Genomic DNA, 127,683 nt, shown 5'->3' on the forward strand with positions numbered 1-127,683 from the left:
CCTGACATAAAGAGGCCAATGTGTAACATGTTCTCAGTTCTTCAAGTCATGTCAAAATTCACACACAACTGACCTGGAACAGTACAAACATACACATTTATTATAGTAACTCACACAATCACATACAGTTGAAGTCGGAAGTTTACATACACCTTAGCCAAATACATTTAAACTCAGTTTTTCACAATTCCTGACATTTAATTTCCGGGCGCCGAGCGAGATGGCTGCCTCGCTTCGCGTTCCTTGGAAAATATGCAGTATTCTGTTTTTTTTATGTGTTATTTCTTACATTGGTACCCCAGGTGATCTTAGATGTCATTACATACAGTCGGGAGGAACTACTGAATATACGATTAACGTCAACTAACCACCGTTCCTACCAGGAATATGACTTTCCCGAAACGGATCCAGTGTTTTGCCTTCCACCCAATACAATGGACCTGATCCCAGCCGGCGAAGCTACTCGATGCCGTAAAAGGGGAAAACGTAGCGGTCTCCTGGTCAGGCTTCGGAGACGGGCACATCGCGCTCCACTCCCTAGCATACTACTCGCCAATGTCCAGTCTCTTGACAATAAGGTCGATGAAATCCGAGCACGGGTAACTTTCCAGAGAGACATCAGGGATTGCAACGTGCTCTGCTTCACGGAAACATGGCTAACTGAAAAGACGCTAACGGAGTCGGTGCAGCCAGCTGGTTTCTTCACGCATCGCGCAGACAGAAACAAACCTCTTTCTGGCAAGAAGAGGGGCGGGGGGGTATGCCTCATGATTAACGAGACGTGGTGTGACCATCATAACAACACTCAGGAACTCAAGTCATTCTGTTCACCTGATCTAGAACTCCTCACAATCAAATGTCGACCGCATTATCTACCAAGGGAATTCTCTTCGGTCATAATCACAGCCGTATATATTCCCCCCCAAGCAGACACATCGATGGCCCTGAACGAACTCTATCTGACTCTCTGTAAACTGGAAACCACACACCCTGAGGCTGCATTCATCGTAGCTGGGGATTTTAACAAGGCTAATCTAAAAACAAAACTCCCTAAATTCTATCAGCACATCGATTGTCCTACCAGGGCTGGCAAAACTCTGGACCATTGTTATACTAACTTCCGCGACGCATATAAGGCCCTCCCCCGCCCTCCTTTCGGAAAAGCTGACCACGACTCCATTTTGTTGATTCCAGCCTACAAACAGAAATTAAAACTACAAGCTCCCGCGCTCAGGTCTGTTCAACGCTGGTCCGACCAATCTGATTCCACGCTTCAAGACTGCTTCGATCACGCGGATTGGAATATGTTCCGCACCGCGTCCAACAACAACATTGAAGAATATGCTGATTCGGTGAGCGAGTTCATTAGGAAGTGCATTGACGATGTCGTACCCACAGCAACGATTAAAACATTCCCAAACCAGAAACCGTGGATTGACGGCAGCATTCGCGTGAAACTGAAAGCGCGAACCACTGCTTTTAACCAGGGCAAGGTGACCGGAAACATGACCGAATACACACAGTGTAGCTATTCCCTCCGCAAGGCTATCAAACAGGCTAAGTCCCAGTACAGAGACAAAATTGAATCGCAATTCAACAGCTCAGACACAAGAGGTATGTGGCAGGGTCTACAGTCTATCACGGATTACAAAAAGAAAACCAGCCCCGTCGCGGACCAGGATGTCTTGCTCCCAGACAGGCTAAATACCTTTTTTACCCGTTTTGATCACAATACAGTGCCACTGACACGGCCCGCTACCAAAACCTGCGGGTTCTCCTTCACTGCAGCCGAGGTGAGTAAAACATTTAGGAGGCTGAAGAAATTCGGCTTGTCACCAAAAGCACTCACAAACTTCTACAGATGCACAATCGAGAGCATCCTGTCGGGCTGTATCACCGCCTGGTACGGCAACTGCTCCGCACACAACCGTAAGGCTCTCCAGAGGGTAGTGAGGTCGGCAGAACGCATCACCCGGGGCAAACTACCTGCCCTCCAGGACACCTACACCACCCGATGTCACAGGAAGGCCATAAAGATCATCAAGGACAACAACCACCCAAGCCACTGCCTGTTCACCCCGCTATCATCCAGAAGGCGAGGTCAGTACAGGTGCATCCAAGCAGGGACCGAGAGACTGAAAAACAGCTTCTATCTCAAGGCCATCAGACTGTTAAACAGCCACCACTAACATTTAGCGGCCGCTGCCAACATACTGACTCAACTCCAGCCACTTTAAAAATGGGAATTGATGGAAATTATGTAAAAATGTACCACCAGCCACTTTAAACAATGCCACCTAATATAATGTTTACATACCCTACATTACACATCTCTTATGTATATGTATATACTGTACTCTATATCATCTACTGCATCTTGCCATCTTATGTAATACATGGACCACTAGCCACTTTAAACTATGCCACTTTATGTTTACATACCCTACAGTACTCATCTCACAGGTATATACCGTACTCTATACCATGTACTGCACCATTGCCTATGCCGTTCTGTACCATCACTCATTCATATATCTCTATGTACATATTCTTTATCCCTTTACACTTGCGTGTATAAGGTAATAGTTGCGGAATTGTTAGGTTAGATTACTTGTTGTTATTACTGCATTGTCGGAACTAGAAGCACAAGCATTTCGCTACACTCGCATTAACATCTGCTAACCATGTGTATGTGACTAATAAAATTTGATTTGATTTGATTTGATTTAATCATAGTAAAAATTCCCTGTCTTAGGTCAGATAGGATCACCACTTTATTTTAAGAATGTGAAATGTCAGAATAATAGTAGAGAGAATGATTTATTTCAGCTTTTATTTCTTTCATCACATTCCCAGTTGGTCAGAAGTTTACATACACTCAATCAGCATTTGGTAGCATTGCCTTTAAATTGTTTAACTTGGGTCAAACGTTTCGGGTAGCCTTCCACAAGCTTCCCACAATAAGTTGGGTGAATTTTGGCCACCCCCGTGCTTCACAGTTGGGATGGTGTTCTTCGGCTTGCAAGCCTCCCCCTTTTTCCTCCAAACATAACGATGGTCATTATGGCCAAACAGTTCTATTTTTGTTTCATCAGACCAGAGGACATTTCTCCAAAAAAGTATGATCTTTGTCCCCATGTGCAGTTGCAAACCGTAGTCTGGCTTTTTTATGGCGGTTTTGGAGCAGTGGCTTCTTCCGTGCTGAGCGGCCTTTCAGGTTATGTAGGACTCGTTTTACTATGGATATAGATACTTTGTACCTGTTTCCTCCAGTATCTTCACAAGGTCCTTTGCCGTTGTTCTGGGATTGATTTTCACTTCTCGCACCAAAGTACGTTCATCTTTAGGAGACAGAACGCGTCTCCTTCCTGAGTGGTAAGACGGCTGCGTGGTCCCATGGTGTTTATACTTGCGCACTATTGTTTGTACAGATGAACGTGGTACTTTCAGGCGTTTGGAAATTCCTCCCAAGGATGAACCAGACTTGTGGAGGTCTACAATTGTTTTTCTGAGGTCTTGGCTGATTTCTTTTGATTTTCCCATTATGTCAAGCAAAGAGGAATTGAGTTTGAAGGTAGGCCTTGAAATACATCCACAGGTACACCTCCAATTGACTGACATTATGTCAATTAGCCTATCAGAAGCTTCTAAAGCCATGACGTCATTTTCTGGAATTTTCAGTCAACTTAGTGTATGTAAACTTCTGACCCACTGGAATTGTGATACAGTGAATTATAAGTGAAATAATCTGTCTGGAAAATATTGTTGGAAAAATTACTTGTGTCATGCACAAAGTAGATGTCCTAACCCACTTGCCAAAACTATAGTTTGTTAACAAGAAATTTGTGGAGTGGTTGAAAAAAATAGTTTTAATGACTCCAACCTAAGTGTATGTAAACTTCCTTTTTCAACTGTAAGACCCATAGTAGGAAAGAACATTTCTTGAGTGCATAGGGAAGAACATTTCTTGAGTGCAATTCGATCTGAATTTATAATACATTTAAAAGGATGTGCAACGTTGCATTATCAGTGTTTTCAGCTTAAATTTCCCGGGAACCATTGCATGGTGCTAGGCTTTGTCTAATTTATTTGGCTGCATCTCCTGTACAGTATCTTTCTTAAATCTCCATATTTTCCCCGAAGTGTGCAATAGTACACTTTCTCGCATGGATTTAGGCTCTCTCTTGCCAATGCTTACACCTTTCATATAACCAGTGGCGATTTTAGCATGTAAATCTTGTGGTGGCAAACACCAAAAAATGAGGGATGCATGTCAGCAAAGCCACAACACAACACTAAACAATACATTAATGCACTACAACAGTGACACGGTGCCCACAATCTGTTAGGACCTACATAAAGCTGTCCAAACAGCAGAGACCCAACAGCAGACCCAACACCTTACCACTACTGCACCTGGCTATCAGCGGAGCCTTGTCTGGCAGCGAAACAGTTCATTCAGCCTCATTTACTGCCTTTTGAAAAACATTGCTGATATGACTTGCTTAAACAAATGTGGTTTCTACTGACAATTGAGATGTACAAACTATGGCATAAGGGGACTCCAAGCGGATAAGAGGCAATCCATCATTTCGATTAAGACAGTAATGAGCGAGCGATGACGGACGTAGTCAATACAACTATTTGTTCAGCACTTTTGAAATGTACAGCGACAGAATTCAGAACATGGGCCGTTCTTACGATGTACTCCCTGTACAACAAGTCAGAACTGTAGAATAAATAAAGGGGGCATATAAACAGACAATGAAAGCTCTTACAATATTCAATGATTACATTTCTATAAAACAGGTAATAGGCTACATGTACACTACCAAGTTAGAACAGTACGTGAAATTAAGAGGTGAAAATAGACCACATTATTAGGGTGAGGCACATTGAACGCCATTTGTGTCTTTCCGTGTCAAAAAAGATACATGTCATATAACAGTGTTTTATTATTTAAATAAGGTATTAATTTGACACGTCAAATAACACAATTCTATTATAGAATGTTGTGTGTGCTGAATTTGCATGTGCAAGCCAAGCGCCACCACTACTATCAGTAGCACTGTCAAAAAAAAGTTTGCAAACAAGCACACACCGGCCACGAACAATGTGTTTACAATACCGTGCTGGTGAAAATAGACCAGATTGTTAGGGTGAGACACATGGGCTACTAACAGTTTACTACACAACATAGACTTAGTATTACTTTCTTAGCTACAGTATACACATCTCCCTTGCATATTACATAATGTATGCAGCAACATACAAGCCATCCCAGCTAGCAATGATGAATCGGCCCAGAAGCGACACTCTTCGGGGGGGCCGGAACTGATTGAATCGAGACGAAATCGGGTGTCGGACTCGGCCCAGAATCAAAATGAACGACTTCCCAGAATCGGCCCAAGTACATCGGCCGTTTCCGTCTACCGAAATTCAGCCGACTTGCCGGCATCTTACCAGAATCTCCCCAGAAGCGGCCCGATTCAAATTTAAATAAATGTATACAAAATTACCCGATTTAGTAATTTTAAATATTATTATTATACATTTTATGCATACAAATTATACCCATCCACTCCCAAAAAATTATGGTGGAGAAAACACAGCTACAGCGCGATGGAACAAGGACATCCCGGCCGGCCAAACCCTCCCCTAACTTGGACAACGCTAAGATGGAACAATTGTGCGTCGCCTCATGGGTCTCCCGGCGCGGCTGGCACTGGTATTGAACTAGCATCTGTAGCAACCCATTTCAGCCACTCCGGAGGCTCTATCCACAAAGTTTTGAATGATTATCAATTGCCTTGCACAAAGTATCGAAATACTAAAATATAACTTAAACAGGACTCTTTTATTTATTTATTGAATTTTTTATTTTATTTTTTTTTATCCCCTTTTCTTCCCAATTTTCGTGGTATCCAATCGCTAGTAATTACTATCTTGTCTCATCGCTACAACTCCCGTATGGGCTCGGGAGAGACGAAGGTCGAAAGCCATGCGTCCTCCGAAGCACAACCCAACCAAGCCGCACTGCTTCTTAACACAGCGCGCCTCCAACCCGGAAGCCAGCCGCACCAATGTGTCAGAGGAAACACCTTGCACCCGTCCCCCTCGGTTAGCGCGCACTGCGCCCGGCCCGCCACAGGAGTCGCTGGAGCGCGATGAGACAAGGATATTTCTACCGGCCAAACCCTCACTAACCCGGACGACGCTAGGCCAATTGTGCGTCGCCCCACGGACCTCCCGGTCGCGGCCGGCTGCGACAGAGCCTGGGCGCGAACCCAGAGACTGCGATGCAGTGCTCTAGACCACTGCGCCACCCGGGAGGTCCCTAAACAGGACTCTTTAAGAATTTAATTTAAATGTAGTTGTATTTTTTGATCACAGAAACAATGAGAAAATATGGAAAAATAGATAAATAATGAAATGTTAATTATATAAAGCAGTCCGTGTTATCATCTGCCAGAGAGTAGCCCCAATCGGCCCGAGACCCAAGTAATACATTTGGACCAGATAACTCACACCGGAATCGGCCCTAACTCAATCCCTGCATCCTAGCCATAAGTAATACTGCCTCAGGACACATGATGTCGGCTGAGTCTGACTCTCAGCCTAGGGCCCCGACTCTCAGCCGGAATCGGCCCAGATCCACTGTGCTAACTGGGATTTTTGGACTCACCTTGTGAAGGTTGCGTGGCGATCCTTTGTGGACAAATTTTGTCATCAAGCTTTGTAATCAAAGTCTGGCATTCTCTGGATTTATGGTGGGAACTCGGGAAAAAAACACACAGCCACTCCATTGAATAGCAGACTAACATTAGTGGTTGCTTCACAATGCTTGCAGTTAGCCACTGATTCCTTACAAACCACTCATTGTTGAATTTGCGACCCGTCAGATAAAGGAGACCCTCACAGACAAGAGGACGTTGTTCGTTACCTGGCAGGAGAGAGAGGTGGAAACTCTGGCAGAGAAACAACGAGTCGCGTAAGTAGTTGCTACATCTCTAGACACCCCTTTCTGTCTGGCTTAGCCCTACCAGTCATGACTGCAACGTTCCTATACCCTACTGTGTACTGTGTCCTGGTCCCACCATCTCTTGGATCTGCTTAGCTACTTCCTGTTACTCTTTATACTCTTATCACCACCTCCTGCTGTCACCTGCCTCTTTAAACTACATATCCCAGAAACATGAGTTCCCTCTCCTCTGCTTAACCTATGCTACATGCAGTCTTCTGACCTGTGTGACAACACTTCACGCTGCATAATCCACTCTACACTCAAATCTACACTCAAATGGATTTTGCCTTCCTAACTGGATAGTTTTATCTTGAGATGCTTTCATGCTGTTATATTTGCGCTTATATATTTGTATGATATTTTCTAGGTCTGACATGATGTCCCCGTCAATCACCCATGATAGGAATGCTCAGTTGACTACTCAGCTTGAAAAGTACATTGTTTTTTAGGATGTTGTCTCCATCATATTTGTCCCACTGTAATGGGGCTAGTCAATATAGGTTTCAAACCTTTTAACATAAATGTTCACGTTTCAACCTGGAGAAAAGGTTGAAGGCCATGGAGAAACCGGATTGTACGCTGGTCTCGTCAACACTGTGCAGCCATTTTGGAAAGTCTGCAGACTAAGAAGACTCACTGTCTGCTGGCCACAATCCACAGGCGTGTCCTGGAGCACTCTTTCTATTATGGCCTGGTCAGAAAGTATGCAGGTACCGCAGCCAATTCAGTGTTGTTGAACTTTACATCACACCCTGACATATCACTGCTGCTGTTATCTAAGTTTAATTCACCCAGGAGCTTTGAACTATATGAAAGATTTCTATCAAACTTCTAGATTTTCATGACCATTTCTTAAAATAGTTTTTCAGATGGACAAACCATTGCTGTGTGGCTCTCCAAATCAAATCAAATGTTATTTGTCACATACACATGGTTAGGAGATGTTAACGCGAGTGTAGCGAAATGCTTGTGCATCTAGTTCCGACCATGCAGTAATATCTAACAAGTAATCTGACCTAACAATTTCACAACAATTAACTTATACACACAAGTGTAAAGGAATGAATAAGAATATGTACATAAAAATATATGAATGAGCGATGGCCGTACGGCATAGGCAAGATGCAGTAGATGGTATAGAGTACAGTATATACATATGAGATGAGTAATGTAGGGTATGTAAACATTCTATAAAGTGGCATTGTTTAAAGTGGATAGTGACACATTTATTACATCAATTTTTCATTATTAAAGTGACTAGAGATGAGTCAGTATGTTGGCAGCCGCCACTCAATGTTAGTGATGGCTGTTTAACAGTCTGATGGCCTTGAGATAGAAGCTGTTTTTCAGTCTCTCGGTCCCCGCTTTGATGCACCTGTACTGACCTCGCTTTCTGGATGATAGTGGGTTGAACAGGCAGTGGCTCGGGTGGTTGGAGGCGTGCATGGCCACGTAGTCATGGGTGAACAAGGAGTACAGGAGAGGGCTGAGAACGCAGTCTTGTGGGGCCCCAGTGTTGAGGATCAGCGCGGTGGAGATGTTGTTAGCTACCCTCACCACCTGGGGGCGGCCCGTATGAAGTCCAGGACCCAGTTGCACAGGGCGGGGTCGAGACCCAGGGTCTCGAGCTTGATGACGAGTTTGGAGGGTACTATGGTGTTAAATGCTGAGCTGTAGTCGATGAACAGCATTCTCACATAGGTATCCCTCTTGTCCAGATGGGTTAGGGCAGTGTGCAGTGTGATTGCGATTGCGTCGTCTGTGGATCTATTGGGGCGGTAAGCAAATTGGAGTGGGTCTAGGGTGTCAGGTAAGGTGGAGGTGATATGGTCCTTTACTAGTCTCTCAAAGCACTTCATGATGACGGAAGTGAGTGCTACGGGGCGATAGTCATTTAGCTCAGTTACCTTAACTTTCTTGGGAACAAGAACAATGGTGGCCCTCTTGAAGCATGTGGGAACAGCAGCCTGGGATAAGGATTGATTGAATATGTCCTTAAACACACCAGCCAGCTGGTCTGCGCATGCCCTGAGGACGCGGCTGGGGATGCTGTCTGGGCCGGCAGCCTTGCGAGGGTTAACACGTTTAAATGTTTTACTCACGTTGGCTGCAGTGAAGGGAGCCTGCAGGTTTTGGTAGCGGGCCGTGTCAGTGGCACTGTATTGTCCTCAAAGCGAGCAAAGAAGTTGTTTAGTTTGTCTGGGAGCAAGACATCGTGGTCCGCGACGGGGCTGGTTTTCCTTTTGTAGTCCGTGATTGACTGTAGACCCTGCCACATACCTCTCATGTCTGAGCCGTTGAATTGCGACTCTACTTTGTCTCTATTCTGACGCTTAGCTTGTTTGATTGCCTTGCGGCGGGAATAGCTACACTGTTTGTATTCGGTCATGTTTCCAGTCACCTTGCCCTGATTAAAAGCAGTGGTTTGCGCTTTCAGTTTTGCGCGAATGCTGCCATCAATCCACAGTTTCTAGTTGGGGAATGTTTTAATAGACGCTGTGGGTACAACATCACCGATGCACTTGCTAATAAACTCGCTCACCGAATAAGCATATTCATCAATGTTATTGTCCGACGCTATGCGGAACATATCCCAGTCCACGTGATCGAAGCAATCTTGAAGCGTGGAATCCGATTGGTCGAACCAGCGTTGAACAGACCTGAGCACGGGCGCTTCCTGTTTAAGTTTCTGTCTATAGGCTGGGAGCAACAAAAGTCGTGGTCAGATTTTCCCGAAAGGAGGGCGGGGGAGGGCTTTATATGCGTCGTGGAAGTTAGAATAACAATGATCAAGGGTTTTGCCAGCCCGAGTCGCGCATTCGATATGCTGATAAAATTTAGGGAGCCTTGTTTTCAGATTAACCTTGTTAAAATCCCCAGCTACAATAAATGCAGCCTCATGATATGTGGTTTCCAGTTTACATAGAGTCAAATTAAGTTCTTTCAGGGCTGTCGATGTGTCTGCTTGGGGGGGATATACACAACTGTGATTATGATCGAAAAGAATTCTCTTTGTAGATAATGCGGTCGGCATTTGATTGTAAGGAATTCCAGGTCAGGTGAACAAAAGGACTTGAGTTCCTGTATGTTGTTATGATCACACCACTTCTCGTTAATCATAAGGCATACACCCCCGCCCTTCTTCTTACCAGAGAGATGTTTGTTTCTGTCGGCGCGATGCGTGAAGAAACCAGGTGGCTGTTCCAACTCTGACAACGTATCCTGAGTGAGCCATGTTTCAGTGAAACAGAGAATGGTACAATCTCTGATGTCTCTGGAAGGCAACTCTTGCTCGGATTTCGTCTACCTTGTTGTCAAGAGACTGGACATTGGCGAGTAGTATGCTCGGGAGCGGTGTGCAATGTGCCCGTCTATGGAGCCTGACCAGAAGACCGCTCCGTCTACCCCTTCTGTGGCGCCGTTGTTTTGTGTCCCCGGCTGGGATCCGATGCATTGTCCTGGGTGGTGAACCAAACAGAGGATCTGCTTCGGGAAAGTTGTATTCCTGGTCGTCATCTGTTCCTAAATTATGCTCTCTGGTGTATTTTGAACATTGAGAGCGGACTCCTGCGGTTGGATAATAAAATGTAATAAAAGTGTTTTCTGCCTCTCGGGCTGCATACGGGTTTAGGTCCAACCCCTGTAAGGCCCTGCGTTAATCTGGCCTTGCACGCAGTCCTGCTCTGTCCTAACACAATCAGTCCTACTCCTTCCTTAGCACAATCTTTTTTTTGCTACACAGAGGCAGGATATTGGGAGAGTCAGTAAAGAAAAGATCACACGACCTCATTGACGTTGACCTGTATCATGGGGATTCATGTTGCAGGTGCTTTGGCTGCTGATTTCTACACCACGCACCTGAAAGCATGTATGCACTGAGTGGCTCATGTGTGAACATCCCTTGTTCATTTAATATTTCTGAGGAAAAGAGGAATGAATATTACAGTACACAACCTACCTTTGGAGTGTGGTTGAAAAATGCAGACCAATTTGATCAGTATCCAAACAAGGTGATCTTCAATGGTGGTAAGACAAGCAACATTTATTAAGTGGATATTATTGGAAACCTGTCCCAGATCAACTGCATCACGGTCTTCTTCAATGTAACCACCAGTTACACTGATAAATACTTCTTCAGGATTGAGAATAGACCATTCCTTCTAACATTCATATGGAGGCATACTCAAATATAAGTCAAGTAAGAAATCTGTTTAGTTGTTTATAAAGTATTTTCTCTCGTTACGAAGTAAGAAATCTGTTTAGTTGTTTATAAAGTATTTTCTCCTGTTACGAAGTAAGAAATCTGTTTAGTTGTTTATAAAGTATTTTCTCCCGCTTCGATTACTTGTATCAAATTATATACAAATGTAAACAAGTGGCCAAATGGGGAGGTCAGATTCACACAGCTGCCCACTGATAATGGATCAGCTGGACTGATGGAGGCCGACAGAAAAGTGCTTTATGTTTGTGTTTGCAAGTATTACAGATTTGCCTCTCAGACCCAACATTACTGTCTCAGGTGAGGTAAAAGGAGGACACACCTGTCAGTTTGAACTGCTCTGCTGTCGCACCTTGTCCTGAACACCCCGCTGAGCTGAAATGGACTCTCCCAACAAAGTCCACACCTAAGAAACAACAAGAAAATCCAGACCAAACCAAATCAGTTCTATTCACAGTGACCTTCACACCTTCATCAGGAGAAAAACATAACTTTACTGCAGTCTATCCAGTAAGCTACAAGACATCTGACCATATCACAACGCTTAATGTTTTAGAGCGGCAGGTAGCCTAGTGGTTAGAGTGTTGGGCCAGTAACTGAAAGGTTGCTAGATCAAATCCCCGAGCTGACAAGGTAAAAATCTGTCGTTCTGCCCCTGAACAAGACAGTTAACCTACTGTTCCTAGGCTGTCATTGTAAATAAGAATTATTTCTTAACTGACTTGCCTAGTTAAATAAAAATCTAATATTTGGGGCCTGTAAATCTATCATTATGATTTCACTGATGATTATGGTATTGATCAGACAATTCACTATAGCAGATGCACTCTTCATTAACCCCTCTCCCTCAGTCTCTCTTAAGGACACCTCAGTCTCCCTCAGTACAGCTGACCCAGTATCAGTGGGCAGTTGTGTGAATCTGAACTACAGCCAAACATCCTGTGACAAACTTTACCTGGTTCCAGATCAGTGGGGGTAAACCAGCCCGGGTAGCATCTGGACAGACGCCCTCAATGTGACTGTTGGTGATGGAGGGCTGTACTACTGTGAAGCAAGAGATGATCACAGCATTGAGAATTCAATGAAAGTGCAGCTAGCAATTGAAGGTAAAAAAGAGGCCCATAGGGCACAATCTTTGGTTAGATATACTTTAGAGATCTTTTTGTAAGAAATGTGTGCTGTATTTTCAGGGCAAGAAGAGTCTGTTTACCTTATGGTTTTTGGGATTGTAGCAGAAACTTTTGGGTTCTTTTTGCTTGGCAGCCTGTGTGGTACACGCTATCCCTGGCCTCAATGCAAAATGATTTATGTGTGTTTGTGCTTTGTATGTTAAAACCTTCTCAGTGCATTCAGAAGACCTTTCTAAATGTCTTCCAGGAGGAGAACATCCAGGGCTTTTAGGGTGATGTGACCACACCGATGGCAATACCACATCCTGTAAAAACATCGAATGATAACAACATAGCTATGCTGTATCTTCTTTGATTACTAAGCATTTAGATTGTAGATCATTTATTGACAAAATGCCAGTCAATAATGTAATTCTCTGCTTCTCCTGAACCTACAGAAGACAGTTTTATTAACGTATCCTCAGCATGTGTTGTTTAACCTGCTGTAAGGACCTTAGAGCTTTACACCTGTTCCTCTCTATGTGTTCTCTCCACAGAACTCCCTGTTTGGGACGGTGCACACTAACCAGGCGACGGCCGAAGAGGAACCAGGGGAACCAGCAGAAGACCAGCCTGAGTAGATCCACTACGGCGAGGAACCAGAGGAACCTGCAGAAGACCAGCCTGAGTAGATCCACTACGGCGAGGAACCAAAGGAACCTGCAGAAGACCAGCCTGAGTAGATCCACTATGGCGAGGAACCAGAGGAACCTGCAGAAGACCAGCCTGAGGAGATCCACTACGGTGAGATAGACTTCTCCAAACTTCGGCCCAAAGAGACCCCAGCTGTAGCCCTGGACAGGGAACAGGAGCAGGAGAGTGAATACGCTGAAGTCAGTGTGAACGGGAGAGGGGCCCAGGAACCTCCAGTTAACAACCTAGATGGGGTTTATGCACAAGTGGATAAGAAAAGTGCATTTTAAGTATTTTTGGTATGTACAGTATGTATTGAGTATTTGTTTTCTATTGGCAGATTTTTATTTCTAACTTTGTGCAACTCAATTATTTGCATATTTGTTGAATTTTCTGATGTGAAAAGTGCTTAACTGATTAAAAGTGTGGGTTCCACAAGCTATAGCGAATTCACCTGATTGTGCAACTGAAGGCAGTTTAAAGCCATATAAAGTCAACTATGACTGCATTGCTTATTCTGGGGTTTTAGGCTCGGTTTCTGTATAAGCACTTTGTGACAACTGTTGTTGTAAAAAGGGCTCTATAAATACATTTAAATGGTTGATTGCTTGAGGAGAGACACAAAATTAGCTGGAGACAGTGGTTTGCAACAAGACAGGAAGTTGGTGAAGTAAGTGTAAATAGCCTGACTGATGATCAAATCTATTGGTCACCGTTTCCCTTTTCTTTAATACAGTTATCTTTATAATATTATATACACTCCATGTATCTTTTTAGGAGTTTTCATTTTATGTTGAGTGTTGATCAAAAGACACAATTGAGGCAGATTTTGAGGATGTTTATTAATTGCATCGTACTAAAAACGTTTAAATGAAATTTCCATTGAATGTATTATTGGTCCAACATTGAACATAAAGTAAACATTATATCATTATCATGCATTTTTATTGAAGACAATACAAGTTGCCAAAAATTGCAAATTAATCTTTCACCCAATGGAATTTAGTTCAAATGTTTTGGTTTCCCTGAGCCAATCAGATCTATTTCCTCCACATGTTCAAGCCAATGGCCATTCAGTAATCTCAGTGACTAGTAAGAGGCCAGCAGTGCATTTCAAAAGATGTCGTTAATATTCTGCAAAATGTATATGGATATTAAACCTTGTTATGATAAGAGATGTTTATTTGGGCTAATAGCTTGTAAACAAACATCCAATGCCTTTGTACTTCATTGCAAGATGTCAGTAAGGCATTACTACACATTGATTCTACTCAAATATCCATTGACAGTGAGTGGCGACTGAACTGCATTCGTTAGTGATGCAGTCACATCATATCATTGTATTCTCTTACAATTTAGAACCTTTCGTTTACATCTTCCCACATATACTCAATGCAGTTTCCCCCAAACTGCAATCAGTTTGTCAGTCACTTTTTCTTACCCCCCACCCTACCCATCCCCACCATATTGCAACATCAGTGTAGTGTAATGTCCAACAGTCTAAACTTTCTCTTTTCAACTGACTCATCTGGGTCTATGCCTATCCATTCCTGATCCTGTCCTCCAGAGCCTTCAGCTCTCCCTCCACCTGTTGGGGGAGGTCGGCTCCCACCTGCTGGGTAAAGTACGCCCGCAGCTCCTGGGTCTCCTTCTCCCAGAAGGCCTTGGGCAGATCGAAGAGGGCCACCATGTCCACCTTGCTGCCCAGGCCCTGCAGGTTGATGGCTCCCTCCTGTGGCACCCAGCCCACCAAGCTCTTCTTTGCTGCCTCGTCCTCCCTCTCGCGGCCGCAACGCTTGAAGATCCACTCCAGCACGCGGGCATTGTCCCCGAAGCCTGGCCAGAGGAAGGAGCCCGACGTGGGGTCCTTACGGAACCAGTTGACGTGGAAGATCTTGGGCAGGTGGGTGGGGGCCTTGCGGGTCTCCATGCTGAGCCAGTGGGCCAGGTAGTCGCCGAAGTTGTAGCCGAAAAAGGGGCGCATGGCGAAGGGGTCATGCATGATAACCTTGCCTAGGGATGAAAAAAAACATTTTAATCAAAAGGTCATTGCTTTATACATTGACACTGCTGGAGAGGAATCAGGGAATACAGTATACTACCTAATCAGGGAATACAGTATACCACCTAATCAGGGGATACAGTATACCACCTAATCAGGGGATACAGTATACCACCTAATCAGGGGATACAGTATACCACCTAATCAGGGAATACAGTATACCACCTAATCAGGGAATACTGTATACCACCTAATCAGGGAATACTGTATACCACCTAATCAGGGAATACTGTATACCACCTAATCAGGGGATATTAGCCCTAGATATGTTTTTCCTGTTCTATTGTATAATTTTCCGTTGTACTCTATAGACAGCTCATATCCACTTAAATGACGTACTAACAAATGTAGTTCTATGACAAGCTCTTTAATGAGGTTTATGAGGTACTGTACCTTTGTACTCAGCAGCTGCTGTGGCCTCAGACCTCATAGAGGCTCCCACAAACACACCGTGACGCCAGCTAAACGACTCATACACCAGTGGGACACCTGGGAAACAGAGAGGTCAGGGGTCAGGACATGGCCAACAATGTGACAGAGTGTCCCACAGCTCCCACAACACTGGGAGCAAGAATTTTAGAACATATCATTTCAAAACAGTTATAATACAGAATAATCTATTTTCCAGTTACATTAACCAAACGGTATAATTTGTAACACTGGATATAGCACCAGAGGTTTGCTGTATAGGAGTGTCTGCTACATGAATACAATGACAATATAATATTATTCTTGTTGTATACGAGTTCCTAAAGTTCCAGAGTTCCAGTGTTTTAGTCATTGGATCATTAAAGGCCACTCACCCTCTGGCCTTCTGCCACCGAAGATGATGGCATCGATGGGCACTCCTTCGTCACTCTCCCACTGGGGGTCGATAATGGGACACTGGGCCGCCGGGGTACAGAACCTGGAGTTGGGGTGGGCACACGGGGCAGAGTCTCCTGTGGAAGAAGAGAAAGAGGGTGAATACTATTAACAGAATAAAACATGACTGTATAGAAATTAGTAGTACTAGTACATGAACATTTCTACAACATTTGATTTGATGATAAGCATATAAATAACTTAGAAACATGATTACATTGTTCTTAATGCTACTAGATTCATGGATAAATGCTATGTAGGGATTTACAGAGTTTACTAATGGTTAACTATAAGTAGTTTATGAGCAGACATTCTAATGAAGTGTCACTGTGTACTTTCTCTACCCAATGACAACACAAGGACAGTGTCACACCATGTATCCAGGAGGCACTGTTAACACTACAGTGAGTCAACTCTACCTGTCCACTGTTAACACTACAGTGAGTCAACTCTACCTGTCCACTGTTAACACTACAGTGAGTCAACTCTACCTGTCCACTGTTAACACTACAGTGAGTCAACTCTACCTGTCCACTGTTAACACTACAGTGAGTCAACTCTACCTGTCCACTGTTAACACTACAGTGAGTCAACTCTACCTGTCCACTGTTAACACTACAGTGAGTCAACTCTACCTGTCCACTGTTAACACTACAGTGAGTCAACTCTACCTGTCCACTGTTAACACTACAGTGAGTCAACTCTACCTGTCCACTGTTAACACTACAGTGAGTCAACTCTACCTGTCCACTGTTAACACTACAGTGAGTCAACTCTACCTGTCCACTGTTAACACTACAGTGAGTCAACTCCAGCTGTCCACTGTTAACACTACAGGGAGTCAACTCTACCTGTCCACTGTTATTTTTTATTTTAATTTTACCTTTGTTTAACTAGGCAAGTCAGTTATGAACAAATTCTTATTTTCAATGACGGCCTAGGAACAGTGGGATAACTGCCTTGTTCAGGGGCAGAACAACAGATTTTCATCTTGTCAGCGCGGGGATTCGATCTTGCAACCTTTTGGTTACTAGTCCAACGCTCCAACCACTAGGCTACCTGATACCCCACTACAGTGAGTCATTACACTACAGTGAGTCAACTCTACCTGCTTTCCAGGATTTGCCGTGCCAGTCGGTCAGGGAGACCCCTGCAGCAGGGGGGTCCAGTCCCTCCCACCATACCCCTCCGTCGCTGGTCTCGCCCACGTTGGTGAACACTGTGTTTTTGGCGATGGTCGCCATAGCGTGAGGGTTGGTCTTCAGGGACGTGCCAGGAGCCACGCCGAAGAAGCCGTTCTCTGGGTTGATGGCCCTGAGTTTACCTGAGGAGAAAGTGACAAGGTGAGTCACAGACATACATTAAAGGATTTATTCCTTGAAGGAAGTGATGTCGTCAATTTAATAATTTCCTCTCTAAGAAAAGGAGGGGAAAGGACTTGACAAGTGGGAGTTGCTGGTTATAGTTGCAATGGGTTGTACAACTTGTCTGGCCATGAAATGAATAACATGAGTGTGAATGTTCTAGTATGTTACTGTTTGAGCCTTTACTAGTCTGTCATTGTCTCTACAGAAGCTCAGAGTCTCAGAGTGTGTGTTGAGTGTGCATCCCTCCCCTCACCCTGGCTGTCAAACTTCATCCAGGCGATGTCGTCTCCCACACACTCCACAGTCCAGCCAGGCAGCGCAGGCTTCATCATGGCCAGGTTGGTTTTCCCACAAGCACTTGGGAACGCCGCCGCCACGTAACGCTTCACTCCCAGAGGATTGGTGATGCCCAGGATCTAGTGGGGGAGGAGTGACAGAAAAGAGAGAACGAGAGAGAGGGAGATATTTTCAGAGGGGGTAGGTGTTGCATTGACTGGTCAGTTTCACCGGTAATGTAGGAACATCAGAAGGGACTAACTAACTACTAACTGCTACTGCATGAGGCACTGACTCTGTCACATACAGTATGCTCAGATCTGAATCTGGTAATCCATCTCCTGATATTGCAGGTCAGCACAGAATTCCCTCTTTTACTCATTACTATGTTCCCTGTCTTCGAGCCCTGTCTGCTCTTCATGTATAAGATACAGTATTCCTGTTGGAACCCCTTCAAAAAAGGGAATACATTCCTGTCTGTGCACCCTTATCAGGTCCCTGTTCTCACCAGCATGTGTTCGGCCAGCCAGCCCTCATCCTTGGCGATGCGCGAGGCGATCCGCAGAGCGAAGCACTTCTTGCCCAGCAGGGAGTTGCCTCCGTAGCCGCTGCCGAAAGACAGGATCTGCCTGGTGTCTGGCAGGTGGGAGATGAGCACCTTCTCTGGGTTACACGGCCACGAGTTGACCAGGGGAGCTGGGAGGAGCGGAGGAGGAGGTGGGGAGCATGGGAGGAAGATGGTGATGGAGGGGTGAATTTGAAAGCAAGGGATGGAATAGATGGAGAAAGACAAAATGAGGTGAGGCAAATGGTGCTTGAACGGCATACTGCTGAACATGTATAATTATGTAGGATACAGTTGAAGTCGGAAGTTTACATACACGTTAGCCAAATACTTTTATAATCAGTTTTTTTTCATCCTAGTAAAAATTCCCTGTCTTAGGTCAGTTAGGATCACCACTTTATTTTAAGAATATGAAATGTCAGAATAATAGTAGAGAGAATGATTTATTTCAGCTTTTATTTCTTTCATCACATTCCCAGTGGGTCAGAAGTTTACATACACTCAATTAGTATTTTGTAGCATTGCCTTTAAATTGCTTAACTTGGCTCAAACGTTTAGCCTTCCCACAAGCTTGGGTGAGTTTTGTTATGGCCACTCCAATACCTTGACTTTGTTGTCCCTAAGCCATTTTGCCACATCTTTGGAAGTATGCTTGGGGCCATTGTCCATTTGGAAGACTCATTTGCGACCAAGCTTTAACTTCCTGACTGATGTCTTGAGATGTTGCTTCAATATATCCACATAATTTTTCATCCTCATGATGCAATCTATTTTGTGAAGTGCACCAGTCCCTCCTGTAGCAAAGCACCTCCACAACATGATGTTGCCACCCATGTGTTTCACGGTTGGGATGATGTTCTTCGGCTAGCAAGCCTCCCCCTTTTTCCTCCAATCATAATGATGGTCATAATGGCCAAACATTTCTATTTTTGTTTCATCAGACCAGAGGACATTTCTCCAAAAAGTACGATCTTTGTCCCAATGTGCAGTTGCAAATCACTTTTTTATGGCGGTTTTGGAGCAGTGGCTTCTTCCTTGCTGAGCAGCCTTTCAGGTTATGTCGACATAGGACCCTTTTTACCGTAGTCTGGCTTTTTTATGGCGGTTTTGGAGCAGTGGCTTCTTCCGTGCCGAGCGGCCTTTCAGGTTATGTAGGACTCGTTTTACTATGGATATAGATACTTTTGTACCTGTTTCCTCCAGCATCTTCACAAGGTCCTTTGCTGTTGTTCTGGGATTGATTTGCACTTCTCGCACCAAAGTACATTCATCTCTAGGAGACAGAACGCGTCTCCTTCCTGAGCGGTATGACGGCTGCATGGTCCCATGGTGTATATACTTGCGTACTATTGTTTGTACAGATGAACATGGTACCTTCAGGCATTTGGAAATTGCTCCCAAGGATGAGCCAGACTTGTGGAGGTCTACAATTGTTTTTCTGAGGTCTTGGCTGATTTCTTTTGATTTTCCCATGATGTCAAGCAAAGAGGCACTGAGTTTGAAGGTAGGCCTTGAAATACATCCACAGATACACCTCCAATTGACTCAAATTATGTCAATAAGCCTATCAGAAGCTTCTAAAGCCATAACATAATTTTATGGAATTTTCCAAGCTGTTTAAAAGCACAGTCAACTTAGTGTATGTAAACTTCTGACCCACTGGGATTGTGGTATAGTGAATTATATGTGAAATAATCTGTCTGTAAACAATTGTTGGAAAAATGACTTGTGTCATGCACAAAGTAGGTGTCCTAACCAACTTTCCAAAACTATAGTTTGTTAACAAGAAATTTGTGGAGTGGTTGAAAAACACATTTTAATGACTCCAACCTAAGTGTATGTAAACTTCCGACTTCAACTGTATGTGATATGCAACAATGTTGTTGTTTTCCAAGTTTATGATATAACTTACAAGATGGCGATAGAGAGAGAGTCTCTGGGCAGTGGTACCTTTCAGTGGGAGAGGTTGCCCGAGGGAGTGCTGGCAGCGCACAAACTCTGCCCCTTGTGACAGCTTGTCCATGACTGGGGTGCCCATGCGTGTCATTATGCCCATGCTGGCCACCACGTAGGGCGAGTCCGTCACCTGCACGCCAAACTTAGACAGCGGAGAGCCCACCGGGCCCATACTGAAAGGGATCACATACATGGTTCGACCTGAGGAAGAATGAGGAAATTAAGTAATTAAAATTGTAATTGAGTGTTAGACATTTTTTCTCATTACAGACAAGTCTCAGTTGGCTAGTTGAAAGCCCTGGTGTCTCAATCAAATGTGACTGTTTCAGAGAATCATTTAACCCCACACTTTATTCCTAAACTCTACCATTTGATATTTAATTACTCTTGACCCTCTTACTGTCTAAATAGTCTAATTAGTCCAAATTGTACTTCAGTAGTGTAACATTATAACACAACGTTGATAGTCAACTATAATATTTGCCACTGATGCCTTAGCTAGTTATGTTAGACGTTTAGGCCGGTTTTCTGATGCAAAAATAGGCATTTAAAAAAGTGACAAACCCAATTTGAATGAAGACTGACAGTCCATTACAGACAACTGATACAGGCAGCTGAAACTATAGAGAGGTTGTGTTAAACCTCTTGTCTGAAAGCTCCAGAGTAGAACGGTGTGTACAGTACAGTACCTGCCATGCAGCCTGGGAAGCGGTCCTTCCTGGCCTTCTGGAAGTCACCCTCACTCATCCAGCTGCCCAGCTGGCTCTTAGCCCCCCCACCGGGGGTGGGGATGGTGTCCCTCTGGTTCTTGGTGACGATCACTGTCTTACTCTCCACGCGAGCCACATCCTTGGGGTCTGTGCGTGCCAGCCAGCTGCCCAGAGAGAAAAGCCATAAACAGACTATTAATTATCTTATAATTCTTTATGGCAATGAGTATAACAGGTCTGGAGTCTTTTGTTGATCTCAAGGGCCACAGTGGAAAAAGTGACCCAAGAGATTCTTTGATGTATGACTGAAATTGTTTCAGATTAATATTACAGAGTCAGACAGATAACTTTGTTTGACAGACTTAGTACTCTAAATAACGTACATTCAATTTAAGAATTCTTCACTAACCAGAATATTTTTTATGTATTCTGCTCTACATTAGCTTAGATCACTAGTGAACTTAACCTACTTTGTGATATAAAGAGCCAAATTCCTACTAAACCTGTGTAGCAGTGATCACAGCAGCACTCACCAGTTCTCATACTTCGGTAGCTTCTTCACCATGCCCTCCTTCTCCAGGCCAGCTAGGATATGGGCTGACTCTTCTGCACTCCCCGTCACCACATGCACATTGGCAGGCTTGCACTCATCCACCGCCCCCTTCACGAAGTCAGCCACCGCTGGGGGCAGAGAGGGGATCGAGGCCAGGGAGCGGACCCCCACAGATGCCCCCACACCACCCCGTCTGTACCAAGACACAGGGAGGTAGAAGTGGGTGTGTTACAGAGGTTTACAGGGGAGGAACTGTATTCAAACATACTGTACCATACAGACATGATTTTAGGTTGCTGGCTGATAGCAGCTGTAAGAGGAGCAATACTATGATAATTTAGCAACTCGCAGTTATCAAATAAGATGTGCCCCAAATGGATATCAAATTTACATCTGGTGTTAAAATAGGCAACACAATAGGAACAACATTTAAATACTGGGTAGCAAGATGCACAATCAACCCCTTCAGTATGGTTTCAGGGATGCAATTCTATTGAGAGTAGATTACAGGAAAATGTGTCACTACATTCTTACTATTAGTGCTAGTATTAGAGCAATCCACAGGTAAATAATGCAATGGGGTAATCGACTAATGTAGTGTCACTGAGGAGTAGACTTGGGTTCTTCTCCAAACCCATTCTTGGGAATTTTGTTTTACCTAAACCACGGCAAGCACTGTGAATGTGTTACTTCTGAACATATTCTAGAATAACATTTCATTATCAGGTGTATGGTTTGAAACAAATAATACCCATGCATGTTCACTATTATTTAATCATCTGCACGAGACAGACATCACTATGACCTAAAACTCAAACGACTTTTAAGAGGACAGACCATCGACAGACCTGACATATCCCTAACCAGCTTGGTTTTCCTGCTCTTCCTTGGGCTCCTTAATTATATAACTGAGTAGCATGAAGTTGCCATTGGGATGCAAACTACAGCCTAGGGCAGTGCAACCTGAGACTTCAGCTCAGAGCTCTTTATAATGGTGGGGGCACGTGGGGGGGGCTTTCTTTTATTTGTTAACAGCACAGTGTTCACAAGCAAGGGCAAAACACAATCAATTACAACATGTGTGAGAGCTCTGGCTAGCTGACTAGAAACACCAGGCGCGATGGGTTGATGGTTTGACAACAAAAAAAAGTCTGAGGAGGATTCTATGTGTGCTCAGATGCACTATTCAATTGAAACTTTGTTTTAAAAAAAAGTTAAATAACTCTTTATACTGACGTGTCTAGGAACCTCTGGAGCTGGTTTGGCTATCTCTTTGTCTCTAGGAGCTGCCTCATAATTTGACTTGCAATCCAACTCATGGCTAGGTCTATTGACTAATTTGGCTAAGAATTTAAATCACACTATTCTACCTTGGTAGCTAGGTGAAAGACAGGTTCCGGTAAAAGGGCTGACAAAGTCTGTCCCAATTGGCTGCATTGTGGGTGTCATTAAACTTCCTGTGTAAACAACGGCCATTTCTAAAGGAAGGGTTGAAGGCTGCCCAGTGTCCTAGGTGCAAACTGAGAATATAGATTGTTGTTGATGGGAAAATGCCCAATGTCACAGGGAACAAGTATTGTTTAAACACTGTTTAACCATTTATGTGATGAGAAGTCATCTTAGATCTTCTCCAGTTTATGAAGTCTATTTTAAGTGATTAATTTCTGCTTGCAGTCGACCAGTGTTATGTCCGTTGTTAAGTGAAGACCAAGGTGCAGCGTGGTAGGCGTACATTTCCTTTCATTTTAAAAGTTCCACCAAAAAACACAAAGACAAGATCCCACAACTGAAGGTGGGAAAAAGGGCTGCCTAAGTATGATCCCCAATCAGTGACAACATTAGACAGCTGTCTCTGATTGGGAACCATACTCGGCCAACAAAGAAATATAAACATAGATTTCCCACCCTAGTCACACCCTGACCTACCAAATAGAGAATTAAAAGGATCTCTAAGGTCAGGGCGTGACATCCAGATGTGTGTATTGAGAAACTTCAGACTGGGAGGGAAGGAGAGAGAGACCTTTTGCCCACAAAGTACTGAGTAGGAAAAGAGAGAGCAAGCAAGAATACAAAAAATGAACCAGAAGAGGAGAACGGTTAGGCTTTCCACCCTTTCCTCTGTGTAGATTGCCATTCTCAGGAACAGGTCACTGCAAGCAGACTTTACTGAAAATATATATAGAGCACATACTGTAGGAGCTTTTGTCCTGTCATGTTGAGCCCAATTGTTAGAGTAATCACTTGAGCGTCTGTCTATAACTTAACTCACAGTAAATAAGAATTAGGGAGCCAAGAGTGAGTGGAGGTTGGTTTCTCTTTTTCTTTTAAACCAGGGATCATCAACTAGATTCAGCCAAGGGGCAATTTTTCTATTGAGCAGATGGTCGGGGGGCCGGAACATAATTACAAATAATTTGTTGACTGCAAATCGACCGCAAGAAGCCCAGACAGATATAATATTTGACTAAAACATCATCATTTCAGACCTTGCTTACATTTCTATACAATCTCACTATAATGCTTGGGAATTCTTGAGAACAGATTTCCAAAATGTAAATAACTTGGAGCTGATTTCCTGGTGTTTACAGTGTTTTATGTATGTCCAACAATTAAAATAAAAATTAATAAAAGAATATATATTTTGCTCAGAAAACTTGGGGGCCAAATAAAAAATTCGGCCCACGTGTCGTCAGTTGGGCAACCCTGGTTTAAACTTTCTTCCTATTCAAAGTTCCCCCTCTCCTCCATTTCACCTTTGACCTTTGATAGCTTATTTCATCCTCCTGCCCTCTCTCTCTCTCTCTGCCACCCATCAGTCCTCTTTACCCATCACCCACTTTTGACAGATTGTCATGGTAGATGTATAAGGTAATGGGAGGACTGTGCTCAACATATAACATGTGCTCGTATGTATTGTATAAGCGCAACATGTTTCCATTTAAGGGTATGACAAAAGTCCCAGCTTCCACTACAAGTACCATAGCAGCACTTCTGTACAAATCTGCTTGTGTCATGTTTCAATGTAGCTCACCATACCTATGTATGATATGTTACGAAGTGTATTTTATAAAAAACATTTGGGTGGTGATATGGGCTTCAATATAAAACACCTCTTTGGGTGAATTCACTTATACCCACATTTTCAGTCACAATTTGCTTATACCACATAAAATGACTTGCATGATATTAATAAAAATGAAGCGTCGTTTGTTGAAATGTTGTAAGATAGGCCTAATGCACTTTTATATTCGTATGAAAGGGTTAATAGTTCCTTTTTGATAGGCTAACGTTACTTGATGAAGCCATGCTGTTATAGCAACTGTGCTTTTGTCTTGAAACTAAAATGTAATGAGAGTAGCCTACAGACCAGAAAATAAACCATTTTAATTGTCTGCACAGGCTTGTGAATTGTTGCATTATTCAAGAGTGGAATATGGTTTGGTTGCATTATTCAATAGTCTATACGTTTTAGAGGAAAAGCATCTGTCATTGTTGAATAGTTTATGCTTCCTGGCTTGTGACCAATGTTCCCTCTAAACTGCGCGCAGCTCCCTCAGGGACTGCCTTGCGGAAGAAATATCAGCCCGCGCAGAGATTGACCTTCACTCAACATTCTAGAGTTTTCCCCGTTAGTTAACACTATCAACGTTTCCCTTTACCGTGGGAATTGTTATCGAATCAACGCAATATTAGCCACTTTCAATGCAACATACCGAAACAAAATAAACTATGCAAAACTTAGTATGCAAAACTAACTATGCAAGAGGTTTTGTTGTAGTCAAAACTCATCGGAGTAGGATTCTATTACATTGACAGGCACGACTCAGGCCCTACTCTACACAGACCAGTGTGTTATAGCCAATCAGAGCTGCAGTAGGCCTTTATGCAAATAGACCATTGCCATATATGGATTTGTTCCATTCACCAGTGGTGTAAAGTACTTAAGTACAAATACTTTAAAGTACTACTTAAGTAGTTTTTTGGGGTATCTGTACTTTACTTTACTATTTATATTTTTGCCAACTTTTACTCCACAACATTCCTAAAGAAAATAATGTACTTTACACTTCATACATTTTTCCTGAGACCCAAAAGTACATGTTACATTTTGAATGCTTAGCAAAACAGGAAAATGGTCCAATTCACACACTTATCAAGAGAACATCCCTGGTCACCCCTACTGCCTTTGATCTGGCAGACTCACTAAACATAAATGCTTTGTTTGTAAATGATGTCTGAGTGTTGGAGAGTGCCACTGGCTATCTGTACATTTTTAAACAAGATAACTGTGCTGTCTGGTTTGCTTAATTTAAGGAATGTGAAATTAGTTATACTTTTACATTTCATACTTAAGTATTATTTAGCAAGTACATTTACTTTCGATACTTAAGTATATTTAAAACCAAAAACTTTCAGACTTTTACTCAAGTAGTATTTTACTGGGTGACTTTCACTTAAGTCATTTTCTATTAAGGTATCTTAACTTTTACTCAAGTATGATAATTGGATACTTTTTACACCACTGCCATTCACTTTGAACTGGACTGTGTTTACAGCATGAGCGGTCGTGAGTAGATGAGCTTGTTTTAAGATCAAAGCGAGAGCTACACTACTGTTCAAAAGTTTGGGGTCACTTAGAAATGTGCTTGTTTTTGAAAGAAAAGCACATTTTTTGTCCATTAAAATAACATCAAATTGATCAGAAATCCAGTATTGTCACGTTCGTCGTATGAATCGGACCAAGGCGCAGCGTGGTATGCGTACATTCTTTATTATAATAAGAATGAACACTGAACAAACTAACCAAAATAACAAAACGACACGTGAAGCTATACAAAACGAGTGCTGACAGGCAACTACACATTGACAAGAACCCACGAACACCAAAGGGAAAATGGCTACCTAAATATGATCCCCAAACAGAGACAACAATTAACAGCTGCCTCTGATTGGGAACCATATCAGGCCACCATAGACACACAAATCACCTAGTCCTACAAAAACCCTAGACATACAAAAAAACCTAGACAATACGAAAACTAACGTACCCACCCTAGTCACACCCTGACCTAACCAAAATATAAAGAAAACAGAGATATCTCAGGTCAGGGCGTGACAATTATAGACATTGTTAATGTTGTAAATGACTATGTCTACACTGGATTTCTGATCAATTTGATGTTATTTTAATGGACCAAACATGTGCTTTTCTTTCAAAAACAAGGACATTTCTAAGTGACCCCAAACTTTTGAACGGTAGTGTACATGTAGCGACTTGTGCACATTTGTACCTTTTCTTTGCTATTTAGTGAGTTATTAGCCCAGTTATAGCTAATTTGTAGTCAGCAATGGCACAAAACATGAGCACAAAACATGTGCATTTCTTGACATCTTTGAAAAGCGAGTCAGGTAAAGAGCTTTTTTGTCATAAAGGGGCAGTGTTGTATTTTGAGACAGGCTAAAATAAGCTAAGTAGCCAATAGGCAGAGGGTAGCATAATTTGGCTGATTCTCTGTAATAACGGTATGAGAATATTTATGCATTTTATTTTGAAATAATATTTTCAGTCACATCCTTGTTTGAATGACAAGTGGATAAACAAGTTAATGTCAAGCCCTGCATGTTTTTTTCAAAATTCTCATGGAATGTAGGCCTACATTGAACACCACGCATTGGCCGCCTCTGTAGGCTGAACGATAGAACAACTATTTCTATGTTAAAATGTTATGGGACGCATTTTCTCCATAGTTTTTTATGGTAGGCCACTCTGGTAGGTCTACATTATGATCAAATAGCCACAGTAGCCTACTTGAACACTGTTAAAAATTACTTAAAGCGGGTACAGCCTCAGTGTTCACAGTAAATGTGTGCCGGAAGTTGCACAGAATTCTCACAACGTTCAAGTTTGAACTCAGCAGACCTGAAATTTTCTGTGACCCCCAAAAAATTTGTGAACATTGCTTGTGACTACTGTGATATTTACAGTCAATTTGAGCTGTGGACCAAGAATGTTGCTTTGCCAGCGAAAACTGAAAACTGAATTGAAAAGTAGAATTATCTTTAGCCACCACGCCCCTCAGACTCTCCTTTAGATCTCGTAGTGGGAATAGGGCCTAGTCAGGGAGAAATGCGAGAACAAAGATAGACATGAAAATGTATAATTTCTCAAACCCTGTGGTCCTCTCTTTTGGTTCCAGCTGGGCTTTGCTTAGTCTCATTTCCACAAGGACAATGCAACACACCTCCAAAAATGTAGACCAATCACTGTGCACCACACACAGTCACACCCACCCTCCCCCCAAATTGAATGTTAATAGCTTGGTCCATAGTGCATTTTCAGGAACTGAGCAGAAATGCACATATCACATGCAACCTACATACAGAAAAAAATCATTCATAACGCATAGACATGCAGAAGTAAGGCATTGAAACTTCTATGTCAATTAGGCGGCTACACAAATCCTGACAATCTCCAATTCACTATGATGCTGTTTCAACACATACATATACACCCACACACCAATAACAAATGCATAGTAGACACACAAACACAGTTTGTAAGACTGACAGTGTCATGCAGTTCACTCTGAAAAGTAAGGCAAGATGCACTCAAGACTGCTCACATACTTGTTAGTCTCTGTGTGACGTCACCAAACATCCTAGAGAAAGAGTGGTGAAGAGAAAGTGGAATGACAGAGATTCAAAGCAATAGGATCTTGAAATTCTGTCCTTCATTTTCTATCTCAGAGGCGAACAGCTTTTGAAATCTGGTTGGTCAGGTTTGTTCACCTCCAAATCAGTCAGACACAAAACAAGACACACAAAGTTGTGTGAGCTGTGCTATATGTCTGTGGCATTTTCTATTAAGATCTTTCTTTATAGTTCAGTGACAATGGGGTCATTCCATGTCACCAACGTGTTGTAGGAAACACCATACACCTAGCGACCTGGTCAGCGTGCACTGCGCCCGGCCCGCCACAGGAGTCGCTGGAGTACAATGAGACAAGGATATCCCTACCGGCCAAACCCTCCCTAACCCGGACGATGCTAGGCCAATTGTGCGTCGCCCCATGGACCTCCCGGTCACGGTCGGCTGCGACAGAGCCTGGGCTTGAACCCAGAGTCTCTGGTAGCACAGCTAGCACTGCGCCACCCGGGAGACCTTTTCTTGTGCTTTTTGAGGTGGAATGACTACTCATTGGCTAGCTTGGAGTTATTCTTTCCTCTCATCATTTTAAAACAAGACTGTCAATTTAACAACAATTGACAATCAATTTGGAGATGATGAATGTCTTCAATATGACTTTCCATTTAACAATGAGGATATTTAATCCTAACTTTATGGACATGTAATCTCAAGTTTGTGTCCTTAACATTTGGTTACAATGCATCTCTGATATTCCCTGAGTTTTCCATCATAAATGTATACCCTATCATCATAAGGATGTTTGCATAGGATTGCTGCCAACAGCCATATCATGAGCGAAATTGCGATAACTGGTAAAAGTATCCTATCCACTATAGTGATATTACTCATTCATGACAACTCATTTTATTCCATCATCACCATACCATAATTTGCATACTGCAGTTGCAACATTTTAAATGTAGCAAGGATGGGAACAGTTCAAATAGACATCGAATACACTATGTACAGCATACTGTGCCATGGTTAGTCAATAAGGAAATAATATGTTTCAAATTGCAATATGCTAGATACTCACATTCTGATAACTCCAAGAAAAAGACACGACATCTTGTAAAATATAAAATATAATAGATATCTTTACAAAAAGAAGAGAGACGTGTGCGCTTTAGGACCAACCACAACTCATATCGGATTGGCCTATGAAAAATAACTCCAATGTTGAGGTAACCTGGTGTAGGCTAATGAGAGAACCTTGTACTTTGCAACACGTGTAACTTATCGGAGGCATACGCCTTGATCCAGGTTTTGCACTTCGTTCTCCAAACCGCAGCCTATTGACGATGCCTGATAACTTCAATGCAAACAAATAGCCAACCGATTGCATATATACACCAAGCTAAATGTATATTTCTTTCGTCAAGTAATCCAGCAGTAGTCTTGGCTATTGATTACGCTGTCCGTTCAGCAAAGGTTAGGCTATTAAACAGGACTGTCTGAAAACAAATAAAAGGTCTAAGAGTTGTCTCTCATGTTAAACTTGTTTGTTTTCTTTAACACTGCAAAGAGGATAAACAAAGTAGAGCATTTCATACAACTATCATATTCTGTCCCTGCTCCTACTGTACATATCCACTGTTTACAGCCCATGCAACAAAAACGCCTCTACCGGCTGATGCAAGTTCTGACGTTTCTGTATCAGCCAAGACAGAACAGCCACGGTGGTGATTGGCACGTACGGCATATGGATGGAGAATCAAATGTTTAGGAAGAAAGTAGTCCACTTTTGGGTTGTGCTCGAAAGGGACATGAAGAGTCAGCTGAATAAATGCAAAGTCGTTGAAAAAGTAGTACAACGGAAGGATGTCTCATAATGATAACTGGCTATTGAAAATTCTCTTGACTAAGTTGGTCTAGATCCAAAAGTGATATTTAAAATGGGCATAGAATAGTAGGCCTACCTGCGTTATTACACCCACGACATACATATCCAGTGCTTAGGTTTAGCAGGATCCTGTCGGAACAGGATCATCCACCTCTCTGTTTTGGCCTGTTTCGTTCTGGAACCTATTTGTCCGGATCCGGTACCTCTCGTGGCATGAACAATTATTGTTACTTTCTGCAATGTAAAATAAATTATAATAAACGCGATCAAAGTTCATTCGAATTGCCTCTTCGTTAACCCACCCCACCCCACAAGATTATGCCGAAGTCTCCAGTCGTGTAAAATGACTAGAATTGCATGAAATGCGTTTATAAAAGGCCTAGGTCACAGAAAATGTTTCCACTACGCAAATGTGATGATATGCATGCAATGCTTTAGTATAACGGTTCCGGTACCTCAGAGCTCCCAATGTCACCCCTCTCTAACGCTCACTTTTTGTTCCGGCACCAAACCGATTTACAAATGAAGCACTGCATTTGCCTACCTGTAGGATAAATAGGCCTAACAAATTACCTAGGCTATGCCATCATGATTGACACCTGAGTTATGGACAGATAACGGCATAACCAATCTTTTTTGTTATTGTTAACCTTTAATTTCAGCAGGGGGTCATGCGGAGGCCACGTTCTCTTTCGCAGATGAGCCCTGCATGAACACATCAATAAACAACATTTACACTATACATGAAAAACAAACAAAACACGAAAAGCAAAACACAAGCACATGAAACAAACATATTCATCAGTAAAAAGGCCCTCTAACATCCACGGGAATTACCCTAGAGGCACCAACTTTAAGGACTTTAGGAGATCGTTCCGCATGAGGCGCAAAAAAACTTCAAGCAGATTTACCTAACTCGGTGGAGATTGAAGGGATCTCCAGGGTTAGCGATCCCTGAGTCCGGGTCTGGTAATTTATACATCTGAAGGTTAACAATGAGTACTGTAAGGTATGGTGGAAGTTTATGCAAGAGGGCTTTATAGACAAAAAGAGCACAGTGCATCGATCTACGAGACTTCAATGAGGGCCAGCCTACTTTCTGTTACAAAATGCAATGATGTGTACTAAGCCTATTGCCCATAATAAAGAGCAATGGGCTATGATAAACTCCGTCCAATGGTTTCAATACAGTGGCAGCTGCATTCATATAGACCAGGGGTCCCAAATTACATTCAGCTGTCGGACGATTTTTCCTTGAGTGGATAGTTAAAAGGCCAGGACATACACTACCGTTCAAAAGTTTGGGGTCACTTAGAAATGTCATTGTTTTTGAAAGAAAAGCAAAAAAAATTGTCCATTAAAATAAGATCAAATTGATCAGAAATACAGTGTAGACATTGTTAATGTTGTAAATTACTATTGTAGCTGGAAACAGCAGCTTTTTTATGGAATATCTACATAGGCGTACAGATTCCCATTATCAGCAAATGTCACTCCTGTGTTCCAATGGCACCTTATGTTAGCTAATCCAAGTTTATAATTTTAAAAGGCTAATTGATCATTAGAAAACCCATTTGCAATTCTGAGCACTGATGGAGGGATTGTGCGTTCCTGGTGTAACTTGGGCAGTTGCTGTTGCCCTCCTGTACCTGTCCCGCAAGTGTGATGTTCGGATGTACCGATCCTGTGCAGGTGTTGTTACACATGGTCTGCCACTGCGAGGACGATCAGCTGTCTGTCCTGTCTCCCTGTAGCGCTGTCTTAGGCGTCTCACAGTACGGACATTGCAATTTATTACCCTGGCCACATCTGCAGTCCTCATGCCTCCTTGCAGCATGCCTAAGGCACGTTCACACAGATAAGCAGGGACCCTGGGCATCTTTCTTTTGGTGTTTTTCAGTCAGTAGAAAGGCCTCTTTAGTGTCCTAATTTTTCATAACTGTGACCTTAATTGCCTACCGTCATGTTCATTAATTGTTTATGGTTCATTGAACAAGCATGGGAAACAGTGTTTAAACCCTTTACAATGAAGATCTGTGAAGTTATTTGGATTTTTAAGAATTATCTTTGAAAGACAGGGTTTTGAAAAAGGGACGTTTCTTTTTTTTCTGAGTTCAGTATTTGACATAACAGAATAATTTCAAACTTTGATTAACCTTTATTTAACTAGGCAAGTCAGTTAAGAACAAATTCTTATTTTCAATGACGGCCTAGGAACAGTGGGTTAACTGCCTTGTTCAGGGGAAGAACGACAGCTTTTCACCTTGTCAGCTCGGGGATTCGATCTTGCAACCTTTCGGTTACTGGATCAACGCTCTAAGCACTAGGCTACCTTCCGCCCCAAATTGGGATAAGATGTCACATGTGCCCCTATTTATGCATGGGAATACTTGGGGAAATCACTTTGAGCTGTAGTCCTGGTGATTTTAGTCTTTTATGTCCAACAATGAAAACTATTTGAAATTGTTTTTGAACAAGATTATCTCAAACCCTATTTTTATTCTTAATTTCTTAACTCATCTGCATGCTTTTTGAAAGATAGCTTTTCATCAATCCAGATCAGTGGAGGCTAGTGGGAGGTACTATAGGGGGATGGGCTCATTGTAATGGCTGGAATGGATTCAAACATGTAGTTCGCATATGTTTGATGTGTTTGATACTGTTCCATTTATTCCATTCCAGCCATTACAATGAGCACATCCTCCCACCAGCCTCCACTGATCCAGATGCCCAGATATTTATAAATCAGGAACACGATCAATGAGGGCACCATCCAAAGTATTTATACATAAATCATCAGATAATTTTTTACGTGATTTGGAAAATAACATACACTTGATTTTACCTGCATGAAGTACCAATTTCATTTCGACAAATGCTTTCTGCAGGGCAATAAAGGCAGATTGAAGCTCTGACAGAACCTGGCAGCTGTGAGGGCAATAGCATATTTGTATTTTATTTGTATTTATTTTTTACAGATAAACCAATATTGTTAATGTAAATAGTGAAAAGAACCGGACCAAGAATTGATCCCTGTGGGACACCCTTTGTTATGTCTTGATTTAACATCATCAGTAAATACACAGTGTGTTCTGTCCTTTAAATCATTTTCAAACCAGCTAAATGCAGCCTGGTCCAGGCTGATTGAAGAAAGACTCTGAATAAGTAATTTGTGGTCCACAGTGTCGAAGGCTTTAGACAGGTCAATAAAAAGGGCCATAAAAAGGGATGCACAGTGTTTCTTCTTATCCAAACAATTAAGAACATGATTTAAAACCAAAGAAGAAGCAGAGATGGTGCCTTCTGTGCATCTGTGGTTTGATTTTGATATGGGAAAATATGAGCATTATGTAGCCTACATGGATGTAAGTACAGTGCCTTCGGAAAGTATTCAGACCCCTTGACTTTTTCCAAATGTTCTTACATTACAGCCTTATTATAAAATGGATAAAAATAAAAAACATTAAAAAACACAATACAATAAACACAATAAAAAACATTCCTCAGCAATCTACACACAATACCCCATAAAGCGAAAACAGTTTTTTTGTTTTTTTTGCATATTTATAAAAATTAAAAAACAGAAGTATCTTATTTACATAAGTATTCAGACCCTTTGCTATGAGACTCGAAATTGAGCTCAGGTGCATCCGGTTTCCATTAATCATCATTGAGATGTTTCTTCAACTTGATTGGAGTCCACCTGTGGTCAATTCAATTAATTGGACATGATTTGGAAAGGCACACACCTGTCTATATCAGGTCCAGCAGTTGACAGTGCATGTCAGAGCAAAATACAAGCCATGAGGTTGGATGAATTGTCCGTAGAGCTCCGAGACAGGATTGTGTCGATGCACAGATCTGGGGAAGGGTACCAAAACATTTCTGCAGCATTGAAGATCCCCAAGAACACAGTGGACTCCATCATTCTTAAATGGAAGAAGTTTGGAACCACAAAGACTTTTCCTAGAGCTGGCCTCCCGGCCAAACTGATAAATCGGGGGAGAAGGGCCTTGGTCAGGGAGGTGACCGAGAACCCGATGGTCACTGAAAGAGCTCTCGAGTTCCTTTGTGGAGATGAGAGAACCTTTCAGTCTCTGAACATCCTTGAGAGGCCCAGCCAGAGCCAGGACTTGGACCCAATCGAACATCTCTGGAGAGACCTGAAAATAGCTGTGCAGCAACGCTCCCCATCCAACCTGACAGAGCTTGAGAGGATCTACAGAGAAGAATGGGGAAACTCCCCAAATACAGGTGTGCCAAGCTTGTAGCGTCATACCCAAGAAGACTTGAGGCTGTAATCTCACTCAAAGGTGCTTCAACAAAGTACTGAGTAAAGGGTCTGAATACTTATGTAAATGTGATATTTCAGTTTCTTATTAAATTAGCAAACATTTCTAAAATCCTGTTTTTGCATACCTTGTCATCATGGGGTATTGTGTGTAGATTGATGAGGGGGAAAAAACATTGAATCAATTTTAAAATAAGGCTGTAATCTAACAAAATGTGGGAAAAGTCAAGGGGTCTGAATGCTTTCCGAAGGCTCTGTATATGAGATTCATCTTCAGGTAATTGCTATGCGTTAAACCATTATGTTTTTTTTATTTTTCAAAGTGTAGTAGGCCTGAACTGCAAACAGTTCTGTCCACAGAAGTATTGTCTCCTTTTTCAGAATCTGCAATGCATTGTCTGAGAATGATGCAAATTGCACATTTCCTGTTAATGTTTCCAAGTTAGAGAGAGAAGGAGATAGGAAAACATGAAGGGGGAGGGTACATTGTATGGACAAAGAGAGAGAGACTGACAGGTGGATAGACAGGGGTCAAAGTAAGATAAGTCCACAGTGCCTCTGGTTAAACTTCAGCCTGTAAACAGTGACATGGCCTGCAGAATCAGCAGCCATATTCTTTTCAGGCACGTGGAGAACACCACGCACATTTTGAATTAATGGTCTCACTCAACCGTCCACAGATGCAGTCCTCAGTTATCAAAGAGAACATTCAGAAATGCTGCTGCTGGCAAAACAAGGCATTTGAAGCTCAAGTAATGGTTGCAGTATGGGCTAATACACTCCTCTTATCTTACATTGAGAGTCCATGAGCGAGGCCTAAAGAGGCCAATCATAGGAGGTTACATGTAGGCTGATATGGGATCAACAACTGCAAAAAGTAAAGTGTCAACCAGACCCTGGTCAGGCCAAGCAATATCTGTTGTTCATTTGTTTGCATACTCAAATCAGGTCACAGAACCAGGAAAGAAACTCAAATGTCATCTTCAAATACACATTCAAAGAGAGAAGGCAGAGAATGCTATTATGAATCTGGTTTGGTTGAAATATTTTTTAAATGTTTGCCCTTTGTTTGAACCAAAAGTAAAAGTATTGGGCTGAGGATCAAACAATAATTATTGATGCTTGTACTTCCATAACGTGACTAATGTGTCAATAATTAAACTTGATTCAGAATTGCATTTTTTGTTTGAACGTATACTATTTCATTGAACACGTTTATGGTACAGAACACAACTTCTATTAACATGTCAGTCAACCTTTGCCACTCTCCTTTGTTTCGCTCCTAAATGCTCCCCTCCCCTTTCTCATCTGTCATCCATTGAGGAAAGACCTTTGGTCAGTATATTTCGTAATTAGGCAGAAGTGAAAAACAACTCAAGTTTGAATCACTCACTCAATCACATCAATCAATAATTAATGGTTTCGCAAACACTTCAAGATGACTTTTGCCCTTTGGATTAAATGCATCACAAAGTCTAACAACATTTTCTGGCCCATTTTGTGTAAGTCTCCATTGACTGTAAAGGATATACACTGAGTGTACAGAACATTAGGAGCACCTGCTCTTTCAATGACAGAATAACCAGGTGAAAGCTATGATCCCTTATTGATGTCACTTGTTAAATCCACTTCAATCAGTGTAGATGAAGGGGAGGAGACAGGTTAAAAAAAGTATTTTTAAGCCTTGAGACAATTGAGACATGGATTGTATATGTGTGGCATTCAGAGGGTGAATGGGCAAGACAAAAGACTTAAGTGTCTTTGAACGGGGTATGGTAGTAGGTGCCAGGTGCACCGGTTTGACTGTGCCAAGAACTGCAATGCTGCTGGGTTTTTCACACTCAACAGTTTCGCATGTGTATTAAGAATGGGCCACCACCCAAAGGACATCCAGCCAACTTGACACAGTTATTATTATTTATTTTTTATTTAACTAGGCAAGAACAAATTCTTATTTTACAATGACGGCCAACCCCGACCAAACCCTCCCCTAACCCGGGCGACACTGGGCCAGTTGTGCGCCGCCCTATGGGACTCCCGATCATGGCCAGTTGTGATACAGCACGGGATCAAACCAGGGTCTGTAGTGACGCCTCTAGCACTGAGATGCAGTGCCTTAGACTGCTGCGCCACTCGGAGCCTCGAAATGTGGGAAGCATTGGAGTCAACATGGACCAGCATGATTTCGACACCTTGTAGAGTCCATGCCCCAACGAATTGAGGCTGTTCTGAGGTCAAAAGGGGGTGCAACTCAATATTAGGAAGTTGTTCCTATTGTTTTGTACACTCAGCGTACACGTTAAGTACATAACCAAGAGAAAATTCAAGACATTTTCAAGCAATTTCCTTGTGTGCTTGTAATGGTTTGCATCTTTCTCCTTTAACTGAAATTGATTATGAATGTCAGCCAAATTAGATAATTCCATCATTGCAACACACCATAGCAAAACAAGGACCCTCAGACAATACAGTCCTATATGATAAGTAACTAAGCTGCTGATGCTTTATTGGAGGTCTGGAGATGAGAGGGGGTCGTAATCACTGTTGCCTGGTATACATTTCTGGTCTTGTCTCATCGTTCTGTAGGGTAAATACTGGATGTCTGCAAAACTGATATGCTCCCACAAACATGTTTGAATACACTCTTAGAAAAAATGGTTCCGAAAGGGTTCTTCAGCTGTCCCCATAGGAGAACCCTTTTGGGTTCAATGTAGAAACCTCAGTGAAAAGGGTTGTACATGGAACCCAAAAGGGTTCTACCTGAAACCAAAAAGGGTTCTCCAAGGTGTTCTCCTATGTGAACAGCCTCATAACCCTTGTAGGTTCTAGATAGCACTTTTTTTTCAATAACAATTGTAGGCTACACTCTTAGAACCACTTTTCCAGAACCTTTTTTTCTATGTTGCTTCATATATGATACCCTTGGGTTCCATAACGGGTTCTATATGGAACCAATTTCAGTTCTAGAACTGTAAGGGGTGCCATATATGAAGCAAACATAGAACCCTTTTTTATAACCATCTCAAAGATGTTCCTAGAGCACAACTACTGAGCAAGCCCAGAAGCCCTAGAGCTAGACCCTCCATTCAACTGATCACTACCTACACCCTGCAAAGTCCAGAACTACTAGGCATCATCAAAAACATTGGGATATTCTATGCTTAGACCCAGCTCTAGGGAATACATTTCAGCAGCCTCCTGCAGTGCTTACTGTAGAGCTAAAAACATTAAAGACAGTGCAGCCTGGTTTCAGAGCATTTCTTATTATTCTGTACATAAATCCAAGACACTCCATTTAAGATTTTAGCTAATTAGCAACTTTTCAGCTACTTACTACTTTTTAGGTATTTTGCCACTACTTAGCATGTTAGCTAACCCTTCCACTAACCCTTTTAGCATCCTTGAGAGGCCCAACCAGAAGTCGGAAGTTTACATACACTTAGATTGGAGTCATTAAAACTTGTTTTTAAACCACTCCACAAATTTCTTGTTAACAAACTATAGTTTTGGCAAGTTGTTAGGACATCTACTTTGTGCATGACACAAGTAATTTTTCCAACAATTGTTTACATAGATTATTTCACTTATAATTCAATGTATCACAATTCCAGTGGGTCAGAAGTTTACATACACTAAATTGACTGTGCCTTTAAACAGCTTGGGAAATTCCAGAAAATTATGTCTTGGCTTTAGAAGCTTCTGATAGGCTAATTGACATCATTTGAGTCAATTGGAGGTGTACCAGTGGATGTATTTCAAGGCCTACCTTCAAACTCCGTGCCTCTTTGCTTGACATCATGGGAAAATCAAAAGAAATCAGCCAAGACCTCAGAAAAACATGTGTAGACCTCCACAAGTCTGGTTCATCCTTGGGAGGAATTTCCAAACGCCTGAAGGTATCACGTTCATCTGTACAAACAATAGTACGCAAGAATAAACACCATGGGACAACGCAGCCGTCATACCACTCAGGAAGAGAACGCATTCTGTCACCTAGAGATGAATGTACTTTGGTGCGAAAAGTGCAAATCAATCCCAGAACAGCAAAGGACCTTGTGAAGATGCTGGAGGAAACAGGTACAAAAGTATCTATATCCACAGTAAAACGAGTCCCATATCGACATAACCTGAAAGGCCGCTCAGCAAGGAAAAAGCCACTGCTCCAAAACAGCCATAAAAAAGACAGACTAGAGTTTGCAACTGCACATGGGGGCAAAGATTGTACTTTTTGGGGAAATGTCCTCTGGTCTGATGAAACATAAATAGAACTGTTTGGCCATAATGACCATTCTTATGTTTGGAGGAAAAAGGGGGAAGCTTGCAAGCCGAAGAACACCAACACAAACGTGAAGCACGGGGGTGGCAGCATCATTTTGTGGGGGTGCTTTGCTGCAGGAGGGACTGGTGCACTTCACAAAATAGATGGCATCATGAGGCAGGAAAATGATGTGGATATATTGAAGCAACATCAAGACATCAGTCAGGAAGTTAAAGCTTGGTCGCAAATGGGTCTTCCAAATGGACAATGACCCCAAGCATACTTCCAAAGTTGTGGCAAAATGGCTTAAGGACAACAAAGTCAAGGTATTGGAGTGGCCATCACAAAGCCCTGACCTCAATCCCATTAGGAAAATTTGTGGGCAGAACTGAAAAAGCATGTGTGAGCAAGGAGGCCTACAAACCTGACTCAGTTACACCAGCTCTGTCAGGAGAAATGGGCCAAAATTCACCCAACTTATTGTGGGAAGCTTGTGGAAGGCTACCCAAAACATTTGACCCAAGTTAACCAATTTAAAGGCAATGCTATCAAATGCTAATTGAGTGTATGTCAACTTTTGACCCACTGGGAATGTGATGAAAGAATTAAAAGCTGAAATAAATCATTCTCTCTACTATTATTCTGACATTTCACATTCTTAAAATAACATGGTGATTCTAACTGACCTAAGACAGGGAATTTTTAATAGGATTAAATGTCAGGAATTGTGAAACTGAGTTTAAATGTTTTTGGCTAAGGTGTATGTAAACTTCTAACTTCAACTGTACTTAAGTATCAAAAGTAAATGTAATTGCTAAAATATACTTAAGTATCAAAAGTAAAAGTATAAATCATTTCAAATTCCTTATATTAAGCAAAGCAGATGGCACCATTTCACATGTTCTCTTGATAAGTGTGTAAATTTCACTCTTTTCTTGTACTGCTAAGTATTCAAAATGGACTTTTGGTTGTCAGGGAAAATGTATGGAGTAAAAAGTACATTATTTTCTTTAGGAATGTAGTAAAGTAAAAGTTGTCAAAAATATAAATAGTAAAGTACATATACACACAAATTACTTAAGTGATACTTTAAAGTACGGCAGTTAGCCTAGTGGTTAGAGTGATGGGCCAGTAACCAAAAGGTTGCTGGATCAAATCCATAAAAATCTAAATTACCATAAATTGAAATTCTCGCAATGTGATCTACACGATTGCTGCCAGTGCGGGTTATTTTGTGTTGGAGAGACCTCAAGGGAGTTACACACTAGAATGTGTGAGCACCGAAGTGCCATTCAAGGTGTTGACCCCAACAGCCCAGCGGTCCTCCGTTTCATTTCCCCATAGGCTTTTTGCCAACGAGCCATGGCAGCGTTCGTGCCTACAAAAAGACGCCATTACTAGTTTCTGCAGGTTATTAAATCCACAATTGAACTACAAATCCCACAATGCTGCATCTTGAGCTTCAAAACTGGAAAGTACGGAACACTGAAAAGTGTTTACTTACTTTCATTTTCACTTTTTGTGCTGACTAACTGCGACTGTTTTCCGCGTTGTGTACTATTAGACATTTAGAATAATCGCGCATTCTTTCAACTATTTAATTCTTGCCTATTATTGCATTGAAACGGGTATTTTTTGACTATCAAATAAATATATTCCCATCACACAAGATGACTTCCATAGACATTCGCCCGGAGTCCAAGAAGATGGTAGGTTGTCAATTTAAATTGTGTAATAACAAATAGAAGCCAAATGTAACCTAGAATCATTCATGACTGTAGCCTACCAATATCATGTGTGTTTAGATAACTCACCAGCCCTGATAATCTTCAAGGCGTTTTGATAATTAGACCAACAATAGATCCAGGTAAGGCCACATCAGGTGACCTTACCCCGGCTATCGTAGTCAGGTGTAAAGTAGAGACAGTGGGAGTTGGGTTTGCTGCTGTGCCTTGCATACAGTTTCATTTACAAAAATAAATAAATCGTATTTCTTTGGTTTCAATTTCCTAGGTCGATGACTTCTGCACTCAGCTCACTAAAGAGGTAACTGACATATTTATTTTTGATAGTCTAATAAGCACATTTTAGATGGTAATCATTACTATGTCCAACGTTGGTAACGTTGATAACGTTGATGTATTTCCTGCGCGTTATAGGCAGAGACCCTGGTCACATCATTCTTCCCTCAGAAGATTGCAGAGATGGAGATGCTATTGAAGGTATGGACAGATGCTGACCATGAAAAAACACCTTTTGAAAAAACACCTTTCGATTTCAGTCCAGATACATTGACACAATGCTATTGTAAGTAGGCAAATATGAGCTGTTTGTCAATGCTTTGTTTATAATTCATACCCCTTGAAATGTACCCCAGAAATCCTTTAGCACGGATGGCCTGGCAGCTCTGAAGTCACCTCTGGACATCCCAATGCCAGACCCAGCTAAAGAAGAGGCAAAGAGAAAGAAGAAAGAGGAGGTACAGACATTTCACAAATTCAGCATTATATCATGATTAACCCCTTGGATTACACTGGAATCATTAAAAGTAGTATCAACCATGCAAAATGATGAATCTTGCAAATCCTTTACCCCATTCCTCTTTTCACTTTTTTTGTCAGAAAGAAGCAAAGGAAGGAAAGAAAGACAAGGACAGCGATAAAGAAGATGAAGATGCAGGTAAAGACACAATACCACTGATGTACCACCACAGTTAGATGTTAACTTGCCGTATGCATCTCCTAATCTTAAAAACTTCCTCCAGAGATTTTTTTACTTTTACTGTTGAAAAGCGATATCCCCACTTGTGCTATGTCATGAGATACCTTGACCACCTTTTGAGATATACATTTTATTAAGTAAATCAGGTTAAATTAGGTGAAATTTAGACTAGAGTGACACTTTAAAGGCCCAATGCAGTCAAAAATGTGATTTACCCATGTTTTATATATATTTCCACACTTAGGTTGGAATAATTTCATCCTGTTTTGGTGGGATGGAGTTTTGGCCTGCCTGGTGATATCATCAGGTGGTAAATTTGGGAATAGACCAATAAGAAAGAGTTACAAACCTCTCTGCCAATAACAGCTAGTTTCCCCCTCCCTCTTCAGACCACTGCCAGACAGTCCTAGCAAAATTCTTTCTTGAGAAATTGCTTTTTGCTAAGAAGCTACTTTAGTTTATTTTTGACCATTTTAATGTAAAACAATCACAGTAAGGTACTTAATTGTTACCCAGAAATGGTTTGATATTGAGATATACCAAACATTAGGAACACCTTCCTAATATTAAGTTGCACCCCACCTTATGCCCTCAGAACAGCCTCAATTCGTTGTGGCATGGAATCTATAAGGTGTCGAAAGCATTCCACAGGCATGCTGGCCCATGTTGACTCCAATGCTTCCCACAGTTGTGTCATTGGCTGGATGTCCTTTGGGTGGTGGACCATTCTTGATACACACAGGAAACTGTTGAGCGTGAAAAACCCAGCAGCGTTGCAGTCTTGACACAAACCGGTGCGCCTGGCACCAACTACCATGCCCCATTCAAAGGCACTTAAATATTTTGTCTCACCCATTCACCCTCTGAATGGCACACATAGACAAACCATGTCTCAATCGTCTTGAAGCTTAAAAACCTTTAACCTGTCTCCTCCCCTTCATATACTGATTGAAGTGAATTTAACAAGTGACATCAATAAGGGATCATAGCTTTCACCTGTATTCACCTAGTCAGTCTATGTCATGGAAAGAGTTCTTAATGTTTTGTATGCTCAGTTTAAAGTAGCTGCGTCTGAACTTTTAACCATTAGAGGGGACACACAAATCAAATCGTAGATCAGTGCATTGGGATAGCTTCGTCCTACTCTGGGTTTTCTGATGGGTTTTTTCCCTAGGGCCTGCCTGCGGTCCGATCCCCTGCAACGAGAGAGTGGAAAGTCTTCTGAAGGAGATCAAGCCTCAGATCCAGATACTGAAAGAGAAACTCAACACCGTCAGTCAGCCTTTTGTCTCTATTACTCTGTATTGGCCAAACTGTTATTTTACATCTAAGATTCACTAGCACATCTCTATTGCTAAATAGGTGAGAAGGCATGTGTAATTGTAAGGCAAGTGTGTATAGAAATACATACATTCTATAATCTCTTGCTCTGACAGGTTTCAATGTGGGTGCAACTTCAGATTCCCAAAATTGAAGATGGGAACAACTTTGGAGTAGCTGTGCAGGTCAGTGTTATGAATTTCTGAGATGAATAAGATATTGTCATATCTGTTATATATATATATATATATATATATATATATATATATATATATATATATTATAGTCATTCATCAGTTATATTATGCTTGTTACCTGTGCAGGCCTATGTTCACAAATGTTTTTTCACAGGAAAAAGTGTTTGAATTGTTGACCAACACTCGCACAAAGATTGAGGGATTCCAGACACAGATCTCAAAGTAAGAGACAGACCAAAATATCAACATCATTTCAATTAGTTGTATAATTACTCTTTACTTACATACTATCTAATTAGTTATGTAATCAATGTGTTAATGTGACTAACACACACCTTCATTATTTGATGTGGTCAGGTACTACAGTGAGAGAGGGGATGCTGTTGACAAGGCCTCAAAAGAGCCACACGTGGTTAGTATAACATTGTGATTGTTGTGTGTGCATGCACATGCTCACTTTCATTGGTGTGTGTGTTAACCATATTTCGTATACTTATAACTCAAGGGAGACTACAGGCAGCTGGTGCATGAGCTGGACCAGTACCAGTACTGTGAGCTGCGCATCGTGGTTCTGGAGATCCGCAACACTTATGTAAGCCAAGATGCCTAATGTATCATTCCTTTTTTCCCTTCATTAGAGTTCAAGTGCTCAGCATCCCCATAATGTTCAACCCAGAGTTGAATAACATTTACCAGTGTGAACAAGTATTAACCTCAAGAGACCTCAAGTTGTCATTGGAAATCTTACCCCGTTAACAAATTGATTGAGTTGATAGTTACAATGCCTCTCCTACTATTTTCATTGTACTTACCTGCCCTTGTCATGAAATGATGGTGTAAGTGATGATGAAATATTTCAGTGATGTAATTACCCTGCTATTTCTGTCACCCACTCACCAGGCCGTGCTGTTGGACATAATTAACAAGAACTATGACAAGATCAAGAAGCCCAGAGGGGACTGCAAAGCCCTCATCTACTGATGATCAACTGACTGTTGTATGTGCACTCTAGTTGGCAATACACCTACTCAACCATTCACTGGTTATGATACAAATCGTGTAGTGTAACATGTTAAGATGATTGTTGGGTAACTGAATACATTGACAGTCCATTTAAAAACATTTTCATTTTCATCAATGATAAAAATAACACTGCTGTATTACACAATCATTTTTATTCAGATTTCAAAATAAAGCAGTGATAACTGACATATGAAGTGAGTTGTGCTTTTTTGCCTCAAGGTGAGATTGGAAAGTATTTAAATATTTTGTTTAGGAAACATGTGAAAAGTTCGAGACTTGACTCAATCCTTTGGTAATGTACGTCATCGTCCTGTTATCATCCAATTCAATCTTATTGGTGTTAGGAGTTATCCCATTGAATATAAAGCACCAGAAAAGTGTAAACAAAAATGATTTTATTTTTATATTTTATAAAATATCAAGCAGAGCCTGTTTTTGCTGTGGAGTGTCAACCATTCTTATCCGAAGACATACATTTTTTGGTCAGTGCCTCCACACGTCATGGACATCCCTCTCACTGCTCTCTGAGTGGTGGTGAGTAGTCCCTCTCCAGGCCACCCAAGACAGCATCAGCTTGGTTGCAAATGATACCAGCCCTGGTACAGCCCCCTCCAGCCCAGATATCCTAGAGCTCCCCCCAGCAGCTGGGAGGGGAACCTATGGTAAGTGAGCCAGCAGACAGAGCAGCATGATCAGCCACAAGCCCAGCAGGGAGACACAGAGCAGGAAGAGCAGGCACCGTGGGGCCCCCTGAGGGACCTCCTAGGGCCAGGTAGGGCCCCAATATGGCAGTCTCCTCGGCCAGGAGGAGGCAGCAGAGGCAGAGGAGGAGGGTGTCCTCGGAGACCTCCCAGCCTCGCAACAGCATGCCCGCTTTCAGGCATGAGGCCTTGCCCTCATGGAGCAAGAGTAAAGACTGCCCTGGACACTGGTTCCCTGGCCCAGATTCAGGCCCCCATCCTGTAGTAGCAGGCATTGTCTTGTAGCCGCTACCTGCTGCATTCTCCAGCAGAGTCAGAAGATGGTGACAGCACCACCACAGCACTCCCATGATAGCTATCTGTGAGAGGTGGCGAAGGGAGAGAGAAGGGGATCGACGGATGGAGAAGAGGAAGATGAAGGAGCCCGTGAAGACACAGGCCCTACCCCAGCACAATCACAGGAACATCCTGAGAGAGTTCAAAGCAGACTTCTACAGTAAATGTAAGATGGCTATATAGCTCGGGACAGAACTAGATGGTATGGATACTGGGTGAATATTATCTGTGTGAAATCAGGTAGCATAAACAATATATTCATTATCACAAAGCAACAGTAAGCAAGAAAGAATTTAACTTTTATCTACTCCAATATTCTATATCTTGCCCATTTAATCCCCATAATACTGTTGGGTGTTGGTCTATGTCGCGACAGTCTTCTCACCTGCAGAGGTAGTAGTTTCTGTTTGCAAAGATGCTGTACTTGGAAACCCAGACTCAGCGCTGGTCCAAACAGAACCAAGCCTGACAACAGGAGGTAAAAGGGTGTCTGAATATGGCACTAACAAGCAGTCCAGCCCAAAGGTCTGTCACAACCACCAGAACTGTGCTGAGGAACATCATGACGAGCTTCCCTGGTCAGCTCTGTTCCTTAGCCACTGGTGTAGTTTACTTATGTTCATTTTCAAAAATTCCATTTGATTTTGTTTTCAATCTTTCGGTCCGTTGTTTCTATTCACTTTTCCTCAGTCACATCTTTAGATTATTTTATTTTGTTATCTTCCTACCTCTTCTTGTTGGCCGAGAGTGTACTCTGTTATGGAGTATGTACTGCAGCTTTATCTGTTCAGTGCTGTGCTGTGCTGTGCACACCTATCATTGGTGTTCCAGTGTTCCCTCCACTTTATCTCTATACATTTAAACTCAGAAATCCTAAAAACGCCTCTGCTCAACTGTAGCCTATGCCACATTGCAAATGTTATTATGGCTTTATTATAAAGTGCCTTTCTCTTCAACAGTAAATTTTACCACGCATTGAATTGCATCTTGGTGCACAGATTTGTTTACAGAAAATGGTGTGCCTGGGCCTATGATTTCTTAATCTGGCCCTGCACACAAGAGCAGCCTAATAGATTGTGAAATGTTTCCAACCAGCGTTGGTACTGTACTAATGGAATACAATACTCTCCATACACCAGTATTGTGATGTAAGTATAATTGTGTCATATCATGTCACAAATGACCATATAAAATTGTTAATACATTTAGAGTAAAAGCCAGTCTCTTTTTTTGGCCAAGTCCTCTTTTCTAGGCCCTCTATTCAAAGGCTCAGATGTCAATGTCAAAGCTTATTTGAATCCATCCCTGTTGTCTGTGTTTGTCAAAAGCAACACATGCCTCACAGAGCGTTCTCTAAAACCCATTCCACCACTTAACATTCCATTATATGCTGCTCCATGTATCCCACCACTTAACATCTGCCTGTATTCATTCAGATACAAGCCCCTAGTGGTTTATCAGAGATACTTACTAATAGCCTCAGAGGCCAGTCTCCAGACAGCTCCCATCCTATATTTGTGTTAATTGTTCACTCGTTCTCCTTCCTTGCTCTCTGAGAGTGCCAAGAAATCTGACTCTAATATTAGAGTACAAACAACATTCCTGCCGTTACAATACCCCCCCCCCCCCCCACGGACCTATGATGTGGCTCTATAGCAACTAATTGTCTGTTAACTGTGGTTGGCTATGCACTAATTTAAAGCGGTGTTCAAAAAAAAGAATCCCCTCTTGTTTCTTATTGCTCAAGCAGCGACTTTCGTGAAAATTCATCTGTAAAGCAAATTACTGCAAAGACAGGTGGCTAAAGTAGTAACAATTACAGTTGTTATCAGATAACCTTTCCTGATATCAATCTGGCTATTCCCTTCATATTATTTCTGACAACTGTATTTGGCAGGTTATGTACTTCTACAAAATAACTCTGGTGAATATGTTCAAATAAATGTTTTATTGATATTGTAAAACAATTGAGATTGGAACATGAACATCGATATAAACACACAGTCAAACAACATACACACATTAATATGTGTGTACCCACTGGGCAGACTAGTTTTGATTTACAATTGGTTGAGTTGTCGCAAATGTGAATTCAACGTGAAATCAACAAAGCATTTCATCATCGGATTTAGGTTAAAAGTTTGGTGAAAACAATATTAAATTCCCTTAGGTTGATGACTTTTTTGTAAATCCAATCAGTTTTCCATGTTGATTCAACTTCCCATAAATTGTTTTAAATGTTTTATTACGTGGAAACAACGTTGATTCAACCAGTTTTTGCCCAGTGGGTATCCACACGTGTACACACACATCCCCCAACCCTTCACTGTGTCTTAAACCCCAACACACATTATTCACACATTCAAATATTTGAATTGGAATTGTTGGACTCCAAAATAACTTATTCTTACCCATGGACATTAATACCATTAAAGTATTATATCTTATACTGAATTGTCTTAAGTCTTTGTGGCTGTTTACAATTCGCCTGTAATTTATAACATTGTTTTCGTCTACATACAGTATACATTATTTGGGTGATGCTTTTTACTCAAAGCAACAAAAACATACTGTTGTTAAGAGGCTTGTTGGGGGCTCTTGGAGCAAGCATTTAGTTAGCTTTGAGCTTTAATAGGTTCTGCATAAAAGACTCCAGCCCAACTTAGAAAAGGCTTTAGCCTTCTTTAGCCTATACTTGCATGAGAAGAGACATCAACTCTCCTTAACTGCCATGGTCTTAAAGTTAGATAGCATGGTTCCGTCTGCACTGTCAGTGGAGGGACTAGTGCTGTGTAGGAATAACACCACCTGTCAGAAGACAATGCCTCAACTGTCTCGCTAAAATTTTGCCGTTCTCTGCAGATTGGCGAATACGGGGGGTAATAATGGCTTCTGCACCAACACAGGGAAGTAAAAAGGTAGAATTGGGAGATTAACACTTCACAATCACACTATAATTATTGTTATCCAGCATTGAATCAATGAGATTTCACGGTTTGCTCTGAGCTTGTTGTTTCGCTCTCTCCCTCTGTTGTGGTTCCCTCCCCAGAGTGATGTCACTGACTGACACGGTCAGGCTATCCCATACCTATGACATCATCACTTCCAGTCCTTCTTTCAGTCCCTCTCCCTCTCCTCGTCCAGTGGGTGGGTCTGCCTGTGCTCCCAAACACGCACTGCTCCGTCCCACTGTGAAGAAATAAATTAAGATTGAGGGAGAGAAATAGAGAAAAATAAAGAGGGAAGTGTGAATTAGAGGGAGGAAAAGGAACAATATGTTAAATGACAGGAAAGATAAGAGAACTTACATGCACATTGATTTAATGAGATAGGTATTCTGAATGGTCTAAATTAACTTCCTGAATTGACGCCAGCCCCTCAGTGGAGTGGAGCAGAGCCAGCTAGAGACTTACGGAGCTGCTGATGATGTTGTCCTGGTAGGGATGCCAGCTGACGTCCCTCACACACGCGTCATGCTCAGAGAGTCTGGTCACCACGCTGCCCGTCAGCACGTCATAGACTGGACACACACAGTCCGTTATACCCCTTTACAATGCTTTTGACTCCCTCTAGCACACGTGTTAGCAAACACACAGTCACACACACAAAATGTCTCTCTCCCACAGATACAGACCAACATACGTACACACTTTACATTCTACATAAACAGAATCAAACTATATTTCTCTCTTCAACACACACACACATCCACACCCAGGCATAGTGACCCACCAATGATCTTCCCAGTGGAGCAGCCGGTGTAGATGAACCTCTGTCCGGTGGTGAACTCCGGGGAGAAACGGCAGCGTATGAGTGTGTGCAGAACGCCGTGACCCCTGTAGGTCATCACCGAGGTGTCGCCGGTCAGCTTGTGTCTCTTCAGGGCTGGGAGGACAGGCGAATAGAAGCACAGCAGGCAAACGACAGGTCAGTCAACACCGCCTTCTATTTACACAGTCAAATACAGCTGCCTTATGGCCAAATATTTACAATAGGACATGTAGTAGAGGATGAATGCTCAAAAGATACTGTAGGTAATGTTTCCTCGGCACTGAGCAGATTTTCAGGTCTTCCAGCACGTGTTTACTGTGAACACTGAGGCTGTACCTGCTTTAAGTTACTGTTAACAGTGGCCCCGTAGGCTACTGTGGCTATTTGATCATAATGTAGACCTACCAGAGTGGACTACCATAAAAAACTATGGAGAAAATGCATCTCATAACATTTTAACAAGGAAATAGCTGTTCTATCATTCAGCCTACAGTAGCAGCCTGCGTGTGGTTTTCAATGTAGGCCTACATTCCATGAGACTTTTGAAAACAACATGAAGGGCTTGACATTAACCTGTTTATCCACTTGTTCTTCAGACGAGGAGGTGACTGATAATGTTGTGTTGTTTGACGCAGGAAACCACTTTACTAAATAAAATGCATTATTATTCCCATACCATTATTACAGAGAATCAGACAAATTATGCTACCCTCTGCATATTGGCTACTTATCTTTTTCAAGCCTGTCTCAAAATACAACACTGCCCCTTTAAGACAAAAAAAAAAGCTGTTCACCTGGCTTGCTTTTCAAAGGTGTCTAGAAATACACGTTTTGTCCTCTCGTAGGAAGCAATCACTCCCCTATTGCTGACCACAAATAATCTATAACTGGGCTAATAACTCACTAACTTGCAAAGGATAACAACAAAATGTGCACGTGGCTACATGCAGCTCTCGCTTTGATCTCAAAACAAGTGCATCTACTCACGACTGCTCATGCTGTAAACACAGTACAGTTAAACGTAAATGGCACAGATCCATATATGGCAATGGTCTATTTGCATATAGGCCTACTGCAGCTCAGATTTTTATGCCGCACCGGTCTGTGTAGAGTATGGGCTGAGTAGTGCATGTCAATGCAATAGAATCCTACTCCGATGCGTTCTGCATTTCTTGCATAGATAATTTTGTTTCGGGATGTTGCATCGGAAATAGCTAATATTGCGTTCATTCGATCACAATTACCACAGCAAAGGGAAACGTTGATAGTGTTAACAGGGAAAACTCTAGAACAGTGGTCACCAACCTTTTGAGTCAATATCACAGATTCAAAATGCAAGCCAAGATCAACCGCTCAGAATTGACTTAAAAAACATAAACCTATGCAACATTTACCAATTAAAATTAAAAGTACTGTAACAATGAGGTTTGTGCAGTAAGCTATTGGCCTAATACATTATCACAGTATATTAGCTCTGCTTGAATTGCCCTGCCAATGCATTGATGTTTGTGCCATTATATTTAAACATGTATGGTAGGCTATATGATCACACCGGTAATAGATCTGTTGTTGAATTACTTTTGAGGCACATCTGAGTGAGCATACATTTAAATAATTTGCTTTTTATTTTACTGGGCTGATGGTGCCTGCATCTGATGGTCAGTATCAGCGGAGGGAGAGGAGAAATCTGAGGGTCCGCCTCTCAACATCCCTTCGCTCTCCCTGACCAAAAAGGGTCAGTCTTCCAGCTGATGGCGCAACACGAGTCGCACTGCATTATTCCTGCCTCATGCACAAATTCATGTTGTTACTCCTATGAACAGAACGTGAAATATTCCTTGATATTAAAAAAGATCCTAGCCACTAATAATAACGCAAGCCTATAGATGCACTTCCCTAATAATTAATTACTGCTGCACTGCTTTTTTATAGAGCCGAGTGTAAATAGGAAGAAAGTGAATTTTATGTCTCAAAAGTTTTGAATACAAAGTGTTGCGAGTGCTGAATAAAAACTTGAACTCACTCAAAAACAGCAGCTCTTTACTGTTTATTTATTTCACCTTTACTGTATTCGTTGACAGTCTCTCTCTAGTCATGTTTTAAACGTTTTAAAATCTCACAGTAACAACTTTGCTGTAGCTTTCTTTTATGCCCGCTACGTTTCTGCAGACAATCTGACCAATCGACTAGGAATGCCTTGGAGATCGACCACGGTTAGTGACCACTGCTCTAGAAAATTGAGTGAAGTTCAAACTCTGTCTGTCTGTGGGCTGATATTTCTGCACGGCTACTGCGCACACGCGCAACTTAGAGGGACCATTGACTGTAGGTAGGGATGGGGGGGGATGTATTCAGTATTGCGATTTTATTTTTGGCCATTTTATATCAATACTGTAACTCCAACTATCGCATTTCTTTCCTTATTTTTGCTTGGTTAACGTTAGCTAGTGCTATTCAGCTATAACTGCGCCAAAACGCTGGTATTTAGCACCTTATAGCATAGAGATAGAGGACTCCTGTGCCCAAAAACCTGTTATAGCATGGGCAGCGCCACAGAGGACTTTCACCATTTTCAAGTAGTCAACTGGGTAAAACTTTCTATAGGTTAAGGAAGGATCACATAATTCCCTCCAGGTCATCAGGAGGGATCAGCCAATCAATTATACTCGTGATCAAACATTTCATAACTGCAGGTGGTAGTAAATCATCAACCTCGTCATTATACCTGTTCAAATAACACTCCATGTGGCAGTCTGCGCCCTTTCAGTTTGTTACCATCTCATAGAAGTAGTAGAAGAAAACGGACTACTTCAAAATGGAGATGGCCTCAATGGCGCTGCCCATGCTCTCACAGACACCATAATGGGACATACAATGTTGTGTCCTCTAATTATCTCTATGTCCTATAGATAGTTCTCCATCTTCTTTTAAAAGATGGAATCTGCAGTAGGGGGAAACAGTGCCACCGGACGACTACCACCTTAATTTTTTGTTTTTGTTGCGGAGCTGAGGAGCGTTGTGCAGCATGGTAAAATAAATTACAGCACATATTGTGCACTTCTATCACACATGCAATGATGTTACTGCTGTTTGCACTAACACTGCACACTGCCCTAACCCATCTGGACAAGAGGAATACCTATGTGAGAATGCTGTTCATTGACTACAGCTCAGCATTTAACACCATAGTACTCTCCAAACTCGTCATCAAGCTCGAGACCCTGGGTCTCGAACCCGCCCTGTGCAACTGGGTCCTGGACTTCCTGACGGGCTGCCCAAGGTGGTGAGGGTAGATAACATCTCCACCCCGCTGATCCTCAACACTGGGCTCTGGTCACTACACACCCGGGTTCGATCCCAGGCTGTGTCGCAGCCAACCGGGAGACCCATGAGGTGGCGCACAATTGGCCCTGCGTCGTCTGGGTTAGGGGAGGGTTTGGCTGGCCGGGATGTCCTTGTCTCATCATGCTCTAGCGACTCCACATGGCGGGCCGGGCGCATGCACACTGACTTCGGTCACCAGCTGTACAACGTTTCCTCTGACACATTTATGCGGCTGGCTTCCGGGATAAGCGAGCAGTGTGTCAAGAAGCAGTGCGGCTTGGCAGGGTCGTGTTTCGGAGGACGCATGGCTCTCAACCTTCGCCTCTCCCGAGTGCTTATGGGAGTTGCAGCGATGGGACAAGACTAAACTACCAATTGGATATCACAAAATTGGGATGAAAAGGGGGTAAAAAGTAAAAGAAAATATATATATAAAACACACACACTTGAAGTCAGAAGTTTACATACACCTTAGCCAAATACATTTAAACTCAGTTTTAAACAATTCCTGACATTTAATCCTAGTAAAAATTCCCTGTCTTAGGTCAGTTAGGATCACCACTTTATTTTAAGAATGTGAAATGTCAGAATAATAGCAGAGAGAATGATTTACTTCAACTTTTTTTCTTTCATCACATTCCCAGTGGGTCAGAAGTTTACATACGTTAAATTGTTTACATACGTCAAACGTTTCGGGTAGCCTTGCACAAGCTTCCAACAATAAGAATTTTGTCCCATTCCTCCTCACAGAGCTGGTGTAACTGAGTCAGGTTTGTAGGCCTCCTTGTTCTCCTTTGTTCTGCTCTGTTCTGCACAGTTCTGCTTTTTCAGTTCTGCCCACTATTTTTCTAATGGGATTGAGGTCAGGGCTTTGTGATGGCCACTCCAATACCTTGACTTTGTTGTCCTTAAGCCATTTGCCACATCTTTGGAAGTATGCTTGTGGTCATTGTCCATTTGGAAGACCCATTTGTGACCAAGCTTTAACTTCCTGACTGATGTCTTGAGATGTTGATTCAATATATCTATCTACGTAATTTTCCTACCTCATGATGCCATCTATTTTGTGAAGTACACCTGTCCCTCCTGCAGCAAAGCACCTCCACAACATGATGCTGCCACCCCCGTGCTTCACGGTTGGGATGTTGTTCTTCGGCTTGCTAGCCTCCCCCTTTTTCCTACAAACATAACAATGGTCATTATGGCCAAACAGCTCTATTTTTGTTTCGTCAGACCAGAGCTTATTTCTCCAAAAGTACGATCTTTGTCCCCATGTGCAGTTGCAAACCGTAGTCTGGCTTTTTTATGGCGGTTTTGGAGCAGTGGCTTCTCCCTTGCTGAGCGGCCTTTCGGGTTATGTCGATATAGGACTCGTTTTACTGTGGATATAGATATTTTTCCACTGGTTTCCTCCAGCATCTTCACAAGGTCATTTTCTGCTGTTCTTGGATTGATTTGCACTTCTCGCACCAAAGTACGTTAATCTCGAGGAGACAGAACGCGTCTCCTTCCTGAGCGGTATGACGGCTGCATGGTCCCATGGTGTTTATACTTGCGTACTATTGTTTGTACAGATGAATGTGGTACCATCAGGCGTTTGGAAATTGCTCACAAGGATGAACCAGACTTTCTGAGGTCTTGGCTGATTTTTTTTTGATTTTCCCATGATGTCAAGCAGAGGCACTGAGTTTGAAGGTAGGCCTTGAAATACATCCACAGGTACACCTCCAATTGACGAAAATGAGGTCAATTAGCCTATCAGAAGCTTCTAAAGCCATGACATTTTCTGGAATTTTCCAAGCTGTTTAAAGGCACAGTCAACTTAGTGTATGTAAACTTCTGACCCACTAGAATTGTGATACAGTGAATAAGTGAAATAATCTGTCTAAACAATTGTCTGAAAAATTACTTGTGTCATGCACAAAGTAGATGTCCTAACTGACGTGCCAAAACTATAGTTTGTTAACAAGAAATTTGTGGAATGTTTGAAAAAAATAGTTTTAATGACTCCAACCTAAGTGTATGTAAACTTCCGACTTCAACTGTGTAATAAATAGAAAAAAATGTTTGGATCCATTTAATCATGTATACTTGCATAGTACCTTATGATTGAAGATTGCAATTGGAGTGGCCCACTTGCTAATCTAATGTGCAAGCTAGAAGAAGAACCAGTAATGTATAACAACCTTTCTGCCTCAAACGTCCCTAACACCCTGACCCCCTTCCCCAGGCCTCTCACCTCTCTGGGGCACCTGCTGCCAGCGGTAGTCCCAGTTCTGCTGGGTAACGGCCAGCCGCGAGGCCGCCAGGCCCTCCTTGGGGGAGAACTTCCTCACGTCCCACAGCTTGATGGACTGGTCCTTGGAGTTACTGATCAGATAACGTGCATCGCCCTGCCATATGGAGAGGGCAGAATAATGATGGATGTGTATCTTCCTGACAGAAATAGTTGTCCCTGCGGGTGATTTGTGCAGTCAACGGACACACAGAAGATGTCGTTACCACAGAATGAGGGTAAAAATACTAATAATACATCCTCACTGATCGTAACCCTTTCTGATTGGTGAAACAGCACTGCATAGCTTTGACCTGTCCAGTTGTGTATAAAAAAATACATTTGACCATGTACAGTGCCTTCAGAAAGTATTCATACCCCTCGACTTATTCCACATTTTGTTGTTTTACAGCCTGAAATCAAAATGGATTCAAAAAAATTCTCTCACCTATCTACACACAATACCCCATAATGATATGTTTTTAGAAATGTTTTTTTAGAACAGAAATGTCTAATTTACACATACAGTACCAGTCAAAAGTTGACACCTACTCATTCAAGGGTTTTTCTTAATTTTTCGCCATTAACTACTGTGTAGGATGACAACTTTTCATTCTCTCAACCAGCTTCATGAGGAATGCTTTTCCAGCATATGGTCTCACAAGGGGTCTGAGGATCTCATCTCGGTACCTAATGGCAGCCAGGCTACCTCTGGCGAGCACATTGAGTGCTGTGCGGCCCCCCCCAAAGAAATGCCACCACACACCATGACTGACCCACCTCCAAACCGGTCATGCTGGAGGATGTTGCAGGCAGCAGAACGTTCTCCACGGCGTCTCCAGACTCTGTCACGTCTGTCACATGTGCTCAGTGTGAACCTGCTTTCATCTGTGAAGAGCACAGGGCGAATTTGCCAATCTTGGTGTTCTCTGGCAAATGCCAAACGTCCTGCACGGTGTTGGGCTGTAAGCACAACCCCCACCTGTGGACGTCGGGCCCTCCTACCACCCTCATGGAGTCTGTTTCTGATCGTTTGAGCAGACACATGCACATTTGTGGCCTGCTGGAGGTCATTTTGCAGGGCTCTGGCAGTGCTCCTCCTTGCACAAAGGCGGAGGTAGCGGTCCTGCTGCTGGGTTGTTGCCTTCCTACGGCCTCCTCCACGTCTCCTGATGTACTGGCCTGTCTCCTGGTAGCGCCTCCATGCTCTGGACACTACGCTGACAGACACAGCAAACCTTTTTGCCACAGCTCGCATTGATGTGCCATCCTGGATGAACTGCACTACCTGAGCCACTTGTGTGGGTTGTAGACTGCGTCTCATGCTACCACTAGAGTGAAAGCACCGCCAGCATTCAAAAGTGACCAAAACATCAGCCAGGAAGCATAGGAACTGAGAAGTGGTCTGTGGTCACCACCTGCAGAACCATTCCTTTTTTGGGGGTGTCTTACTAATTGCCTATAATTTCCACCTTTTGTCTATTCCATTTGCACAACAGCATGTGAAATTTATTGTCAATCAGTGTTGCTTCCTAAGTGGACAGTTTGATTTCACAGAAGTGTGATTGACTTGGGAGTTACATTGTGTTGTTTAAGTGTTCCCTTTATTTTTTTGAGCAGTGTATATCACAGACAATGTCACCATCACACCTCCTCCTCCATGCTTCACGGTGGGAACCACACATGCAGAGATCATCCTTTCACCTACTCTGTGGCTCACAAAAACACAGCAGTTGGAACTCTGGGTCTTCCTTTCCAGTGGTGGTCCTCATGAGAGCCAGTTTCATCATAGCACTTGATGGTTTTTGCGACTGCACTTTAAGAAACTTTCAAAGTTCTTGAAATGTTCCGTATTGACTGACCTTTATGTCTTTAAGTAATGGACTGTCGTTTCTCTTTGTTATTTAAGCTGTTCTTGCCATTAAATGGACTTGGTATTTTACCAAATAAGGCTATCTTCTGTATACCACCCCTACCTTGTCACAACACAACTGACTGGCTCAAACACATTAAGAAGGAAAGAAATTCCATAAATTAACTTAAGACAGACCTGTTAATTGAAATGCATTCCAGGTGACTACCTCATGAAGCTGGTTGAGAGAATGCCAAGAGTGTACAAAGCTGCCATCAAGGCAAAGGGTGGCTACTTTGACGAATCTCAAATATATATATATTTTTGGTTACTACATGATTCCATGTGTTATTTCATGTTTTTGATTTCTTCACTATTATTCTACAATGTAGAAAATAGTACAAATAAAGAAAAACCCTGGAATGATTAGGTGTCCAAACTTTTGACTGGTACTGTAAGTATTCACACCCCTTTGCTACAACACTCCAAATTGAGCTCCGGTGCACCAAATTTCCTTTGATCATCGTTGAGGTGTCACTACAACTTGATTGGAGTACACCTGCGGCCAATTAAATTGTTTGGACATGATTTAGAAATTAACAACTGTCTATATATAAGGTCCCACAGTTGACAGTACATGTCAGAGCAGAAACAAAGTCCAAGGAAATGTCCGTAGATCTCCTAGATAGAATTGTGAGGAGGCATATATCTGATTCAGATACAGTCCCATGTGGCTCAGTTGGTAGAGAATAGTTCTTGCAACGCCAAGGTTGTGGGCTCGATTCCCACGGGGGACCAGTACAAAATAAAAAGTATAAAAATGTATGCACTTGATACTGTAAGTCGCTCTGGATAAAAGCATCTGATAAATTACTCAAATTTCAATGTACAATTCCGAGGGGTTGGGTTAAATGCAGAAAACACATTTCAGTTGAATGCATTCAGTTGTGCAACTGACTGGGTATCCCCTTATATCTCGTGAGGGTAAAAAACTATTTTTAGAGTGTTCAAAGTTTCCAAGAGCACAGGGGTCTCCAACATTGGCCATCTGACCAAACTCTGCAACCGGGCAAGAAGAACCTTGGTCAGGGAGGTAACCAAGAACCCAATGACCACTCTGACAGAACTACAGAGTTCCTTGGCTGAGATTGGAGAACCTGCCAGAAGGACAACAGTCTCTACAGCATGTCACCAATCTGGGCTTTATGGGAGAGTGGCCAGACAGAAGCCACTCCTGAGAAAAAGGTACAACACCACACCTAGAGTTTGAAAAAAGGAATGTGAAAGACAGAGCATAAGGAAAAATATTCTGTGGTCTGATTAGAAAAATGATACTCTTTGGTCTGAACGCATAGCGCTTTGTCTGGAGAAAACCAGGCACAGCTCATCACCCGTCTAAGACTATCCCTACCGTGAAGCCTGGTGGTGGCAGTATCATGCTATGGGGATGCTTTTCAGCAGCAGGGACTGGGTGATTGGTAAGGATAGAGGGAACAATGAATGGAGCCAAATACAGGCAAACCCTTGATGAGAACCTGCTTCAGAATGCAAACGGCCTTGGACTGTGGCAAAGATTTACATTCCAACAGGACAATGACCCCAAGCATACAGCCAAACCAATGCTGGAAAAGGCTTCAGAACAAAATTGTTAAAGTCCTTGAGTGGCCCAGCCAAAGTCCAGACTTGAATCCCATTGAAAATCTGTGAAAAGACTTGAAGATTGCTGTTCACTGCCATTCCCCATCTAACTTAACAGATCTTTAGAAAGAATGGGAGAAAATCCCAAATCCAGATTTGCAAAGCTGATACAGACACCAAAGACAACTCAAAGCTTTAATCGCTGCCAAAGGTGCTTTTGCAAAGTATTGACTCAGGGGTGTGAACATGTATGTAAATTAGATATTGCTGTAATGAATTTTTTATAAATTTAGAAAAACATGTTTTCACTTTCTCATTATGGGGTATTGTGTGTAGATGAGAAAAAAAATGTAATCCATGTTGAATTCAGGCTGTGACAACAAAATGTGGAATAAGTCAAGGGGTATGAATATTTTCTGTGGGCACTGAACGTACTCAAATAGTGCTTTGATATGGATGATTACATACATTGTATCCTAATGTGTAGAGGGTGATTACAAATGCTGGACACATACACACGCAGCTAGTGTTTTTTCTATTACCTTGCTGTGTATGAAGGTGATGCCGTCTCTGTGTCCAGACAGCTGGCCCACAGGCTGGGGTCTGTCCTCCCGCAGCGTCCGCCTGTCCCACACCTTGCAGAGCGCGTCGTCGCTGCCCGAGAACAGCAGCTGGGACGAGCTGTCAGCAAAAGCCACCGCGTTTACGTCATCCTCGTGAGCATCAATCTAAGGAGAAGGGGAGGAGGGAAGAGGAGAAGGGGGGATAAAGTGTGTAAAAGAGTGAGGAGGAAAGAGATAGCAGAGGTCAACACAGTGAGGTGGGTTGTGATATACACAGAGGGCTTCCAAGATAAGAGGGACGCTCTGTATCGTCAGCAAGGCGATAGTGTGAAGCTTGGTGGCCAGACAGAGGGTGACTAAATACTCGCAGTGCCAATGTCAACAGCAACAGCAAATATGGTCTATAAGCACAGACACAGACCTTAAGGGTTCTCCTATTCTGTTCACGATCAAAGACGTAGAGGCAGCCATCATTTGCTCTGTGAAGAAAATAAAGAAACGGAGAGTGAGATATGCACTATAGGCTATTAAACATGTCCCTAACCAACTAAAAAATATTAGAAATTGATCTGAAAATGTAAAATTGGGATGAAGAAATTGTGTGCACCAACCCTCCAAGGATCTCTTTTCCGTCTGTGGAGGCAGCCAGAGAGAAGACACAGAACCTCCTCTCGTCTGGGCTAAGAGGGAAGAACAGAACATTAACCAGCCTCCTCCACTGAGACATCTCCAATTATGGAACATCATCGACAATATATGGAAAGAAATTGGCCTCAAATGGTGCTGCTCTCAAAAAGTTGAATCCTAGCTTCAGAGAAACATGCGCGTAGCTCAAAGTTCAGTGCAAGTGTAGCCTCAAGAGCTACCCTGATTCAGTGAACCCCTTTTACACTAATTCATATAATTTAAGTAAACGTTGAAGTTACAAAGAAGTTAGGATTTCTCCCAAACAGCAGGAAAAAAGTGGAAAAATCACATAAATGGAGTCACTCAGCTTTTCATGAAATATATCATGAACTCATCTAATTTAAATGGTTCCTGTTGCTCCATTATAGTGGCACACAAAATGAACAATGGCCGGTTGAAATGATAGCTAGTTCCAAGGTCAGGCATCCTTGTGAATGAAGAGGTTTGTAGGTAGAACAGTTTATTACCTGATTGGTTAAGCTATGAGTACTATGAGGGGAAACACTAACTTGAGGTCCAGGGCGGTATGGGTTTCACTGTCTCCATCTACACTGCAGACATGAACTAGAGGGGTACAAGAGAGCACACATCAGTACAAAATACACCCCAGTGACATCATGACAAGAAGCCCAAAATAGATATATTCTGGTGAAGATCGTGATGGCAAAAAACATCCGTTTTAATGTTTAGAAATAACTGATTTCAAAATGAGTTAGAGTTGAGTTCTTTTATATTAGATCGACATAGCTGTGATTACCGACTACGCCTCGTCTCATGTTGGTTGAAGCGCCGTCCTTCCACCTCACTATCTTCAAATTAAGTTATAATCCTACCCATTCCTTCATCTATGGTAAGGTCAGGGTGACTAAAATAGCAGCACCCCCCAGTGTGGGTGGTATCTTCGCTCTGGTGGCCTAGCCTTACTGTAATCAGACCAGCTGGAGTAGAGCACGTTGTGGGAGTCGGGGGTGAAGCATACGTCCAGCACGCTCCAGCCCACGTCCCTGGCCTTCACAGTCTGCTTCAGGTTAAAGCGCCCGCTACTGGTGTCATACAAACGGATGTTCTGGTCTAGGAAAGCCAGGGAAGGGATGCATGTTTTAGAAATCAGTGGTCACTACAAATAAAAATGTGACATTGATTTAATATCCATTTTGTAAATGTACATGTAAACACAGTGCTTTAGAACTAAAGGAATTTCAATCATTTCCCCAGTCTACTGTAACGGATGTGTTCACGTCCTTACCTTGGCAGGCAGAGAGGAACATGTTGCCATCATCACTGTACACACCACAGAACGCTTTCTGCTGGTATGTGTCCTTGTGTGTCACATGATTGGGCAGGAAACTGAGGAGAAGTGCAAACGGAACACCAATGGATTTCAGCAACAACAGACTCCTCATCTGTCAACATTCAGGTCAATGGTCCGATAAATAAGGCTTTATTCATTACAACTTTTAAGTGGAACAATTCATAACACATCCCCTTTCACTTGTTTCTGCAATGAGTTTACGGTGCTTAGTTTTAGTGTGTGGATGTGAGGCGTTTTGGTCATACTCACTGTGAGCGAATGCGACTACACTCTCCGTGAGAAAAACTGGAGCCTCGACATCGGCCTTGTTCCCTCTGAGAGAGTAACACAAATCAGAATCACCCTCTAGACCTGAGGAACTCAGTAGACCCAACATGCTTGCCCAACAATGCTTGCCCTCACCTCTGTTAGCATGTGGGTGAAGCTTTGCCTGCCTTTCAAGTCAGATGAGGCCGTGGTCAGGAGGATCTGAGTCCGGATTTCACTCCGGTCCAACTCCTGAGTGTCTGGCTGGGAATCCACTGACAAGACACAGGAGCAGTGAGCAAGAGACCAGTGAGGCATGCAAGTAGATATACATGTGTAAACACACTTGTGTAACAAAAATGCCAATACTTTTTATTTTAACTGTGGTGTCAAGTGCATTGGAATATCTATATGAATAGCACTATATCAGATAGAAGGAATAGCATTATGTTTTTTGGTCATTTTTCATCCATTGCTTGCACACAAAGTAAAAAGTAGGATTAAATGTGACTAGTGCACTCAATGAAACCCAGCTTGGTTTACCGGGAGGGTTGTAACGGTCTCCTAGACGCCCCTCCCAGGCCCCATCGCTGTCCTCGTCAGAGTCCGAATACGACTGGACGAGCTGCAGGCCTGTTGCTCCACTCCCATGGACCAGCCTCACCTGGCCCCTTCATGTACACACAAAGATGAGGAGAGGGATGGGGAAACACTTGTGCTCATTGACATGAACTAGGACTAGGCTACACATAGGACACAACTCCAGAGGAGAAAGCACTCTATTCTGCATTGGCATGATTTCCTTATGAGTGCCATGATGAAAAAAAAAAAAAAAACTTAACTTTTCCCCTCTGCTGAGAAGCAATAATGTGAGTTTGTGTTGAGTATTTTTTTTAAACTTGGAGCAGAGTGAACTTCTTTAGTGCTAGGTCTACTCTTTGGCTACTGTACAGGCTATGGTCAGACTGTCTCCCAGTCCCAGCTTCCACTTACCTCCTCAATAGGTAAGCCAGCACTTGAGCTAAATCGACGTCCTCCTCTGCTGTTGACTGCCTGTCACCCTGCTGCCCCTCAGCCGATCTGCGACTTCTACTGCTGTTACTGTTATTACTGCTGCTGCTCTGGTTGGATTCCGCTTCAGACTGGTCAGGGTTGCCACTGGAGCCCCGACCGCCGGACATCCCAGAACTAGACTGAGAGCCCATATACTGAGAGCCTGCCAGGGAAGTCAATGATGTTGTCTATGAGAAGTGAATAATGATGACAAATGCTTTAAAGGCCCAGTGAAAAACGTGATTTCCTGTGTTTTATATATTTCCCAAACTAAGACGAAATCTCTCCGCCATTGCCTAGTTGCAAAAATTCTGATAGTACGAGGATTCCATACACTATACTTGTTTTGTCACATAGATAAACTGAAATTATTCGAACTAACACTGTGAAATATATTTTCCATAAATAAAAATATTGTTTTTTCATCTGTTTGAAGCTGGTGTACAAAACCGAAAATAAAAGACGCAAAAACTAAACTTAAGAACGGGAAGCATAGAAATAGCGTACATAAGACAGAGCTACCGCTTCTTAGACTTGCTTCCAATGAGAATGACAGAATGAGCCTTCCGAGTTGCACAGCAGTCTAAGGCTCAGTGCTAAAGTAGTCACTACAGATCCGGGTTCGATACCGGGCTGTGTCGTAACCGGCCGCGACCGGGAGACCCATGAGGCGGCAGATAATTGGCCCAGGGTCATCCGGGTTAGGGAGGGTTGGCCGGCTGGGATGTCCTTGTCCCATCTCACTTTAGCAACTCCTTGCGGCCGCCGGGCGCAAACACGCTGACTTCGGTCGCCAGCTTTACGGCGTTTCCTCCGACACATTGGTTGGGCTGGCTTTCAGGTTAAGCGATCAGTGTGATTCGGAGGACGCATGGCTCTCGACCTTCTCCTCTCCCAAGTCCGTACGGGAGTTGCAGCGATGGGACAAGAATGTAACTACCAATTGGATATCACAAAATTGGTGAGAAAAAGGGTTAAAACTACCCCCCAGGCCCCCCGGGTGGCGCAGTGGTCTAAGGCACTGCATCGCAGTGCTAGCTGTGCCACGGGAGATTGGGGTGGCGCACAATTGGCCCAGCGTCGCCCGGGTTAGGGAGGGTTTGGCGGCAGGGATATCCTTGTCTCATAACGCACTAGCGACTCCTGTGGCGGGCCGGGCGCAGTGCACGCTGACAAGGTCGCCAGGTGTACGGTGCTTCCTCCGACACATTGGTGCAGCTGGCTTCCGGGTTGGATGTGCATTGTGTCAGGAAGCAGTGCGGCTTGGTTGGGTTGTGTTTCGGAGGACACATGGCTCTCGACCTTCGCCTCTCCCGAGTCCGTACGGGAGTTGCAGCGATAAGACAAGACTAACTACTACCAATTGGATACCACAAAATTGGGGAGAAAAAAGAAATTTGAATGACAGATCTATAACACATTTCTATGTGAATTTGATAGGGTACCCAAAAAGTTACATATTACAGCTGTAAGCCTGGAGGCAAATAAAACATATGTTTGCCATTCAGAGGGTGAACTGGCAAGACAAAAGATTTAAGTGCCTTTGAACGGTTTGAGTGTATCAAGAACTCCAACACTGCGCGAAAAAAAGGCGGTGCAACTCAATACTAGGAAGTTTTTCCTAATGTTTTGTACACTCAGTGTATATGGCTCTGATGCTTGCTAATTCCCCATAGAGGATGTCATCCTCCTAAGGAGAATGAACTGGCAAATCAGCTGTCTACTCGCATAAATATTTTTCAAGACATAAAATCACACCATTCCAACACAGAAAAGCTGCTTATTAACATAGTTACTTAAAAAAGGTACAATATGCAGAAATCGCTCCGCCATTTGCTGGTTTTTAAAATTCTAATAGTTAATCTAATTTCAGTTTAAGTGACAAAACAAGTAACGTTAACGTTGATGTCGACAAATATTGTCAAAACCGCTGTGAAATAGCTTTTCAATGTGAATTTGGTCGTGTCGCCCCAAAAAGTTACATATAGCTGCTTTAATTAACATTTTGGGAAGGTAAACTATTTAACTCGTGTTGTAATTAATTATAAGTAATATTTCATAACAATCTGGAAACACAGGATAGTTAACGTTACTTTAACAAAATCTGTTCACCTGTATGGGTGAGCTGCCTGACGTGTAAGAGATTGACCGTGTCTTCTTGACACAGACATACAACTACTATCAAAGACTTAGTTAGCTAAGAAAATGCAGTGGCAAAAATCATCAAGCGACTTGCTCTAACGTTCGTTACAAAAAAAAACAAGCTAACCATCGCATGAATTGTCTGACTAGCTAGCTAGTTAGCTAATACAGCTAGCGTAGCCTAAAGATACCTACACTGTTCTAAGTATAAGGTTACACGCGCTTGACAGTTATTTGTTGCTGTATATTAAGCAAAATAACTTGCCAATTATGTTGTCACGAGTCCGTTTAAGAAAACGGTATTTATCTGTGGATGATACGCCGTTTTCGCTGCGATGTTTTCAAGATAATACCAGACTGAAGTTGCGAAGTCCGTGATGCGCCATGTTGTTTACAACATAGAAACTCATTATTTTTTCTATGGTTTGCAATACTGGAGCAACCTGCGCGAGAACCCCAGCCCTTTTGGTGTCACATGACCTACTCCCGCGAGAACAAGCTACCAAGTCAGTCAATTTGTGCCAGTGCAAATTGACAAGACATGTTGAAACTTGGATGTGCAGAAAATTCACCTCGTGCCTAACTCCACATGGATGACATTCTCCAAAGGAAAACTCTGAAATGAGGACATCCATAAAACCGCAGGAATAGCAACACATTATAGTGATGACATAAGGTTTAGCACTTTACCTAGTACTTCCCCAAGCTAGCCTAATCTCATATGGCTGCTATAAATTTGTTTTTGTTAATATTTCTTAAAAATATATATTTTTAGTTTATTATAGATATACAGTTAAAGTCAGAAGTTTACATACACTTTAAACTATTTTAAACTCAGTTTTTCACAATTCCTGACATTTAATCCTAGTAAAAATTCCGTTTTAGGTCAGTTAGGATCACCACTTTATTTTAAGAATGTGAAATGTCAGAATAATAGTAGCGAGAATGATTCATTTCAGCTTTTATTTATTTCATCACATTCCCAGCGGGTCAGAAGTTTACATACACTATTAGTATTTGGTAGCATTGCCTTTAAATTGTTTAACTTGGGTCAAATGTTTCAAGTAGCCTTCCACAAGCTTCCCACAATAAGCTGGGTGAATTTTGGCCCATTCCTCCTGACAGAGCTGGTGTAACTGAGTCAGGTTTGTAGGCCTTCTTGCTCGCACATGTTTTTTCAGTTCTGCCCATGTAACCGATGTGAAATGGCTAGCTAGTTAGCAGTGGTGTGCGCTAATAGCGCTTCAATCGGTGACGTCACTCACTCTGAGACCTGAAGTAGTTGTTCCCCACAAATTTTCTATAGGATTGAGGTCAGGGCTTTCTGATGGCCACTCCAATACCTTGACTTTGTTGTCCTTAAGGCATTTTGTCATTGTCCATTTGAAAGACCCATTTGCGACCAAGCTTTAACTTCCTGACTGATGTCTTGAGATGTTGATTCAATATATCCACACAATTTTCCTCCCTCATGATGCCATCTATTTTGTGAAGTGCACCAGTCCCTCCTGCAGCAAAGCACCCCACAACATGATGCTGCCACCCCAGTGCTTCACGGTTGGGATGGTGTTTTTCGGCTTGCAAGCATCCCCCTTTTTCCTCCAAACATAACGATGGTCATTATGGCCAAACAGTTCTATATTTGTTTCATCAGACTAGAGGACATTTCTCCAAAATGTACGAGCTTTGTCCCCACGTGCAGTTGCAAACCGTAGCCTGGCTATTTTTATGGCGGTTTTGGAGCAGTGGCTTCTTCCTTGCTTAGCGGCCTTTCAGGTTATGTCAATATAGGACTCGTTTTACTGTAGAACAATATACTTTTGTACCTGTTTCCTCCAACATCTTCACAAGGTCCTTTGCTGTTGTTCTGAGATTGATTTACACTTTTCACACCAAAGTACGTTCATCTTTAGGAGACAGAAGGTCTCCTTCCTGAGCGGTATGACGGCTGCGTGGTCCCATGGTGTTTATACTTGCGTACTATTGTTTGTACAGATGAATGTGGTACCTTCAGGCGTTTGGAAATTGCTCCCAAGGATGAACCAGACTTGTGGAGGTCTACAATTTTTTTTCTGAGGTCTTGAAGGTAGGCAACGAAATACTTCCACTGGTACACCTCCAATTGACTCAAATTATGTCAATTAGCCTATCAAAAGCTTCTAGAGCCATGACATAATTTTCTGGAATTTTCCAAGCTGTTTATAGGCACAGTCAACTTAATATATGTAAACTTCTGACCCAATGGAATTGTGATGCAGTGAATTATAAGTCAAATAATTTGTCTGTGAATAATTGTTGGGGAAATTACTTGTGTCATGCACATTGTAGATGTCCTAACCGACCTACTTCAACTGTAGGTACACAACTATCTTAAATGTATGATTGCACAGGATCTTTTTTTTCCAAATATGTTTTGTATTTCATTTGGCAAGGGAATTATATACTATACTAACTCAATGGTATTAGTTTATTTGTTTTTTCAAGGTTGGTATGCAGGACAAGACCAACCACACCCTGTGGCGATAAGAGGTTGGAAGACATTCCCATTCCCAATCATCCTATGTCTCCAGCAAAAGTGGATCCAAAACATGCCGAATGGCAGATGTAATTATTATTCAGTGACTCTGCAAGTGGACAGGGTGGTAGTTCATTATTCTTTAGAAGTGGTTGAATACCATGTACTAGGCCTATGACACCCAGACAGCATAGCAGGACATATGAAATTATGAAGTCTTGTGAAAGCAAAATCAAGGGCACCAATCATAATAACTTTTCATTGTTTATTGTAATAACAAAAAGAGACCATAATTTTTGTGATAACCACTTGAATTAGATAAAGTTAAGGACATGCAGAAGTTTCAATGACATTAGTCAGCTACCTTCCAGCTACTATTTCTTACAATATATGTGCACTTAGTAATTTTGCATAGTGTTCTGGGCAGTATCTTTGCAGGTACACATCCATTTTTCCTTGAACCCTCTGATCGCCAGACAGACCTAAAGATGAGGGGGAGAGGGTGAAATAGGGAAAAATAAAGAAAATATTAAATATTTCTAACATAAATATAACATATAAATACAAAATGAACCCTAAGGTGTGACATTACAGCACAGAATAAAGTTGTAATAACATGGTAATGATATGGTAACAAGTTATAGTTACTCACATTGAAACGTTATTTGCCCAGATACCCCGTAATTTCAGTATAATTATATTCTTATTTCAGGGTTACACCACATACTTTGTGCCATAGTATAGAGGGGTAACAATACCTATCCCTTTTTCCAACCATCTTCCTTATTAAACTCTTATTTCATCCTTAAAGTCTTATAACAAACTATTACCCTTAAACATGAATGTAATTATACTGAAATTAAGGGTTGTGAATGTTTTTATTGTGAGTATAAATAATGTGTTACATTACTATTACCATGTTATTACCATTTCATTCCATGATGTAACATAAAGTGCTACTAAATTATCTTTAAGAAGACATTAGTAGAATACATATATACCATCAATCTGTATGATGCATGCTTTCTGGCAGAAACAACCATTACCATGAAAATTAAAAGAGAAAGAATAATAAGTGCATAAATGACTGATACCCAGCATCCCCTGCTCACCCAGTCTTTGGGCAGTCTTTTCAATCTTCCTCAGTGCAGACTGAATGTCTTCTCCCTTTGGCACGAGAACCTCTATCTCCCCAACATAATAGCCAAAGTCGGCCTGGTCAAGGTCTACACGCACTCCACTTTCATCTCCTTCCCCCCCAAAAGTGAATGAACACCTCTGTGTTGTAAACTCTGCAAAGCAAACCAGATTCAGCTCCATCAGCCAGGACTCATTCACCGTGGGGCAATTCTCTGCACCTTCAGTTTTGGGTGTGTCTTGATGGACCACTGGGTGCGTCTGGTTGGCAGTTTTTTGCTCCCCATTACCTTCTTTCATGACCTCTCTCACTTTCAACTGAATTTGAGACAGATTGGTTATCTCCTGATAGCGTGAACACAGTTCTGCCTTCTGAGGCTCCCCTACTCTGTCTTCTGCCTTCGTAACTGTGGTGCATTTGAGTTCCCAACATCCCTGGCGACAACGCAACCACACATCTCTCAAGGTGAGAAGGAAGTCTGGGGTGTCAAAATACTTGTCTTGGAATTGTTTTTGACCAATACACACCGCTGGTGAGAGAAAAGTTGCAAGAAAGAGGGAAGGGTGCAGAGAAAATGTATTACATATAGTTTGAATGAATAGTTTTCACTGCTGAAAAGGATGCAATTTTGTTTTTAATTTGTAAGTATACTGAGAAATGATATCAAGTAAGTATTAAAAATAAAATCTGTCCTGATAAAACTAAATTAACATTGTAGTCTACATTTGAGCTTTCTTTACCAACCTTCATCAGCAGCATTCCACTATAATTAATCTAGTAGTTAGCCCACATTATACATTAAAATGGTGCATTCTATATTGTAAGTAGCCTACATCAATCATTTTTTTGTGTGTTTTTAATATAAAATCAAGAGTTATGGAAATGCCCTTTGGGCACAATGGTACAACTTGGAGGCTACACACCTCCTATCTCTTCCAATTGTTTCTGAATGTCAGCGTCACAGACAAATTTCCTCTCCACTTCCACACTCATTGTACTCTGTAATGACACAAATTTATCAGCATCAAAATGTTCACTGTGAAATAAATTAATCTAACAACTACACATGATAAATTCCATTTGGGAAATAATATATGGTCCCAATATTGGCCTTGCTGCAGTATGGAAACGTAGCTACGATCTGTATTAAATACAGAGCGCGTACAGGAGTAACACTAGACTAGTACGTTAGCGTTATACCGTTCATATAGGCTACCCCTCACCTCCATTTAACGACCGCTATTACCGATTCAACAGTCTTGTAAAATAGCTTCAAGATTGTTGATTGAGCTTTGACTAAATCACTGACAGCCGCAAGTATTTTAGACAGGCGCAGTGTGGACACCTAGGTGCTTACTGCATTCCCGAGCATCATAGCCCGTCATAATAACGCAGAACAATACAGAGATTGAAAAACACTTTTAAACCTATAATCTATACTATTTGTATCTTTGTTTTCACCATAATCCCCCATATTTCGTGAATAATTAAATGATTGTCATGCAGTACTACACAGTATGATGTACAGTAATATAAAAGGGCTTGGTGAACATACTGTAACAAGTGTCCTAATTGGACAGGGGTCCTATTAGGTCTAATTGGAAAATGCCAATCATTCAATAGCCTATTGATGGATTGAGAAACTAAACAGAGACCAAATAGCTCTAATCAAAGACATATATTGGCTCACCATGATTATAAGTAGATGTAAAACTTTACGCAACGTTTTGTCTAGATACATGTCCTATACATGTTGTGATTGTTTAACATTTCAATATGTAGGCTATTCGCCCTGCTGGTTTATTTTCATCCTAATCTGCTGACTCCATAGAGGGTCAGGATGTTGGGTATGCAATGTGATTCAATCCGGTTGATTGAATTCTACAAATGCTTTTTCAGATCAAGGGACATGGCTCTGGAGAAGCCCTCATGCTTCATTACATTAAACTGCAGAAGTGGTTCGACGAGACAAATGTTAGGCTATTTGAATCAACTAATATTGTTCTATGAAGGTTTTATATTGACGCCAAATGTATTCTTCCCTGCTTAATGTCAGAAATCAGCCTTGGGGGGAGCTGTCGTGTGTTTACTAGAGGGAAGAGGGGAAAGAGAGAGGGCGAATGAGGGAGGGAGAGAACAGGCGAGGGAGGGCGAGCAAGAGAAAACTTTTCAGTTTTAAAGAGCGAGAGGAAGCGTGCGCTGGAGCGACGACCATGCAGGTAAATGCATTAGCTAATTGCTCTGAAGTTAATTAAACGATATTGGCGTTTGCTTAATTGCGATTGTGTGTTTGAAAGATTGTGTTGCAAATGATAGTTTCAATCGAACGATGAATGTTGTATATCAAATGGTTCTATTCACCGGATTCGAACATTAAATTCCAAACTTTTCAACCTCCGTCTCCGTTTCTCTTCACCCCACCACCCCTTTTGCCGTGCGCAGTGTGCAAGTAGTCTGTTTCAAGTAGCTTAGCATTTGATTCTTTTGTCAATTATTGCACGAAGCCATCTAAAATGATTGTAAAGATGTTCATGAATACTAAATATTTTGTATAATGAAGTAGATCATTAAAATGTGTTATCAGGTTTTGTGGAATGGTGGGGGAGTAGGGGGCGCGCCGTTTTTTACACATCTGTAAAGGGAACCCATATTCATTAATTAAATAGCTTAGTCCATGTAGGCCTCAATTTGCGCTGTTGAGCAGGCAGCGGGTGGTGTAATACTGGATCCCCGATTGGCAGCCCACAATCCGAGGGATAAGGGAAGCACTCGAGGCCGATGTTTTGGACGGAATATCTAAAGCCTACAGTATCTATTTGTAGTAGATCGGTATACTTCCGAATGTGTAGCCATGTACACCTGGGCTTAGTTTTTTTTTCTCAGGCTAGTTGAGGAAGGTTGACAGCGACGGGTTAAGTTCTTGTTAGCTAGTAGGCTAAGTGCCACGACTGTTATTTTGGTCCTTTTGTTTAATTTCGCAACGTTAATGAATAGACAATGCGGTACGTAGTTTCGAGTCTCAGTTTTTAACCGTCTTTATAATTGCAGGACAGAGTTGGTGTGTTTCTTGCATTTCATAACATAAGCTAGAAACAACTATTGCGACGTTGATAGCTTGGCTAACTAACGTTAGCTAGCTTGCTAGCTAATTGATTCAACACTTCGGCGTAGCTAATTAGGTTGGACGTTAATTAGCTAAAGAATCACGAGCCATTTGGGCATTTTTATCCACACCGTTGTTATATAAAGCCTTAAACTATGTTTTATTACTCACTGCACTTTCTCAACTATAATAATCATGCAACCTTGCTGGTAAAACGATATTTTCTGGGCACGGCTAGATAATTGGTGAGGACGGAAGTGGGCAAATACAAGTGTTGGTATTTGGGATTTGTTTTTGTTTTTATCGCGCCTCGATTAATTTAGTAGTATTCAAATTTGGATCTTAATAATAGCGAGTATGTAAGTCGTTAAACATAACCACAAATTTTAATTTCTGCCGAGTAGCATTGGAAAAGGACAATACTGCATTGAGTTCTCATGGTGAGGTATGTTGGCCATTAGGCTATTTTGTTAACGTTAGTGTGTGTGTGATGTTCAAATGGCCATTATTCGCTTATTAGTTATAAAGCGACATATGTTTTGCATGACCCTAAATATCATGCTAGTCGCAGACAGTTTATGCTGGTCAAGGTCAATAATCAGGCCATTCACTTACATTTTAATTGAAGTGGTTTAAATGTTTCTTCGTGTCACATGACATTGCAATTATATGTCAGAAATATAAAGTATTTTTATTGCACTCTGTTAATTTGTTAATTGGTAGTCCTTAGAGGAATTTAATTTGAAGTTGATTAATTGATTTGGACCAAGTTTAATTGATACTATTTTGGGTAGGTCTAATGTAGCCTAAACAATTAGGCTATCTATTTCTGTTATCTAATAGTTAATTATCTATATTGAGGCTGAAAACATTTGTACTGTAAAGCTTATTTTATTTTGGTTCTACAGAGAAACACCCCTGGACATGGTCATGATTTAAAAGCAATATTTTTAATTCCACTAAAATACATTTTGATCTTGCAGGAGGAGTCTGGTGAGACAGTGTGCAGTGACAGCAACAGAGTGGCGGTGTGGTTGTGCCCCCTGTGTCAACAAGGGTTACCAGACAGGGGCTCCCTTGCTCTGCACCTGAATGATGGGCATAGTGTGCTTCCTAACTGTGTAGACAAGTTGCTGGACATTGTAAGTAGCGCAATTCAAGTTCATTTTGGACTTGTATTTCTTTTTTTTTACCCATTGTGCGAGTCAACAAAACTTTACTTTTGTGTCTTTATGTTGATGTATTTAATTAATGATTCTTGGATGATGTCAAACATAATACATGATCAATTATTGTACATGCATTATTTGTATGTTATTGTAGGATATTAGAACGTTTCCCAAAAGCCTCTTATATTTTAAGTTAGTTAAACTTATTATTTTGTAAGAACATCGTTAAATCTCCAAGCTGTTTCCAAAAACCATCGTTACTAAAGCTGCATTTGAAAACGCTTGTTATTTACGGACTGCCTGAGACCACTCGTAGAACAGCTAATTGCGTCGTAAGCAATTGTTTTGTGTACCGTGCCACTTTATACACAGATCTCCACTAACATAGAATCAAGATGTTTCTGTCTCTCTGACTGTTAACTACACAACGAAGTTGACTACAAAGTTGCAAATGTCTTTAACTGTTACAAACAAGCAAAGGATAAAAATATGCTTCAAAGGAAACCAAGATGACTGCTTTAAAAGATAAATTGCCTACAGTATAAGCTACGTACGCCTATATAATTCAAGAATATTAAAAAACATTTAATGTTCATTCAATTGAGTTCTATTTTGCTACTGTCTATAATTTTGCCTCAACATGCAGTACCAGTCAAAAGTTTGGACACACTTACTCATTAGAGGTTTTCTTTATTTTTACTTTTTTCTACACTGTAGAATAATAGTGAAGACATCAACTATGAAGTAACACCATATGGAATCATGTATGAACTAAAAGTGTTAAACAAATCAAACTATATTTGCGTTTTTCGAAGTAGCCACCCTTTGCCTAGATGACAGCTTTGCACACTCCTGGCATTCTCTCAACCAGCTTCACCTGGAATGCTTTTCCAACCGTCTTTAAGGAGTTTCCACATATGCTGAGCACTTGTTGGATGAGTTTCCTTCACTCTGCAGTCCAACTTATCCCAAACCATCTCAATTGGGTTGAGTTTGGGTGATTGTGGAGGCCAGGTCATCTGATGCAGCACTCCATCGCTCTGCTTGGTTAAATAGTCTTTACACAGCCTGGATGTGTGTTGGGTCAGTGTCCTGTTGAAAAACAAATAATAGTTCCATTAAGCGCAAACCAGATGGGATGGCTTATCACTGCAGAATGCTGTGGTAGCCATGCTGGTTAAGTGCGCCTTGAATTCTAAATAAATCACTGACAGTGTCACCAGCAAAGCACCATCACACCATCTTCTCCATGCTTCACAGTGGGAACTACACATGCAGAGATCATCCGCTCACAAAGACACGGCGGTTGGAACCAAAAATCTACATTTTGGACTCCACCGGTCTAATGTCCATTGCTTGGGTTTCTTGGCCCAAGCAAGTCTCTTCTTATTATTGGTGTCCTTTAGTAGTGGTTTCTTTGCAGCAATTTGACCAAGGTTTGACTCAAACAGTCGTCTCTGAACAGTTGATGTTGTCTGTTACTTGAACTCTGTGAAGCATTTATTTGGCCTGCAATTTCTGAAGCGGGTAACTCCAATGACCTTATCCTCTGCAGCTGAGGTAACTTTGGGTCTTCCTTTCCTGTGGCGGTCCTCATGAGAGCCAGTTTCATCATAGCGCTTGATGGTTTTTGCGACTGCACTTGAAGAAACTTTGAAAGTTTTGACATTTTCCGGTTTGACTGACCATGTCTTAAAGTAATGATGGACTGTTTCTCTTTGCTTATTTGAGCTGTTCTTGACATAAAATGAACTTGGTCTTTTACCAAATAGGGGGCTCTCCTGTATACCACCCCTACCTTGTCACGACACAACTGACTGGCTCAAACACATTAAGAAGGAAAGAAATTCCACAAATGAACTTTTAACAAGGCACACCTGTTAATTGAAAAGCATTCCAGGTGACTACCTCATGAAGCTGATTGAGACAATGCCAAGAATGCAAAGCTGTTAAGGCAAAGGGTGGTTAATTTGAAGAATCTCAAATGTAAAATTACACTTTTTTTTTGGTTACTACATGATTCCATATGTGTTATTTCATAGTATTGATGTCTTCATTATTCTACAATGTCAAAAGTAGTGAAAAGAAAGAAAAACCCTTGAATGAGTAGGTGTTGCCCAACTTTTGACTGGTACTGTATTTCATAATATGTAACAATTTGTGCAATGTGCCAAATCTTTACTTAGTACATTATTATACAGACCTTCTAACATGTACGCATTTTGCGTACCTAATACGCAATTCTCTGTCCATGTACGAGATCTGAGTTAAAAGTATGCAAAAATTAATAGGGCGTGGTGCGGTTGTTTTTTAACATTTGAATTAAAATGTACTCAGTAATACATTAACATCCCGTTTCTCGAGTGGAAACACAAAGACGTGCACAGAGTTTGTGTCAATGGAGATGAATACATCATTATTCGACGTAGCTACCCCGTGTCTGCCCCTCCTGTTGTGATGCTGAGTTTGTCGACTGTCAGCTGTATGTAAACACATGGCCAAATCTCTTTTCGAGTCCATGTGTTGTGGAAAGGTAAACACTAATTGTTTCAAGCAAACATAAGATGGACATTCAGTGGGCTCTAAAGTGCCAGCACTTCACTCGCATTTGCTAGTGAAAGAAATAATTCAAATACGAATAACTTGTTGCATTTGTGCGAGTGTGATATACATTTAATTCTGTGTCCCATTAGTTGTATTTTCCACATCATTAGGAGGATCACGCCACCTGAGACTAGCTTATTTGTTTAATAAAATAAAAAACTCCAAGAATAAAGGCCCTTTGTGTGTTCTTTCTAATTAGATCTTGTTAGTGATTTTTTTACCATCTGTAAATGGAATGCTGTCAAGCAAGTATTCCAACCTTCTGTAGACTTGATTTGGTATAATTCTATAATTGCGATCTGACTCACAAACAGCGCGCGCACGAGTGTGCTGGTGGAAAGAGTACCCAAATTCGGCACTTTTGCGCGCTATTTGAACCTCCAATTTGCCGCTGCGTCTGGTACTATAAAAAGTTGGACAGGGTTGGCAGGTCATAGAATGAGGCACCAATTTATACCAAGATGCTCTCTTGTTGGACTGTAGCACTAAGCAGTGGGTTCCTGTGTCAGCAAAATTGAGTCTTAAGGTAAAATGTTAAAGTTTTCTTTTCTCTTTACCAGGCTGCTCCCAAACAGGGGGCGAGTGGAGTGGACACTGATGTTAAGCATGATACAGGTGAGTTTGTCCTCTGATTAACAGCAGTACCTACGGTTTTGCACTGTCTTTATGAATTTGAGTTATGCATTATTTGAATGGATACAAGCACATTAACATATTGAGTAGCCTAAACAATTAGCTTGTGTTCATTTTAAACGCCTGTCCCTTGACGGTTTAGACCTAAATGTATCAATATGCTATGACTGTATTTGTGTTGTCAGGGTTCCATGAACTCAAAACACCTGCTGAAATATCTTGTCTTTCTGCTTCACATCAGATGCTGCATCATTACAACGGAAGCTTTTAGAAGCTTCAGCCTCCCTCTCAGACCCATGTCAAAATAATGAGAACTCTGAAGGACCCCAGCAGAATTACAACAGTAGGCACACTCTCATTGGGTTTGGCGACAAAGATAAAGAGATGGATAAGGAAGTCGGAGTGAAAGACCCGGAGGGAGGTGTAGTTGTCTTGGAGTCGGATCAGGAGAGGGATCAGTCCACAGAAACACCTGTCGACAATGAAAAGTCCACAGGAAAAAATGGTGTAATGGCTGATGGCGATGACAGCCGTCCATTCAAATGTAATGCGTGCTTAGAGGCTTTTCCTACCAGGACCACATTGTGTGTTCACTACAACTCGGCATCCCATGTGCAACGGATGAGAACAGGATCCCTAAAACAGGGTGGTGAAAATGACACCCCTGCTCCCTCTGTCCCTTTTCTGTCTCGGCCATATTTATCAAACAAGCCCTACCAGTGCGCTGTGTGTCGAGTCTCTTACAACCATGCCATTACCCTGGAGAGTCATTTGAAATCTGTTTTGCACCAGACCCGCAGCAGAAATGCAGGAATCTCTGCCAACAGTGCAACTGGAAATTCGGGAAGTAACATGGCTACTAACTTAGTTGTTACCTCTGGGGGCAGCACTGCACAGTTGGTTTGCACCACCAGCAGCAATTGTGTCATCCCGGCAAGCCTGACAGCAGCAGCAATGACTACCAAAGACGGAGAACCTATTCAAACTCAGCTGGCTCCCTCGCTGCTTTCGTCCCCTGTAGCCTCTGCTCAGGCAGTCTCTGCCTTTCTCACCCTCCTCACGTCCAGCCCAAGCTCTCTCTCGCACTCCCTCCTCCCCTCTCTGTTTGCGGCTGGGACGTCCCCTGCCACAGCCACACCTCAGCTCATACCCCAGCATCAGATGCTCATGCCATTTATCGTGAATGGGCTCCAAAGCCAGAGTCTAAACCCAGAGCTTTTGACACAGTCTGTTCCCCTTCTAGGTCTCAATGCTGCCCAGCAAGCTATCCTGGCCCAAAGACTCAGTAGCTTACAGAACCAGTGGCCAGCTGTCGGCCTCCAAGTAACCACACAAACCTGTTCAGAAGACAACCAAACAAACAAGAGCAAATTGAAGGAAGAGACGAACAAGACGACAATTGAGGAGAAAAGGTCCCTTAAGTCTGAAAAGGGGAGAAATTGGCCCCTGGAATATGATGGAGAAAGAGAGATTTGTGAGGAGGATAGTAAAGGATATGCACAAGAGCTCATCAGCGCCTTAGTAAACAAAAATAACAGGGTTGAGTCATTTAGGATAGATGGCGATAATGAAATGAAAGATGGTACAACATACGAAGGGAACTCTGCAGATGGAAAAGGGGAGGACATTGACAAGTGTTTTGACCGCTCACCGTCTGTTACCAGCAACTCAAGCCTAAGTCCTACCACTTTAAATCTTATGCTTAGCCCTGATTGTACCCTTAAAAAATCAGAAGTTGGCACAAGCCATTGTGTCTCTGTGTTGTCACCAAAATTGAGCCCCTTTAAACACGCCTTAAATTCCTCTGATCCAACTCATCCCCATGCTAATTTGAGGGCTCGGCACTTCTCCCCAGGGTCCCCGATACTGTCAGAGTTCCAGATACAGGTTCTGCGTGCGTTTCTGGAGTCGCGTAGTGGGGCTGACGCAGCCAGTCCTCCCCGTGATGACTGTGAGTCGTTGGGCAGGGAGGTGGGGCTCACTGAGGCGGAGGTACACAAGTGGCTCACTGACGCCCGACGCGCCAAAGAAAAGCAGAAAGCTGGGGGCGCAGGGCACATGCGCAGCATTGCAGCCTACGGTAAAAGAAACAAGCGTCTTGATAACGAAGAGGGGGAAGGTGCCCTTACAATAGATATGCTTGAGGGAAGGGACAGCGGTGAGGCCTCTGGCAGTCACGCAATGGATCTGTCCAATAGTGGAGGAAGGAGGAAAGAGTTGGGGAGGGAGAGCCAAGGGGACTCGTGTCTGGCCTCTGATTCAGACAATGAAGAATTCTACACCTCTGTCATCGTGAGTGAGGAGGACAGCCTGAGTGGCTCCATGAGGGAGGGGCCAGGCAGCCCTGCTAAAGAGGAGGCTCTGGTAGAACTGGCAGGAGACAAGGGCTCAGGAGGAGGAAAGGTGCTGCGCTCCACCACTGTGTTTCTCTCAGATGCCGAGGATGACGATGATGACGAGGAGGCTGCATCTCAGAGAGCAAAGAGAAGAAATAGAAAGAGGGAGTTGGAGCGGGAGGAGGTGGAGGTCAAGAAGGAGAGATTAGACCCTGACGTGGATTTGGAACTCGAGGCCCAAGCTGATCCTCCTTCCCAACTTTCTATCGCCATTGACCATAGAGGACTTCCAAGTGGCATTCTACACTCCCTCCCTCTGTCTTTGTCCCTGGCTCCATTCTCTACTCAATTCCTTAGCCCCTATGTTCTCTCACTCCCTCCCTCAGTGGTTGGGCTTGGAGTTGCAGAAGGAGATGGAGGCAAAGTACCTGCCTTTCCAAACCCTCCTAACATCACCCGGTTCTCTGACCCTCTCATTACATCACCACTCTCCCTCCATACCCACACCTCCCACTACATGTCTAATGGTGGAGACTGTGAGGCTGCTTTAGATCTCAGCATCAGGAAAAGCCACAGCTCAACATCTGCTTCCTCCACCTCTCTCATGGGTGACAAGACTTCAGCACAAAAGGGCCGTCTGCTTGACGGGCTAGGTCTAAGACCCACAGCTTTTGGGTTACCTGAAGAAGGGAGACTCGGTGTGGTCAAGTTCAAACCTGAGCAAGCAATGTCCAACAGCAGTGGCTTTGCCCGTGGCAATAATATGGCTAAGGCCAGCACTGTTTACATGAGGGCAGCAGAGAGGTTGAACACCTCCATAATTGAGAGAGAAAAGGAGCGGGAGAGGGAAAAGGAGAGGGACCAGAAAGGCAGGCCCAAAGCACGGCGGTACAGGGACATGAGACGTTCCAGGACCATCATCCAGGCTGAGCAGCTTGATGTGCTTTATGGCTGCTATTTCAAAGATCCAAATCCTGGGAAACATGAGTTTGAGCAAATATCAGAGTGGGTCCATCTCCCAAAGAAAGTTGTACAGATCTGGTTTCAGAACATGCGGGCTAGGGAGCGCAAGGGTGAGGTTCGCTTCGTCAGTGATGGCACTCTGGCAGCAGTGGGCAAACCGCTCATCAAGTTCACCTGGCCACTGTCACAACCCATTTTCTCCAGCACCCCCAAATCAAACACCAACTGTAGCATCTCAACTGTAGCCAATCCAGTACGGGCCCTCCCAAAGACTGAGGTGAAAGAGGAAATTGTCAAAATCAAAAACCAAGTTCCTAACAGGCCCAAGGAGGTGGCCTCTTCCATTTCCTCCGTGAGCAGCAGTGTGTCTGCAGTGCCAAAGACCAAAATGGAGGTGACAAACAATGTCACAATGGTCAAAATCGCCCCGAAAAGCATCGCTCCATCTCTCCCTGTCGTACCCAAGGAGACCTGTCCTACCCCGCCTTGCCCCCCTCCCAAACACACACCTGAAGAGGATGTTGGGGAAAATGACTCTGATGAAGAAGTGGATGATCATAACCAAGAGAAGCCACTAGCTGGGCCTGGATCCACTAACCGCATGGTACCAAAAATGCCCTCCACTCCAATTAGCAAGTCCCTTGCTGCGACATCTCAAAAACAAAATGGGCTCAACTACTGGTCAGCCAAGGGCCCCTTTAAGATCAACACGCTTTCTAGGGAACAGTTGGGTCTGTCAACCCCCCGTGCTCCCACAGTTGTCGGCGCCACTGCTGCCACCACTGCTCTCAATATTTCTGCTGCTGCCTCTACCGTAGCAACCACCACCACAGCAAGCGCAAGCCCTCAGACCACTGTCAGCATTGTCACCATCGCCAAGACTGCTCCATCGGAGGGAAGCTTCCTGCACCACTCCACCACCCGCAGGCCGCGCACACACCTGTCCTGTCTGCAGCTGTCCATCCTGCAGTCTTGCTATGAGACGTGCGCCCACCCTAACGCACTGGAGTGTGAGGCAGTAGGGACGGAGCTGGGGCTGCCACTCAAGGTGGTGCAGATCTGGTTCCAGAATACCCGCGCCAAGGAGAAACGCTGGAGGCTGCAGCAGGAGAAACTGGTCAGACATTTGACTGTACAGTATGCTATGCATTGGTGTGGGAAGTTGTTCATATTATTTTTTACTTTAAAGGCTGGTTTCCCAGACACAGATTAAACCTAGTTTTGGATTAAGAAGATATTTCCATAGAGATCTCAACTATGCAGGATTTCTGGTCTTGGACTAGGCTTAATCTGTGTCTGGGCAACCGTCCCTAAAACTTTGCTCGTTGTCTAGAAGTGTGTATATGTAAATTGAGGTAACTCACCAGTAACCTTTTTTGTTGGAGTAACGTCTTTGTCTCTTCCCCTCTCTCTCCCTCTTCTAGTCTCCAGTGTCATCAGAGAAGGTTGACATGAGTGCAGGGAGCTATCTGCAGTACAATGCTCTGCGAGCCCACCGTCCTATCCTTCCCAAACCGGTTCAGCTGACGGTCCTGGAGCCATCTTCTCCCCCAGCCAGGGGCCAGCCAGCAGGTCGAGAGATGCTGAGAGGCAGGTGCGAGGCCTGCAATGCAGGCTTTGAGTCCAGAGCAGCAGCAAGATCCCATGTCTTCTCCCCTCGACATCTAGCCACTCTGAGAACCACTAACTTTGGCCAGCCGGCGACCATCATCAACAACGGATCTGATACCGGGTCCAGTTCTGTCTCCGCCTTAGGGTCTGTTGTAGAGGACCCTCCAGCTTCCCCACCCCCAGCCAGCAGCACCAGCTAAGGCACCCGTTGGTGCTGGTAGAGACTCGGGACCCATTGGGCTCCTTACATTTTAAGAAACAAAAATTGGGCACTGGTCTTCCAAGCTAATATTCTTTGGTTTCCGATGTTTGGAAAGGCCCGGTTGCCCTTTCTCCCTCTCCTTGGACGTCATTCTGCCGAGTTCTTGTTTCCAAACTTGACTCATTTGGATACACTGACTATTGTTACACTGCTTCACGCTTAATCAAAAGTTATCAAATGACTGATGAACATGTACCAGTCCCCTTTGATATGTTTCTGGTCTGCAGTTATAATCCTTGTCTCATCCTTGTCCTTAAAATTACTCTTACAATACTTGTGTATTATCCCCTTAAGACTGCTTATGCAAAACGATTAGGCCATTATATGACAGACTGCAAGATTCTTATCCTCATAAGTGCGCCTAGAAATGGAAGTTTTAATAGTGGACCAGGCACTTGTGTTTGAGACTGGGTCTGATATTACATTTCCCACAGTATACTCCTTCCCAAGTCATTTTGTTAGTCCAACTGCATCCTATAAGACTGGGACTGCTGGGATTGACTGTACATGGATAGATTTGACCAGAACAAATGAGAAGTAGCTCTGTTTTAGTGGCTTTGAACGAAAGCGGTTTTGATTTTATCTGTATCCCAAACTTTTTGTTAGGATACAGGTGGAGTGTGTTCAGTTAGAGATGGTGTATTTCACTTTACTTGGATTTTAAAGGTACTTTTAACTGGTTGTGACTAGAATTGGCTTGTTAAACTGAACAGATTATTATCCCCTCCTGTTAGCACATTGCCTGCGGCTGAAATGGTAGGATATTCCCTATATAGTGCACTACTTTTGACTAGAGCCCTATGGGACTAGAGACCAATTCACTCTGTTTTCATGACAATCCTCTATAGATGGGGGGAGAAGAGGCTGAAGAGGGCAGACTCTCATTATACAGCACTTTGATGCGTTTCACATTGTATGAAACGTTTTTATTCTTAAGCATTCTTATGCAGAGTGTCTTTCTACTTAATGAAATATGCGCATGTTGGATGTCTTATGGTGAGTCACAATAATTAAATTGAAACATTGTTTTGTTGCAGTCTGTCAAAGGTATGTTTTGGCTTATTAAACTCCAAACAAAAGACGGATCAGACCTTAATGCCGTGCAAGGAGAGTCTTAGTCCAGTCACTATTGTTAAATTATTTCCAATCTATTAATTCATTACTGGTGTGCAAGATCTATTGAATGAGTATGTGGAGCAAGAAAATTGTATGTTTCCGCCCTTTTTTCTTAATTGGTCAATGAAAATATCCACAACGGATCATTGCATAAGATTGGAACAAGTGCTATTGCTTATAACCATCAATATACATCAACTTCCTGTGGAGGTCAAATGAAAAAGGCTTGACCAAGAAAAGAACAGGGTTTGAATTTTTGGGGTTTAATTTATATATTTTTTTGTCTTGAAACATATGTGGTTGCAAGCTAATACTCGTCATCTTTGTACTGGGTAGAAATAATGCAACTAGTCCAGAAACCAAGAGAAGGGAGTCAGTTTGGTACTCTAGTCACCTTTTGTAAGCAATAGGGACATACAAAAAGTCAAGACGGAGCTAACGAAGGTGCTGTTTGGAGGACACATAAACTACTAAATATGTTTTCCTTCGGTTTTATGTTGTATATTACTGTTATTAATAATGTTACTATTAATAGTTTTAACAAAATGCTAAACTAAATGATTTTTTAAAAAGAAATATATTACGAAAAACTGATATTCCAAAGTTACCCTTCCTTTTGCTTTCTGTCATTTAAAAAAACCAAAAAGCAATCTTGAGGTTGGCAGAGAGCAGGAGAGATGTTCTTCATGCAAACTGTAAAGTAACTCCCATGGCTTGACACTTGAGCCAGTCCAACATTTTTACCATGAGCTACAGATTAATGCATTTCAGCCTTCACAACATGAGGAAGGCACTTTATTGGGCTCAAAGACTAAACGTTTTAAAATGTCCTCCATAATTACTAATCTTTTTTTAATGGTGTGGAGCTGTAGCATTTGTCTAAAACAAGGACTGGGTTGCAGGGCTTCAAGTATGGGATTACACAATGTTGCATTGTCCAAGGTAGATAGGTTTTATGGAGATCTGCTTTTTATTCTAATCATTTTTCATTGTCACTTGATTATCACAATTGTTATAACTGTACTACTTCTGCTATTGTTATCATTACTCATCACGGTTTTGATTATTATTGAACCATAACGGTTTTAATGATGCCTCTTTTCACAAGAAAGATGGTATTGGTATGAATATTGAACAATAATGGTGGCAGTGTGCTTAAAAGATGTTTAGAATATTGACAAAGCTTATATTTTTCCTCACTTGTACTTTCATTTTGTGTTGGATCTCCCATTCAGTTTTCTTTTGGTATACAGAAAACAAATAAAATAAATTGAACAACAAAACCAGTCTACTTAGCATGTTATGGGTATGTCAACCAGGTGCATTGCTTGGTAAATTAATTTCACTAGTCTCTTATAGGCTTCATGTAATCATAGCCAAGAGTTGATGTTTTTGTAAATTCATGATAAACCTAGAGCATAGCTGACTTTTTGCCATGGTTGTACTCTGCTGCATGTAAGGTGTGACTAGTTATATGGTAATGACAGTTCTGTCTCCATCAGGAACCTGGGGCCTCATTTATCAATATGTAGTCACAAATCTGCATAAACCATGCTTTGGATCATTTCCAAGCTGTGAGATTTTTCAATATGAACGTTGGCTTGAGTGTGTGTAAATTTACACACAGCCATGACCAGTGCCAAGTGTTGGATGAAGGGATCTGCTTGTCAAGCGTAGAATGGGGAAAATATGTTTAAAATGTGTGAAATTGAGAGTATTTCAATTATTTTTCGATGTCATTGTTTTTGCATTGTGAATGCAACGTATCTTTGACATGCTATATATACTGAACAAAAATATAAATGCAACATGCAACAATTTCAAAGATTTTACTTGAGTTACAGTTCATATAAGGATATTGATCAATTGAAATAAATTCAATAGGCCCTAATGAATGGTTTTCACATGACTGGGCAGGGGTGTTGCCATGGGTGAGCCTGGGAGGGCATAGGCCCACCCACTTGGCAGCAAAGCCCAGTCAATCAGAAGAGTTTTTTTTTTGTCATAAATACTCCTCAGCACTGTCCCCCTTCAGACGATCCCGCAGGTGAAGAAGCCGGATGAGGAGGTCCTGGGCTGGCATGATTACATGTGGTCTGAGGTTGTGAGGCCGGTTGGACGTACTGCCAAATTCTCTAAAATGACATTGAATGCAGTTTATGGTAGAAAAATTAACATTAAATTCTCTGGCAACATCTCTGGTTGACATTCCTGTAGTAAGCATGCCAATTGCACACTCCCTCAACTTGAGACGTGTGGCATTGCGTTGTGTAACGGAAGTGGCCATTTATTGTCCCCAGCACAAGGTGCATCTATGTATTGATCGTGCTGTTTAATCAGCTACTTGATATGCTTCACCTGTCAGGTGGATGGATTATCTTGGCAAAGGAGTAATGCTCCCTAACAAGAATGTAAACAAATTTGTGCACAGAATTTGAGACAAATAAGCTTTTTGTGTGTATGGAAATTTTCTGGGATATTTTGTTTCAGCTCATGAAACATGGGACCAACACTTATATTTTTGTTCAGTGTAATTTGATCACATCAGTGCATTTGTTACGATAATAATCCATATACAGTACAGTCATTTGTTAAATTAGAGGTACATGTGAAAGTGAAACCATTGTTGAAATACTATAAAAGACTGAGATAATGGGAAGATGAATGAGAGATGGAAGATCTTGCTTGATTTGGCACACGCTGCATTTCGCAGAGAGCATGTTTTAAGAGACCGGTGGGACTTTTTCTGAACAAAGTACAGATTTGCTCATTAGATATAATTTCCCTAAACCAATCTAATAGGGTAGACCTACTTTAAGAAGGCAAACACATGCCACTCCGGTGCACATCCAGGTGGACCATTAGGACAATTAAGTTGCTTTGGCAAATATACTTCAAATGACTAGGCACCACTCATCAATAAGCATCCATCTCCAACAGCTCCCTCCTGTAGGCGTATAGGTCAACTTTGCTGTTCTGCAGAATGAACGAGTCGTGCGTTCCACCTTGCCACCACATTCAGCAGCGTCTTTTGCGCACAGCTCCCGCTGAAAAGTGTCGTTGCCAAAAACCCTTGGATGGATAGCACCAGTGGTGTAAAGTACTTAAGTAAAATTACTTTAAAGTACTAAGTAGTTTTTGGGGGTATCTGTACTTTACTTTACTACTTATATTTTTGCCAACTTTTACTTTCACTTCACTACATTCCTAATGAAAATAATGTACTTTTTACTTCTTACATTTTCCCTGACTCCCAAAAGTACTAGATACATTTTTTATGCTTAGTAGGACAGGAAAATTGTCTAATTCACACACTTATCAAGAGATCATCCCTGGTCATCCTTACTGCCTCTGATTTGGCAGACTCACTAAACACAAATGCTTCGTTTGTAAATGACGTCTGAGTTTTGAAGTGTGCCCCTGGCTATCAGTAAATTTAAAAAACAAGAAAATCGTGCCGTCCGTCTGGTTTGCTTAATATAAGGAATTTTTAATTATTAATCCTTGTACTTTTACTTTTGGTACTTAAGTATATTTTAACGATTACATTTACTTTTGATACTTAAGTACATTTTAAACCAAATACTTTTAATGGGTGACTCACTTTTACGTGAGTAATTAACTAGTAAGTTATCTTTACTTTTACTCAAGTATGACAATTGGGTACTTTTTCCACCACTGGATAGCACTTTGATGTGCACCGGAATGGCATGTGCTTGTCTGTCTATAGTAGGTCTTAAATCTTCGCAAAGATCTTATAAGATTGGTTTTGGGAAACGATATTTGATGCGCCAATCTGTACTGCAAAAAAAGCCCCACCTGTCTCCAAAACGCGCTCTCTGCTAAATGTAGCGTGTGCCAAATCTTCCAAGAGAGCAAGATCAGTCATCTCGCATTCGATTTCCCATTGTCTCAGTCTTTAAAAAAAATGATTTCAACAATGGTTTCACTTTCACACATGCCTTTAATTCAGTGGTTCCCAAACTTTTATAGTTCCTTACCCCTTCAAACATTCAACCTCCGGCTGCGTACCCCCTCTAGCACCAGGGTCAGCGCACTCTCAAATGTTGTTTTTTTTGCCGTCATTGTAAGCCTGCCACATACGATACATTTATTAAACATAATAATGAGTTTTTGTTACAACCTGGCTCGTGGGAAGTGACAAAGAGCTCTTATAGGACCATGGTCCAAATAATAATATAATAATAATCAATAATTTTGCTCTTTATTTAACAATCTTTTTATATAAAACATTATTTGTTCATCGTAAATTGTGAATAACTCACCACAGGTTAATGAGAAGGGTGTGCTTGAAAGGATGCACATAACTCTGCAATGTTGGGTTGTATTGGAGAGAATCTGTCTTAAGTCATTTTCCACACAGTCTGTGCCTGTATTTAGTTTTCATGCTAGTGAGGGCTGAGAATCCACTCTTACATGGGTACATGGTTGCAAAGGGCATCGGTGTCTTAACAGCTCGATTTGCCAAGGCAGGATACTCTGAGCACTGCCCTATCCAGAAATCTGGCAGTGGCTTCTGATTAAATTACATTTTCACAGAACCACTTGTTGCAATTTCGATGAGGTTCTCTTGTTCAGATATCGGTAAGTGGACTGGAGGCAGGGCATGAAAGGGATAACGAATCCAGTTGTTTGTTTCTGGAAAGTAATTGCACACCCAGCTCACTCAGGTGCTTTGCTATATCACATTTGACATTGTCTGTAAGTTTGAGTTCATTTGCACATACAATGATGGAAATACCTGTGTGTTGTCCTTGTTAATGCAGACAGAGAAGAGCTCCAATTTCTTATTCATAGCCTCAATTATGTCCCGCACATTGAATATAGTTGCGGAGAGACCCTGTAATCCTAGATTCAGATCATTCAGGCAAGAAAAAACATCCCCCAGATAGGCCAGTCGTATGTGAAACTCGTCATCATGCAAGCGGTCAGAAAAGTGAAAATTATGGTCAGTAAAGAAAACTTTAAGCTCGTCTCTCAATAAAAAATGTAAAAACGTGTCAATACTTTGCCCCTTGATAACCAGCGTACTTCTGTATGTTGTAAAAGCGTTACATGGTCGCTGCCCATATCATTGCATAATGCATAAAATACATGAGAGTTCAGGGGCCTTGCTTTAACAAAGTTAACCATTTTCACTGTAGTGTCCAAAACATCTTTCAAGCTGTCAGGCATTCCCTTGGCAGCAAGAGCCTCTCGGTGGATGCTGCAGTATACCGTTTGCATGCGCGTTACCACTCCACTATGTCTCCCTGTCATGGCTTTTGCGCCATCAATACAGATACAAACACATCTTGACTACCAAAGTCCATTTGATGTCACAAAGCTGTCCAGTACTTTAAAAATATCCTCTCCAGTGGTTTGCAGAAGAGGATGTCTTCCTTAATTTACCACCCATAAACGTAACAGACATACAGTATATCAGGAGCTGTGCCAGGCCCGCCACGTCTGTTGACTCATCCAGCTGTAACGCATAGAATTCAATGGCTTGTATGTGAAGCAGTAATTGTTTCGAAACATCTCCTGCCTTGTCACTGATGCATCGTGAAACAGTTTTGTTTGATGAAGGCATTGTCTCAGGGGCGAAAATCTGAGATCAACCTTGGAGGGGACAATTACATTAAATTTTCTCAAGAGCAATTCCTGAGGGGGACACCAAAAGTAGAGCTGTAACACATAGCATACGTTGTTAAATGTATATTGAGGAACCATAATTCCTACAACTGGATAATTGATAGGTACAGTAGTTAACTGAAGGGTTTTCCCAACTTGTTCAAATGTTTAAATCATTATAATTCTACTACTAATAATAGTTATAGCAGTGCTCCTTACCAGTCCAGTATGTATGCAGGTATTCGTACTTACAACCAGCAATATCAAGAAAGGTCAGTAGGTGACAATGGTACTGTACACTGTATGGGTGTAGTTTTCATAAATACAATGAACATGGTGTGATCACATCTAAAAGAATCTCCATTGAGAACCATCACAAAGTTGGTCTCCGTATTGAATTGACCTTTTAATTTGACTTTTTCTGATACATTTATATAGTCATTAAATATGTCCACCTGGCCTGAGTCTACAATATCTTTGCAAGAACAAAAAGCTTAAAATAAGTACAGTTCTAAAAGTAAAATAACTACTTCAATGAAAAACCCAAATAAATCAACCAAAATATCCTTCAGTCAGTGTCTCAACTCTTCAAACAGCAGCTATGGACAAGTATGTCGCACAAAGTATGCAATTTTAAATAAAATAACATGAAATAAATCATTTGTAAGTGTACTAAAAACTACTAAACAAAAGAACAACTATCAATTACACCATGGGTTCTCAAACAGGGGTCCATGGACTAATTGCAAGGGGTCCGTGAAATAAAAAAGTGTAATGAATGTAGTCAGTACCACAAGGTTTCCAGTAAGTTTACATATAATATAAAGGGGGTGGAGGTCCCTGAGGACCGCTCAAAACCTTGCCTGCCTTGCCTCAAAATATGCAGGGGTTCCAGTACCCCAAAAAGGTTGAGAACCACTGCTATACACACTACTGAACAAAAGAACCGAGCATATGTTTGCGGGTTTCCTCAACAACACATCAGTTGGCACTTTCGCAATGCCCTCGCCTGTTGTCTCCGACACCCTGTATAGCCCAATAAACTCCTCGTGAGGGACAAGGTCATGGTCAACATAACGCAGACAGACATTCTCCTGTTCAGCACCAGAGACATCTTGAGTACCATCAACAATTAATGAAAATTGTACAATCGGAAGAGACCTAATCTCAGCTGCAATGCCTCGAATGACTATTGGCCATGATGTTCAGAATTTCATTATGTGCTTTGGGGCCTGTGTACATTGTGGTACGCTCTGTTAACCACTTCAGTAAAATGGGATCATCCTCTTCTGCCCTAAGTTTCAAAATCTGGTATAAATTCCCACTGTCATCCGTGTGGCCTCTAAAGGCTTGTCCCTGTCTTACTACATGCCGCACCGAACTAACAATTTTCATCAAGCAATGCCTTGCGTCATCCTGCTGTTTACCCCACGCGCTGGACATAACTGGACACTGATTGGATTTAGCTGGTGTGCTGTTACAATTACAAAGTGGCGGTGGGTTTGGCAATTTTGATGTGCTGTGAATTTTTCAATGCCTTTTCTCCAGTTCCTAAATCCTGCACTAACGAAGGCAGCATCAGCTCTTTGGCCAAAAGATGGCTGGCTTGAAAACCCTTGGCTACAGTGAAAACACAACACTCCTTTTATTGATGGATTATAATGTAGCCAGGGGAAATCGCAAAACCATCTCTCTTGAAACGTCAACACTCTGTTGGCAAGAGTTTGCGGTTCTATAAATTGTGGGTGTGGCTGATATGGTTTTGTGCCATCACTGTGGTAACTGGACAATGCTGTGCCACTGTCCCCTATACTGGTGCTGCTGGCAACAAGGGTGACACTTGGTCCTGCCGTGGCTGTGACACTGTCCTCTGAAGTCTCTCTCCCTGGCTCTTTCCCTTTCACCACCCTAACTGACTCAGTCTGTCTCCTAGAAAATAAATAAGGTGTTTGCCGTACTCCTAACTACCGGTACCCAAAACTACACAATTAATCACAACAGCAATACCATTGCCGTAAACAAATCTTAGTTTAGTCACCAGTTTAAGTTGAGAGTGGGGGTATCCATGGCATTTTCCAATTATGTCCCTATTTTACAAGTCAAAAAAATTGAGAACCTTTCATAATGTTGCCAAACAAAGACTCAAGAAACTTACCTGAGACTCCCTGTCTGCCAATCTGTCCCTGCATATCTGTCCCCAGCTCTGCTGTCTGTGTGCCATCTATTGCCTGCTCTGCCTAATGACATCATTGTGAAACATTTCCATTAGCATTTTACTTCTTTCTTATGAACATTTTATCAACTAGTCTTTGAGATATTAGGATACTAGAGTTCTTACTATGCGTTTTGGTGTACTGACAAATACTCTGATGTCCGTCTTACTTTTTTCTGCCATTTTTCTACCTGGCTGGCTGGCTGGCCTAGCTGCACACACACACATTTACACAACACATGCTGCAACCTTTTGTAATTTAAATAGTTTGTTTCATATTGGCTGGCTTCCAACAATAGCTGAATTTGTAAAGCTAGCGAGCACCAATTCCGTTTCTGTGTGTTTGCTATAATCTTTGCTACCTGGCTAAATAAAGGTGAAATAAAATAAAATAAAAAAAGTTCACTAGCGACAATTTATCTTTTGCAACGAGACCATTATATATATTTAAGACAATGGTAGAAGAGAGTGTAGTTCTGTTCTGTTCAGTTTGGACTTCAGTTTATTGCTAACCTTATCACAGGGACGTCGAAGCACTACAGCTGCATGCTGATCTTGGAATAAACTGACGATAGCAAAGATTCCATCTTTGACGACGCCACATAAATGGAATAGGTACTAGCTAGCTTGATAGTTAATGTTTGCTTTAGTTTGCGCGCTAGCTCTGCAAATTCAGCTAGTGTGTGAACCCTGCCAACATAAAAATAAATAAATAACATTGCTATGGACCTGCTATGGATTGACTGGATTAACCTCACGTCAGTTACGTACATGTCCCTTTCGGACAGTAGATACGAACCCTTTATTACCTTGCCAGCTAAAGAACTGTCAGTGGATCAAACCATTGTGAGGCAAAGGGCGGGGGGGGTCGCAATCTTTTGAAATTTAAATGCGCTATTAAGTGTCTATAATCAGCACAAGTGCTTTCATTGCGTATTATTAATATTATTGAAATTACATAGTTATGTTTACAGTGATATATTGGGGGGGACAAATCATATTTTTCCCAAGATGGGGGGGTCGTGTCCCCCCTGTCCCCCCTGGGATTTCCGCCAATGCATTGTCTGTATAGTTTTTTGGGCCTTTTCCCCCAGCATTGTCCCAGCCATATCTGCGGCAGCAGGAAGAACCGAACAAGAGACAGGGGCGTTGAACCATCGAAGAGGCGCAAATATGATGAGAACTACATTGATTTGGGGTTCACTTATATTGGGAGTAGTGCCTTTCCCCAGTGACAGTGTGCGATATGTGCAAAATTACTATCTCACAACTCGATGAAACCTTCACTCTTGCGCAGACATTTAGAAACAACAAAATAAGCCATGGGAGTTTTTTGAGCGAGAATTAAGACAACTTTCAAGTAATAAGACATGTATAAAAGCAAGAGATACCATTAATGAGAAGGGGCTAGAAGCGTCTTATATGGTGAGCTACCGAGTGGCTAGGACAGGCAAGCCCCATACTATTGTGGAGGACTTAGGTTCAACGCCCCTGTCTGTTGTTCGGTGCTTTCACGGGTAATGGGGCAGAAGCTCTTCAGCTGCATCAGATTCACAACTGTCAGTGTCCATGCTAGCTGGGCTAACAACAAATGTAGAATTACTGATGCTAGCATTAGATGTGTTCATGGAAGCAGAACAACTTGTGTCGTCGACAGGTGCAGGTGTAGTACTGCTGGTAGTAGCAGTATTATCATTAGAGCTGGTATGTGTCTCTATGGGCGCGGGCCTTACTTTTTTTAACCATTTATCAATTTTCCAGCAAACGGAATGAGCAGCAGCTACGTTTGGCTACATACGGACCGTTAGTGGAATTCCCGCAAGAGAGTAACGGTTAATGTGATTGGATGTTAATTATTTGACTAGGATACCTGTATTTGACATTGTGTTGCTATTTCGCTGAACACTAGATGGTTTAATTTTATTTTTGGCAGTGAAATGAGGCTATTCAGGCGAGAAAAAAAACTCACCCAAATGTATAGCCCTGTTGGAAAATATAAATAGACAGTTTGAAAATGTGAAAAAACAAAACCCCCAAAAAGTTTTCTTTTTTATTTAAAACATCTGAATCACATTTTTATTTGGCGTACCCCCGACGGCATTGCTCGTACCCCTGTGTTACACGAATCCCAGTTTGGGAATACCTTCTCTAATTGAACAAAATACTTGACTTTATATGGATTATTATCTTAACAAATGTACTGATGGGTGTCAAATTATACATAGCCTGTTAAGATACAGTATGTTGCATGAATTCACAAATCGAAAAATTATTAAATTATTAGGCCTACTCTCACAATTTCACACATTTTCAACACCTTTTCCCCATTCTACGTTTGACAAGCAGTTTCACCACTTGGCACTGTGCATACACATGGTCATGACTGTGCGTAAATTTATGCACACACAAGCAAACGTTCATATTGATCAATCTCACATTTTGCTTGGAAATTATCCCACGCATGGTTTACGCACAGATTTGTGCCTACGCATGATTGATAAATGAGGCCCCTGGGCTGTTGGTGTGGATGGTAGAGCTCTCATCTCTGGACCGCAGGATAGTAAGATAGCACCCAATTACAGTACTTATGTGTACATCACTGCTGGCAGAGGTGAGATACCTATAGGGCCTTTGTGAAAGCTCATTTGGATAGGCCTATGGGGCCTGGACACATGGACGCAGTAGCATAAGCTGATGATAGTTCTACTGCATCTGTGAGAAGCTCTCAATACACATTGGTCGTCTACAGTTAGATATTTACAGTTATTACACATCCAGCAATTTATTTTCTAGATTACAACCTAATCTGTAACCCAACCTGATCTGGTAGTTTAATAAAAACAAACTGTATAAATTACATGGTAAACATTTAGCTATGTGCTTTATTCACAACACTTTCTCTCACGAGACTTTTCTTGCAGTAACATCAATCCCCACCATTTCTGAGAATTGTTATCATTTTTATTATTTTAATATTGAAAGTGTGCCTTGCTGCCAAAGATAGGTCATTGATTGAGGTGGATTTACCTGACTCGAAGGTGTCACGCTAGCAGCAAATATTTATATAATTTAACCAAGACAGACCACAGCCTGTCGTTTCCAATGGGAAATAATTAGTCACAGTGGGCAGAACAAGCAAGGAGGTGGGAAGAGCCAAGCACGAGCAAACGAGAGACTATTGGCACGTTCTAGCATGCGTCGATTTATTTCCGTTTATTTTTTACACCTACTCTGTGTGAAGTGCGCGTGTGCAATAACTCAATTCGCCTTTGCACTCCTTCTAATTAACGTGATTTAAAAAAATATATTGGCAAAGGGTAAAGTGTACAAGACTTAGTCCACTATGTTCATAACATATTCTAGTTTTGGGAACAGAAAACTGTAATGAGATCAAACGTTTAATCGATGAGAAATTTTGTAGAATGTTCCATCTTTCTCGTTGCCGGGCACTGGGCTTTTTCTCAATACCAGATTTGGTAGTTTGTGGAAATGCCAAGCGGATGCTTCACATTTATACATCCGGTGAAATATCTGTCTCATTGTTCTATCTGTGCTGGTGGAGTAGCAGAGAATTAATGAAAATACAGTCATAGGTCGAAAGACAAATTGGATGGGCTTTGTGATTGACATACTTCTAATCGAATCAGAGTTTGAAGTGTAAGGCGAAATTGGTAAAAATGCATAAATGTGCTGCCATATATCCAATAGACGACAACGAAAGACGGTAGAAGGTGTGTCTACAATGCTTAATTGAGTAATAAGATTGCGAGGTTACGCCCGCAGTACGTAACTCCACCCCCGACTTCCATTTCTGAACTGAGGACACAGCACTCGTGAAGAGAATCTTTTATGTTATGTATATTTCTTAATGTAAATCAACTGTAACGTTAGGCTCTCCGCTGAAACGTCGATACACACACACACACACACAACTGAAGTAGCCTTTGCAATTGTAGTTGGTACCCGTTCGGACAGTGGCTAGAGTCGAAGCTGGCCTTTTATTTCACGTTTTAACTTTGCTAAGCGGCGGTTTCCGCCGTTTTTTTTCTTTCGCCCCACTCACTCCCGCTGTGTGAGTAGGGGCCTGTAACGTTGGTTTAAGCCACGAGGCGCGTCGGATAAACCGGAATTGGGAGATGGCGGAGTTCGGTAACGGAATGGACTCAGGGATGACGGAAGAATCCCTGCTGGACTCAGACCCAGGGCACCCAGAACTTGAAGACCCGGGTGTTGGCGATGAGGAACCTGGATTAGAGGAGGGAGAGGCCGCGATCGAGGACCCGGTAAGTGAAGGGCATAGTTTATGCCCAAAACCTCACTCAAATTGAGACAATACATGTGTATTGTACGATAGAGATTGCGGGTGTAAGCACGTTATTTTAAGCTGCAATCAGCTATATTTTTTTATTCCCGGTGGTGTCTTTTTTTAAATCTCTTGGTTGATATCCGACATTGAGGCTCAGTAGAATGTGTGGTGACATGCGTGATTTTGGCGGCCATTTTGGCGCAGCAGCGTTGGTAGTTTCTCTGCGCCAGTACTGTCGACCTAGTGGGGAAAAAGTATTCGTCGCAAAAATGCAAGACGGAGATGTAGACAGGGGCGAGGGTAGGACAGGCCGCCATTAGCCGCCGGATTGCGAGTCCATCCGCAGACACTGCGAGAGCTCACGGTAAACACGCCTCCTTTCTTTTCTCATACGCTGACAGCTGCTGTAATGGAAGCGCTAATGCGCGTACGGAACATGATCGTCAACTCCGTGAATTTTAAGTGATGACTTGTAAAAAAGCTTTAATGTTTTGACTTATTATCTAACTGTTACATAGCTAAAATGCTAACAGAAAATTGTGGCACTTGCTCTGTTGTAGTTGGGATTAATGGATATTTGGGCTGGATAAAACGTTAGTGGGAGGGAGCCGACGAGTTAATGGTAGTTGGCTGGCTAGCTAATAATTGGGATGTTGCAGACATGCACCTGACACGCATGTTTATTCTCTCAGTAAAGGCATTGAATGACTTGCGAAACGCAAACATTTTTAAACATGTAATTTTGACTATTAGTAGTTATTTTCTCTTGATAAATTAGTGGGTTATGGATATTACTGTGGTAGTGTGCAAAGATGCGGGTTGAAAATACTCAAATTAAAGCTGTTGGCTTGCATTTAAATGTTATCTAGAATGTTTCTGATTTGTATATGGATGTGTGATCCTGGTCTTTAGCATAGAATGTGTTCGAAAGAAATTCTGTAAGCACGAGACTGGGGGTGCGGTATTTTTTAGGGCTGGGCTTGCATCCTTCGATATTTTCAGGAGGGAATAGACTACACTAAATATGCGACAAAATGCAGTCAGTCATCACCAAATCAAATAAGCCATGTAGTTTCCTCTTGAAGCTGTTGAATTTGTCTATTGGTTGTTATGATCAATGGGGCCATGTAAGACATCCCCAAGACCTGGAATGGATTAACCTGCAATGCAAATAGTGTCAGTAGTGAAGGATGGATTTGGAGCAACTCCCATTGCGCTGCAATGCAGCAATGTCAAGGAGGCCTGAACCCAATAAGGGATACCACCCAACAGGATGTATGGCACCACCGTCTTATTGGCCATCACTGGGGCGGTGGGGATCCTTGCTGAGCGAGCAGTCTGTGAAATGAATGGTGAAGCCTGATACAAAGACCCCGGGCCGATGGTCATGTGCTGCGAGCCTGATCCACTCAGCAGCCAGTGCAGGAACAGGGTCATCTTAGGCTACTGAACTGCCAAGTGTGTCATGCGCTTGCACGGCATGGATGAATACGATAAAATCATTCCTTTAGTACATGTTTCTTGTTTTCTTCCCATTATGTGTCTGTCAAGCCTGCCGACTAGTGTGGTGTGTGTTGCTATTGATGTATTGATTTATATATAAAAAAAATCAGGAGCTGGAGGCGATCAAAGCTCGGGTGCGAGAGATGGAGGAGGAAGCAGAAAAGCTGAAGGAGTTACAGAACGAGGTGGAGAAACAGATGAATCTTAGCCCTCCACCAGGTGAGTTTATTTGGGAAGAAAGTGATAAGGTGCCTCTGAACATGTCTCCCAAAAATTACTGTTTGAGAAGACCGAATGATTTTTGTACTTCACAGAAGTTTCGAGAGCAGCTACAAGACAGAGATTAATTAATATCAAACCCTTCCAAATATACACTACTGTTCAAAAGGTTGGGGTCACATAGAAATGTCCTTGTTTTTCAAAGAAGAGCACACAAAAAATGGCCCATTAAAATAACATCACATTGATCAGAAATACAGTGTAGATGTTGTAAATGACTATTGTAGCTGGAAACGGCAGATTTAAAATAAATATATATATTTTTTAAAGGAAAATCTAGAGGCCCATTATCAGCAACCATCATGCCTGTGTTTCAATGGCATGGTTGTGTTAGCTAATCCAAGTTTATAATTTTAAAAGGCTAATTGATCATTAGAAAACCCTTTCGCAATTATGTTAGCACAGCTGAAAACTGTTGTGCTGATTTAAAGAAGCAATAAAACTGGCCTTTTTGAGTATCTGGAGCATCAGCATTTGTGGGTTCGATTACAGGCTCAAAATGGCCAGAAACAAGGAACTTTCTTCTGAAATTCGTCAGTCTGTTCTGAGAAATGAAGACTATTCCATACGAGAAATTGCCAAGAAACTGAAGATCTAGTACAATGCTGTGTACTACTACCTTCACAGAACAGTGCAAACTGGCTCTAACCAGAATAGAAAGAGGAGTGGGAGGCCCCAGTGCACAACTGAGCAAGAGGACAAGTACATTAGTGTGTAGTTTGAGAAACAGATGCCTCAACTGGAAGCTTCATTAAATAGTACCCGCAAAACACCATTTTCAACGTCAACAGTGAAGAGGAGACACCGGGATGCTGGCCTTCTAGGCAGAGTTGCAAAAAAAAGCCATCTCAGACTGGCCAATTAAAAGAAAAGATTAAGTTGGGAGAAACAGACACTGGACAGAGAAATTGGAAAAAAAGTGTTATGGACTTGCAAATCTAAGTTTGAGGTGTTCGGATCACAAAGAACAGTCGTGAGACATTGAAAAGATGCTGGGGGAGTGCTTGACGCCATCTGTCAAGCATGGTGGAGCAAATGTGATGGTCTGGGGGTGCTTTGGTGGTACAGTGTGAGGTTTGTACAGGATAAAAGGGGTCTTGAAGAAGGAAGGCTATCACTCCATTTTGCAACGCCATGCCATACTCTGTGGACGGCGCTTAATTGGAGACAATTTCCTCCTACGACAGGACAATGACCCAAAGCACAGCTCCAAACTATGCAATAACTATTTAGGGAAGAAGCAGTCAGCTGTTATTCTGTCTATAATGGAGTGGCCAGCACAGTCACCGGATCTCAGCCCTATTGAGCTGTTATGGGAGCAGTTTGACCGTATGGTACGTAAGACGTGCCCATCAAGCCAATCCAACTTGTGGGAGGTGCTTCAGGAAGTATGTGGTGAAATCTCTTCCTCAACAAATTGACAACTAGAATGCCAAAGGTCTGCATGGCTGTAATTGCTGCAAATAGAGGATTATTTGACGAAAGCAAAGTTTGAAGGACACAATTATTTAAATTCAAAATCATTATTTATAACCTTGTCAACCTTGTCTTGACTATTTCCTATTCATTTTGCACCTCATTTCATGTATCTTTTCATGGAAAACAAGGACATTTCTAAGTGACCCCAAACGTTTGAGTGTATATAGTGTAGTGTATATAAATTTGTCTCAATTTTGCTCTCTAGCCGGTCCCGTCATCATGTCCATCGAGGAGAAAATGGAAGCCGACGCGAGATCTATCTATGTTGGAAACGTAAGGCTTCAACCCTCTCCTTAACCTCAGATGGTGTTTCTATTTTGGGTGAATGTGGAATTCACCTGGTTAGGTGTTCAAGGTGATTCTATCATATGATGAGTGTAGCAGAGTTTCAAATTGACATCATGCACGATTTCACACTACTTTGAATGCAAAAACCTCAATTTGGGGTTTGGCTCTGAGTTGATTCTGTATGTGGATTTGACTAGCCACTGTGTCAGCGGTATCTCACTGTTCTCCTTCTCTGTGGACAGGTTGATTACGGCGCCACGGCGGAGGAGCTAGAAGCCCACTTCCACGGTTGCGGCTCTGTCAACAGAGTCACCATCCTGTGTGACAAGTTCACAGGGCATCCCAAAGGGTAAATGCCTACACCCTCATTCCCTCCATGTGCAGTAGTGCTCTTTCACTTACAGACCTGTGAGTACACGATGCAGCGTTCTTCTATCAGTCATCTAGAGTAAATAAGACGTTTACAGCCTCCACCCTAAAGATTGTGTAGACACCATTTTACTAGCGATACCCTCTCGGCATCCCAGAGGGTAATTCCCTACATTCTATGTGCGGGTTAGAGAAGTAGTGCACCTTTATTCACAGGTACGTAAATACATGGTCCTAGTCATCTAGAGCAGTGTGATCTAGAGTTAAGAAGACTTTCAGCCTCAAGATCATCTACATGCTCACAAGTCTGATCATCATGTTTTGAATTGAATGATTTTGTACATGCAGGCCTTTATCTCAATGGGATTTTCCTGTTTAACTAAAGGTTAAAAATATTTAAATGATCCGTTTGCCACTGATTCGCATGAATCCATTATTGAATAGATACAAGCTGAAATTCCCAAATGTAAGGTTACAGATCTGTGTTCAGCCTACCCCTTATTTTGTCACATTGCTCATAGGCCTAGTCTGTAGGTGCTTGCTTGGTTAGACCTTCAGAGTGTGGTGAGGGGGGGGGGGTTGTCAGCAAATTGCATATCTGCATTCACTTGACATCTTCATAGGTTTTTGAAAACTATCAGAAATAAACCGCACAATGCAGAAGTGTCTATCACTTAGCAACAGCTAAGGAGGAGAAAGTGGCGTTCTCGAAAGACTGAAACCACATTGTCCTAACTTTCTATAGAGAGATGACTCGGACTGCAGCACAGAGGATTTCTTTACTGACATGGTGGTCTAGCTCACTCAAGTGCCTATGTCCATTTTATAGCCACGCGCACAGATGTACAATTCATGACTAGTATAAAAGCTTTTATCATTCCTTTACCACTTGAAGTAATGCAATTAAACTAGCTAATATTATTCTGTTTGATTCAGGTCTCAGTAGTGTTACTTTTAGTTAATTGAAAGTAACTGCTTATTCTAATAGCCTGGGGTTATTTTCTAAAGCTTGTATTTGTGTATGAGAAACCAGTTAGGATGATCAGGTAGCTAAACTGTTGCTCATCACACATTTTATTCTCATTATTAGGGAATTATTGAAAAGAGGTGTCCATGATTTTTCAGTGAATTGTGCCCTGTGATTTTAGTGCTTCATGACGCTCTTTTATTTCTGCTGCTGTTGCAGGTTTGCCTATATCGAGTTTTCAGACAAGGAGTCTGTGAGGACGGCCATGGCGTTGGACGAGTCTCTGTTCAGAGGAAGGCAGATTAAGGTGAGGACGCAACACTGTTTCATAAACCTGGTTTCCATCCAACCTTTTTTATGCGAGTAAAGTACATGTTGGGGGAAAAAGTCACGCCTGTCATGGAAACTACAGATATTTATGCCAAATATTGATATAATAACCATAATTTTGAAGTAAACTTGGGCGTCACGTGATATGCTGTGTGGTCCTCCCACTATGACTACAGTTTATTAGGTTACAGATTAATTAAGTTAACTTCCCAGGGTGATGAAAGTGCATGGTGAGGAGTTTGATGTGCCTTTGCACGACATCATCACGCACAGCCTTTTTTGTCTGCAGCAAGTCAGTTTGATGGAAACAAGTCTCTGATTTGCGTATATTGTTTTTATGCAGATTTTAGAATATTTGTATGAAAATCTGTTGCCAATTGGATGGAAACCTAGCTACTGTCAGTCAATTCCGTTTCAAATAAATTAAAGAAATGGGGAAAATCTAAATTCTGAGCAATTTAGCTGTATGAATTGAATTTCAGTTCCATTTCCTACATTAACTGGGTGTTAAATGGGACTGACCCCTGTGCCCTTCTGAACTCTGTGAACCTGTGCTATTGTCTAACCTGTGGTTTCCTGTTTCCCCTGTCTTGATCCTGCCAGGTGGGTGTGAAGAGAACAAACAGGCCAGGTATCAGCACCACAGACCGCGGGTTTCCTCGGGCCCGCTTCCGCTCACGAGGAGGGAACTTTAACCCGTCGCGCGCACGGTACTACAGTGGCTACACACCGCCCAGAGGCAGAGGACGGGCCTTCAGGTGAGCACCCCGGGACACTCATACCCTGAGACTGAGAGACAGCTGGCCATTACCTGGGGGAGGGGGATAGTATGGAAAAGTGAGGGCGAGTGAGTTGAAGGGCAGTAGAATGAGTTGCTGAGTGAGATTATGGAGGAAGTGTTGATGAGCAGAGAGGGAGATGGTGGGCAGTGAGGACACCGTAAAGCCTGAAGCACCCCCCCCCCCCCCCCTTCTACAGTGCCTATAGAAAGTCTACACCAGTCTAATCTTTTCACATTTTGTTGTTACAAAGTGCGATTGAAATAGATTTAATAAAAATATTTCATTGATCTACACAATACTCCATAATGTCAGTGAAAATAAAATTCTTCACTTTTACAAAGGAATAAAAAATTAAATTACAGAAATAGTTGTTGCAGAACTAATCACCCCCTTTGTTTAGGCAAACCTAAATTAGTTCAGAATTAACATTTTACTTGAAGGTTCTACACAGGATTTTAATTAATAAACATTTTTAAATGTTTACATTTTTAATCATTAAGCAGATGCGCTTATCAAGAGCGACTTATATGCTGACCAAAACGCACGCACGCCCGCCCGCATGTTGATTTTGTCCCCCCACACCAGAAGCGATCAGGGCACGCAGGTTGAAATATCAAAACGAACTCTGAACCAACTATATTAATTTGGGGACAGGTCGAAAAGCATTAAACATTTATGGCAATTTAGCTAGCTAGCTTGCTGTTACTAGCTAATTTGTACTGGGATATTAACATTGGGTTGTTTATTATACCTGAAATGCACATGGTCCTCTACTCTGACAATTCATCCACAGATAAAACGGTAAACTCAATTTAGTTTTTTGTCATCTCCTCCTTCAGGCTTCTTTTTCTTCTTTGGACTTTATATGGCGGTTGGCAACCAACTTTACGGCGCATTAGCACAAAGATGAACTGAATGTGGACTTCAGTTCATCTTTCAATCACCCATGTGGGTATATGCTCCTAAAAACAAATGAGGAAATGGGAGAGGAAAGACTTGCTGAGCGCCACAAATAGAACATAATTCTATTTTAGCACCTGGCCATGCAGACGCTCATGAGCAGTGTGGGTGCAATGATTGAGTAACATGTATGTGTACATTTATTTTGCAGAGCACGCGACACGAGCAGTGTGGTCAGCATGTTACAGTATTGAGCGCGGACATTTTTCATACATTTATTTTTTGTACTGGCCCCTGTGGGAATCAAACCCACAACCCTGGCTTTGCAAGAGCTATGCTCAACCAACTAAGCCACACGGCTTTTGGAATTTTCGCGTTGTAATTTCAGAAAATGTCCATAATATCTGCTGCTAATAGTGGAATGATAGTGTTACTTACCCGCCAGTGTTGTGATTGGCTGTGATATTCGGCTATTGATTTCTCCCGCCAGAGCAGCAGGTGTTGTCAAAATGTTCTGACTTTGGGCTGCGTTATCTAGAGGAAATGGCTCTGTCATTTCCTGGATTCTAAAATTCTACATTGTTCACTCAATTTCAGATTGTGTGAGTAAACTAGCAGTGAATAGTGTAGTGAATAATTGTACCATTTTTAAATGGCTGTGAAATATATTTTCAATTACAAGAAATATAGTTATTAGTGTTTTGAAGCTGGTGAAACAAAACTGAAAATTGCGGTTTGGACCACTAGTTTCAGACAGCTGTTTCAGCCTACAGTAGCAGCCAATGTGTGGTGTTCGATGTAGGCCCACATTCCATGAGATGTGGAGAAAAAAAATGCAGGGCTTTATATTACCCTGTCTGTTTATCCACTTGTCCTTCAGACAAGGTGACTGAAAATGTGTTGTTTGAGGCAAGAAACCACTTTACAAGGGCTCCAGTGGTGCAGCGGTCTAAGCGGTCCCTGTTTCGAATCTAGTGATTGGGAGTGATTGGGAGTCCCATAGGGCGGTGCACAATCGGCCCGGGGTAGGCTAAGGTAACTAAGAATTTTCTTAACTGACTTGCCTAGTTAAATAAATAAAATGCATTATTATTCACATGCCATTTATTATAGAGAATCAGACAAACTTTGCTACCCATTGCCTTTGTCTTATAAAAGCGAAGTAGCCAGTCTCAAAATATGGCACTTTGCATATAGGCCTACTGCAGGTCTGGGTATGGCGCACCGGTCTGTGTAGAGTATGGGCCTGCGTCGAGCCTGTCAATGCAATAGAATACATATATGAATTTATATATATATTTTGTGATATCAAATTGGTAGTGAGTCTTGTCCTGTCGCTGCAACTCCCCTACGGACCCGGGAGAGGTGAAGGTCGAGAGCCGTGTGTCATAAAACACGACCCTGCCAAGCCGCACTGCTTCTTGACACACTGCTCGCTTAACCCGGAAGCCAGCCACACCAATGTGTCGGAAGAAACATTATTCAGCTTGCAACTGAAGTCAGCTTTCAGGCGCCCGGCCTGCCACAAGGAATCGCTAGAGCGCGATGGGACAAGTAAATCCCGGCCGGCCAAACCCTCCCCTAACCCGGACGACGTTGAGCCAATTATGCGCCGCCTCATGGGTCTTCTGGTTACAGCTGGCTGTGGCACAGCCTGGGATCGAACCCAGGTCTGTAGTGACGCCTCAAGCACTACAGTGCCTTGGACCGCTGTGCCATTTGGGAGTTCCTTGCAATAGAATCCTACGCCAATGCTCTCTACCTACAAGAACATCCCTTGCACAGATAGTTTTGCATACTAAGTCTTGCATTGTTTGTTTTGTTTTCGGTATGTTAGATTGAAAGTGGCTAATATTGGGGCCTCGAGTCAAGCACAATTCCCACAGTAGAGCGAAACGTTGATAGTGTTAAAAGGGTTCAACTCTAAAAAGTTGAGTAGTTCAATCTCGTGCTTCTCTGCACGGGCTGATTACTTCAGTGCAGCAGTCTGTGGGGAGCTGAATGATAAAACAGCTATTTCCATGTTAAAATGTTATGGGATGCAGTTTTCTGTCATTTAAAAAAAATTGTAGGCCACTCTTGTAGGCTTACATTATGATCCAGTAGCCTACTTGGCCACTTAAGTTGTACCCGCTTTAAGTTACAGTTTTAAGTTTTCACAGTAATTGCACAGCGGAAGTTGCATAGAATTTTCACAACGTTCAAGTTTGCACTCAGCAGACCTGAAATGTACCCAGTGCTGGGAAAAAATTTAGCATTTTATTTTTGCAACTAGGAGATGGCTGGACGATTTCCACTAGATAACTGTTCCGACTTTATGTTTTCACATTTTGACAACTGTCGCTGCTCTGGCAGGAGAAATCAATAGGAGAATATCAGTGTTTCACAGCGTTGTGATTCGCTAATTTTACAGATACAGTATATTATGGACGTTTTCTGAAATTACAATGCAATTTTTTTTTAAAAAGATCATATGTACCACCTTTAACAAATCACATAAGTTATATGGACTCACTGTGAAATAATAGGGGCTGATAATTTAATGACTACCCCTTCCTCTGTCCCCAATAAATCTAAGGTTTATGTCAAGTATTGAATTTCATGCACAGATTTAACTACAAAGAACAGTGAGCTTTTCGTAAGGCAGTGATTGGTAGATGGGTAACAATAACAAATCAGACATTTAATCTCTTTAAGCATGGTCAAGTTAATAATAATGCTGTATTAAACCACCCAGATGCAGTCATTCTTCTAAACTGAGCTGCAGGATAGGAAGGAAACTGCTTAGGGTTGTCACCATGAAGCCATTGGTGATTTTAAGAGCTACAGATTTCAATGGCTGTGATGGGAGAAAACTGAGGATGGAATCAACAACATTGTAGTGACTCCACAATAATGGCCTAAAAAGAGAGTGAAATATTCCAAAACATGCATATGTATGCAACAAGGCACTAAAGTAATACTGCAACAAAAACACAGCAAAGGAATGCTTTTTTTTGGCTTAACTGCAAATGCAACGCAACACATCACTGAGTAAATGCCTTACTTTTAAACATGGTGGTGGCTGCATCATGGTATGGATATTTTGACATTGGCAAAGACTGGGGAGTTTTTCAGGATGAAAAGAAACCTAATGGAGGTAAGCACAGGCAAAATGCTAGAGGAAAACCTGGTTGTCTGTTTTACACCAGACACTGGGAGAGGAATTCACCTTTCAGCATGACCATAACCGACAACACAAAGCCAAATTTACACTGGAGTTGCTAACCAAGAAGTGTGACTCTTCCTGAGTAGCTGAGTTAGACTTAAATCAGCTTAAGTCTATGGCCAGCCATGATCCTCAACACCTTGACAGATCTTGAAGAATATTTTTTTTTAAATAATATTGGGTAAATATTGCACAATACAGCAAAGCTCTTATGAGACTTACCCAGGTAGCCTTGTGATTAAGAGGGTTGGGCAAGTAACTGAAAGGTTGCTGGTTTGAATCCCCAAGCCGACTAGGTGAAAAATCTGTGCCCGTGAGCAAGGCACAACCATAATTTCTCCTGTAAGTCACTCTCGATAAGTGTCTGCTAAATGACTCAAATGTACCCAGCTGTAATCGCTGCCAAAGGTGTTGTCCATTTCAAGGTCCTAAATTAGTGTTTTAATTTTTATCTTTAAAGGTTAGAATTTTGCTTTTTGACAGAGTATATTGTGTAGATTGACAAATTATAATTTAAAAAAATATGTTAATCCCACTTTGTAACACAATAAAATGTGAAGAAATCCAAGGGGGGTATAAACGTGTTCTATAGGCACTGAATGTCTATAAGCCTGCCTGTAGTGGGAGGGGACTGAAGCATTGGCTAGCATTGCTGAACAACATTCCAGCAATATCAGTGAAGGTGTGTATCCAGAGCACAGTGGAGGAGAGGTTCCCTTTTAGAGTGGGGTTATGGTGAGTGGAAAGGTAAGCGAGACTGGTGGAGGGAGTCAAATGGGTCAGTCGGTGTGGAGCGGTCTTGTTGCATGCGCCACCTACAACCGTTTCAGAGGAGGCAGCCAAACTCTCAGTGCACGGCAGTGCGATCCTCCCAGGCTGTACATGTATGCGTGGCAGGCTCTTTGTACGACTTGGACATACATTATGTATACATACATACTGACTGAGTGAGTGAGCATCTCTCCCAGTGCTGGTCATTAATGCTTAAAAAGGTGACAGGCAAAGAGTGACTTGTCTGATTTTGTTTTCATTTGTTTGGTGCTAATGGTTGTATTCCATTTTAGAATGTTGACGCGACCATAAGAACAATTAAGATGCCATGTAAGTTTTAAATGCAAATGGGTGTCTTTAGTGTACCATGGATGGCTTCTATAAGTTCTCTAGGTAGGCACGTTAGCGTTGTTGCTTAAACATTAATTGGCGCGTGTGTATATTTATATAGTATTAGTTTTCCTGCTGTACTTTTCCGCTCAGTTAACTAGATGTTGTTCTAATGATTCACTGTTAGGAGACACTGTGTTCAGAGAAATAGATTATATCCATCCTGTTTGTTCACCTGGTGCAGCTGCTCCAGAGCCGTCTTTTGCCTGTGACCTTTCCAAAGCAACATCCCTGCAATCTGTATTTGTTTTCAATCCATACAAAAGCCTACCCCCTATGTATGTAAAACCTGGAGTGGATCAAAGCGCTGTGCACTGGGAGTCTGGTGTGTCTCCCTGGAGTGTGTGTCCTGCTGTGTCTCTCAGTGTGAGGTGAGAGGGGGGTTCCCATGATGACTCATTGAGTGCTCACGGTGGAGCTCTGTCTATGGGCCCATGTCCTGTTCAATATGTATTGCTGAGAGACTGAGGGCTGCAGAGCAATCAAAATGAGCATCCTCACCAACTGACATGCAATGAGATTCTGACCAATGGACCAACCTTTCCATTCCCCTAGACTAATGGTATCAGTTGGTCATCTGTAGTACCTTATTTGTCCCCCCTCTGTGGGAGCTGCTGATATGATTGAACAATCACTAATAAAAAAAGTGTCCCGCTGAAATATGCTATCTGCAAAGTCCTATTTAAGACAATTAGTAGGATGACATGTGATTGGAAATGATTTTGGTGAAGTCAGAATCTCATGTTCCATGCACTCTGATAGATGGCTCATCAGCCTGGTCTCATAGACTACACATAATATAGTAAATGTAAAACCGGGACACTCAAATTAGTATGATATGTTACATTTTTAATATGGTTACATAATACATAAATCGCAAACGTCTCGCAACCCAATAGGTTGCGAGTGCAAATCTCATCACAGATAATTTTGGCTAATTAGCAACTTTTCAACTACTTAGCATGTTAGCTATAACTTTAACCGTTTTAGCTGACCTTAATCCTTTAACCTAACTCCTACACTTAACCCCTAGCCTAGCTAACGTTAGCCACTAGCTAGAATTCGTAATATCATACATTTGCTGGTTGAGAGAATGTCAAGTGTGCAGAGGGTGGCTATTATTAAGAATCTATGTATTTTGATTTGTTTAACACTTTTTAAATTACTACATGATTCCATGTGTGTTATTTCATAGTTTTGATGTCTTCACTATTATTCTACAATGTAGAAAATAGTAAACAATTTAAGGAAAAACCCTGGAATGAGTGTCAACTTTCGACTGGTACTGTATGTTACGAATTACATCATACGAAATGGGCGATGAACATCCACAAATTTAATACGTACAAAACATATCATACTAAATGGAGCATCTTTAATTTATGTACAGAATAATATGAAATTCTCTGAGACCAGGTTGCGCTCATACATATTAGCCAGAGATGGGCTAACCTAGGAGTGGTTGATTGTTAACTACACATTGGTGCATCAAATACACTTGGCCAGGCAGTCCCACCCACTGCCTTCACTTCCGGAATGGAGGGTTCATTCCTGCAGCCTGATTTTGACTTCAGCATTCTAACCAGTGGTTTCTGCTTTAGTGTAACCCCTGTGTTTGTGGGCACTGGATGCCTGGGTCTGACGGTGGTGATGTGTGAGAATGGAAAAGCAATGTGTGATTTTGATGCTGGCTGTGTCTTTTTTTTGATTGTCCAGTCCAGGTTGTCAGGAGAATGGGTCAGTCAAGTCTGTTAGTCTGCATGCTGGAGATGAATGTGGCCTGTCCTATAGCATGTGAAGGACTGTTCTAGTGTGTCTGTCATTCTGTTGGGAGGGTTTGTGAGGTGGGTTGGAGGCTGCTGTTCTCAGGTTCTCTCCCAACAGCGACCTCAGGAGCTGCTCTCACAGAGAGAAAGAGGAGAGAGAGAAAGAGGGAGAGCGAGTGCCTCACTGTCCCCACACCCCTACTATTATTTTTATAGTCCTGTATAATCTGAGAATTACACATTTTACTGTTGACAAAGCTGGTTTCGGCTTCTTTCTGTACTGTCAATTATTCTTAAATGAAATTGTGGTAACTCAACACTTATCAAAGGCATAATGCCATTAAAATCTTTATGCACCCCCCCAGTCTACCTGAATGATTGAGATCTCACCAGGCCCCCGTTCTACCTGCACACATACACACACTTCACACCTAAAATTGGTGTCTGTCTTTTTAAGCCAAGAAACTCACCCTCTTTTTCTCTCTCTTTTCCAGGGGCCGAGGGCGAACAACATCGTGGTATTCCCCTTACTAATACCCCCAAACCCCCTTACTATCACCTCCTTGTCCCCATACAAAAAAAGAATGAAAAAAGTCCCCCAATAAAGGAAGGAACCCTGAGAAGAAAAAAGACAAAAAAAAGACAAAAAAATATCTATAAATATATCCTGGACAGACAAACTGGCCGCAGTGTGCGATTGTGTGTGAGCGTGCGTGTGCGGAGTTGGTGCGGTCACCCTGGTAAGGTATATGATGGCCCTTGGGGAGATTTGGTGGCATTTCTTTTGAGAAGATGTTATCTCAGGCTGCAGATGTGTCTCCTTTGTCTGGGTGTGAGGGTCACAGCCAACACAGCCCCCAAATGCTTACATTCGAAAAGCAAACATCGAGGATAAGTCAATCTTTTTTGCTTTTTTTTATGTACCGTACATGTGAAACTTCCAATAGCAAAAATGTTGTTTATTTTTTAGGTTGTGATATTGGAGTTCTCATATTCCCTTGTCTCTCTGTTCTCTGACCAGTTGCCACTTACCCTGCCCCATCCTTTAACACATCACTTTTGTTACCATCTCCCTTTGGTTCCATCCCATGCTCTCTTGTTTTCAGTATCTTCCAGCATTTGGTCATTCTGACAGCGATTGCCTTTCAGTGGGTAAATAAATAAATGTAATCTCCTTTTAGCCCATGGCATTCACCCCAAGAAAGCATGGCCAGAGCTCTGCCAACTTTACTTTTTTTTTTGTGGGTCTGGTACTTTTTTTTTCTCCTTGCACCCCTCTGCCTTTTCTGTGCTGCTTCTCCTCCCATTTGTCCTTCACTTCATCTCCATATCCTTCACCTCTCCATGTTCCTCTCTCTTCTTTCTCCCCCTCTCCTCTCTCTGTATATTAGACCACTTCTTGTCGTTTCAGGTTTCAGGACCAGTGGAGGCTGACAACCCCTGCTCCGGTGGCCGCGGCGCCCCCCAATGTCTCGGCAGGGTCTCTCTCTCTCTCTGCTCCTGCTATGCACACTCACCCCATCCTGTCTGTGTGGGGGGGAGGGGGTCAGGGCGATCACAGGGCTACCGCAGGGGGCATTTACTACAACAAGCGTTGAGCTGTCTTACACACACACACTAGGCCCACACACTTATTGTGCAGACACTACACAACCAACCACCACACATATTTATAGAGAGAGCTAATGTCAAGATGGCAGCAGCTGTTTTAGTTGGGAGAGTGAGAAAGATGGGACCAGAGAAGGGGTGGGGGGAGTACTAGGGCCCTGGCCTGATCTCGGACAGGGGCTAAAGTAATTAAAAAGAGTGGAGCTTTTATTTTAAGGGGGGTGGGTTTGTGTGGAGGGGTTTGGTTTTTGGAAACAGGAGTGGGTTTAAAAAAAAAAAAGTTTAGCTTTTTTATTTTTAACCCATAAGTCTGTAATTAGAAGAAAAAAAATAAAGACTGTAAAAAATGACATGTTTGATTTTTGTCCAAGAGTTGCAAAGCATTTTGGTAAAATTTAAGCGGTCCAAGACCGGTTCAGACCGACATGTTTGTGTACAGGGAGATCTGAATGGCGCAACATCAATTTCTGTGCTCTCCGTTAAGGCCTTGGTTGTTCCGCTTCACATGCCGTTCTCCGCTTTAATCTGAGATGCAGTATGTGAAATTACATTTGCAATGCGTCACGTCACATTTTGTCGTATCCAGACAAAGGACCAATTTCCTCTGTCTGTGATCCTCGCCACTCCGTTTACAATACCGCATATGAAACGGGAGACCCTAGCTTTTGTAGCAAAAGTAGTATAATCTCGCTGTGATGTTCTCGGATGGATTTAGATCTCTCAACATGAAAAAATACAATAATACCACTTTTTGTTGATTACACACGAATATAATCATGTCATGCATAAAACTGAAGTTGTAACGAGTCGCCAGACATTTGAATAGCGTTATTAGCGTTTGTGTCGCTCAGATGACGCTGGGCAGAACATGATGGTGCCAGATAGCTGCTAAAAGTTGAACATACCGAACTTGTTAGGCGCGTAAGAAAAGCAATGCGTGAAATGTAACCGTTAAATTGGATCTGTACACGTACAAACCCTATGAATGAACGTTTAGATTTTACACGTTCAATTATTACGTTACATCTCCCTTTACTCGTTTAATTTTTATACGTACAAACGTGTCAGGAATGTGGCATCTGCAAATGACATGAACCGAACGTAGCTAGGCGAAGTTAGCTAGTCAATCAAGCAGCTTTAGCGTAGAAGCTAACGTTAGTTGCTTTGCAGCTTCCGGTTTCATTTTCAAAATAAGGCTAGAACTTGTTTTAGAACGACATTGCATAACGACGTTATACCAGTAGATGGTATAAGCTTGGGTCTTAAACAAATTACCTATGAGAATGATACTATTAAGACACAGAAGAGCCTTGTCTAGAATAACCGCCTGAGCTGCAAAATAGAAAGTAAATATGATTTAGGCTAAACCTATTCCACTATATAAATATGCCATGCTGTTATTGGCCATATAATTGCATAATTGTATATCTGCATGGGTTGCTGTGGTGATCATGTAACCCGACGAATCACACTTTCCAGTATTTGGGAGCAAAAACTAGGGTTTAAATTAGGCATTTTGTATTTGTGAATTCCACTGTGTGGGCTTGTTATAGCCATTTGCATTGCACAACCCCATCACGCAGAGGCTATATCAATACATGAGAAAACAAAATATTAAGTCTTGGCTATAACCTGACCTGAGCTAAATAGCCAAGCGGTCACAAATGGTCAAAACGATCTATAACCTATTCTTATTGCCAGATCTGTTTTCCCTATTAGCCACTGCATGTGCTTTAAAAAAAAAAAAAAAATGTATTTAGAGGCCGTGAGCTAGGGTCTATAATAATAAAAAGTTAAACACAAATGGAGTTCTAAAATTATTCCGCAAGACACCAGTACCCAAAATGATAGAAAAATTGCAATGCCTACAGTTTTTTTATTTGAATAGGCCTAAATTAAACATTGAATTATTAAAGTGATAGACTAAAGAACTTTTGGATAATTTTGAACACACACATGGATTTCAATAGACATGAATAACTTCCATTCTCTTTGATTTAGTTCTTATTGCCATTCAGAGACATGACAGAATGGATGACATACTGACTGACTTAAATGAAGGAATAATTAAATGTTCAAATACGTTGGAGTGATGAGTTGCACACATCATGCATGCTCTGCACTTCATTTGGCTAGTAGGCAAATAGGCATAAATTAGGGTTCAATGACTGGCTGCATGCCTCCAGAAGGGCATCTTCTGAAGCTGAGGGGTGCTTTTCGGAAGGCGCATGGTGCTGCATAGAAATCACAAGCTCTTCAACTGGGAAGCAGTGTCGCGATGGAGGAAAATGCAAATACGGAGACTACCTTAAACCACTGCAACAGCGGTATTGTAAAGTGTGGGAATAAGTTTATGCCAGATTTAGCCTACGTTTAACCTCTCCCTCATTTCAAAGTCCAGATGTTCATGACCCGATCCATGTAAATGTCAAAATACTTTAAATTCATATTAAGTCCTACAGAATATGCTTTGGCAAGATTGAACAATGAAATACATTTGAAAATATTCGATAAAAAAATATTTTGAGGCGAAGACGCCAGTGGTCATAATTCATAGATGAATAGTGAATGTTTCATTATTCCTGGTATATACTACTGGTTATGATTGCAGACAGAGCCCAGAGAATGGGATGGTGCAATATTGAATTAGTCATACTTTGATAAAGTGCATGCATGCGGATGTCTACGTCACCCAGAGATATGCCCATGCTGTAGAGATACACCTAGCGGACTGGAACTTCCCTGTTGTAGGTATAATACAGCTAGCGTTATCTAGACCTGTGCTGGCAAACAAATCTATTACATTAGTGGAGTAAACTCAACTGTGGACTATTAGAGAAACAAGACTTTTAACTTGAAAACGTGCAGGATTCCTGTTTCCTTGACTTGTTTTTTTAATACGGCGTTATGCTCATTCGAGTAGCACTCCTCACAGGCCGTTTGGTGTACGTTGTTGGTGAGAGGAAACTTCCAAAGCTAGGTATTATATGTCAGAATTGCAACAAGATTTGTTCAAGCCTAAAATGTTAGTTCATAATCGTAACATGGTGTACGTTCACAGATTACATTTCACGTCTATGTATCACGCATGGCTTTTCTTACAATCCTAACAATATGTACGTTAAACCTTTGGCAGCTATCTAGCTCCATAAAAAATGATCAATCTTCTGTTATGAAATGGTGGCAATTTTGTACTGTCATTCAGTATGATGTATTTTACAGTTGGGGTTAAATATAGTAAATTGTTTAATTTGCTTACTATATTTAGGAAAGCATTTCAAGCCCTATTCCACCACTTCTGTTGAAATGGGGAAAACATGTTTACATGTGTACGTGTGCCCTCATTTGAATATTTCTGGCAGTATAAATAAGCATTACTAGGTATTGTTTATGGCCCTCGTGATAAATAATATTGTGTATGTCTATTTAGGCTGAAATCTTCATTTTGACATTACTTTCTCAAAATAACTGTAATTGTAAAGTTGGCATGCTGCCGTTTTTTAAATGCTAGTTTCTACTTTTATGCTTGACTTTGGCAAAAAGAGTAAAAGCTTCTTCCTGAAAGGCAGGACTATGTTTCGTGAACATGGATAGGACAGACAAGACAGTGGCCTTGATTTTTTTCCAGCGCCCTTATTAAGATGCAGGTGCCTAACACCCTCAGTTAGAATGACAACATACACATTTTACTTCAAGGCAAATTGCGTTTTTGTATTTGTGGAGCATACCATGTACGTGTTATATGTAAAATAAACCTTACTGTATGTATTAAAGCAGTGAATGAGGTTTTATTACCTTAGGAAGAAACAATCAAATACTTGGAAGTAAGGACTCCATAAAATTGGAAATTTCTCCTGATTGTAAATGACGTACCTCTGAAAGTGGAATTTATATGCATGTATTTGAGTTGTAGAGATGACCCAATTTTGGCAATCTATACATACTGCTGCACAGAAAATATTTTGATGTACAGTTTGATGTAATCCCGTTTCTCGATCTTCTTAATGGAAATGTGAGAGAAAGTGTTTGACTATCACATACTATGCCAAAAAATGTATTCTCCTACTGCGGGCTTTAACTCTTCTCCTACATTTAAAATGTGGATTGACTTTCTTCCTTGTGAAAAGCTCACCTATGATCTCTAACAGAAAGCCCAGGTTCAATGGTCTCCATTACTCAAATACATTTCAAACTGGACAGAATGAATGGGGTGACTAAGGAAGTGTATGTATACATGTAAGGTGCTGTGAAACTAATTTACTAGTTGTCTCCGCCAAAACTGGAAATATTTAATGCAATTACTCAGTGCTGCTGCTGTAAAAAAAAAAAAAAAAAAATTGTTGGATTTTGTCTGCCATATCAGTGACTGTGGATTGTGTTATGCTTGTTTAAAAAATGGGGGGGAAAATGTTTTGAAAAAAATAAAACAATCTATCCAATAGGCCCTTATGTTACAAAATATGGGCGATAGACAATGAGTTAATGTAATTCAACAATACACTTGAATTTGAGCAAGAGTGAATTCAGTATGGATAAATGTTTAACCATGTTTGATTGTTCTTAAATTACATTATTTTTTTGAGCAGTGTATTTAAAACAAAGGGAACACTAAAATAACACATTCAAGATCTGAATGAATGAAATATTCTTATTAAATACTTTTTTCTTTACATAGTTGAATGTGCTGACAAAATCACACAAAAAGTATCAATGGAAATCAAATTTATCAACCCATGGAGGTCTGGATTTGGAGTCGCACTCAAAATTAAAGTGGAAAACCACACTACAGGCTGATCCAACTTTGATGTAATGTCCTTAAAACAAGTCAAAATGAGGCTCAGTAGTGTGTGTGTGGCCTCCACGTGCCTGTATGACCTCCCTACAACGCCTGGGCATGCTCCTGATGAGGTGGCGGATGGTCTCCTGAGGGATCTCCTCCCAGACCTGGACTAAAGCATCCGCCAACTCCTGGACAGTTTGTGGTGCAACGTGGCGTTGATGGATGGAGCGAGACATGATGTCCCAGATGTGCTCAATTGGATTCAGGTCTGGGGAATGGGCGGGCCAGTCCATAGCATCAATGCCTTCCTCTTGCAGGAACTGCTGACACACTCCAGCCACATGAGGTCTAGCATTGTCTTGCATTAGGAGGAACCCAGGGCCAACCGCACCAGCATATGGTCTCACAAGGGGTCTGAGGATCTCATCTCGGTACCTAATGGCAGTCAGGCTACCTCTGGCAAGCACATGGAGGGCTGTGCGGCCCCCCAAAGAAATGCCACCCCACACCATGACTGACCCACCGCCAAACCGGTCATGCTGGAGGATGTTGCAGGCAGCAGAACGTTCTCCACGGCGTCTCCAGACTCTATCACGTCTGTCACATGTGCTCAGTGTGAACCTGCTTTCATCTGTGAAGAGCACAGGGCGCATTTGCCAATCTTGGTGTTCTCTGGCAAATGCCAAACGTCCTGCACGGTGTTGGGCTGTAAGCACAACCCCCACCTGTGGACGTCGGGCCCTCATACCACCCTCATGGAGTCTGTTTCTGACCGTTTGAGCAGACACATGCACATTTGTGGCCTGCTGGAGGTCATTTTGCAGGGCTCTGGCAGTGCTCCTCCTTGCACAAAGGCGGAGGTAGCGGTCCTGCTGCTGGGTTGTTGCCCTCCTCCACGTCTCCTGATGTACTGGCCTGTCTCCTGGTAGCGCCTCCATGCTCTGGACACTACGCTGACAGACACAGCAAACCTTCTTGCCACAGCTCGCATTGATGTGTCATCCTGGATGAGCTGCACTACCTGAGCCACTTGTGTGGGTTGTAGACTCCGTCTCATGCTACCACTTGAGTGAAAGCACCGCCAGCATTCAAAATTGACCAAAACATCAGCCAGGAAGCATAGGAACTGAGAAGTGGTCTGTGGTCACCACCTGCAGAACCACTCCTTTATTGGGGGTGTCTTGCTAATTGCCTATAATTTCCACCTGTTGTCTATATGCACAACAGCATGTGAAATGTATTGTCAATCAGTGTTGCTTCCTAAGTGGACAGTTTGATTTCACAGAAGTGTGATTGACTGGAGTTACATTCTGTTGTTTAAGTGTTCCCTTTATTTTTTTGAGCAGTGTATAAATCCTTTGTCCAGAAAGTGTGGCTTAACCAGTCACCATTGATGCCCAATAAGGAAAACATATCTGCCCTGTGAATTCAAAATGGGGGGAATTTGCATATTCAAATGTTTTGGAGCATCATCTTGAAATGCACACAGGACTGAATTTCAAACAAGGACTAATGATAATATAAGAATATAAGAAGAAAAAAAAACATTGGGTGAAATTCTCCTTTATAATACACATGGTTTGAGCACCTACAATCACAAAACAATCCTGAAAAGCTATGAATTGAAGTGAATTGTCCCATTTAGCCTAAATCATCATTCTTCATCCTGCTTTGTGGTTTTAGGATTCCATTCGTGATCCTATCTTCTGAAAGCTGCAGGCAAAGAACAATGTTGATTAACTAACAATGCATAATCACTGCACTCCAAGTTATTGTAAAATGGTCTAACATTGAGAATCAATTGAATACAAAAATTTAACAAAATAAATCACTGATGGCCTGACAATGAGTACTGTTAAATGCAATACACACAATTTGATTGTCAGATTAGTAGTAGTTCAATTAACGTTTACATGCTTTTCAAGAAAAACGAGTTCCCTAATAATCCTGTTTACATGGACAGGTCTGAAATCAGGCTACTGATCATCAAGGACATCAACCACCCGAGCCACGGCCTGTACACCCCCATATCATCCAGAGGGCGAGGTCAGTACAGGTGCAGCAAAGCTGTGACAGAGAGACTGAAAAACAGCCATCACTAGCCGGCCTCCACCCAGTACCCTGCCCTGAACTTAGTCACTGTCACTAGCCGGCTACCACCTGGTTACTCAACTCTACACCTTCGAGACTGTTCCCCTATGTACATAGGCATGGAACACTGGCCACTTTAACTTCTCTAGGGTAGGGGGCAGCATTCGGAATTTTGGATGAAAAGCATGCCCAAATTAAACTGCCTGCTTCTCGGGCCCAGAAAATATGATATGCATATAACTGGTAGATTTGGATAGAAAACACTCTAAAGTTTCCAACTGTTAAAATAGTGTCTGAGTATAACAGAACTGATTTGGCAGGCGAAAACCGGAGAAAAATCCATTCAGGAAGTAGTTTTTTTTGTTGGTTTTGTAGTTTTCTATTCAATGCCATTACAGTATCCATTGACTTAGGACTCAAATTGCAGTTCCTATGCCTTCCACTAGATGCCAACAGTCTTTAGAATTTTTTTCAGGCTTGTATTCTGAAAAATTAGGAAGTAAGTTCAGTCTGAATGAGTGGACCCTAAAGTGTCACAGAGCTTTTTCATGCGTGCGACGAGAGAGTGCCTTTCTTGTTTACCTTTCATATTGACAACGTTATTGTCCGGTTGAAATATTATCGATTATTTAGGCTAAAAACAACCTGAGGATTAAATATAAAACATCCTTTGACATGTTTCTATGAACTTTACCGATACAATTTTGATTTTTTTGTCTGCCTGTTTTGACTGCATTTGAGCCTGTGGATTACTGAAGAAAACACGAACAAAACGGAGGTTTTGGGATATAAAGAGACTATCGAACAAAAGGAACATTTGAGTAAATTAATGTCTGCTGAGTACAACCATATGAAGATCAAAGGTAAGGGATTAATTTTATCTCTATTTTTGACTTGTGTAACTCTTCTACTTGGCTGGTTACTGTTTGTAATGATCTGTCTGCTGGGCTATGTTCTCAAATAATCGTAAGGTATGCTTTCGCCGTAAAGCAATTTTAAAAATCTGACACCGTGGTTGGATTCACAAGAAGTTCATCTTTAAACCTATGTAAAATATGTTTTGTTTTCTGAATTTTTATAATGAGTATTTCTGTATTTGAATTTGTCGCCCAGCAGTTTCACTGGCTGTTGAAGAGGTGGGACGCTAACGTCTCACGTACCCAAGAGAGGTTAATAGTGTTTACATACTGTTTTACTCATTTCATATGTATATACTGTATACTAGTCCATGCCACTGACATTGCTTGTCCTAATATTTATATATTGCATTCTTTTACGTTTAGATTGTTGTGAATTTTTAGATACTACTGCGCTGTTGGAGCTAGGAACACAAGCATTTCACTACACCCGCAATATCTGCTAAATGTGTATGTAACCAATAAAAAATGTTCTAATTTTAATTTGATGGCACTCTGATAAATGCATAAAATAGCCAACCAAAATAAACGTTCTACCACAGCGTCCATGTTATTTTTGGAAAGCATATTTGAATCGGAGTTTGGACATATAACGTCTGTATGTGAAAACTACTTCTAAAACACATGCATTCAATTGTTTCAAACACTTCACTCGCGCTAAAGAGGGAAGCTCGCTCAGCTAGTGCTAGCACATGAGCAGATCAAATACACCGCTGGAGCGCCGATTAAGGTGTTTACGTGTCTTAATAATTCGAAAGATTGTTTTAATCGGTGTATGCTTACTTCGTTTTTGACCGTACGCATATTAAGTTAAGCAGAGTAAGGTGTTTACATGACTATTGCATAATCTGCCTACTGCCATAATCAGATTAATATTGAATTATTACTGTGCATGTAAACATATTCAATGATGTCAACAAAACTCAGGCTCACCTTTTCTTTTAGTTTTCTTCTTCATTAGTTTCTTCTTCTTCTTCTTGGGCCCCGGGTTATCTGTGTCCTGAAGGGAGGGACAGAGAATGTTTATATCAACACTATCATATATTAATATCATAACACAGCAGTGGAGAATATATCTGAAGTGTGCCCATTATTCCTGGGACCACCTGTATGTAAAATATTATGCAAGCATGACTAAGTCGCTTTGGATAAAAGCATCTGCGAAATGGCATATATATATTTTATGATCAATCACTGCATGTCAGCAAGGAGTGTGACCTGTAGAAGACTGGTGTGTGTCACATAATGTGTCCAACTCACCTGTCCCTCTCCGCCCGTCAGGGCTGTGATGTCACTGAACCGTGTGATGCCGCTCAGCTGACCAGACATGCCCAGCATTCCTCTCTTCTTAGCACTTCTCTCATTTCGGGGCACTTGCAGACGCACCATCATCGACTCCTCAAAGTTTTTCCTAAAGGAAGAAAATAAATACATGAAGGGACTCCCTCCAAATGAGAGGGCTCAAACTACTGTAGTACTACACAGTTAAATGAGTCACAAATCAATAATCTAATTGATGATTGTGTGATCAATGTGTCTGATGATGACAGCACGGACCTGTGCAGCTGCTCTCGGCTCTGTCTATCCGTCTGGAAGTCCCTGTGCTCGCGGATCTCCTCGGGAGCGTCGCTGTACTGCTGCCGGAGTTCCTGGATCACAGAGCTGCGGAGGGCGGCACGCCTCTGCTTGTCCGCCAGCTCCTTCTTTTTGTCTGCATCGGTCAGGTCTCCCTCTGTTGATCAAGTAAAGAGGTCTTATATATCACAGCCATGGTTTTGTAACATCATCCATCACAGAAATAAGACAGCTTTGGGTGCATTTTTAATGGGGGGGATGTGTACATACGATTTAACAGAGAGAAAAGAAAAAATATATATATTTGAAATTACCATAATGCATTGGGGCAATCTTGGGGGGAACATATTTCTTGCCACTAGATGGCACCTTTTTCTCAGCGCCTTCAGCCTTCTCTCCACCATCTTCATCCCCTGAGTCTTCTGATTCACTTAGCTATTGAATTAAAACATTTTTTTTTAAAGACATTCATAAGCTGTTGTGCAAAACAGATTTCATTCTGTGATAGGGAACAAAGAACACTATGAATAATAATAATATAATTAAGCAATAAGGCCAGAGGGGATGTGGTATATGGACAACATACCATAGCTAAGGGCTGCTCTTATGCACAAAGCAGAGTGCCTGGACACAGCACTTAGCAGTTGTATATTGGCCATATACCACAAACCCACAAGGTACCTTATTGCCATTATGAACTGGTTACCAACGTAATTAGAACAATAACAATACATCTTTTGTTAAACCTGTGGTATATGGTCTGATATACCACAGCTGTCAGCCAATCAGCATTCAGGGCTCGAACCACCTAGTTTATTATGTCTGATATACCACAACTTTCAGCCAATCAGCATCCAGGAGTCAAACTACCCGGTTTATAATTGTATTTATCGAACATAGATTGAGTGATGCCAAGAGATGAGAAGTGCTTACTTTGCTAACAAGGTTATCCGGATTGGGACGGAACTGCAATGGGTCATTTTCCCCTACAAAATATAAATAAACAATTTACAATACAATCAAGGAATGTATATCACATGCATTCTGATTAGTACATACATTTTTCATAACAATTAAAGACTTGCTTCCTTTACTCAATATCAAATCTCACCTAAGCTCCCAGTCACTGCTGTGCGCACCAATTTATCAATCTGATATCTCAGTTTCTGGTCCAGAGGGCGCATCTTCTCCAGAACCTAGTAGAGCAACACAATAGTTAGAATATAGCAACAGAGGTCCAAGATGGAATTCATGAGCCCAAACAAGACCAAGAAGACTATGCAAGAAGTCAACAGAAATTTGAATTTGGGATGATGAAAATGGGAGAGGTTGCACATGTACAGCCCCACACACTGAGTGGTACAACATGTAGTGACCAGCAATGAAGGGCATCTTACTGTTCTGACGGTGACCAGTCTGTGAAGGGCGCCACTGTCTTTCACACTACCACCCTCTGATTTAAGACTGATCAGGTGAGTGACATCTTGCAGGTAAAACAGCAGCAGCTGATATCTAAGGTCAAGGAAAGACAAACCCTACAAGAGAGTGGGAAATGTACATTTGCATAAATCATTTGAGCGAGACAATGCTGTGTGTTTGAGTCCATGCCAATGTGAACTCTCAACGACCATATGTGTGAATCCTATTATAGTACTTACCTTGGATGTTTGGAATTTTCCACCTTGGACCCTCTTTAACAAATCTCGAACCTGCCCTGTAACTGATGCCACCTAGGGTTGAATGTGTACAGACAGACCTTAAACATCCGAGTGACTGGTAATAGATCTCAGTAACTAGTAATAGATATGACTGATAAACAACACTACCGTAGCTATGTCACATCATTAGCAAGGAAGCTACAGAAGACAAACAGCTGGCTGAATTCTAACTACTGATCGTACACCAGATAATGTGATATAAGCAAAGATTTTTGTTATCAATTACTGGACGTTACAGGTTTGCCTATACAAAACGTTGTCATAGATTTTTCAACTGAATCTTCTAAAATGTCTGTGTCCAGTTGCAGGTGGTTTTAAAATTTAAAAAAATGTTTGCTCCATGAAATAATCCAACGTGTATGCAGACATCTTGTCCATTTTAAATCTCTCATTGATCGAGACAGGGGTGTCATCATGACATGCAGCACTTTGAGGTGGACCCACCTGCCTCAATCAATGAGAAGATTTGAAATAGACAAGATGGCGGTGTACACATTGTTGGATTATTTCTTGAAGCAAAATTATCATTTTAATAATGGAGCCTTTTCGAAATTTACAAGAACCACATGCAACTGGTCACAGACATTTTAGACGTTCAGTATAGGTCGTTTGGCATAGGCAAACCTGTAACGTTAACGCTCAGTAATAGATGCCACAAATCTTTAGTTATATCTCATTATCTGGTGTCAAATCTGTAGCTAGCTGTATTCTGAACCTAACCTGTTCAGTAAGACTGTTCAACAGCCGCACAGCATTGGGTCCATCACTGTCAATCAAATCCTGAAAGAAAATAGCAAATCAAAATATTACAATAAGTACTGCTTTCAAAGTTGGTAAGCCCAGGCAAACACTGTCCCATAGTTAACTAGTACAGCTAACGTTAGCTAGCTACAGGATTTAGCTAACGTTACTAGCTAAGCTAATTAGTTAGCTATGTAACTAGCTATGGCGCGCCCTGTGTGAAGTGGCTGGATAATTGCGGTCTTTTCAATCATGAGATATGGCAGCAATAACTGTAATAATCTTGAAACGTTTAAAGAAATATCCAAAATCTTGACATAAAACGAAAAACATAAAGCCCAACTCACGTTTTCGCTATAAGAAGCCGCCATTTTGATTGAAAGTTGCATGTACGGAAAACGCTAAGGGACAGTGGAATCGCAAGAAAGAGTTTCGTAATTCGTATCACGTTGACTACATATCCAAAGAATTATGGAAAATGCACTTAAGCAAAATGCCCACGGTGAATAAAACATAAACAACTAACACAACATAATAACCTCATATTTTGGGTTATGGACGAGTGCAGCCCCATGTACAGTGCCTTCGGGAATTATTCAGACCCCTTGACTTTTTCCACATTTTGTTACATTCTAGCATCATTCTAAAATTGATTAAATTGTTTTTACCGCTCATCAATCTACACACGTTACACCATAATGACAAAGCAAAAACATGTTTTAAATTTTTGGGGGGCTAATTTATTAAAAATAAAAAACTGATATCACATTTACATAAATAAGTATTCAGACCTTTTACTCTGTACTTTGTTGAAGCACCTTTGACAGCAATTACAGCATCAAGTCTCGGGGTAAAAACCTGTTTCCGCTTTGTCATTATGGGGTATCGTGTGTGGATTGCTGAGGATTGTTATTTACTAAATCAAGTTTGGAATAAGGCTGTAACGTAACAAAATTTTGAAAAAATCAGGGGGTCTGAATATTTTTCGAAGGCACTGTATATAGAGTCATTGAACACTGGTCACTTTAACAATGTTTACATACTGTTTTACCCACTTTATATGTATATACTGTATTGTAGTCATGGCTCATCCTATACAACTATATCTAGACTCTGATATTGCTCTTTTGATATTTCAAATATTTGTAAACTTTTTGGATTATGTGTGTATTGTTAATGTGTTGCTAGATATTGCTGCACTATTGGAGCTAGAAACATAAGCATTTCGCTGCACCTGCAATAACATGTGAGCAAGACCTTTAAACAGGTCAACACTCACAAAGCCGCGAGGCCAGATGGATTACCAGGACGTGTACTCAAAGCATGTGTGGACCAACTGGCAAGTGTCTTCACTGACATTTTCAACCTCTCCCTGACTGAGTCTGTAAGACCTACATGTTTCAAGCAGACCACCATAGTCCCTGTGCCCAAGGAAGTGAAGGTAACCTGCCTAAATGATTACCACCCCGTAGCACTCATGTCAGTAGCTATGAAGTGCTTTGAAAGGCTAGTCATGGCTCACTTCAACAGAATCCTCCCGGATACCCTAGACTCACTCCAATTCGCATACCGCCCCAACAGATCCACAGATGACACAATCTTAATCGCACTCCACACTGCCCTTTCCCACCTGGACAAAAGGAACACCTATGTGAGAATGCTGTTCATTAACTACAGCTCAGCGTTCTACACCATAGTGCCCACGAAGCTCATCACTAAGCTAAGGACTCTGGGACTAAACACCTCCCTCTGCAACTGGATCCTGGACTTCCTGACGGGCCGCACCCAGGTGGGAAGGGTTGGCAACAACACGTCTACCACGCTGATCCTCAACACTGGGGCCTCTCAGGGGTGTGTACTTAGTCCCCTCCTGTACTCCCTGTTCACCCATGACTGCTTGGCCAAACACGACTCCAACACCATCATTAAGTTTGCTGACGACACAACAGTGGTAGGCCTGATAACCGACAACGATGAGACAGCCTATAGGGAGGTCAAAGAACTGGCAGTGTGGTGCTAGGACAACAACCTCTCCCTCAATGTGAGCAAGACAAAGGAACTGATCATGGACTACAGGAAAAGGCGAGCCAAACAGGCCCCCATTAACATCAACGGGGCTGTAGTGGAGGGGGTTGAGAGTTTCAAGTTCCTTGGTGTCCACATCACCAACGATCTATCATGGTTCAAACACATCAAGACAGTCGCGAAGAGGGCACTACAAAACCTTTTCACCCTCAGGAGACTGAAAAGATTTGGAATGGGTCCCCAGATCCTCAAAAAGTTCTACAGCTACACCATCGAGAGCATCCTGACCGGTTGCATCACTGCCTGGTATGGCAACTGCTCGGCATCTGACCGTAAGCCGCTACAGAGGGTAGTGCGTACGGCCCCGTACATCACTGGGGCCAAGCTTCCTGCAATCCAGAACCTATATAATAGGCGGTGTCAGAGGAAAGCCCATAAAATTGTCAGAGACTCCAGTCACCCAAGACATAGACTGTTTTCTCTGCTACCGCACGGCAAGCGGTACCAGAGCGCCAAGTCTAGGACCAGAAGGTTCCTTAACAGCTTCTACCCCCAAGCCATAAGACTGTTGAACAACTAATCAAATGGCCACCGTACTTACACTGACCCCCCCCCCCCCCCCCCCCCCCCTCCATTTGTTTTCTACTCTGCTGCTACTCGCTGTTTACTATCTATACATAGTCAGTTCACCCCTACCTACGTGTACAAATTACTTCTAACCTGTACTCCCTGCACACTGACTAGGTACCGGTACCCCCTGTATATAGCCTCGTTATTGTTGTTGTTATTGTGTTACTTTTCATTATTTTTTACTTTAGTTTATTTGGTAAATATTTTCTTAACTCTTCTTGAACTGCACTGTTGGTTAAGGGCTTGTAAGTAAGCATTTCACAGTAAGGTCTACACTTGTCGTATTCGGCGCATTTGACAAATAAAGTTTGATTTGATATATGTGTACACGACCAATAAACTTTGATTTGGTAAGGGTATAATGTATACTTATATACATTATACCCTTGTGTATACGTATAATGTGTATACGTATAATGTATACACACTTCACTGAGTGTACAAACATTAAGAACACCTTCCTAATATTGAGTTACACTCCCTTTTGCCCTCAGAACAGCCTCAATTCATCGGGGCATGGACTCTACAAGGTGTCCAATGCGTTCCACAGGGATGCTGGCCCATGTTGACTCCAATGCTTCCCACAGTCGTGTCAATTAGGCTGGATGCCCTTTGGGTGGTGGACCATTCTTGATACACACGGGAAACTGTTGAGTGTAAAAAACCCAGCAGCATTGCAGTTCTTGACAGTCATACCGGTGGGCCTGGCACTTGCTACCATACCCCATTCAAAAGCATTTCAATATTTTGTCTTGCCCATTCACCCTCCGAATGGTACATACAAAATGAATTTCTCCATTTTTTGTATCAAAGCTTATCAAATTGTATCAAAGCTTAAAAATCATTCTTTAACCGGTCTCCTCCCCTTCATCTACACTGATTTAAAGTGGTTTTAACAAGTGCCATCAACAAGGGTTCATAGCTTTCACCTGGTCAGTCTATGTCATGGAAAGAGCAGGGTTCCTAATGTTTTGAACATTCATTGTGCATAATACATACTGTATATCCACAGAAATACAGATACAGTACCTTCATAAAGTATGCATACCCCTTGACTTATTTCACATTTTGTTGTGTTACAGCCTGAATTTAAAAAACATTTTCACCCATCTACACACAATAGCCCATAATGACAAAGTGAAAACATGTTTTTAGAAATTGTTGCAATTTTAAGACCAATGATGTTGTAGGCGATGTAGTTCTATAGATAAGACAGTTGAGATGTACTAAGTTCATGCGGCATTCATAGGTTATATTCTTAAATAATTAATGGTTATATATTATTGACCATAGAACAGCATTACATTTTTTTCCTGATTGCTGAGGCACTATCTTTGAAACAATTGGCTATTTTTGCAAAACTCTACACACTAACCACAAAACCTTACACCAAACTAGCAAAACATTATACATCTCTTGCAAAGCAAACAATTTTTGCAAAACTCTTCAAACTCTTTTAAAAATGTTTGTTTTTGCGTCAATACAGTACACACAAACCATCATTTGAATAAGCACACGAAGCACCAACTACGCACTGATAGTATCAGTTAAAAACACTTGTGGCTTTTGTTTTTTCTGTGTGCAGGGCATAGCAGTTTGCAATAAAGTTGTGTCATACATGTAGTAAACACACATACACACAGGTATCCAAATGTGTAAAGTATGGATGTGTATTCCCGAATATAACACACTATCAATACAAATAAGGGGAAAATGTGTTTTTGTTTTTTCTCAAAATGTTCCAACACTCCTCAAACAACAAAAGCGCACCAGAAGAAAACAATGCCTGGAGTGCCGTATCCAGGCATGAACCCTGATCGATGTCTCCACAAGCCTCATCCATTGCCTGTAGAAGGGGTATGCGTTGGTGGTGCTGGCGAACATACACGTTCCGACGCCATGCAGAGAATAATTATTCAATAGGATTCAAGAACGGAGAGTATGGGAGGAGTTTGAGCGCAATGAAAAGTGTGTGACCTGTGAACCAATTGCGTACCACAGCAGCCTGGTGGAAACAAACAAAGTCCCAGATGATAACGTACCTGGGCTGCTCTGGCCCCTGGTCATTAGGGATTAGTCTGTTGTGGAGGGTGTCCAGAAATTTGATCATGTGTGCAGTGTTGTATGGGCCTAGGATTGCATGATGGTGAAGGACGCCGTTTTGACTAATAGCCACCACGTTGTCCCGGGATGTTGACGATGGCACGGTGCCCGATTATATTTTTGCCACGGCCCATTGTTTTTGTAAGGTTGAAACCTGCCTCATCCACATATATTAGCTCATGATGCACTGCATCTGCTTCTAGCTCCATGACTCTCTTAGAGGGACAAGACAAAACAATGTAGCACAGTAGGAAAAGACAGGGATCAGTCAATATGATGTAGCACCATACACTTCCAGATCCAGTACCAATGATAGGATAGTATAGCTTACCTGCACATATTCATATCTCAGTTGTTTTACACGGTCTGAGTTTCTTTTGAAAGGACTCTGTACAGCCGCTTCATCCTAATTCTATTGTGTTTCAGTAGACGATACAGTGCAGAGAGACTCACTTTGTTGACGTTTTGGAATATCGTGTTATCTGCCATTATGTGGTCCTGCAGTTCTCTGAGTCTGATGCAGCTATTTGCAATGACCATATTTACAATGTGGGTCTCCTGCTCTGGGGTGAACAGGCGACCTCTTCCACCAGATGCTGATTTTCTTGCAGTTCTGTAAAAACATTTGAATGGTTTTAGTGATAGATCCTTCTCATTATGAAGGTACAGTACATATTACTGTACCAGTAAGACTACAACACTTACAGTTACTTACTGTTTCTCATTTTGAAATATCTGGATGATACCTGCAACAGTATAGCGGCTCAGATTTGGTTGAACCCGTTGCCCAGTCTCCCTCATGCTCATCCCATGGTTGACAACATGGTCAACCACAGTCGCTCTGATTTCATCAGTTATTGTGTTCCTGACTCCCCTTCATCTTCCTCTTCCCGGTCCTCTCCTTCTCCTCCCCCTCTTACTTCTTCACCTCCTCGTCTTTCTCTAGTTCTCACCCCTCTTACTCTCTGTCCAATATTGGCCTCCATTGTTGTCCAAACCAAATGTTTACCTGTGGCGTATTTATAGGGCTCAAGCTCCGATTTGTAAGTGACCTCATTATCTAAAAGTGTTTTCACATCTGTCAATGTGGAAAAGCAATTGGTGAAATAGTGTATCAATATAGAGAACTATGTTTACAGTTTTGCTAAATATGAGTGTTTAAATGTAAATGTAAAAATACTAATGTCAGGATGTGATCCTAAAAAAGGAGAAGTAAATTAAAGGCAAGAAACAAGGCCATAAGAAAAAACAAGCCCATGGGTGATGAGAGAGAGAGAGAGAGAGAGAGAGAGAGAGAGAGAGAGAGAGAGAGAGAGAGAGAGAGAGAGAGAGAGAGAGAGAGAGAGAGAGAGAGAGAGAGAGAGAGAGAGAGAGAGAGAGAGAGAGAGAGAGAGAGAGAGAGACAGAGAGAGACAGAGAGAGAGAGAGAGAGAGAGAGAGAGAGACAGAGAGAGAGAGAGACAGAGAGACAGAGAGAGAGAGAGAGAGAGAGAGGTGGTGTTTAACTTAGAGGAAGTGATGGTGTGATAATCAGATGAGTACCTGTCTTTACAGTGTTTATGAGCAGAACATTGAGGGAGGAACTCACAAAACAGAAAAGGCAGTACGACGATAAACAAATTCAGAGGTAAGTCAGTCAATATCCTGGTGGGAAATGCTCATAATATATTGAAGCGCGTACAAAACCGACAGTTATGTACTGTAGGCTACATGTTGTGCAAAAAGAGAATTTCATCATAGATGGAAATTAATCTTGACAATGTTAGTACTAGAATGTTGTTATACAATTTAAAACACTACAATAGGCCTATAGTTATCATGTAATTAATTAACAATGGACGTGATAATGAATGTGTCTGAACGTTACTATATTGTGTCTGAATCCCTAACAGATGTCTCAGTGTTCTGTGATTCAAGAGTATAGCCCTCCAGTTTCTGCCACATTCACAACCTTCAGGCAAACTCCCACCCACGCTTCTACAACCGTGGCCTTGAACCCTGACCCATCGACCCCGGCACCCTTTACCAATGAAATGACTCAGATGGACGGGATTCCATACAGCCAGTCGATGGGGGCTCAGGGATTGGTCAGGACGGGGAGTAACAGAATGACAGAGCAGATGATGGGAATGTCATACCTGTCCTACGCACCTTGTCACAACACACCTTCCACGGAGAATGTTGGCCAACAGAGTCACATACTGCAACAGGTATATGGATACGCCGCTTGGGTTCTGTGTTCATGAGAATGCATAATGTTGCAGTTAGCATGTAGTTCAATGTTACGTTTTTTTCTTCTTGCATCCATTTTGTCTTTTTCAATTTCAAAGTTATCTCTTCCTTCCTAACCGTCTACATCCCTCCTCCCTGTCCTACAGGATTTTTCCCCCTTCCTCCTCCCCCTTCCTCCCGGCCCCCTGCGAAGCCCCCTGCAGAAGAGGGGCCTGACCAAGGACACCATGGAGTATCGACTGCGGCGGGAGAGGAACAATATTGCCGTGAGGAAGAGCCGAGACAAGGCCAGGCGGCGTATACAGCTCACCCACCAAAGGGCTCTGCAGCTCCATGAGGAGAACCACCGGCTGCAGATTCTCATAGGGCAACTCACACATGAATTGGACACTCTCAAACACATCTTGTCACAGCGTCACCTACAGCCCAGGGGTGAGAATGCAGCCAGGGAAGAGGGCTGTTGAGTGTGTTGGGGAGTGTTGTAGAGAATGACAGCAACTATGTGTGGTTCTGTATGAAAATATGCTCTTTTGTTACATTGGTGGAAATTGTACATTGTTATAAAACAGTCACATAAGTGCTTTCATCTGGGAGTATCCCAAATGTTGATATAATGCAGGGTTAATGCCTAAGTCAACAAAGGCTGTGAGTCAAAGAACACAAAATTCCAAGTACTTTAAAAGCCTTTTGTCTTTGGTTAGATGACACAGATTTCAGTACACTTTCTACCTCCACTACCTTTTCTCTGAAATTACATGGCAAGAATGATTACCCAATCTGATTACCCAATACCTTTTATGGTTTCAAAAAGATTCATTGAATTAAGCACCACTAAGAAAAAGGCAGTTGTCCAGAAATGTTAGATATCAGGCAAAAGTTATGTAATTGTGCAATTCGAACATTTTTTAATAAAAAATATTTTATAGCTCTTTCTCAACTGTCTGTGTTAGCTGACTTACAGTAAAATCAAGGTACAAAAAGAGACCACAA

The 127,683-nt window shown here is 41.9% G+C and overlaps 8 protein-coding genes, 2 long non-coding RNA genes and 1 pseudogene across 17 annotated transcripts; 5 read left to right on the forward strand and 6 right to left on the reverse strand.

The window, feature by feature from the left end:
• The first annotated feature begins 9,531 nt into the window (after positions 1-9,531).
• On the forward strand, positions 9,532-13,979 carry LOC129859234 (uncharacterized). Its single transcript, XR_008760140.1, has 2 exons — positions 9,532-12,349; positions 12,910-13,979. It is a non-coding gene; the product is annotated as an uncharacterized LOC129859234 (long non-coding RNA).
• Positions 13,869-29,673, reverse strand: LOC129859233 (phosphoenolpyruvate carboxykinase, cytosolic [GTP]-like). The gene is made up of 10 exons (XM_055928737.1): positions 29,123-29,673; positions 21,379-21,591; positions 20,825-21,009; positions 20,130-20,336; positions 18,123-18,310; positions 17,592-17,754; positions 17,080-17,295; positions 15,911-16,048; positions 15,501-15,596; positions 13,869-15,058 (listed from the first exon to the last, which is right to left on the reverse strand). Exons 1-10 carry the CDS (start codon positions 29,152-29,154, stop codon positions 14,586-14,588), a joined length of 1,911 nt encoding a protein of 636 aa, XP_055784712.1. The 5' UTR covers positions 29,155-29,673; the 3' UTR covers positions 13,869-14,585.
• A 10,247-nt stretch (positions 29,674-39,920) lies between these two features.
• On the forward strand, positions 39,921-43,925 carry LOC129859235 (proteasome activator complex subunit 1-like). The gene is made up of 11 exons (XM_055928738.1): positions 39,921-40,187; positions 40,492-40,524; positions 40,638-40,700; positions 40,856-40,957; positions 41,100-41,157; positions 42,374-42,471; positions 42,636-42,704; positions 42,871-42,938; positions 43,074-43,128; positions 43,222-43,308; positions 43,617-43,925. Exons 1-11 carry the CDS (start codon positions 40,149-40,151, stop codon positions 43,695-43,697), a joined length of 753 nt encoding a protein of 250 aa, XP_055784713.1. The 5' UTR covers positions 39,921-40,148; the 3' UTR covers positions 43,698-43,925.
• Positions 43,926-44,237: 312 nt separating this feature from the next.
• On the reverse strand, positions 44,238-46,140 carry LOC129860050 (fat storage-inducing transmembrane protein 1-like; annotated as a pseudogene).
• A 565-nt stretch (positions 46,141-46,705) lies between these two features.
• dcaf11 (ddb1 and cul4 associated factor 11) lies at positions 46,706-64,064 on the reverse strand. Of its 4 annotated transcripts, none has more exons than XM_055928739.1 (15): positions 63,905-64,064; positions 61,438-61,660; positions 60,988-61,115; positions 60,601-60,719; positions 60,448-60,512; positions 60,133-60,233; positions 59,811-59,957; positions 59,396-59,450; positions 58,811-58,879; positions 58,621-58,678; positions 58,179-58,364; positions 54,111-54,264; positions 48,509-48,661; positions 48,190-48,296; positions 46,706-47,965 (listed from the first exon to the last, which is right to left on the reverse strand). In XM_055928739.1, exons 2-15 carry the CDS (start codon positions 61,647-61,649, stop codon positions 47,894-47,896), a joined length of 1,626 nt encoding a protein of 541 aa, XP_055784714.1. In that variant the 5' UTR covers positions 61,650-61,660; positions 63,905-64,064; the 3' UTR covers positions 46,706-47,893. The 4 variants fall into 4 exon arrangements, with proteins under 4 accessions (XP_055784714.1, XP_055784718.1, XP_055784716.1 ...); XM_055928743.1 differs by having other exon boundaries at positions 61,438-61,685; XM_055928741.1 differs by having other exon boundaries at positions 63,610-64,064.
• Positions 64,065-66,405: 2,341 nt separating this feature from the next.
• Positions 66,406-68,647, reverse strand: thtpa (thiamine triphosphatase). The gene is made up of 4 exons (XM_055928747.1): positions 68,516-68,647; positions 68,216-68,291; positions 67,267-67,821; positions 66,406-66,636 (listed from the first exon to the last, which is right to left on the reverse strand). The coding sequence occupies exons 1-4, from the start codon at positions 68,519-68,521 to the stop codon at positions 66,536-66,538; spliced, it is 738 nt and encodes a 245-aa protein (XP_055784722.1). The 5' UTR covers positions 68,522-68,647; the 3' UTR covers positions 66,406-66,535.
• A 754-nt stretch (positions 68,648-69,401) lies between these two features.
• Positions 69,402-82,372, forward strand: zfhx2 (zinc finger homeobox 2). Of its 3 annotated transcripts, XM_055928745.1 has the most exons (6): positions 69,635-70,294; positions 70,800-70,840; positions 71,379-71,537; positions 74,729-74,783; positions 75,043-79,217; positions 79,525-82,372. In XM_055928745.1, exons 1-6 carry the CDS (start codon positions 70,279-70,281, stop codon positions 79,909-79,911), a joined length of 4,833 nt encoding a protein of 1,610 aa, XP_055784720.1. In that variant the 5' UTR covers positions 69,635-70,278; the 3' UTR covers positions 79,912-82,372. The 3 variants fall into 3 exon arrangements, with proteins under 3 accessions (XP_055784719.1, XP_055784720.1, XP_055784721.1); XM_055928744.1 differs by lacking the exons at positions 69,635-70,294; positions 70,800-70,840 and adding an exon at positions 69,402-69,511; XM_055928746.1 differs by having other exon boundaries at positions 69,636-70,835.
• Positions 82,373-92,710: 10,338 nt separating this feature from the next.
• On the forward strand, positions 92,711-108,231 carry LOC129859240 (polyadenylate-binding protein 2-B-like). Of its 3 annotated transcripts, none has more exons than XM_055928750.1 (7): positions 92,711-93,218; positions 94,855-94,963; positions 96,708-96,775; positions 97,033-97,139; positions 98,346-98,433; positions 99,060-99,214; positions 107,685-108,231. In XM_055928750.1, the coding sequence occupies exons 1-7, from the start codon at positions 93,072-93,074 to the stop codon at positions 107,869-107,871; spliced, it is 861 nt and encodes a 286-aa protein (XP_055784725.1). In that variant the 5' UTR covers positions 92,711-93,071; the 3' UTR covers positions 107,872-108,231. The 3 variants fall into 3 exon arrangements, with proteins under 3 accessions (XP_055784725.1, XP_055784726.1, XP_055784727.1); XM_055928751.1 differs by lacking the exon at positions 107,685-108,231 and adding an exon at positions 106,768-107,204 and having other exon boundaries at positions 92,714-93,218; XM_055928752.1 differs by lacking the exon at positions 92,711-93,218 and adding an exon at positions 93,255-93,605.
• Positions 108,232-114,208: 5,977 nt separating this feature from the next.
• ngdn (neuroguidin, EIF4E binding protein) lies at positions 114,209-120,129 on the reverse strand. Its single transcript, XM_055928748.1, has 11 exons — positions 120,051-120,129; positions 119,683-119,742; positions 118,903-118,974; positions 118,642-118,779; positions 118,356-118,440; positions 118,178-118,230; positions 117,559-117,679; positions 117,227-117,401; positions 116,930-117,080; positions 116,603-116,669; positions 114,209-114,374 (listed from the first exon to the last, which is right to left on the reverse strand). Exons 1-11 carry the CDS (start codon positions 120,090-120,092, stop codon positions 114,361-114,363), a joined length of 978 nt encoding a protein of 325 aa, XP_055784723.1. The 5' UTR covers positions 120,093-120,129; the 3' UTR covers positions 114,209-114,360.
• Positions 120,130-124,007: 3,878 nt separating this feature from the next.
• On the reverse strand, positions 124,008-126,864 carry LOC129859242 (uncharacterized). The gene is made up of 2 exons (XR_008760141.1): positions 126,613-126,864; positions 124,008-125,074 (listed from the first exon to the last, which is right to left on the reverse strand). It is a non-coding gene; the product is annotated as an uncharacterized LOC129859242 (long non-coding RNA).
• Positions 125,993-127,625, forward strand: cebp1 (CCAAT/enhancer binding protein (C/EBP) 1). The gene is made up of 3 exons (XM_055928753.1): positions 125,993-126,088; positions 126,354-126,671; positions 126,840-127,625. The coding sequence occupies exons 2-3, from the start codon at positions 126,354-126,356 to the stop codon at positions 127,155-127,157; spliced, it is 636 nt and encodes a 211-aa protein (XP_055784728.1). The 5' UTR covers positions 125,993-126,088; the 3' UTR covers positions 127,158-127,625.
• The last annotated feature ends 58 nt before the right edge of the window (positions 127,626-127,683 follow it).

Source organism: Salvelinus fontinalis, chromosome 7, assembly GCF_029448725.1.
Source record: "Salvelinus fontinalis isolate EN_2023a chromosome 7, ASM2944872v1, whole genome shotgun sequence".
NCBI lineage: Eukaryota > Metazoa > Chordata > Actinopteri > Salmoniformes > Salmonidae > Salvelinus > Salvelinus fontinalis.

Excerpts from the sequence above, each read along its gene's own strand:
- LOC129859233 (XM_055928737.1), bottom strand. The coding sequence starts at position 29,154 with ATGTCGTGTCTTTTTCTTGGAGTTATCAGAAT. Across the intron at positions 16,049-17,079 it reads CGGCAAATCCTGGAAAGCAG|GAGACTCTGCCCCGTGTGCC; the intron begins GTAGAGTTGACT and ends CTTCTTCCACAG. Across the intron at positions 15,597-15,910 it reads CGGTGGCAGAAGGCCAGAGG|GTGTCCCACTGGTGTATGAG; the intron begins GTGAGTGGCCTT and ends TCTGTTTCCCAG.
- LOC129859235 (XM_055928738.1), top strand. The coding sequence starts at position 40,149 with ATGACTTCCATAGACATTCGCCCGGAGTCCAAGAAGATG. Across the intron at positions 40,958-41,099 it reads AGAGAAAGAAGAAAGAGGAG|AAAGAAGCAAAGGAAGGAAA; the intron begins GTACAGACATTT and ends TTTTTTTGTCAG. Across the intron at positions 42,705-42,870 it reads ACTTTGGAGTAGCTGTGCAG|GAAAAAGTGTTTGAATTGTT; the intron begins GTCAGTGTTATG and ends GTTTTTTCACAG.
- dcaf11 (XM_055928739.1), bottom strand. The coding sequence starts at position 61,649 with ATGGGCTCTCAGTCTAGTTCTGGGATGTCCGGCGGTCGGGGCTCCAGT. Across the intron at positions 58,880-59,395 it reads CATACCGCCCTGGACCTCAA|CCCAGACGAGAGGAGGTTCT; the intron begins GTTAGTGTTTCC and ends CTTCCCTCTTAG. Across the intron at positions 58,365-58,620 it reads AGAATAGGAGAACCCTTAAG|ATTGATGCTCACGAGGATGA; the intron begins GTCTGTGTCTGT and ends CCTTCTCCTTAG.
- thtpa (XM_055928747.1), bottom strand. Across the intron at positions 67,822-68,215 it reads ACAATTGGAAGAGATAGGAG|CGGTGTGTATTGGTCAAAAA; the intron begins GTGTGTAGCCTC and ends TTCTCTCACCAG. Across the intron at positions 66,637-67,266 it reads AAAGACTGCCCAAAGACTGG|GTCTGTCTGGCGATCAGAGG; the intron begins GTGAGCAGGGGA and ends CCTCATCTTTAG.
- zfhx2 (XM_055928744.1), top strand. The coding sequence starts at position 69,413 with ATGAGGGAGGGAGAGAACAGGCGAGGGAGGGCGAGCAAGAGAAAACTT. Across the intron at positions 74,784-75,042 it reads TGATGTTAAGCATGATACAG|ATGCTGCATCATTACAACGG; the intron begins GTGAGTTTGTCC and ends GCTTCACATCAG. Across the intron at positions 79,218-79,524 it reads GGCTGCAGCAGGAGAAACTG|TCTCCAGTGTCATCAGAGAA; the intron begins GTCAGACATTTG and ends TCCCTCTTCTAG.
- LOC129859240 (XM_055928750.1), top strand. The coding sequence starts at position 93,072 with ATGGCGGAGTTCGGTAACGGAATGGACTCAGGGATGACGGAAGAATCC. Across the intron at positions 94,964-96,707 it reads GAATCTTAGCCCTCCACCAG|CCGGTCCCGTCATCATGTCC; the intron begins GTGAGTTTATTT and ends TTTGCTCTCTAG. Across the intron at positions 98,434-99,059 it reads TCAGAGGAAGGCAGATTAAG|GTGGGTGTGAAGAGAACAAA; the intron begins GTGAGGACGCAA and ends TGATCCTGCCAG.
- ngdn (XM_055928748.1), bottom strand. The coding sequence starts at position 120,092 with ATGCAACTTTCAATCAAAATGGCGGCTTCTTATAGCGAAAAC. Across the intron at positions 117,402-117,558 it reads GATTGCCCCAATGCATTATG|AGGGAGACCTGACCGATGCA; the intron begins GTAATTTCAAAT and ends CTTGATCAACAG. Across the intron at positions 117,081-117,226 it reads AGCCGAGAGCAGCTGCACAG|GAAAAACTTTGAGGAGTCGA; the intron begins GTCCGTGCTGTC and ends TTCTTCCTTTAG.
- cebp1 (XM_055928753.1), top strand. The coding sequence starts at position 126,354 with ATGTCTCAGTGTTCTGTGATTCAAGAGTATAGCCCTCCAGTTTCTGCC. Across the intron at positions 126,672-126,839 it reads AGAGTCACATACTGCAACAG|GATTTTTCCCCCTTCCTCCT; the intron begins GTATATGGATAC and ends CCTGTCCTACAG.